This window comes from Papio anubis, chromosome 8 (genome assembly GCF_008728515.1).
Source record: "Papio anubis isolate 15944 chromosome 8, Panubis1.0, whole genome shotgun sequence".
In the NCBI taxonomy this organism is placed as follows: Eukaryota; Metazoa; Chordata; class Mammalia; order Primates; family Cercopithecidae; genus Papio; species Papio anubis.
The window spans coordinates 139957410-140080204 of NC_044983.1; the positions used below are offsets into that span (position 1 = coordinate 139957410).

Sequence of the window (122795 nt, forward strand, 5' to 3'; positions counted from 1 at the left end):
GACCTGGCAAACCCTGTAGTCCCAGGGGCTACTCAGCAGGCTGAGGCAGGAGGATCACCTGAACCTGGAAGTTCTGGGCTGCAGTGTGCTATGCCAACTGGGTGTCCCCACTAGGTTCGGCATCAATATGGTGACATCGGGGAGCAGGGGACCACCATGTTGCCTAAGGAGGGGTGAACCAGCTCAGGTGGGAAACAGGGCAGGTCAAAACTCCCGTGCTGATCAGTAGTGGGATCACGCCTATGAGTGGCCACTGAACTCCAGCCTGGGCAACACAGTGAGAACCCCCATCTCTAATTTTTTAATTAAAAAAAAAAAGTAAAGTAAAACCAGACTCTCCCCATAGATTGGGGAAATATAAAATACTTCATAAAATCAAATGTTGAGGACACCGTAAACTGGTACAGTGACTCTAGAAATACACCTGGCCCTACTTGGTAGAACTGAAACCCTGCAAAACTCTCTGTGGGGAAACCTAACTCAAAGTATGTACTCTCACTGCACTCCAGCCTGGGCCACAGAGCCAGACTCCGTCTCAAAAAAAAAAAAAAAAAAAGTATGTACTCTATGGAGACTTGCTAAGGCACACAAGAAAAACTCAAGAATGTTACCATGTGCCTGTGTAGAAGAAGAAAAAACTTCAGCGTCTATCGGCAAAGTCATAGTGGTGAAAAGTAATGTCAAGGAGATAGAGCAGTTATAAGGCTGAGAAAAACTGTCAGCTATAGAATATCCACAGTATAATACATACGTAGATTTTTTTTTTTTGAGACGGAGTCTTGCTCCATCGCCCGGGCTGGAGTGCAGTGGCGTGATCTCGGCTCACTGCAAGCTCTGCCTCTCCAGTTCACGCCATTCTCCTGCCTCAGCCTCCCGAGTAGCTGGGACTACAGGCGCCCGCCACCACGCCCGGTTAATTTTTTTGTATTTTTTAGTAGAGACGGGGTTTCACCGTTAGCCAGGATGGTCTCGATCTCCGGACCTCGTGATCCGCCCGCCTCCGTCTCCCAAAGTGCTGGGGCTGCAGGCATGAGCCACCGCACTCGGACATACATATGTAGATTTTTAAGAGACAAAAACAATATTAGGTATGTAGAGATACAAGAAAACGAGACTGGGCGCAGTGGCTCACGCCTGTAATCCCAGCACTTTGCGGGGCTGGGGCGGGCGGATCACTTGAAGTCAGGAGTTCGAGACCAGCCTGGCCAACATGGTTAAACCCCATCTCTACTAAAAACACAAAAATTAGCCGGGCGTGGTGGCGAGCGCCTGTAATCCCAGCTACTCTGGAGGCTGAGACAGGAGAATCGCTTGAACCCGGGAGACGGAGGTTGCATTGAGCCGAGATCGCGCCATTGCACTCCAGCCTGGGCGACAGAGCGAGGCTCCGTCTCAGAAAAAGGAAGAGAAAGGAAAGAAAGAAAAGAAGGAAAAGAAAGAAAAAAGAAAAAGGGGAACAAAAACCTGGCTGCGGGGAGAAAAGCCTCGGAGCGCTAGAAGCGAGGAGGGTGGGGTGGAGGGAAGGCACCAGCAGAGGGAGCAGCATGGAGGAGCGCGGACGCTAAATGCAGGAGGGGCGGCATCCGCAGAGGGCTGGGAGGACCGAGAGACGCACGACCCAGCCCCTGAAAAGCTGACAGGAGAGGGGCGTGGGAGGGAGGCGGGATGAGGCCTCGGGCCGCTGGGACCTCGGGGTCTGGAGCGCATCGGGACGCAGAAGCCGCCCTGTCCGGCAGGAGTCCAGGGGGCCCCGCGTGGGGCAAGGGAGCTGTGAGGGGCTCGAGGGCGGAAGGAGCCCCATGAGGAGCGACCCCGGGGCTGGGAGAGGGCGGCGAGGCGCGTCCGTACTCAAGGCCTCGTCCCGGGTCCCTGGAACAGGAAGTGCCGCTGGTGGCGGGACGGACCCAGGCCCGGAGCACCGCAAGACAATCGGGCACGGGCGCAGCGCGCAGGGAAGGGTCTGCGCCCCGCGCGCCCGCCCCCGCCGGGCTCACACTCACCTCAGCACCGCGGAGCAGCACCGCCGCCCAACCTCGCCCGTTCGGCCCTCCCGCCCAGCCAATCGGAGCCGATCCGGAAATGACGTCAGCCAACTGTCCGGGTCCGAGGTGCCGTCGGGGCCGCTCTGGGAAGCTGGGACGCCGCGTCTCGGCTGCCCACCTCCCTGGCTCGCAGTAAGGCTCCGGGACCTGCGAATGGCCAAGCCGTAAAGCAGAACGCTGCCACCGGGTGGCAGTCCGAAGCCACGGCCCGGAGGCCTCAGAACTGGGGCGATGGTCAGAGTCGAAAACATATTAGTCTTTCCCTTTTTCTGATAAATTCTCTCCCTAATGAGCCACGAAAGGTGCCACAAACAAGAAAGAACTAGGTCCTTTCCTTTACAGAGAAAGAAACGGGAACCGCACCCTTCCTTGGGGCTAAGAGAGGATGCTTACTGGCCAAAGAAGCCTGTCTTGGGTTTAACCCATGGCCCCTCATCCCTGACTCCTGTAAATGGAGCCCAGTGTCCACTCTGGAGAAAAGGTTTTCGGGTGCCTGAACTGCTTCTGGAGCAAACTTTCCCTGACGGCCGGTCCTTCGGCCAAGCCCTGCATCCACTTTGCCCAGAAGGGAGCAGAAAAGCAGTGACCGCTTATGGCCAAGCTAAGCATCTAGTGCTTTCCCAAGACCCTCTTTCTAAATGCCCCTCCATCCTTCAGGAGGAAACACCGCCCTTCTGGATTCTTTCTCGACCAATCATCTAGGACCCTGGGACCAGCCTTGCGAATGACAGTGTATCTAAACCAGGTCCCCTAGCTACTGGCGGGGGGTGGGGGTCAGGGCTGGAGTGGGAGGACCACATGAGGCCAGGGGCTTGAGAACAGCCTGGCAATAGCGAGAGCCTGTCTAAAATAAACAGGCCCTGCTGGGTCACTGCCTAGGTGTGGTGGGCGCCCAAAGACAGGTGGAGCCATGCCAGCAGGATGAGGAAAGCAAGATCATGAAATGGGGGGTGAGGTTCACTCTAGAAACACCGTGGACCATGACAGTCACGGGCCACCGTGCAGCCACTTAGGAATTGTCATCCCGGAGTGACCATGGAAGCCTAACGTGACCTAGTCTCACCTGCCAGGCGCTCTCCAAGTCTATAGGCAGAGCACACCGTGCCTCATTCTGCCTGCTGTAGTTCCACAGGAGTGTTGTTAGGGGCAATAATCTGCAGCTGCTCCATTTGCTGGTGGAACTTCCTTGTGTGAAAGCGCTGATAGGATGCTGTCCTGGGATCTCCTCATCGTGGTTAAGGGACAAGATGCCATGGGCTATGGCCAAACAGGAAGCCCCTCCACCTGCCTTGTGACGGCAACTAGCTTACTTGCCCTCCCATTGCAGAGGGGCAGTTCCCTGACACTTCCAACCTGATTCCACTCCCTATCACCACCCTCAGCCTCACTTGTCACTACCAAAGCTAAAGAGAAGGAAGGTATCTGCCCCTGCCAGTAGGGAAAGGCCATGTGCTCAGAATAAGGTAATCAATGCAGCTTTGGGGACTGTTCCTGGTTAGTTTCTCAGTGTATGGGCTCTGGGTGGATGGGTGAAGGGACTCTTGAGTGCTCTGGGATCCCCATACACGCACTGCATACATTCACCCCTTTGTTCAGCAATACCAGCAGTGACCTAGGACCCCACACTCAATCCCCACCTCAACCTCACCTGTCACTATCAGGCTAGAAAATGAGGTAAGGCATGAGGCTCCACCCACAGGAAAAAGCACCCAGAACCCTCCAGTCAGTGACTACTCTCCACCATGGTAGGGTGGGAATGCATACAGGGTGCTCCCAGTCATCTGCAGAACAGAATGGTAAAGGCCAGGCTAGGAATAACTTCCTGGCTGTAGACAGGGTGTCTGTCCCACGTTCCTCCAGGCCCATCCCAAGTTCTCAGTGCAAGACAGACACCTGCAAGCCCGGTATCCCTGGCCGTGACTTTACAAAAACACACTGACATCAGCAGGACTGTACCCAGTATGGAGGGGAAGGATGTAGCCATAAGACCGTGGGCAAAGGAACGCCTCAGGTGCTGAGCAAGTTAGCAGTGAGCCGGCAGAGTGAGGGTATGGTCCAGAACACCAGGCTCATGATTGTGTCCTGTTTCCTGTTCCTCAGTTTCGTCATACGTGAAATGAGTGCTTACATCCAAGCACTGCAAGCCATGGTACTGAGTCACCCACCTAAGTGTCTTGGTCCCCTCTGTGGGGAAGCAAGGGTCTTGCCCAGGGTACCTGCACCTCACTTCTAGTTGTAGACTTTTCCTTCAAGCTTCCACCACTCATTGGTGGTCTACTCCAGTAGTCTACCTTCCTCCCAGTACCAACCAGGGGGACCCCTCCCTTTGAAACTATGGGGGTGGGCACAGCCTGGTGGCATAAAGACAAACTTTATTGAGGCTCTCAGCACTAGTTCTCTTTCTCCTGCACAGTCTTGGTTCCCCGGAGACGTCCAGTCCGGCGGGCAGCAATGAGACCCACTTTGCGGCCAGCAGGGGCATCTCTGCGGATGGTAGAGGGCTTGCCGATGTGCTGGTGGTTGCCACCTCCGAAAGGATGCTCCACAGGCTGTAGGCAGAGGAAGATGGCTTTAGAATGCGGGTGAGCCCACCTCCTTCAGGAGGGTTGGAGCAAGATCAACAGTCCTGTGACTACAAACCACCACCCACTGCTCCTCCCACTGCAGATGTCCCTCCTGCAGGGCCACCTGTGGATGGGACTTGCCTACTCGTGTGGCCATGGTACCTTGAATACCCAATCCTGCATTTCTGCGTTACTTACATTCATGGCCACACCCCGTACTCGTGGCCAGCAGTTCCTCTTTGCCTTATATTTGTGGTAGGCCCGGCCAGCCTTCAAGATGGGTTTGTCAATTCGGCCACCTCCAGCCACCACACCTGTAAGGGAGATCAGGTACCTCAGGGAACCTCTAGTCGTTCAGAGCACCCCCACCTCCTCCCCTCAATCTCCTGCCATGCACCTTCACAATACTACATCCAACTACCCAGCAAAAAGCCCACTCGCCTCCACCCTAGAGAGCCCCTTGCACCCTGTGAGCCGACATCCAGTTTCTTCAATCCACACTGGGCAGTCAAGCCAAGGCCCTCACCTCCATCACCCAGAATGCTGGCTGAGCTCCAAGCGCAGGGAAGCAACCCCCTCACCATGTTTGAGACATCCAACATGTCACTCAACCTGACACAGGACACTTGATTCAGCCTGCCCCATCTCAGCGTTGCTTATTCCAGGAATACAACCTCAGGGCCTCCCCTGTGGGAGGCTGAGTTTGTAACAAGTATTCCAAGATGTTCCCAACAGCACAGCGAGTTAACCGACTCAAATCCTCCTTCACTCACTCAGTAGGTGATTTTGAGAAAGTCACAAATCTCTCCCTGCCTCATCTGAAAAGGCTGTTAACCAACTGTATGCAAGTACAGCAATCAGGAAGCCCAGACTAGAATTCAAGTCCCAAGTGACTTAATCCCAATCTCATTTAACGCCACAATAGCAGTAAGGCAGGTACTATTGTGTTCATTTTACAGTGACGAAAACTGAGACTACACAATAACCTCAAACTTACAAAACCCAAATTTTGAAACAACAGGTAATTCCAGGAACCAAGTCTAGCCACTGGCTGTCCGCCGGCGCTCACAGCCTGTTCACCCAACAGCCCTCAGCATTCAACTCCTGCCTGGTACTCACCAACCACAGCTCTGTTAGCTGAGGAGATAACCTTCTTGGAGCCGGAGGGCAGCTTCACACGGGTCTTCTTGGTCTCAGGGTTGTGGGAGATAACGGTGGCATAGTTCCCTGATGCCCGGGCCAGCTTGCCACGGTCTCCAGGCTTCTCCTCCAGGCAGCACACGATCGTACCCTCAGGCATGGTGCCCACAGGGAGCACATTGCCAATGTTGAGCTGGGCTGCAAGGGGAAGCAGCATCAGGCCGTCAGCGCGGTAACAGGCAATGCGACCCCACTCGCTCTAAGCAGCCCGTGAAGTTGCGAGCACAGCATTCAACATCCAGCCTCCCGGTGCAGCTCTCTGAGTACCCACCGGTGCCCACCGTAGCCACCGGCCTGGCCACGCGGTGGCCCACCCCAACTTTCTGCCTGCGAGGTTCCCACACCGGTTTAAGACGTTAACTCCTCAGACAACACCCAGACCTCTCCCCACCCCGACCTTCCTTCCCCGCCGCGATGCTAACCCTTCTTGCCGCAATACACAAACTGTCCCGTGTGAATGCCCTCGGCGGCAATGAACAGCTCCGTCCGCTTCTTAAACCGGTACGGATCCCGGAAGACCACCTTGGCGAGCGGCGCGCCGCGGCCCGGGTCGTGGATGATGTCCTGCGGGCAGGGGCGGCGTAAGTGCGGCGTTCCGGCCGGGAGTCCCGTCCCCTCCCGCCCCGCCCTGGCCAGCGTTCCGCACCTTCACGATGCCCTTGATGTAGCCGTGCCGCTCGGCGAAATCCACGGCGCGCAGGCGCGCAGCGCCCTTACGGTGCTTCACGTGCGCGCGAAACACAGACCCGGCGCCCTTCCTCTGTCCACGGATCACACGGCCCATGGCGACGGGTCCTGGGGGCGACTCACGGTTAGCGCGTCCGGGCGGCCCGGGCACCCCCGCCAGCCCGGCTTTCCGGGACCCCGCCTCCAAGGCCGCCGCACCCACCACCCCCTACCCTCTCCGCGGGCGTCCGCACCGCCATCCTCTCAGGAGGGCCGGCCCGCGTCTCAGCGCGCCTCAAGGAGGAGGATGGCGGCGGATACTGCCCATGCCGCAGCGCCGCACGCACCACCTACCAGCTCACTAGCGCGGCCGAAAGAGGAAACGCGGTGTCCGCGAGCCGCCTTATCTTCCGGGGCAGGGCCCAGGGCCGCGACACCTTCCGGGCGCGCCACGGCCAGTCCAGCGCGGTGCACGCCGGGGCTTGTAGTCTCCAGTGGCCGCCGGCCCTGCCTACTTTTCCGCCGCTGGGGCCCCCGCGCAGGCGCACCGGGAGACGCGGCGCGCGAGGTCCTGCTGGCGCGGGCTCTGAAGGAGCGAGAGAGTGCTCGGCTTTCACCGGGGTCTCCGGGAGGGCAAGTGTTCTCTGAGTGGCCGAGGAGGCGCCGAGTGGTTGAGTGAACTGTGCAGGGCGTCACAGATCGACCCACTCCGGGCCACGGGGTCTGGGGCTCCCGGCTTTGCCTGGTGAGGGGCTTCCGTGTAGGCGGAGGGGTTCTCGCTGATGCAGAGCAGGAGATGGGCAGGGGAGACGCATGTACCCCCTCGTGGAACGTCGTGGTTTGCAGGTGGCAGATGACCGTCTCCCTGATGGACGGGCGCTGCTGGACGCGGGGACCTTGTCCACTGTAGGCCCTTGGAGAGGTCAGGCGTCGAGGAGAGGAGCCCGGGGATCCTTGCCGAGGGTGAGGGCCGGCCGGGCCAGGAAGTGGGGAGGGCCAAGCTGGAGGGTCCCGGGGCGAGGAAGAAGGAGCGGGGATGGGCTGGGTCACATGCTGCGGGGAGAACGAATAATAGGAGACTGGACCGTACCCTGACCAAATTCTGTGCGGGAGAGGTGGGTGGGGAAGGAGCAAGAAATGGAAACTGGGAGGGGCAGTGGGGGCCTGAGCTGGAAAGAGTCAGCCCGACTGGGGGTGTCCAGCGGCACATGCTGGGGTGAGGGGCTTCGCGAAATCGGGTCCCTAAGGGGTGGGACCCCGAGGCCGGGGGCGGCGAGTGGTGGGGAAGAGGTTTTTCAGGAGAGAGCCCCTGGCTGAGTGAGCACTGTCGAGCACAGGCGAGGCCGTGGATGAGGAGGCAGCAAGGAGGTGAAGGCAGGGGTCCCAGTGGGTGGGAGAGGCTTGCAGTCAGGACTGGGAGGTGGGGTATTTCCTAGACCCTGCAGGGGCTCTGGCAGGGTTGACATCGTGAGAAAGAGACAGGAGAGGGTGGAAGGGGTGTCCTGTGGCCACTGCTGCTCATAGGGGAGAGAAGGGGCTGCTGAAGGAGGCCCTCCCCTAGGGTTGGCAGGGGGATCGAGGAGGAGCTGCCGGGTGGGGACCCAGGAAGCAGCCCAGCCCACAGCAGGGCCAGGGGCTGAGGGGCAGGACTGGACCCCAGGGGCAGGGTGAGGGGTTCTGGGATCAACCCAAAATTGGCCCACAGGCCCAGCGTGTCCCTCACTCCTGAGCAAATCTGCTTCTCTGCAGGAGCAGAAGGAGAGTTGGGTGCGGGATAGAGGTGAGAAGAGTGCTTGGACACACAGGCTGTGGGGTTCCCCAAGATGGTCTCACGGGTCTCTGGGATGAGATGCGGCTACCAAGATCCTAGGTGCAGCCAGGAGGCTGACCATGCCGCTTTAATGCTCGAAGAGACATGGCCCTGCCAGCATCCACCCGACAGTCCTGAGGACTACATGACTAGGCTCAGTCTTGACCTGGCACACAGCAGTGGCTGTGCAGTTCTAGGTCACTTGACAGCCACTCCAGGTGAGGCCGCAAGCACTGGACATGAGGTTTTCCAGCCTTCTGGGGTGGAGCCATCTTTCTTGGGGCCAGGATTAGGCTCTCCCCACACAGCACCTCTGCTTGTGCTACCGACATCACCCCTAACCTGCTTTTCAAACTTTATTCTTAGAAATTATTTATTTCCAGCCAGGTGTGGTGGCTCATGCCTGTAATTCCAGCACCTTGGGAGACCGAGGCGGGAGGATCACCTGAGGTCAGGAGTTCGAGACCAGCCTGATCAACATGGAGAAACCCCGTCTATACTAAAAATACAAAAGTTAGCTGGGCATGGTGGCAGGCACCTGTAATTCCAGCTACTCGGGAGACTGAGGCAGGAGAATCACTTCAACCCAGGAGGTGGAGGTTGTGGTGAGCCGAGATTGTGCCATTGCACTCCAGCTTGGGAAACAAGAGCAAAACTCCGCCTCAAAAAAAAAAACATTTTCCTTTTGAAATTGTTCTTCAAATGTTTCTTGTCACATACATGCAGGAGTAATTAGGTATAAACATGAGAAATTGTGATTCTCTGTCTTGCTCAGCTTGGCTCCCCTCCCCCACCAGTATTATCTGCCTGCACCCCCAATCCCCCACAACAGATGTGTCCTTATCTCCCTGCCCCCCCCACCGCACCCCCGTAGCATAATTGTATCCCACATATGGGCACACCATCACATATGGCTAAAATGGGATCACTCCGTAATAAAAGGAATATATACATATATATATATATATTTTTTTTTTTTTTTTTTTTTTTTTTTTTTTCTCTTGTTGCCCAGGCTGGAGTGCAATGGTGTGATCTGGGCTCACTGCAACCTCCGCCTCCCAGGTTCAAGCAATTCTTCTGTCTCAGCCTCCCGAATAGCTGGGACTATAGGTGCACACCACCACGCCCAGCTGATTTTTTATTTTTTTAGTAGAGATGGGGTTTCACCATATTGGTCAGGCTGGTCTTGAACTCCTGACCTTAGGTGATGCACCTGCCTTGGTCTCCCAAAGTGCTGGGATTACAGGCGTGAGCCACCACACCTGGCCAATACAGGGTACTTTTTACGGGCCAGGGACTGATCTAAGTACTTTTCATGCACGCTGCTTTTTTTCTGAGAGGGCGTCTCACTCTGTCACTCAGGCTGAAGTGCAGTGGCGCTATCTCAGCTCACTGCAACCTCTGCCCTCTGAGTTCAAGCGATTTTCCTGCCTCAGCCTCCCAAGTAGCTGAGATTACAGGCGCCTGCCACCATGTCCAGCTAATTTTTTGTATTTTTAGTAGAGATGGGGTTTCACCATCTTGGCCAGGCTATCTTGGCCTCCCAAAGTGCTGGGATTACAGGCATAAGCCACCGCACCCGGCCTCATGCACACTGCTTTTCTAATTTAGTGTCTTACAATTCTGGAGCTATGTCTTGTGAAAACGTATTTCCAATAAGGTTCTCTGAGATAGTTTTCCCATGTGCTTTCAGTGCCTCAGGGGTGGGATTGCCCATAGGAGCCCGTTACCCATTCAGGAGTGGGTGAGGGGAGACCCCAGGGACCAATGCCAACAGGAAGAGGTGGGGTGGTTGGGAGGATGGAGATTGCACATGCTTGGGGACATCTTGAAGATGCATGTTAAAATTTTTCCGAGAGGGGTTAAGGTAATGTATTGTGAAGCAAAGGGTTAGTGAGTGCTAAATCTCCATGACCCTTGCCGTCTATATGGCTTGGATGCATCATGTCAACCTGACATAAAGCTGTGAGTGAACATTCTCTAGGACCCCACATGTGTGATTAAATAGTTGGAAGTTTTGGCATCCTTTTACAATGAGAGAATAGCACAGGATTTACATAGAATTTTTGGATATCCAAGTTCACCATAATACCCATATTATCTGAAAGTATGTGCCATGGCCCTGAGGGGAGTCATGATCCCTTCCCCAAAGATGGTTGTGGGGACAGAGCAAGTGTCCACCAGTCCCTCCTGCTGGACCCCGAATCTGAAGAGTGCCTCTGTCCTACCCAGCCTGTGCCTCACTCCTGAGCAGATCTGCTGTCAGCAGTGTGAATGCAGGAGACACCCTTGGTCCCCCAAAGAGTCTGAGAAACCTAAGGGCATCCAGTCCTGGGACAAGGATCTAGGTAGACATCACACAAGTTTAGGACCACCCATGTAGAGTGCTGGGTTGAGCCTACTTAGACGAGTGTCACCCTCCTGACCCAGTTTCCCCTATCCTTGTGAAAAGGAAGAAAATGATGGTTCCTGGTCTGTCTTGTGCTCAAATCTGACCCGGCTCCCAACCACCTGTGGCTCTGGACGAGTCCCTTACCTTCTTTGATCCTCATACCTCCTCCCAGGGTACGGTTGCCATTCAGGGTATCTGAAAACCTAGAGCGTGTGTGAAACTGTCCCTAAAATGTGTGTGGAGGTGAATGGCAATTTTTCAGCACACCAAGTTTCATGAATTGAACTGTTCTTCCCACTTGCATGATGGTTTCACACCACAGTTTAGTGGCTAAAGAATATGTGACTTGAAAAAAATTATTAAATTAAAAAAAAAAAGAATATGTGACTTGGAGCCAGGTCTGTGGGTTGGATCCCAGTTCTGTTACTTAAGAGATGAAACCTTGGCCAGGCACAGTGGCTCACACCTGTAATCCCAGCACTTTGGGAGGTCGAAGCGGGCAGATCATCTGAGGTCGGGAGTTCGAGACCAGCCTGACCAACATCGAGTAACCCCGTCCTTACTAAAAATACAAAATTAAACGGGCGTGGTGGCGCATGCCTGTAATCCCAGCTACTGGGGATGCTGAGGCAGGAGAACCCAGGAGGGGGAGGTAATGGTGAGCCAAGATGGCGCTATTGCACTCCAGCCTGGGCAACAACAGCGAAACTGTCTCAAAAAAAAAGAGACGAGACCTTGGCAGATAACAGGGGACACTATGCTCTCCTCATTTTAGTATGGGAACAGTAGTATTTTGATATGATTACCGTGAGGATTAAATTAGTAAATACAAAGAGCTTACAAATGTTTACAAAAAATCACAGGGCGGTTAGAAGTCAGAATGACCACCCTTCTGTGCAGACAGGAGAGGTGGTCTGAGAGTGATCAGAGGGAGCAGCAGAGACACTTCAAGATTCCAGAAACTGGGTGCGGTGGCTCACACCTGTAATCCCAGCACTTTGGGAGGCCGAGGCGTCGGGTCACCTGAGATCAGGAGTTCGAGATCAGCCTGGGCAACATAGTGAAACCCCGTCTCTACTAAAACTACAAAAATTAGTCGGGCGTGGTTGGAGGGCGCCTGTAGTCCCAGCTACTCGGGAGGCTGAGGCAGAATGGCGTGAACCTGGGAGGCGGAGGTTGCAGTGAGCCGAGATCACGCCATTGCACTCCAGCCTGGGCAACAAGAGCGAGACTCAGACTCAAAAAAAAAAAAAAGTCATACTAAACAATGTCATAAATTTATATAAGAGACAGACCCCGGCCCGATGTCCCAGCTCCGCCGTTCCTGCGGGTCCAGGAATCGATCCCGCGCCGTGCTCCCCAACCCCCGCAGGCCACCCGGAGGCAGGGAGTGGGAGCAAGGGATGAACGTTCGCCGCCTCCTATCCTGGGGGAAACGGAGCGCCGAGATCGTCGACGCTCTTCCGCGCCCCTGGGGCCTGGGACTGATACCCGGTCTCGCCCGGAACCCCCGAGGCGCGCCCCTCGCTGCAGCCCTGGCGAGCGCCATCGAGGTGCGCGGTCCTCCAGGCCTCCCAGAGCGGCGCAGCGGCCGCTTCCGGGGGCGGGGCAGGAACCGGAGCCTGAGCGCCCGGCGCCCTGCGCTCCTCCCCGCGCGGTCCCGGCGGCCCAGGGTGAGTCGGCCCCGGCCGCGGGGCGGGGACTGGGAGGGGCGCGTTTCTGCAAGCCCGACCCAGTGGAGGCTGCAGCCCCCGGAGTGGGCGCCCGGAGCTCGAGAGGGAGCGGACCCGCAGCCGGCACTACCGCCTCCGCTCGCCTTGGGTCCGTAACCCTCCTCGGGGCGAAGGGCCCTGCGCCCGGGTCCATGCTGGCTGTGGTCGGGGGCGTGCGGCCGGACCCCAGAGACCCGCTCCCCCGAGCCGGACGGCTGCGCAGAGATGAGGCTGCAGGCGGGGAGGCCTGGCGAGGTGGGGCTGCTCCGGGGAGAACCAGGCTCTGCCCCTCGCATCCGCCCGATGGCGGGCACTTCCCCGCAGCCTGGCTCCCAGGCGGACGCCGTTTCCCGCAGCTTTCATTCACCCTGCGCAGAGGCTGAGGCTGAGGCAGGAGAATGGGGTGAACCCAGGAGGCGGAGCTTGTACTGAGCCAAGATCGCACCGCTGCACTCCAGCCTGGGCGACAGAGGGATACTCCGTCTCAAAACAACGACAATGAGAGTTAACATTTGAACTGAAACCTGCTGGCCGAGAGAAGCAGCCACAGATCCCTGAGGAGAAACTCCCAGGCCGGGGAACAGAGAGAAGGCTGGCATGGCTGCCGCGTAGTGAGCAGGGTGCCCCAGGTCCCCGAGGAACAGGGCTTATTCTATGTAAGGAGGGAGGTGACCCCTCCTAGTCTTCCAGACCCCAGTTAAATGTTACTTCCCTCAGTAACATTTCTGGGTGGTCCTCCTTCTAAATTAGCACCCTCCTCCCCTTGACATTTTCTCTCTCAGCGCTCGCAGCAACAGTTTGATCTGTTGTCATCATATCACTGCTCGATTATTTTTAGCCCAGTGCTGTTTAATCTGACTGAAGGTTTATTTCCTAATTCCAAAGATAGAGCTAAAAGCAGGGTTTTTCCCCCTCTAACCAGGTAGCCCCTCCCTGAGGACATACACTCCCTAGACATGAGCAAACAAGAAGCAGCAGTGGTAACTTACCCTCCTAGTCCAAGTCCAACCGTAGCCCGGGGTTGCAGTTCTTACCAGAGTGGAGCGTGGTATGTGTTGAGGGATCAGGGGGTCGAGTCTTCTGACAGCCTCATACCCTGAGATACTCTGGTGGCCTTGTTGGGGTGAGGACAACACGTGTGACCATCGCAGTGGCCCAGGTGGGTCCTGCCACAGACTGCCCTGGACAGTGAGTGGGGCTGGGTGGGGGTGGTGTGGTCCTGCTCTTCCGCAGTCAGTCTGCGATCGGTCTGCGCACTCTGTGCAGGGGTGATTCACGAATCTGTCTGATCTACTCCCATCACCCTTCGTACCCTAACATGTCAAAAGGGCTCTGCTGCCAATTGTCACTTCACAGCATTGTGATCAAGCGGCTGTCCTGCTTCTAAACGCGCGCTTTATTTATTTTTATTTATTTTGGGAGAGAGCCTCACTCTGTCGCCCAGGCTGGAGTGCAGTGGGGCAAACTTGGCTCACTGAACCTCTGTCTTCTGGGTTCAAGCAGTTCTTGTGCCTCAACCTCCCAAGCAGCTGGGATTACAGGCGTGTGCCAGCACACCCGGCTAATTTTTGTATTTTTAGTAGATAAGGGTTTCACGATGTTGGTCAGGCTGGTCTCGAGCTCCTGACTTCAAATGATCTGCCCTCATCGGCCTCCTACAGTGTTGGAATTACAGGCATGAGCCTCCGCCCCCGGCCTCTAATCACATGCTTTTTGTTAACTGATGCCTAGTGGGAAACATCTCTTTACAAAGTGGCAGCTACTTAGAGCTCCAGCTCTACAGAAAAGGATAGCCCTGCAAACCTTCACCCTAACGCAAGAGCTCAAGAGTGTGTTGAAGGGAAGAGTGAGGAGACCAGGGCCTCATGCCTGCTCTGTATACGTCTGCTTAGAGCAAAATTATTCTTTTGTTTTGTTTGAGACAGGGTCTTGCTCCGTCGCCCAGCCTGGAATTGGTGGCATGATCTCAGTTCACTGCAGCCTCTGTCTCCTGGGCTTAAGGGATCCTCCCAGGATAACCAAGGTTGCAGCATTGCACTCCGGCCTGAGCAACAAGAGGAGACGTCACCCAGGCCGGAGTGCAGTGGCTCGATCTTGGCTCACTGCAATCTCTGCCTCCCAGGTTCACGCCATTCTCCTGCCTCAGCCTCCCAAGTAGCTGGGACTACAGGCGCCCGCCACCACTCCTGGCTAATTTTTTGTATTTTTAGTGGAGACGAGGTTTCACCGTGTTAGCCAGGATGGTCTCGATCTCCACCGTGTCTGGCCAAAAAAGTCTTAAATTGGAAAAATAGAGGCCGAGTGTGGTGGCTCACACCTGTAATCCCAGTGCTTTGGGAGACCGAGGCAAGAGGATCACTTGGGTCCAGGAGTTCAAGACCAGCCTGGGCAACATAGTGAGACCTCATCAATAATAAAAAATTTTTTTGGCTGGGCGCGGTGGCTCATGCCTGTAATCTCAGCACTTTGGGAGGCCGAGGCGGGCGGATCACGAGGTCAGGAGATCGAGACCATCCTGGCTAACACGGTGAAACCCTGTCCCTACTAAAAATACAAAAAATTAGCCGGGTGTGGTGGTGCGCACCTGTAGTCCCAGCTACTTGGAGGCTGAGGCAGGAGAATGGTGTGAACCTGGGAGGCGGAGCTTGCAGTGAGCTGAGATCGCGCCACTGCACTCCAGCCTGGGCAACAAAGCGAGACTCCGTCTCAAAAAAAAAATTTTGTTTTAATTAGCTGGGTGTGGTGGCATGCTCTTGTAGTTCTAGCTACTCAGGAGGCTGAGGTGGGAGGATTGCTTGAGCCCAGGAAGTTGAGGCTGCAGTGAGCTGAGATCATACCACTCTACTCCAGCCCATGCCACACAGCAAGACCCTGTCTCAAAAAAAGAAAAGAAAAATAGAAAAACAGGAACCACTTGTCATTCTATGACCCAGAGAGAACTAGGGTTTTATGCTGCCAGCTTTAGTTTTTTGCTTACAGTCTGTTTGTTTCATGTAATAAAATGCAAGAATGTTTTCTGATGTTCCCACACATGGTTTTATTGGTTGTAGAGTCACCCATTGTTCATCTCATAATGAACAATGTTGCCCAGGCCAGAGTGCAATGGTGCAACCTTGGCCATCCTGGGAGGATCCCTTAAGCCCAGGAGGCAGAGGTTGAGGTGAACCGAGATCATGCCACCATACTCCAGCCTGGGAGACAGAGCGAGACCCTGTCTCAAATAAAACAATAATTTTTCTCTAACTAGTCATGCTTTGTTCATTTCATAAATCCCTTCTGAGCATACACTGTGTGCCAAGCCCTTCCTCAGGCCCTTGGGGTATAGACCAGAGGTCTTATCTAATTGGGGAAGGCAGATAAGGAGCAAGGACGTTAACTTTTCTTATGTCAGGTGGCATAGTGCTATGGAGAAAAATAAAGCAAGGAGGCCGGGCGCGCTGGCTCAAGCCTGTAATCCCAGCACTTTGGGAGGCCGAGACGGGTGGATCACGAGGTCAGGAGATCAAGACCATCCTGGCTAACACGGTGAAACCCCGTCTTTACTAAAAAATACAAAAAACTAGCCGGGCGAGGTGGCGGGTGCCTGTAGTCCCAGCTACTCTGGAGGCTGAGGCAGGAGAATGGCGTGAACCCGGGAGGCGGAGCTTGCAGTGAGCTGAGATCCGGCCACTGCACTCCAGCCTGGGCGACAGGGCAAGACTCCATCTCAAAAAAAAAAAAGAAAAAGAAAAAGAAAAATAAAGCAAGGAGCGAGGATAAGGAACTCCTAGGCGGGAGGGGAGGTGGCAGTCACAGAAGGCCTCCCAGCAAGGTGACAGCCAGCAAACATTGGAAGGAGTGAGTGTTCCAATGGAGAAGCTTGGGTGCAGCTGCTCCTTGGGATGTGAAGGAGGTGGCTGTTGTGATTGCCCCAGCACTTTACCCTCTCCTGCTCCCTTCTGGATCTGGAGGGGCCTTTTGGGGGGCTGGAGAGCCTTAGGCCTGGGCTCCTTCCACTCATGGCTCTGTGTTCCCCCAGAATTCACTGTCTCTAGCACCTGCTCCTCCTCAGAGGGTACCCTGGAATGACGATGGCACTTCCGATGCCTGGACCCCAGGTGAGCACCCCCTGAGCCTGTCCACTGCCCCGGGAGACTGCTTCGCCCCTAGCCTCAGCTTTTCAGCCCTGAGAACCTTCCAGGGAGCCTCACACCCACCCACATCACAAGATGGAGTCTGCAAGCCGAGGACCACCTCCTTGCTCTGTGGCCAGGCCGCACACGTTTCTCTGCCAAATCCTTCGAGCCTTTGGGCAGAAGTGGGCTTCTTGGGGCCTCCTATGGCCCCTGAGCTTCTGTGGTCAGCCGTTGAGGGCAGGGTCCCTGTCCTTCCCCAGTGCCTGCCTCCTTCCTGGTGTGAGTGGTCAGCCATCCTCCCTCTACTGATGCTGACTCACTGCCGGTGTTGGAAATGGAGACGCAGAGGGTGGGGACGCAGTGCTGGTGCTCCTTTCCCAAATCCCTGATGGTCTGTGGAGAGGGTGAGGCCAAGGTTGGGACCCCTTCCTGGTAAATCTCCCTCCCCCAAGTTCAGTTTTTCCCTCTTCCTCTTTGGGGCTTCTGCTGAGACTGAGGCTGCTCACTTGGGGAGTGTTGGGCTGCCCTGACTCTGCTGGGCCCTGTGGATGCAGCAATGAGCAGCAGGGAGAGAGGCCTCTAGCAGATCGCACAAATGTTTCTCATCTGCTGGGTTCTCACCAAGCCCTTGACTGCCTGGATAGCAGAGTATGTGGTTGCAGGAGGCTGTTGTGTTCGAGGATGTGGCTGTGTACTTCACCAGGATAGAGTGGAGTTGCCTGGCCCCCGACCAGCAGGCCCTCTACAGGGACGTGATGCTGGAGAACTATGGGAACCTGGCCTCGCTAGGTAAGGGCTTCTGCCTTTGGTCCTGGGGCCGGGAGGTGCGTCTGTGTTAGCTTCAAAGGGAAGTTAGTTCCATTCCAGATTCAAGGTCTGAAACATTTTTGAGGGGAAACTGGAGGCTCCCCAAGGAGCCCCTCTCTGCTTTCTGTTGGGCAGCCACTGCCAGCATCAGCCTGCCTGAGGCTTCTCTCCTGGGGCAGGCCCCCCATCTCCCCTTGGCCACCTAGCTGCCCCTCCTGGGATAGTGAGTGTTCCTGACCCACTCCAAGCACTCCAGCCAGGCACCCGGGCATCCCTCCTCCCTCCTGTACTGATACATTCTGCTTTCCTTCTCTGAACTTAGGCTTTCTTGTTGCCAAACCAGCACTGATCTCCCTCTTGGAGCAAGGAGAGGAGCCGGGGGCCTTGATTCTGCAGGTGGCTGAACAGAGCGTGGCCAAAGCCAGCCTGTGCACAGGTGAGTACAAGGCACTGGAAGGCCTGGGCTGCTGCCACTGCAGGGCATGTCGTGTGCTGCCAGCGTGGCCTGGCCCCACCGCACGGTGTGTCGTGTGCTGCCAGCGTGGCCTCCGTGCAGTTCTGTGCAGGTCCCTTCTCCCGCAGTGGGAGGTGTGTGTGTTTAGCTCCTCACAACATGGTCCGAGTTCCTACTAACTGCCTTGCTTGTAGGTCTAAGGTCAAAACTAACTTATGCAGGAAGACCCAAGTGCATGAATTTTCCATTTTGGCGTCCCCAAGGTGTCAGAGGCCAGGTCTGTGCACCTGTACCCTTAGGTTGGTCTGTGCACCTCTACCCTTAGGTTGGTCTGTGCACCTCTACCCTTAGGTTGTGTAGGGACCAGCCCTACAGGGTCTGTGGGTTTTTCTTCTCGTGTGTGGAGAGGAGAGATCATACAAATAAAGACACAAGACAAAAGAGATAGAAGAAAAGACAACTGGGCCTGGAGGACCACTACCACCTAGACGTGGAGACCGTTAATGGCCCCGAATGCCTGGCTGCGCTGTTATTTATTGGATACAAGACAAGGGGGCAGGGTAAGGAGTGTGAGCCGTCTCCAATGATTGATAAGGTCACGTGAGTCACGTGTCCACCGGACAGGGGGCCCTTCCCTGTTTGGCAGCCGAGGCAGGGAGAGAGAGAGAGGACAGCTTACACTATTATTTCTTCTGTGCAATTTAATGACTCTTAGTACGTTCACTAATTATACTACTACTATCTAGAAGGCAGAGCCAGGTGTACAGGGCGGAACATGAAAGTGGACCAGGAGCATGACCGCTGAGGCACAGCATCACAGGGAGACGTTGAGGCCTCCAGAGGCTGCGGGCGGGCCTGAGGGATGTCAGGTCTTCCACAAGAGGTGGTGGAGCGGAGTCTTCTCTAACTCTCCGGGTGAAAGGGAGACTCCCTTTCCCGTCTGCTAAGTAACGGGTGCCTTCCCAGGCCCTGGCATTACCGCTAGACCAAGGAACCCTCTAGTGGCCATGTCCGGGCATGACAGAGGCTCACACTAGTCGTCTGGTCACTTCTCACCATGTCCCTTCAGCTCCTCTCTCTGTATGGCCTGGTTTTTCCTAGGTTATGATTGTGGAACAGAGATTATTGTATTAGAATAAAGAGTAATGCTACACACTAATGATTGATAATATTCATAAATCATCATATCTATAATCTATTTCTAGTATAACTATTCTTACTTTATATATTTTCTTTATTATACTGGAACAGCTTGTGCCCTTGATCTCTTGCCTTGGCACCTGGGAGACTTGCCGCCCACATCTCCCTTCTTTTTATTAACTAGGATCGCCATCGCCATCATTGCTTGTCGTTGACTTTGAACTTGTCTTTGGACTCATTGGAGGCATCTGCAGACTAAAAATAGACAACAGAAGCATACCAGTGTCAATAATGCCAGTGACGGCCGGGCATGGTGGCTCAAGCCTGTAATCCCAGCACTTTGGGAGGCCGAGATGGGCGGATCACGAGGTCAGGAGATCGAGACCATGCTGGCTAACACGGTGAAACCCCGTCTCTACTAAGAAATACAAAAAATAGCCGGGCGAGGTGGCGGGCGCCTGTAGTCCCAGCTACTCGGGAGGCTGAGGCAGGAGAATGGCGTGAACCCAGGAGGCGGAGCTTGCAGTGAGCTGAGATCTGGCCACTGCACTCCAGCCTGGGCGACAGAACGAAACTCCATCTCAAAAAAAATAAAAAAAAAAAAAAAAATAATGCCAGTGACAACAATGATCCTCCAAGGGGTGTGATCCATTTAAAAGGATTAAGCTTAGGTAATCCTTTAGTTATTCCTTCAAAAATGTCTAAGCCAGGAGCAGTGGTTAAATGAGCCTGTGAGGCCTCAAAAATTTGTTCTTTAAGTTTTGAAATATCTAAGGTTAAGTTATCATCCCAGGCTTTTAAATTTAAGACCTTTTCCCAGCTATGTTGATCTTTATTATAAGCATAAGGCCTTATGTAATAATCAGAAGTATTCCAATCACATTGTAATTGCGTACGGTGTTCCAAATTCATAACTCTGTCTCCCAGCCATATCATACTCTGGCGGAGATCATTAATTTGATTAGCCAATTTTTGATCGACTTGAGTCTGAGAATTCCAAAGCCTGGAGGAGTTTTCCTGCCATGCTTCAACATATTGAGCGGTTTGGACAGACCTGTGGATAGCAAGTCCAGCGGCCGCTGCTGTGGCAGTAACCGCAATTAATCCCGCAATGACTGCAGTAAGAGTAAAGATGAACCTCTTAGTTGTCTGAAGGGTACGTTTAAGAACTTCATTGACTATGTGAATAGAGGGAGAAGACTCCCGTGGACGATGTAAAGAAACTGGTATGCCTACCCCCTCCCTAGCCCTCACCGAGAGAATACTTGTTGTGGGATTAAAAGTAGCATCAATGGACGTGAACAGCTTACAGTTATCACATTCTATAGTGTGTGTATTGGGAATGATAATTACATTCCAGCCAACAGCATGTAAGGGGGTTTGACACAGCTCTTGATAGGCATCACCTTTTCAGACATCAAGGTGATGTTGAATATGGGTGTCTTTGTATTAGTAGGAGAGAGTTGATAAGTAGCATTCCATATCCTTATTCCTATCATGGCTGCAGCTAATTTCCATAATTCAGGATGTTCTGGGGTAACAATTGGATGAATCATTTTTGGTCTAGGAGGAACGATGCCTGTGTCCATCCATTTAAATGGGTAAGGAGACACCCGTTCCCTCAACCTGTATGACTGCCATTCGTCCTCTACATAATCTAACAAACTCCGAGCATGTCATATTTTGGCCGGAGCAATTCCGCCAAGAATGCCCTCTTGGAGCCCAGTCAATAGCAACACCCGTAGCTAGACTTTGGAACACTATGACCTTTGGAGCATTACAATCATTCCATACAATTGAATTTACTAAAAACGGGCCCTTTGTAGGTTCCTTGGAGCAATCTGGCAGCCCTTTTGTGGAATTATCTTTTGTGATAACAGGAATCCTCCATTCCTCATGTGGATTAAGTTGAACAGTCATAAATTGAAAATAATTGGTACTGAGCATATTATGTACTTAATAAGAATCCTTACTAAAGCACAATATGGTCCACATCCAGTTCTGATAAGAAGCAGCTAAACAGCCAGGCGACATTGCAATGCACAGTGGTGGATATTTGTAGCCAACTGACAAATTAAACCTTCTTCTGGTTGAGCTGGAAACCTGTCATCATTAGGAACGGGCATGAATGCACTATCATGAGTGGAAACTTCCACTGAGGCGTCCACCCAGGAGACAGACTGAATTAAAGGGGGAAAAGGAACATATGCCCAATAGGTAGACTTTTCAGGTGTCCCAGCTACTGGCGTACTCACCACTGCACTGACCGCTATAAAGGCAGCCGGAGTTATATTACCCGTCGTTGTTGGAATTCCTTTTTCTTGTAGTAATGTTTGTGTTTGATGTGATAAGATGTTTATTTGACGCCATGTTGGTGGAGTTGAACGACTGGTGGTGTAGGTCACACGGCGATATTTTGTCATAATGTAGAGGTCATGAAGTTTATGTGTCAGGCGGGGAACCTTGCCCTTCGATTTGTGAGGAGTCTTTGCCTTTTGTTTCTGAGAGCGTTTCATATTTGAAATTTTGGTGCAATTTCAGTTGCCGGGAGGGAACCCACACAGGTTGTTGTCTTTCTCCTGGGGAAACGCCAGCAAAACCCCTGCCCCATGTTACCATGGTGCCTAATTCCCATTTGTTAGTTTTTGCATCCTTCCACCATACCCGCTTTCCTTTTTGTGGATCAAATTTATTTCCAGTGAAATGTTCTCTGCTGTAAAAGGTTGATTTCTTACTAGGTTTAAGAAGTTTAGTGTAAAAAGAGCCAGATTTAGCTGAGCATGAGGGGTGGTGGCGTCCCTCTTTGTCTTTGTGTCCTGTTTTCGAAGTTGATCTTTGTTTTATTGGCTCCTTCCACCAAGGCCTGTCCTTGAGAGTTATAGGGGATGCCAGTTGTGTGAGTAATTGCCCATGTCTGAGTGAGCTTTTTAAACACAGCACTAGTGTAGCCGGGGCCGTTGTCAGTTTTCAGTTTCCTGGGACAGCCCATAACCGAGAAACATGAAAGCATAGTCGTTTAACATGAGATGTACTTTCCCCTGTGTGACAAGTGGGCCAGATAAAATGAGAAAATGTGTCAATAGTTACATGTATAAAAGAAAGCTTGCCAAAAGCAGGATAATGAGTCACATCCATTTGCCAGAGAGCATTCTGTGAAAGTCCTCTAGGGTTAACTCCTGAGGAAAGTGGCTGTAAAATTAACACTTGGCAAGTAGGACAGTGACGTGCAGTGGTTTTAGCTTATTTCCATGTGAAGGGGACTTTCTTGGAGTCCCACAGCATTGACATGAGTTAAAGCATGAAAATTTTCTGCACCAGTGAAAACCGGAGCAACTAATGTATCAGCTCAGGCATTTGCTGCCGAGAGGGGCCCAGGGAGGGGTGTGTGGGCCCCAGTGTGAGTAATGTAGAAAGGAGAAGACCTTGCTCTGAGTACAGACTGAAACCTTTTGGAAAAGAAAAAGTAGGGTATCATCAGGCCGAAATTTGATTAAGGCAGTTTCAATGTTGCCAGCAACATGTACTACATAGGCCCAATCAGAAACAATGTTAACTGGTTCAGGGAAATCTTCAAGGACAGCCATGACAGCGATCAGCTCAGCTGGTTGTGCTGAACTAGCGAACAGTTCTGTTGGCCCTGTCTGTGCTGCTCGGCCATTACAGGAAGCATCAGTAAAAACAGTGAATGCTTCGGCTAGTGGGGTGTTTCTAGTCATGTGAGGTAAGATCCAAGAAGTGAGTTTAAAGAACTGGAATAGTTTTACATTAGGATAATGATTATCAGTTATACCCAGGAAACCTGCCAAATGGACTTGCCAAGCAATGCAGATTGCAAAAGCCTGTTGGACTTGTAATCGGGTGAGGGGAACGATGATTTTTTGGGGCTTAATACCCTTGTCTTATAGCTGCATTCCTAAATAGTGATAAGACGTCTGGATTTTTGAGAGGGCGGGGTGGGTAATAACCAAACCGGCTGGTGTGCTTGTTGTACCGCAGAAAAACAAGATGTTAACACGGGGTGTGAAGGTGCCGCGAGATCAGCTGCCTGCTGGGCAAGATCGGTGGCCTGTGGCTGATTTTATGCCGCAGGGACAGCAGGTATTGGAGGCTGGAAAATTACAGGAAATTGCCAGGCTTTGGGATCCCCACATTCTCTTGCCTGTGCTATAGCCCTCATAAGAGGAGGGTCATTTCGAGGAATGTATGTAACTTGTTGCTTGTGAGCGGCAAGGGTAGTGGTGGCAACCGCAGTAGCGACTGGACCAGAAGCAGAAAAGAGGTTGGAATTTTGAATGGAGGAAGAGTTGAGAACCTGTAAACCAGGATGAGACCAGATTACTGCTGAGCAGGTCTTTCATGGGCCTGAAATCCAGGCTGCCGCGGCAACTGCGGACCAGGCTTCGAGGGAGCCTGAGGCTTCTTCAAGGGAGCCAGATTTGTCGAAAGAGACCCAGGCTTCAAGAGAGCCTGATTTTCTTTCTTTCTTTTTTTTTTTTGAGACAGAGTCTCTCTCTGTCGCCCAGGCTGGAGTGCAGTGGTGCGATCTTGGCTCACTGCAAGCTCCGCCTCCTGGGTTCCCGCCATTCTCCTGCCTGAGCCTCATGAGTCGCTGGGACTACAGGCGCCTGCCACCACTCCCGGCTAATTTTTTTGTATTTTTAGTAGAGATGGGGTTTCACTGTGTTAGCCAGGATGGTCTCGGTCTCCTGACCTCGTGATCCACCCGCCTCGGCCTCCCAAAGTGCTGGGATTACAGGCATGGGCCACCGCACCCGGCCAAGGGAGCCTGATTTTCTGAGAGAGAATCAGGCTTCAAGGGAACCTGTGGCTCCAAGGGAGCCTGATTTGTGGGAAGAGAAATAGGCAGGAGAAATGGAAAACTAGGCTGTGGAGGGATAGGGTTGAGAGCCCTACAGCAGGGCTGAACAGAGACAGGGTTGAGATAATACAGGAGGGCTTTTATAAAGTTTAAATAAGCCGAGTACTTAGTACTGGCCTGTCCCATGGTGTCCCCGGAATACTTTGAGTGCTCAAGCTTACCACCAAGCTTATTGACCGCAATCCTCAGGAATCTGTCGTCAGAATCCTCCGCTGAGTCCCACACTCAAGGCGCAACTTCACACAGAGAGGGAGAGCCCCATATTGGAGTGCCAGATGTAGGGTCCAGCCCTACAGGGTCTGTGGGTTTTTCTCCTCGTGTGTGGAGATGAGAAATCATAGAAATAAAGACACAAGACAAAGAGGTAGAAAAGACAGCTGGGCCCGGGGGACCACTACCACCAAGACACGGAGACCTGTAGTGGCCCCGGATGCCAGGCTGCACTGTTATTTATTGGATACAAGGCAAAAGGGGCAGGGTAAGGAGTGTGAGTCATCTCCAGTGATTGATAAGGTCACGTGAGTCACATGTCAACCAGGCAGCGGGCCCTTCCCTGTTTGGCAGCCGAGGCGGAGAGGACAGCTTACACTATTATTTCTTCTATGCAATTTAATGACTCTTAGTACATTCACTAATTATACTACTACTATCTAGAAGGCAGAGCCAGGTGTACAGGGCAGAACATGAAAGTGGACCAGGAGCATGACCGCTGAAGCACAGCATCACAGGGAGATGGTTTGGCCTCCAGATGACTGCGGGCAGGCCTGAGGGATGTCAGGTCTTCCACAAGAGGTGGTGGGGCAGAGTCTTCTCTAACTTCCCTGGGGAGAGGGAGACTCCCTTTCCCGTCTGGTCTGCTAAGTAACAGGTGCCTGCCCAGGCACTGGCATTACTGCTAGACCAAGGAGCCCTCTAGTGGCCATGTCCGGGCATGACAGAGGCTCACACTAGTCGTCTAGTCACTTCTCACCGTGTCCCTTCAGCTCCTATCTCTGTATGGCCTGGTTTTTCCTAGGTTATGATTGTGGGACAGAGATGATGATGATGATTTTTTTTTTTTTTGAGACGGAGTCTTGCACTGTGACCCAGGCTGGAGCGCAGTGGTGCGGTATCGGCTCACTGCAAGCTCTGCTTCCTGGGTTCACACCATTCTCCTGTCTCAGCCTCCTGAGTAGCTGGGACTACAGGCACCTGCCACCACGCTCGGCTAATTTTTTTTTTTTTTGGTATTTTTAGTAGAGACAGGGTTTCACCGTGTTAGCCAGGATGGTCTCGATCTCCTGACCTTGTGATCCGCCCGCCTTGGCCTCCCAAAGTTCTGGGATTACAGGCGTGAGCCACCACGCACGGCCAGAACAGAGATTATTATAATGTTAGAATAAAGAGTAATGCTACAAACTGATGACTAATAATATTCATTTATCATCATCTTTAAAATCTGTTTCTAGTATAACTATTCTTATTATATATATTTTCTTTATTATACTGGAACAGCTTGTGCCCTTGGTCTCTTGCCTTGGCATCTGGGAGGCTTGCCGCCCACAGGTTGCTTTGGTTTTCCCAGTTTCCCATGGCCCATGTGCCAGGGACTGAGCTCAGGGCAGTGGAGGCTGCAGAAAGAACCTTGAGCTGGGGAGGAGGCCCCCAGTCCTGGCGGTCTGTGCAGGCACCTGCTTTACGCACCTGCCCAGACGTGTTTGCTGAGTGAATGAACTGTGGTGAACTCTGAAGGAGAGAGGAGTAAAGAACGTGGCTGTGGAGTGAGGTGCAACATGCACCTCATGCCTGGCCTGTCTTCCCTGCCAGACCTTGGGCTTCTCCTATGGGCTCCCCATGAGCCAGCCTCCCACAGTGCTGGAGCCATTATTAACCTCTTTGTTCCCTTCTCACCCGAACCCTCATTTTATTTTTATTATTATTATTTTTTTGAGATGGAGTTTTGCTCTTGTCACCCAGGCTGGAGTGCAGTGGTGCGGTCTTGGCTCACTGCAACCTCCACCTCCCGGGTTCAAACAATTCTCCTGCCTCAGCCTCCTGAGTAGCTGGGATTACAGGCACCCGCCACCGCACCCAGCTAATTTTCGTATTTTTAGTATAGATGGGGTTTCACTGTGTTGGCCAGGCTGGTTTCGAACTCCTGACCTCAGGTGATCAGCCCACCTCGGCCTCCCGAAGTGCTGAGATTAGAGGCGTGAGCCACCGCGCCTGGCCTGAAACCCTGATTTTAAAACCTCTGGCAATAATTTCTCAAACCTCCCTGCACATCTAACAAAGACTCTTGTCTTCACCTGATTGTGTTATCGTGTCACAGTGTACATGTTTATTGAATCATGTTGTACACAAAAAATACATACAAGGTTTGTTTTGTTTTAAGACATAGTCTCACTCTTTGGCCCAGGCTGGAGTGCTGTGGCTTGATCTCAGCTCGCTATAACCTCTGTATCTCGGGTTGAAGCAATTCTCCTGCATCAGCCTCCTGTATGCAAGTTTTATTTGTCATTTATACCTCAGTAAAGCTGGGTGTTGGGGGAAGACTTGGGAATAAAAAGGTTCTTCCAACAATAAGTTCGTTTGCGTGTAGAGGCTGGATCATCCTTCCGTTTTCTGTTCCTTCTCTCAGATTCCAGGATGGAGGCCGGGATCATGGAGTCTCCTCTGCAGAGAAAGCTCTCCAGGCAGGCAGGACTGCCGGGCGCCGTGTGGGGGTGCCTCCCCGGGGGGCACCCCGCACCACCCCACCCACGTGGCAGTCCTGAGGACGGGTCAGATAAACTCACCCGCCCCCGGGCTCGGGAGCGCAGCGCCTCCCCAAGGGTTCTGCAGGAAGGCCCGGGCCGGCCCGTGGGGAGCTCAGCCCCCCGCTACAGGTGCGTGTGCGGCAAGGCGTTCAGATACAACTCACTGCTGCTCAGGCACCAGGTCATCCACACGGGCGCCAAGCCCTTCCAGTGCACGGAGTGCGGGAAGGCCTTCAAGCAGAGCTCCATCCTGCTGCGGCACCAGCTGATCCACACCGAGGAGAAGCCGTTCCAGTGCGGCGAGTGCGGCAAGGCCTTCCGGCAGAGCACGCAGCTGGCTGCCCACCACCGCGTCCACACCCGCGAGCGGCCCTACGTGTGCGGCGAGTGCGGCAAGGCCTTCAGCCGCAGCTCCCGGCTACTGCAGCACCAGAAGTTCCACACCGGGGAGAAGCCCTTCGCGTGCACCGAGTGCGGCAAGGCGTTCTGCCGCAGGTTCACCCTCAACGAGCACGGCCGCATCCACAGCGGGGAGCGGCCCTACCGGTGCCTGCGCTGTGGGCAGCGCTTCATCCGAGGGTCCTCCCTCCTGAAGCACCACCGGCTGCACGCCGAGGAGGGCCCCCAGGACGGCGGCGCGGGGCAGGGCGCCTTGCTCCGAGCGGCGCAGAGGCCCCAGGTGGGGGACCCGCCCCACGAGTGCCCGGTGTGCGGGAGGCCGTTCCGACACAACTCTCTGCTGCTCCTGCACCTGCGCCTGCACACGGGCGAGAAGCCGTTCGAGTGCGCGGAGTGCGGCAAGGCCTTCGGTCGCAAGTCCAACCTCACTCTGCACCAGAAGATCCACACCAAGGAGAAGCCCTTCGCGTGCACCGAGTGTGGCAAGGCCTTCCGCAGGAGCTACACGCTGAACGAGCACTACCGGCTGCACAGCGGCGAGAGGCCATACCGGTGCCGCGCCTGTGGGAGGGCCTGCAGCCGGCTGTCCACCCTCATCCAGCACCAGAAGGTGCACGGCCGCGAGCGCCAGGAGGACACGGAGGGCAGGCGGGCGCCCCGCTGGGCTTCCCGATGATGGGGACGACAGGCCGAGGATTCACGCGGGAGGCCCACCCAAGCCAGCGGGGCCCCAGCGCAGAAATTCAGAACCCCACGTCTCGAAGGTGCAGCAGAGTCTGAAGAAAGGGCCAGCTCCCACCAAGAGCTCAGCGTCTTGCCCTAGCCGGGCAGTGGGGAGGGAAAGGGCACCGGGCAGCCCGTGGTGTGGCCTCAGGGACTGCCATTAGCCACCATTTCCTGGGACCTTCCGGAAATGTGCAGGAGCGGCAGAAGTGAGGGAGGGAGGGGCAGCTATGCTCAGTCCCCAAAGAGCAGGGCACAGGGGACACCATAGACGCATATGCAGCCTGGCACAGCCAGGCCTTAGCACCAGGCCCTGTGTGGCGGTGAATTTCAGGAGTTGTAAAGCCGACTCACAGGATAGAAGGTGCCTTAGCTGCCTGCCACGTCTCCTACCTGTAATCCCATCACTTTGGGAGGCTGAGGCAGGAGGTTTGCTTAAGCCCAGGAGTTTGAGACCAGCCTGGGCAACATGGTAAAACTTCTCTACAAAAAATTTAAAAATCAGCCAGGTATTGTGGCTTGTGCCTATAGGCTGTGGTCCCAGCTACTCAGGAGGCTGAGGTGGGAGGATGGGTTGAGCCTGGGAAGTCAAGGCTGCAGTGAGCTATGATAGCACCATGGCACTCCATCCTGGGTGGCAGAGTGACACCTTGTTTAAAAAAAAAAAAAGCCTAGATGACTGGTGGAGCTGTATCTATTATCTATCAATCAATCAATCAATCAATCTATCTATCTTTTTGAGACAGGATCTCTGCCAGCCAGCCTGGAGTGCAGTGGCAGTTGTGGCTCACCGCAGCCTCGAGCTCCCGGGCTCATTTTTCCCACCTCAGCCTCCTGAGGAGCTGGGACTAAGACACACACACTGCATCTGGCAGCTGGCTAAGCATTGTTTCTGAGTGTGAGGATGTTTTCAGTGGACTCAGTGAAGGTCTGCCCTGTGTGGGCAGGCACATCCAACTGGCTGGGGGCCCAGATGGAACACAAAGGGAAGAGAGAAGCATATTCTCTTTTCTGGAGGGAGACACCCATCTCCTGTCCTTGGACATCAGGACTCCAGATTCTTTGGCCTTTGGACTCAGGCTTGCCACAGAGGCCTCCCAGGGCTCCTGGCCAGTCAGCCTCAGAATGAGAGTTACACCACTGGCTTCTTGGTTCAACCACCTTCTTACCTGGACTGAGCCTCACTAATGGCTTCTCTGGGTCTCCAGCTTGCAGACAGCCTATGGGAGGACTTCTCAGCCTCCATAAGTGTGTGGGCCAGTTCCCCTAATAAAACCCCTCTCCTGGCCGGGCACGGTGGCTCAAGCCTGTAATCCCAGCACTTTGGGAGGCCGAGATGGGTGGATCACCTGAGGTCAGGAGATCGAGACCATCCTGGCTAACATGGTGAAACCCCATCTCTACTAAAAAAATACAAAAAACTAGCTGGGCGAGGTGGCGGGCGCCTGTAGTCCCAGTTACTTGGGAGGCTGAGGCAGGAGAATGGCATGAACCCAGGACGCGGAGCTTGCTGTGAGCTGAGATCCGGCCACTGCACTCCAGCCTGGGCGACAGAGCGAGACTCCGTCTCAAAAAAAAAAAAAAGAAAAAGAAAAACCCCTCTCCTGGCCACGCATGGTGGCTGCTGCCTATAATCCCAGCATTTTGGGAGGCAGAGGTGGGCGGATCACCTGAGGTCAGGAGTTCGAGACCAGCCTGGCAAACATGGTGAAACCCCGACTCTACTAAAAATACAAAAATTAGCTGGGCGTGGTGGTGGCTGCCTGTAATCCCAGCTACTCGGGAGTCTGAGGCAGGAGAATCACTTTAACCTGGGAGGTGGAAGTTGCCGTGAGCTGAGATCGAGCCACTGCACTCCAGTCTGGGTGACAGGGCAAGACTCTCTCTCAAAAAAATAAATAAAAATCCCCTCTCCTAAACTCTATTATTGGTTTTGTCTTTCTAGAGGACCCTAATACACTGCCCAGCAGAAGCCAGGAAGGAAGCCCTGCCAGCTCAGAAGGTGGGCCAGGAGAGAAGGGTGTGGCCAGAGGGGGAGCCAGTGGGGGTGCTGCATCCTCTCGGCCCCACTGGGAGCACCTTGTCACCCCTAACAGATGAAGAGAAGGTGAGGGGGGATTGAGTTACCTGCCCACTGGTGTGTCAAACTCCATGGTGGGGGTGGGAACATGCAGACCTGGCCCCTCCAAGGCCCACTGCTCCCTGGGCTGTGCATCCCACAGTGCATGCCAGGGGCTGCAGAAAGAGCCATGGGAAGCCTGGCCCTGGTAGGGCACCAAGATGGGGAGGGCTGGATCCACCCTCCAGAGAACAAGAACCCTGGGCAGTAGCCAGGACATGGTGGGGGAGGCTGAAGGGTTGTCCCTGAGCATCCCCAACATGGAGCTCAGATGTCTGGGCGGGAAAGCACGAAGGTCAGGGCCAGCCTGGGAAACCAAAAGCTGTGCCAAGATCTCTTTTACCTGGGGCAGCTGCCCACATTCCCGCCACTGGGTCCCATCGCCTGAGACTCCCAGCAGGTGCCTCTCTGAGTCTTTGTCCTGTGCTGGAAACCGGGATGTGCAGCACACACCTTCACACCCACAGCACGGACAGGAGGAATAACGCCTCCTTTGGGGATCCAGGGTTTCTGGTGTCTCCAGGTTTTTCAGGAGCCACCACGTTCCTCTCATCCAGACGTCGGCGCCCAAGGTGGAAGCAGGTGGTGGCATGCCTGGCCCAGCTGCAGGCCGAGTGCAGATCCTATGGCGAGTGTGGGATCCAGCCTGAAGCACAAGCCAGGTGCAGCCTGCCGGGTCAAGTGGGCAGGTACCTCCAACAGCCTGGAGCCGTGAGGCCTTGGGCAGGGGCGCTGCCGGCATGGAGGTCTCCGGCTGGCAAAGTGGCCCCGAAAGAGTCCTGTGTCATAACCAGACTCACTTGTAACTTCTGTTGCTCTCCCTAGCTATATCCAAAGCATCCAGGATAGGTTCATCTCAACACATTCTAACTCATCTTGGACACAATCCGTTTACTCTGGTGGACCCCATTCACAGAACCTGGAATCCCTGCTCACCTTCCCCAACCCCTTATTGCTGGGTCATGTTCACAAGTTTCTGTCTCTTTTTGTTCCCGGTCCCAGTACCAGCTCAGGTCCAATCAGCTTCTGAACCTCTATTGTGCAGCGCCTGAGACAAGGTGGGGGAGACAGGGACAGTAAAGCTCAGCGAGGTGCAGACTGCAGACTGGAACCAGAGGCAGGGCCACCCTCTTTCGGGGCATTTCTGGTCACTTCAGTCTGCTGGAAGGATTCTGTGTCTCACCAAGAGACTCAGGCATGGACCTGGGCTGCCACTTTCTTTCTTCCTGTTACATGGATCTCTCTACCATGCCCCAGACCCAGCACCTCAGAGGCTTTCTCAAAGCTGCACTGCAGAAGTTCTAGCCAGAGCAACCTGGTAAGAGAAAGACATAAAGGGCATCCAAATACGTCCTTCCAAATGAGGAAGCCAAATTGTCTTATGTATAGAAAACCCTAAAAGCTTTATCAAAACATTCTTAGAACAAACAAATTCAGTAAAGTTGCAGGATACAAAATTAACATACAAAAACCAGTAACATTTCTACATACCAACCACAAACTACCAAAAAAGAAACGAGGAAAGCAATTCCATTTACAATAGCAACAAAAAACAAACCTAGGAGTAAATTTAACCACGAGGCTGGGCGCGGTGGCTCACGCCTGTAATCCCAGCACTTTGGGAGGCTGAGGTGGCGGATCACGAGGTCAGAGATTGAGACCATCCTGGCTAATACAGTGAAACCCCATCTCTACTAAAAAATACAAAAAATTAGCCGGGCCTGGTGACACGCACCTGTAATCCCAGCTACTCGGGAGGCTGAGGCAGGAGAATTCCTTGAACTTGGGAGTCAGAGGGCACCTGTAATCCCAGCTACTCGGGAGGCTGAGGCAGGAGAATTCCTTGAACTTGGGAGTCAGAGGTTGCAGTGAGCTGAGATGGCACCGTTGCATTCCACCCCGGATGACAGAGCAAGACTCTGTCTCAAAAAAAAAAAAAAAAAAAAAAAAAAAAAATCAGTGAGGTTAAAGAGCTCTACAAAGAAAATTATAAAACACTGATGAAGGAAATTGAATAGGTCACACACACACAAAATGGAAAGTCATCTCATGTTCATGGATTGGAATAATTAATTTGGTGAAAATGACAATATTATCAAAAGCAATTTACAGATTAAATGCAATCCCCATCAAAATACCAATGACATTCTTCACAGCAATAGGGAAAAAAATCCTGAAATTCATATAAAATGACAGAAGACGCTGAACAGCCTAAATCAATCCTGAGCAAAAAGAACAAAGCTGAAGGCATCACACTACTTCAAAATATAGTACCAAAGCCATAATAATCAAAGCAGCATGGGCCAGGCACAGTGGCTCATACCTGTAATCCCAGAACTTTGGGAGGCCAAGGTGGGCAGCTCACATGAGGCCAGGAGTTTGAGACCAGCCTGGCCAACGTAGCAAAACCCCATCTCTACTAAAAATACAAAAGTCAGCCTGGTGTAGTGGTGCACACCTGTAATCCCAGCTACTTGGGAGGATGTCTTGAACCTGGGGGCAGAGTTTGCAGTGAGCCAAAGTCGTGCCACTGCACTCCAGCCTTGGGAACAGAGTGAGAGCCTGTCTCAAAAAACAAAACCCAGCATGTTACTGATATAAAAACAGACACATAGACCAATGGAACAAAATAGAGAACCTAGAAATAAGTCCGTATATTTAGTCAACTTATTTTCAACAAAGGTGCCAAGAACATTCACTGGGGAAAGAGCAGTGAAGGGTGCTGGGAAAACTGGAAATACATTTTGAGGATATGCAGAAAAGTGAAACTACAACCCTATGTTGTCCAGGTGTGGTGGCTCACGCCTGTAATCCCAGCACTTGTGGGAGGCTGAGGTGGGTGGATTGCCTGAGGTCAGAATTGCTTGAACCTGGGTGGCAGAGGTTGCTCTGAGCTGAAATTGCACACTGCATTCCAGCCTGGGTGACAGAGACTGTCTCAAAAAAAAAAAAAAAAAAAACCAACAGGCATATGAAAAAAGTGTCAACATCACTAATCAGAGAAATGCAAATCAAAACCACAATGAACTATCATCTCATCCAGTTAAGATGATTATTAACAAAAAGACAACAGATGCTGGTGAGGATGTGGAGAAAGCAAGTACTCTGCTGGTGGGAATGTAAACTATACAGCCCCTATGGAAAACACCGGAGTTTTCTCAAAAAGCTAAAAAATAGACCTTCCGTGTGACCCAGCAATCCCACTGCTGGGCATATTTCCAAGAGAAAGGACATCAGTATATCAAAGAGATCCCTTTATGCTCACGTTTGCTGTGGCACTATTCACAATAGCCAAGACAGGAATCAATGTAAGTGTCCGTCGGCATGTGAACGGATGAAGAAAATGAGGTACACTTACACAGTGGAGTACTGTTCATCATAAAAGGAGGAAATCCTAGGCCGGGCGCGGTGGCTCAAGCCTGTAATCCCAGCACTTTGGGAGGCCGAGACGGGCGGATCACGAGGTCAGGAGATCGAGACCATCCTGGCTGACACGGTGAAACCCCGTCTCTACTAAAAAATACAAAAAACTAGCCGCGCGTGGTGGCAGCGCCTGTAGTCCCAGCTACTCGGGAGGCTGAGGCAGGAGAATGGCGTGAGCCCGGGAGGCAGAGGTTGCAGTGAGCCGAGATTGCGCCACTGCACTCCAGCCTGGGAGGCAGAGCGAGACTCCATCTCAAAAAAAAAAAAAAAAAAAATTAGCCGGGCGTGGTGACGCGTGCTTGTAATCCCAACTACTCCGGAGGCTGAGACAGGAGAATCGCTTGAACCCAGGAGGCAGAGGTTGCAATGAGCCAAGATCACACCACTGCTCTCCAGCCTGGGCGTCAGAGTAAGACTCCATTTAAAAAAAAAAAAAAAAAAAAAAAAAAGGTTGGTCTAATGCAGGTAGAGAGTAGAATGATGATCGGCCGGGCGCGGTGGCTCAAGCCTGTAATCCCAGCACTTTGGGAGGCCAAGGCGGGCGGATCACGAGGTCAGGAGATCAAGACCATCCTGGCTAACACGGTGAAACCCCGTCTCTACTAAAAAATACAAAAAAAAAAAACTAGCCGGGCGCAGTGGCGGGCGCCTGTAGTCCCAGCTACTCGGGAGGCTGAGGCAGGAGAATGGCGTGAACCCGGGAGGCGGAGCTTGCAGTGAGCCGAGATCGCGCCACTGCACTCCAGCCTGGGCGGCAGAGCGAGACTCCGTCTCAAAAAAAAAAAAAATACAAAAAACTAGCCGCGCGTGGTGGCAGCGCCTGTAGTCCCAGCTGCTCAGGAGGCTGAGGCAGGAGAATGGCGTGAGCCCGGGAGGCAGAGTTTGCAGTGAGCTGAGATCGCGCCACTGCACTTCAGCCTGGGAGACACAGCGCGAGACTCCGTCTCAAAAAAAAAAAAAAAAAAAAGAGAGTAGAATGATGGTTACCAGAGGCTGGGAAGGATGGGGTGGGAGATGAATATATGTTTATTAACGGGTACAAACATAAAGTTAGATGGAAGAAATACATTCCAGTGTTTGATAGCACACTAGGGTGATGACAGTTGCATAATTTATCACATATTTAAAAAGAGCTAGAAGATTTGAAATGTTTCCAACACAAATAAATGATAAATGTTTGAGGTGATGGGTCTCATAATCACCCTGATTTGATCATGGCACATTGTATTCATATGTAAATATCAAAATACCACATATACCCCATATATGTGTACAGTTATTACATATCCATCGACCAGCTGGGGGGGCATTCTTACGTCATGCACTTCTCCTAACTATGGGGAGGCTGAGATGGGAGAATCCCCTAAGGCCAGGAGTTGGAGACCAGCCTGGCCACATGCATGTGTAAACGTCAGAATATCACATGTGCCCCATACATATGTACAATTATTATCACCCCAGGCAACATACTGAGACTTGTCTCTAAAAATAAAAAATCAAAAAAGTAGCCAGGCATGGTGTCACCTGCCTGTAGTCCCAGCTACTTGAGAGGCTGAAGTGGGAGGACTGCTTGAGCCGGGGAGCTCAAGATTACAGTAAGCCATGATCGCACCGGACCACAGAGTGAGACCCCATCTCAGACAAAAACATACAAATCAAATTAAGTGGCCGGGCGCGGTGGCTCACGCCTGTCATCCCAGCACTTTGGGAGGCTGAGGTGGGCGGATCACAAGGTCAGGAGTTTGAGACCAGCCTGACCAACATGGTGAAACCCCGTTTCTATTAAAAATACAAAAATTAGCCATGGTGGCGGTGCCTGTAATCCCAGCTATTCAGGAGATTGAGGCAGGAGAATCGCTTAAACCCGGAAGGCAGAGGTTGCAGTGAGCTGAGATCACTGTCGCCTGGGCGACAGAGCGAGACTCCGTCTAAAAAGAAAAAAAAAAAAAAAAGAATATATAAGGAACTCACACAACTCAATAGCAAAAAAGTAATAATAATAGTAAAAATCTGATTTTAAAATGGGCAAATGATCTGGAAAAGAAATAGAAAAGACACTACAAATTGCTCTGACAGGGATGGAGGCTGTAGACCAGAGGAGGGAACCCAGATAAAATTCTACTATATAAGGATGTCTTCTGACAAGAAGTGGCATTGAAAGATCAAATAATCAAATGATGTGAGGCTGTGGTGCCTGCTTTGTAGAAATGAAAGGATCTAATTGAAGACAGAAGTTTTGGACACAGAGGCCACAGCCCAAATCCTTCACCTAAAATCACTATCTTTGAGCTACTTTTTAATTTTAAAATGTAAAAGGAGGCTGGGCGTGGTGGCTCATGCCTGTAATCCCAGCACTTTGGGAGGCCAAGGTGGGCGGATCACTTGAGGCCAGGAGTTCAAGACTATCCTGGCCAACATGGCAAAACCTCATTTCTACTAAAAATACAAAAATTAGCCGGGCGTGGTGGTGGGCGCCTGTAATCCCAGCTACTCAGGAGGCTGAGGCAGGAGAATCGCTTGAACCCAGGAAGTGCAGGTTGCAGTGAGCCGAGATCACACCAGCCTGGCTGATACAGCGAGACTCTGCCTCAAAAAAAAAAAAATAAATAAATACATAAAATAAAATGTAAAAAGAAATAGGTAAAATTAAATACATCAATACATTTTATTTTCCTTAAATCCAAAATATAATTCCAAATGTAATCAACATAAAAAATCATCTGAGAGATATTTTATTTTCTTTTTCGTACTAAGTCTTTGAAATCAAGTGTTTGTTTTGCATTTGTGGCATATGGCAATTTGGACCAGGCACATTGCAGGCGTCTGATAGCCACATAGGCCTTGTGCCCACCACGCTGGACACTGCAGGACCTGACTAAAGGGGTGCTGGGGTGGGTGAACTGCTCTCTGGCCCCACCTCTAGACCCTCCTCTCCTGCAGCCCTCCCCACGGGGCCTGCCACTTCTCCCGCTCCCTGCCCCAGGCCACTGTTGGGGAGGTCAGCATAGCCCTTGTCCCCCAAGTTAAATTGAGGGGCAAATCTGCAAGCTTCTGCCCAAAATGCCTCGGAGTGGACACTTGAACCTGGCAGCAACTCTGGGGCCAGTTAGCTTGGATTTCTACGTGACGGGCAAAATGTCATAGGCTCGCACAAGGACAGCAGCACCCTCCACCCAGCTCTGTGGCCTTTGGCTCTAATCTGACACTGTATGGGTGGCCAGGCCCCCAGGCTGGACCCACAGCAGCCTCCCATGACCGCCAGGGGCCTGAGATTGGCAGTTAGAACTCAGATCCTGAACCAACCACATCCTGCAGAGCACTGAGCAAGGGACTCACCTTATGGCCTAAGATCCAGACTCCTCTGGGAGCTCCCCAGGGTCTGGCTTGGGGAAAAGCCTGTCACTGAGGAGTCTGGTTACTCACACTGCTTCACCAGCAGCCCAAGGGGGGTTGGCAGGGGGTGGGGGAGATCACATTGCATTAGAAAAAGAAATCCCCCAGCCTACAGGACACAAGCTCCTTGCACCTGTCCTCCTCCTCTCCTGCTCAGCGTCACACTTGGCCTGCAATCACCCACAACTGTCCTCCTCACACACAGCTGCTATGGAAGGCAGAAGGAGGGTCTGTGGGCGTGGGGGAGACCCCGGTGGCACCCTTAGCAGCCTGACCTCTGTGCCTCCGTGTCTTACCTCCAAAAGAGGGCATCTCCTGCCTCACAGGTGCTTGTGAGGACGAGCCGAGAGACCAGCTTCTACACGGGGAGGGGTTGTGACATGTCAGGGCTGTTCTGGACCCAGAGTTACTGCAGGGAACTGGAGAGATTGTGCTGCAGGAGCCAAGGAGGTTGCCCTGACAGGCCTGGAAGTGGCTTAGGTTTGGATCCTCCATCCCTGGGCACCTGGCATTGGGCAGACCAGCCTCCCTGGGGCAGTTCCCACTGAGAAGCCGCAAAGCATCCTCCTGGACCATCCGTACCCTGGGGAAACATCCTTTGGTCCCTCTGTACCCTTCAGACCAGCCCCTCTTGAGGGATACCCAGACTCCGGCAAGGCAGGAGCCAAGGGCAGTGAAGCAAACCTGTCAAGGTGCTGCCCGTTCCCTTGGGTGTCTCCCGCCAAGAGGCCTCCATTCTCAAGGAAGGGAGCGCTGGCCACCTGTGTGCATCCACCACGCGAGTGCGCAGGGGCAGGCTTGCCAGGATGGAGCGGCCTTGCCACCCACTGCCCACAAAGGCATCCTGGCACACCCAGCATGGTCTGAAACCCTCGTATGAAGGAGGAGCTCCTCACGGCCTGCTGCTGCCCCAGCCACAAGAAGCACATGAGCACAGGTAGGGCCCACGGAGTCCTTGGGGCCTGCTACAGGGGGCCAGTAACTATGTTCACACCAGCAGCCATAAGCATAGGGACACAGGCAGATACCACCAGCCTGGGAAGGACGGGTGCGGTGGCTCAACACACCACCTGCCTTCTTGCCGCAGCAGGTCTGTGGCCACTCTCTGGCTCTGTCTGTCCCCGTGCAGGCTGGATCTGTGGGCACCGGTCCCTGGAGGACTCAAGGTCATGGGAGGATCTGGCCCTGCCCCCCAGGAGTCTAGGGGAGCTCAGAGGTGCTCCGCTGGAGACAGGCCTGTGAGGGAGAACCGTCATTCACCCCGCAGGCCACATAAGAGTGACAAGAGGTCACAGGTCTGAAAGGACACTGGCGAGGAAGATCGGGAGGGCACCAATGGGAGCTGGATGAGGCCCCAAGGCCTGAGGACAACCTTCACTCGCCGCAAGACACCTGACGGCCGCACCTGCCGCCGAAGCGGAGGCAGCAAGAGCTGCGGCCAGGAGTTCGGGACCAGCCTGTTGGCAGCTGCGGGAGAGACCCCACCAGGCACACCCAGCGCCACTCACCTGCCAGGCTCTAAGCTCTGGAGCTGTGTCTGTTCTCAGAGTCCACCCCAAGGCGGCGAGACACTGCTGGGCCTCACAAGCCCTGTGCCCCGGCCGTCGCCTGCATTGACAAGGCCCGGCAATCCAAGCTGGCTCGTCCGGCAGCTCCAGAGACCCCTCAGTGTTCGTAGGTCTTTGTGAACTGGGGAGAGCTGGTGAGCAGTCTCCCCTTCTGTGAAACAATTTGGGCCTCAATGATGAGTGAGAAGCCCAGACTCAGGTCCAGTCCTGACGGCCGGCCACCCTCCCTCCTCTAGGACACCCTCCTCTTGTCCATCACACCAGTACGTCCCCTTCTCCTCCCTCTAACTTCCACTGAGGATGGCCAGCCCTCCTTGGGCTCCACTCCCCTAACCAGGGCTACAGTCCTCACAACCCGGCTTGAGGTCTGAAGGGGTGGCCTGCCCCTCCACACTTGTGGGTGTTTCTCATTAGGTGGAATGAGAGACTTGAGAAAAGAAAGGAGACACAGAGACAAAGTATAGAGAAAGAAAAAGTGGGCCCAGGGGACCGGCGCTCAGCTTACAGAGGACCCACACCGGCACCGGTGTCTGAGTTCCCTTAGTATTTATTGATAATTATCTTTACCATCTTAAAGATAAGGGAGTGGCAGGACAATAGGATCATTGTAGGGAGGAAATCGGCAGTAAGACATATGAACAAAAACCTCTGTGACATGAATAAGTTTAAAGGAAAATGCTGTGCCTTGAGATGCATATGCAAATATCTCCATAAACCTTTTAGCAGCATTGTTTCAGCCTATCACATGGGGAGAAACCTTGGACAATACCTAGCTTTCCTAGGCAGAGGTCCCTGCGACCTTTGGCCGTAAGTGTCCCTGGGTAGTTGAAATTAAGAGAATGGTGATGACTTTTAACCAGCAAGCTGCCTTCAGGCACTTGTTTAACAAAGACACATCCTGCACAGCCCCAAATCCGTTAAACCTTGAGTCACCACAGCACATGTCTCTTGCAAGGACAAGGTTGGGGGTAGGGTCACAAATTAACAGCATCTCAAATACAGAACAAAATGGAGTCTCTTATGTCTACTTCTTTCTATATAGACACAGTAGTAACAGGCTCTTTCTTTTCCCCACAGAGGTCTGAGCTACCAGCTGAGGGTTTCTGCCCTGGGCTCTAGCTAGGGCCTCCTGGCTCCTTTGTTCTTTCCTTTCTTTTCTTTTCTTTTCTTTTTTTTTTTTTTGAGATAAGGTCTGGTTCCATCACCCAGGCTGGAGTGCGGTGTTGTGATCTTGGCTCACTGCAACCTCTGCCTCCCAGCTTCAAGTGATTCTCCTGCCTCAGCCTCCTGAGTAGCTGGGACTACAGGCACCTGCCACCACGCCTGGCTAATTTTTGTATGTTTTCTAGAAACAGGGTCTTGCCAGGTTGCCCTGTCTGATCTAGAACTCGTGAGCTCAAGCCATTTGCCCTCTTTGGCCTCCCAAAGTGCTGGGATTATATGCATGAGCCACTGTGCCCGGCTGACTCCTTTTTCTGAAACTCTTGAAAACTTCTTGTCTCTAGACCTGCTCAAATTCAAAATCTACTCCCAAATCTCAAGACTGCGAAGAAACAACAGTCAAATCTCAGCCATCCCCAGCCACAAGCTCAAGGCTGATGGACAGACCCCCACCTAGACCCAAACTGCGTCTCTGTCCTGGGGGGACAGACCCAGCCTGGACCCCTCTGTGCTGAGCCCCTCTGGTCCTGGGCACCTCAGCAGTCCCACCAACCTCTTACCATGCCATCTCTGTCGCCAGTCAGGTGCCCCAGAGCCTGCAATGGTGGTTGATTGACAGCTCCCCTCTCTCCTCCATGGTACAGCGCCACCCCCCCACCCCCCAGCAATGCAGCCGTTCCTGTTCAACAACAGGCCCCAAATGACCAACATGACAACATGGAGGTCCCAGCAGCTGCTAATCGAACCCCAGGTTTCTCCTGCTTGAACCCAGGGAAGGATCCTTTGCCTCCTGATATGCACTTCCAACGGCTGTGTGCTGCTGAAGGCCCTGGAAACGCAGCCTCGCCTGGCCTCAGCTCTCCTCATCCTCACCTGGAATGACCACATTCCCCGCACCAGGGCAAAGCCAATCGCTGTCATTCAGGCTGCTCCTCCCTGACCGACTGTCTTCTGTCAGGACCCCTGGTGCCCCGCACAGCAGGCACAGAGAAGACCCTCCAAGGCCACGGCAGTAGATCCCCTCTCCCAGCCCATGTCACCAGGTCCCCAAGCCGGACCCTCACTGTTGACTCATAACCAGCCCATGTGGCACTGCTTCCTGAGGCTGCCTCCCTCTGGGCATCCCTGGTGTGATGGCAGTACGGTCATCCCCAACGCACAGCAGAGCCTCCATCTCCAGGACCTCCGTGCCAGTCCTCCTCTGTGTGTGCGCAGCAGCCACCACTGCTGTTCCCAAAACCTCAGTCCCATGGCTGCTCTGGCACTCATGGGTCTCTGTATGGCACATTGCCCAGGTGGGGCCAGCTGTCTGCCCCGGCCCTCTGTGAGGTGGGCGCTGTGGCTCTTGGAGGCTCCTGGCTCCTAGTTCTCTGTCCTCCGAACCTTCTGAGCTCCCAGGCCCTCTCCAAGTTGTGGCCTGGCCTATGGCAGTGGGGCTGTGGCCACCCTGTTCACACTCACCCCTTGGGAGCACTCTTCCCCATTTCTGGCTGGGTGAGGATCCGGGGCGTCTCCTCTTGTTCCAGCAGGGAGATTAGCTCAGGTTTGGAAGCTGGGAATCCTACTTGAGGAAAACAGTCCAGAGGCCTGGAGAGATCCTGGGGAGGTGGAGCAGGCAGGGCCTGAACTGGGGGACCCTCCCACACCCAGCTAGCCAGGCGGGCTGCCCACTGGACACTTGAAGGGTAGGAAGCAGCTGCCAAGATCTCACCCCCAGAGATGCCCAATTGTGGCACAAGCCTCCAGTCTCTCTTGATTTGGCTGCCAGAGAAAAGCAAATTCTGCTTGTGGTTGTCATCATGCGGTCCCAAACAGATCATCACTACAGGGAGAAGCAATCTCCTCTGTACTCTGATGGGTGTGGGATGGGTGAGGACTGACTGTCCAGAGGGCCCAGGGTGCCTTCCAGGAACACCTATGGCACTGCTGACCTGATGCTCACCTCACCCCTTCCCACAGCAGCCCAGCGCCCTCCTGGCAGGCCCGCTGCTCCCCAGCTCACCCCCATCAGGCACTATTCCTCCCTAGATGTCCTCTCCACCGCACGGAGGCTTGGACTGGACTTCACCAAGACATTTGAAACCATGCACCAGGGAATGTGTGCATAGAATGAAGAACCTTTTGTTTGTGGGGCTCCATCTCTGCTCTCTAGGGTCACCCAAGCATTTGGGGCCTTGATCCTGGAGAGGCTGCTCGCTCTAGGGCTAATTCCCAGAGACAGCAAACACTCCCCTTCCAGTGCACCTTTTTTTTCTTTTTTTTTGAGGCGGAGTCTCACTCTGTCACTCAGGCTGGAGTGCAGTGACATGATCTGGGCTCACTGTAGCCTCTGCCTCCTGGGTCCAGGCGATTCTCCCATCTCAGCCTTGAGTAGCTGAGACTACATGCGTGCGCCACCACACCCGGCTAATTTTTATGTATTTTAATAGAGACGAGGTTTCACCATGTTGGCCAGGCTGGTCTCACCGCAGGTGATCTGCCCTCCTCAGCCCCCTGAAGTGCTGGGATTACAAGCATGAGCCACTGCGCCCAGCCCCAGTGCACCTCTGAGACACAAACCAACCAATCCAGAGTCCACAACTATCTATCTCCCTTATCACACCATCACTCACCAAGCCAATATTTCCCCTGCCCTAAGTCAACTGGGAGCCAGGTACTGGACAAGAAGGGGCCACCCCTATAGCCCAGAGCCCGCCACAGTTGTTCAAATAGTCCAGTCCTGAGCTCACTCTGCATACCTACCCTGCCTGCCCTCTCCTTCCAGAGAAAATAAAGGCTCCGGCCGAACTCAGCCCTCTCCCACTTTCTGCCTCCTGGCCATCCCTGGTCCTTCTCACGTGGCCCTGTGTGCCCTGCCCAGTTTCCAGGGACCTGTGACTGTAACTTCTGCCTTCATGACAGTCTTTCTCACGTGTGCACGCCTTACCACACCTGATTAAAACAAATCCAGGGGGCCGGGCGCAGCGGCTCACACCTGCAAGCCCAGCGCTTTGGGCGACCGAGGCGGGTGGATCACCTGAGGTCAGGAGTTCGAGACCAGCCTGGCTAACATGGTGAAACCCCATTTCTACTAAAAATACAAAAAATTAGCCAGGCATGGTGGCGCGCGCCTCTAATTCCAGCTACTCGGGAGGCTGAGGCAGGAGAATCGCTTGAACCCAGGAAGTGGAGGTTGCAGTGAGCCGAGATTGCATCATTGCACTCCAGCCTGGGCAACAAGAGTGAAACTCTGTAAAAAAAAAAAAAAAAAATCCAGGGTACATTTGAACTCACCTTGAGATATGGGTGTCTGCAGATGGTAAGGGACCTGTGGAGGGCTCTGTCAGTTGGAAGCACCATTGCTCTGGGCCATCCACTCGGATACGGATAGTGCTGTTGGAAATGCAGCATCGCCTTGAAAGTGGCTTTGTAGTTGAGATTTTTTTCCTGGAAACATTTACAGCTTGGAACTGTTCTATCTGACCAAATATGAGGAGTTTAGAGTTGCCCCAAAAGTGGCAGCAAGGGAGTTGCCTCAAAGACTTCCCCAGCCTGTCCCGAGATGGAATTGGTTGGGATTCCAAGGAAAGAAGTGGTAAACGATCAGTCCAGAGCATTTCTTCCAGACATTTTCATATGGAGCTTCAGCTTTCTTGGGATCGATGGTGAGGCAAGGGATGCTTTACCCAAGCACGTTTGCAGCAAGGGAGTCTGGCTATGGAGCTTAGATGAGAGTTTAAGGGACTGGGCTCAGGGCAGGGCCAGTTTCTACGTATTCAGCAATAGGGTTGACTGTGTTTTTAAGCAACCTAAACAGCTTTTTCAGGGAATGTGCCAGGCCCCAGCCTGGGTTCAAGGCTGCAGGGAACACGCAGTGGCCAGGTCCCGGAGCAGTGAAAGGACTCTGTGTTTCTCAATCAGTAGAGAAAGAAAGAGGGGGAACTGGAAGACCCTGTGAATCCCAATCTCAGACAGGGATGAGCAATCCAGGCTGGCCCAGAGCATAAGCACCATGACCATGTGAGGCCTGAGTGGCTCGCTGTGGAGGGTCTGCTTGCTCAGTGGGCTCTTGACTCAGCCAGGTAGTGGTTGCAGTGGATGGAGGAAGCCCGCTCACCCCAGACAGGATCTCAGGGCCTCAGAGCCCTGGCATCTGCACCCTGGACACAAGGAAGGTGCCTATGAGGTGGACGCACTAGCCAGGCTCTCTCCCCCTTCTGCTCCTGTGTTACCCTGGTGTGCCCCCCTCACGGGCCAGGCTGGGGCACAGGGTTGCCGGCGCCTACCAGCCCTGGGGGTCTGGAGGGCGGCTGGGGAAGCAGACCCCTGTCCTTCCTGATCCTTCGCGACATGCTCCCTGAGCAGCCAGGCACTTAGGTGACCAGAGAGGGTGTGGGGCTGAGGGAGCCGAACTGGGGGCTGCAGAGGCGGGGGTGGGAGTGCTGGGATCATCCGCACGGGGAGAGGCGAGGCCGGCGTCTGTTTTTCACCTGGGTCTCCCTGGAGGGGTTCGGGGGGTGCCTGACTCTTCCCTCCTTTGGTTTGCGCAGATTTCCCCGCGCGGGTTCGAATCAGCACGCCGGGGGAGCCCGGCTTACGTCCCTCCTGGACCTCCGCCCCGTTCTTCCCGTGGGGAGGGGCGCGTCAGGCGGATCCTGCGCCCTCCGGCCGCTGGGCTTCCCCGGGAGCCACGCGGGAAGGTCCAGGCAGCCGAGACGCAGGCAGCGTCCTCGCCGAGGATGCGGGTTCGTGGCCATCCGGGGTAGGAAAGCAGGCTCTGCCGGAGGCAGAAGGAACCCGAGGGGCGGGGGCCGGGAGGGCGAGAGAAAGCAGGGGGCACAGGGCGGGGGCGGGGAGCCTTGGGGGCCAGGGAGGGGGCAGACGCGGCCGGGGAGCGGGGCGGGGCTGGGGCGGGGGCGGGAGCCTTGGGGCAGGGGAGGGCCAGGCCTTGAGGCCAGGGCAGGGCCTTGAGGGGCAGGGCAGGGCAGAAGGGGCTGAGGAGGGGCTGGAGCCAGGGCAGGGTGGAGGGCAGCGCAGGGCCGGGAGCGGGGCAGGGGCCAGGAGGCAGGGCAGGCACTTGAGGCCGGGAGGCACTTAACGCAGCAGGGGCAGAAGGGCAGGCCCAGAGGACCTCCCGGAGCCCGGCCTCAGACAACTCGAGGCGCGCGCCTTTCCCCAGGGTCCTGGAGGCTCTGAGACCCCGCGTCCGCTCCAGCCGCCCACTGGGACAAGGCCCGGGCCAGGCGTCTCCGCGAGTCGGGGTCCGGAGCGCGCCCAGCAGCCGCCTCCTGTCGCAGGGACGTGGGCGGGCGGTGCCTGAACAGCCTCGGTGGGAACCAGCGCCCGAAGCTGGTGATCCGGGGTGCGCAGGGCCCAGCCGGGCGATCCCCTGGATCTCCGCCAGCCTGGCCCCGACCCCGCTCCTCCCACCCGCCAGCGAGGCCAGAGCCTCGGAGTCGGCAACTCCCGGCCGCGTCCCTAGCTCCCGGCCCCGGGCCCGCCCCCTGCTCAGGCACCGCCCACTCCGGGCTCTGGGCCCTCCTCTCCCTCGCGGCTACGCCCCCTGCCCGCCTCCGACTGTAGCCCCGCCCCCAGGCACCGGCCCCGCCTGTCTGGGCTTCTGGTCCCGCCCAGGCTCTTGTCCCTCGGGCCCCAGCCTCGTCCCTCCTCGGATCTGACTCCACCCCTTCGCCGGAGCCTCGGAGGCGGGGCTGAGAACCACAGAGATGGCCGGGCCTCCGAGCCGCCCAGGGCGGCCGGAAGTTTGCGGGGCGGGGCGGGGCAGACGCGGGCGGCCAAGGCCCGTTTCCGGCGGCGTCGCGCGTTTGCTAACCTCGGGTGGTCCTCAGGGAGGGTGAGTCGGCGCGGCGGGCGCGGACTCGGCTTGTGCTGGGTGTGAGTGATCGCTGGTCGCTTCCTGCGCCCTCCGGCCTTCGGCACTGGGGTCCCCGCGTCTCCCGGCCTCCAGTCGGGAAAGCGCGGGGCCTTTGCGGGGCCCTGAGCGCCTGGCGTGGGAGGTGGTCGAGCACAGCCGCCCTCTCCCGCGGTGGCGCGAGGCGGGCTTCGTTTGGCCGAGTCTCGCACGCAGCTCCCCGCAGACCCCGCTAGTGGCAGCTACGCACCCGCGGGCCCCGGTGTCAGGGGCTTGAATAAGGCGAGCTCCAGCTGCGGCCTTTTCTCCAGGCCTGGGCCTACCCCCGGGGCCCTGACTCGCCCTCCTGCGAAACCGCCTCCTTCTAGAGCGTTCTCTGTTTACTGGCCTGGAAGGCCTAGGATAAGTGACAGTGGAGGAAAGAACGGTGCCTTGGGTGGGGTAGGCTGTTTGTCTTCTCTAAATTCTGGTGGCTATTCCGGGCATTCCTAGTGTCAGGAGCTAGGCGGAGGATCCTCCTCCGGTGGTCACTGCTGCTTGGATCAGCCTCCCTATGCCGGTGCCTGGGGTTTCCACCCACAAACCACTGTCTGGGTTAGAAGCTGCCGTACGAAGACTCTTTTTCCCATTCCGACTTCCCGGGGGAATGCTTGGGCAGGTAGAGGGTCTGGGGTCATTGGCTTAATTGAGGTGATTACATCCCTGTGCATGGTTCCATCCTGGCGACAGGTGAGCTGGAGACTGGAATTTATGTACTTGAGGGCAGGGGTTTCCACGTCCACTCCTGTCTCCCTTCAGTTCGTCATTTTTGCTCCTGCCTGCTCCAAGCTCCAGTCGCTCACTGCCTTCCCTTGCTGTCAGGGATTTACCCATACTGGTTCATCCAGCCCCATTTCTTCTTGCTTCAGGCCCTTTCACATGCCATTCCTGCTGCCTGGAGTGGTCTGCCCACCTCCATTACCTTGGCCGAGGTCCCTTTGGAAGTGACCCATGACACTGAGTCAGCGTTCTGGTCTAAGTGGTTTTTATAGTTCCCTGTACTTCAGCGCTGTTGTGGTTGCAGTGTGCTTATTTGTGTGGTTATTTAACTTTTTCCTCCACCAGACTGCTTCGTGAAGGCAGGGTCCTCGTGTCCACTACTGTATCCCCATTACTCAGTGCCTGGCACGTGGCATCCACTCCTTACAGCTTTGTGGAGTGATTCACACACACAGTCTAAAGAGGAACAAGAGTTCAGTGGGCCTCCTTCACTCAAGTGCCGTGTCTGCTTCAGCCCAGCCCCATGTCCCTGCTAGAGAAATCTGGGGCTGGAGGTAAAGGAGCAGAGAGCACAGTATCCGCTTGATTAGCCTGGAAGTTGGGCTTCTGGCACCCTGACCTCTAATCCTTTCATAATTCCCAACAGGTGTCTCGGCCAGAACACGTGGATGCCCACCCACCACTGAGCCTCATGGTAGGAAGCTTGACTGCCTCCTCCTCCTCGCTTGTCCTGTGAAGGCCCACCTCCTGCTCTGCCCACTGGGCCTGGGCTCAGACCCTACCTTGGCCCTTGCTGGGCTTAGGAAGGCCCCCTTGCCCCCATCCCCAAGGTAGTGAGCAAACCCCTGCCCAAACCAGGGCCTAATTGAGGCTCTTGAAGGGGGAGGGTTGTATGACCACCGTGAACTGGGTTCCTCCTCCCCGAGACTACCCCTCCCCAGAATATTAGAGGCAGAGGAGTCCTGGTGAGCGTCTCGCCTAACCCCATGGTGCGCCTGCCTGAGGCATGTCATGAGGCAGTGCCAGAAGGGGGCTGGCACCCAGGGATTCCTGGGGTGCTGGTGTATGTCCTTTCAGGAGGTGGTAACATTTGGCGATGTGGCTGTGCACTTCTCTCGGGAGGAGTGGCAGTGTCTGGACCCTGGCCAGAGGGCCCTCTACAGGGAAGTGATGCTGGAGAACCACAGCAGTGTGGCTGGACTAGGTGAGGCTGCACCTTGGGGCCCTTCCCCTGCATCATCAGTCAGCACCCACCCAGCCAGGCTCCATTGGAGGCCAAACACTCAGACCCTTGTGGGCTCCATAGCGGGCTTGGACTCATGAGTGGTGTGCCAGGCTGGTTCCTAGCTTTGCCCGTGTCATGGGGTTCAACCCCCAGGGAGTGGGTGGGATTCTGGGAGTTAGTAAAGCCTCTTCTTTTCCTAAGCTGTTAAATTGTGGAAATAGAATCCAAACTTGAAATAGCTTAGACAAGAAAAGAGAAATGATTGGGTGGAAGAATCCAAGGCAAAGGTTGTACAACCAGAGCAAGAGGTGGCAGTGCCCATGCGGCTGCTATGCAGATGCTGTCATCCCCTTGCCCCTCCTGTCCTGCCGTTAGTCTTCCTCTCTGAACTCCTCCATTGCCACAGGCAGCCACTACGGTGCTCTTTATGTCCGTGTCTGTATTCTCACAAGGTGTGTGCTGTCATTAGATTGCAACTTGGTGAAGGGGGGTGTGTCTGACTTGGGCCTCACTGGGCCTCTTGCCTGTGACTAAGCTCTCTGCTGCATCGGACCCCGAGAGAGTGCCTGGGCTGGGGGATCCGGAATGGAATTGATGGGCCATAGTTGGTTGGCCAGGAGCTTTTTGGGGTGTTGGACCAGGTCTGCACCCCTCTGTCTTGGCTAGGCTGGCAAAGTCCAGCTTTCTGTTTTGCCAGTCAGATAAGTGTACAGTGGGAGGCTCTTGTGGTTTGAATTTGCATTTCTCTGATTTCTGCTGAGCTTGAGCCTGTTTTCACACCCTCATTAGTTTGCTAGGTTCTTCTGTAAAATGTCTGCTCAGGGCATTTGTCCATATTCTAGGTCTGCTGTGTTTTACTGCTTTGAAGGTGGTGTTTCTTCATTCTGTCTAAGATGCCTTACGTTGTAAAACATGTAATTATGTCCACATCCTTATTTTAAGGAAGGTGAAATGCTACCGATGACATGCATTTTTTTTAGCACTTGATTTTACTGTATACTTTTTAAAGAGCTCTCTTAGACTCATTTAGACCTGGCTTACCCTGTCTCGCTGAAATAGAAAGGAAAAGACGCATGTCCTGAGGGTCCTTTTTTTTTCCCCCCTCCCCGAGACTGAGTCTCGCTCTGTCACCTACCCTGGAGTGCAGTGGTGTGATCTCGGCTCACTGCAGCCTCCGCCTCCTGGGTCCAAGTGATTTTTCTGCCTCAAGCTCCTGAGTAGCTGGGACTGTGGGTGCCTGCCACCACACCTGGCTAATTTTTGTATTTTTAGTAGAGACAGGGTTTCACCATGTTGCTCAGGCTGGTCTCGAACTCCTGACCTTGTGATCCACCCGCCTCGGGCTCCCAAAGTGCTGGGATTACAGGCGTGAGCCACCGTGCCCGGCCAGAGTAAGGGTACTTCTAATGTTTCTTCACAGCTTTTAGTGACCCACTCTCTGGGTTGGTTATCTGTGTCCATACTTTCCACGTGATGGCAACCTGTGGGCCTGGCCATCAAGGGGTGCTGCAGCCTTTCGTAAGTGGTAATGGGGTTTTCTTCATCCCGTGAGGTTGGTGCTTGAGCTCTCTTGCTTGGCATATAGGAGCCATTCCCTTTTAACAGTCCCATCTGCTGTGCCTGTTCCTCTCTCAGGCCCTGTGTGTACACAGTTGCTGATTTGCCAGTAACTGGAATTGCAGTCATTCCTCCAGCAACAGTTTGCTTCTCCAGGTTCAAAGGTACAGCTGCTGTTCTTTTTCCATGGCTTCTGTCTATTTATAACATTCTGCTGCTGTGCCAAGTCACAGGGTAAACCTTTTGAAGACAGTGTAAAGAGCAGCTAAATTCAGCATGTGTTGTATGACGGTGCTGGTGACACCTGCAGCAGTGACTGGGCCGCTGAGGCAAGCTCACGTGTGCACAGGCAGTGATGGTGTGTCACAGCTGCCGCCTGGCGGATGACACTGGTTCCTAGATATGTCCAAGAGATGGGAAAGGGTTTTATAAAAAGACTATCTTAGGGCCGGGCGTAGTGGCTCACATCTGTAATCCCAGCACTTTGGGAGGCTGCGGTGGGCGGATCACGAGGTCAGGAGATCGAGACCAGCCTGGCCAACACAGTGAAACCCCATCTACTAAAAATACAAAAATTAGCCGGGTGTGGTGGCGTAATCCCAGCTACTCGGGAGGCTGAGGCATGAGACTCGCTTGAACCCTGGAGGCGGAGCTTGCAGTGAGCTGAGATCGCACCACTGCACTCCAGCTTGGTGACAAAGCGAGACTCTGTCTAAAAAAAAAAAAAAGAAAAAAAAAGGACTGTCTCAGAATTTATCAAACAGGATAAATTCCAGGTTAGTTTTGTGTATTATAAATCACTTTTTTAGCTGGACATGGTGTTGCACGCCTGTAGTCCCAGCTACTGGGGAGGATGGGGAGGGAGAACTGCTTGAGCCTAGGAGGTCAAGGTTGGAGTGAGCTATGATTGTGCCACTGCAGTCCAGCCTAGGCAACAGAGTGAGACCCTGTCTAAAAAAAAAAAATCTTTTCTGCTTCTTTCGTGTTTGTTAACTTTGCTAGGTCAGATTTTTTGTTTTGAGATGGAGTCTTGCTCTGTCACCCAGGCTGGAGTGCAGTGGCGTGATCTTGGCTCACTGCAAGCTCCGCTTCCCCCTGGGTTGACGCCATTTTCCTGCCTCAGCCTTCCGAGTAGCTGAGACTACAGGCGCCCGCCACCACGCCCGGCTAATTTTTTTTTTTTTTTTTTGTATTTTTAGTAGAGACGGCGTTTCGCCATGTTAGCCAGGACGGTCTCAATCTCCTGACTTCGTGGTCCGCCTGCCTCGGCCTCCCAAAGTGCTGGGATTACAGGCACGAGCCACCGCGCCCGGCCTGCTAGGTCAGATTTTAATGTAATTACTCAGGTTTTGCCTTATGGATTGTCTCTTTGAAGTTTTATTTAAAAGTTCTGTCTGGGCACGGTGGCTCATGCCTGTAATCCAAGCGCTTTGGGAGGCCAAGGCGGGTGGATTGCCTGAACTCAGGAGTTCAAGACCAGCCTGGGCAACACAGTGAAACCCTGTCTCCACTAAAATGCACAAAAAAAATTAGCTGGGCATGGCAGTGTGCGCTTGTAATCCCAGCTGCTTGGGAGGCTGAGGCAGCAGACTCGCTTGAACCTGGGAGGCAGAGGTTGCAGTGAGCTGAGATTGTGCCACTCCACTCCAGCCTGGGTGACAGAGCGAGACTATCTCCAAGAAAAAAACAAAAGTTCTTCCCTGGCTGGGCGCGGGGTCTCACGCCTGTAATCCCAGCACTTTGGGAGGCCTAGGCGGGCTGATCACCTGAGGTTAGAGTTTGAGACCAGCCTGGCCAACATGGTGACACCCCGTGTCTACTAAAAATACAGAAATTAGCCAGGCATGGTGGCGGGCGGTTATAATCTTGGCTACTCGGGAGGCTGAGGCAGGAGAATTCCTTGAATCCGGGAGGCAGAAGTTGCACTGAGCCAAGATCATACCAGTGCACTCTAGCCTAGGTGACAGAGTGAGACTTGGTCTCAAAAAAAAGTTCTTTCCTCCTCCAAGGTCACTGAGATGGGCTTCATTTCCTCCTGTGAATTTTACAGTTTCTATTTCTCATCTGTATCCCAGCTCCACATTTGTGTTGGGGTTACGTAAAAATCCGTGTTTTATTTTGTCCAAACATAGCTGTTTTCCCCAACATCATCTATTAAACAGTCTCCTTGGCCAGGCGCAGTGGCTCACGCCTGTAATCCCAGCACTTTGAAGTAGGCTGAGGCGGGCAGATCACCTGAGGTCAGGAGTTCGAGACCAGCCAGGCCAACATGGTGAAACTTCATCTCTACTAAAAATACAAAACTTAGCCGGGTGTGGTGGCCCGTGCCTGTAATCCCAGCTACTCAGGCTGAGAGAGGAGAATTGCTTGAACCTGGGAGGCTGAGGTTGCAGTGAGCCGTGATTGCGCCACTGCACTTCAGTCTGGGCAGTAGAGCGAGGCTCTATCTCAAAAAAAAAAAAAAAAATCTGCTTTTCCTGTTGACATGTGGAGCCACCACTTTCATCTGTGAAATGGGGTGTTTCTGACCCCTGTTCTCTTCCCTGAATCTCTCTTGTGGGCCAGCTTCTTGCTTTTGGTTTGTTTGGGGTTTTTTTTGTTCATTTGTTTTTGTTTTTTTTTTTCAGATGAAGTCTCACCCTGTTGCCCAGGCTGGAGAGCAGTGGTGCAATCTTGGTTCACTGCAACGTGTGCCTCCCAGGTTCAAACAATTCTCGTGCCTCAGCCTCCCGAGTAGCTGGGATTACAGGCATGTGCCACCATGCCCGGCCAATTTTTTGTATTTTTACTAGAGATGGGGTTTCGCCATGTTGGCCAGGCTGGTCTGGAACTCCTGACCTCAGATGATCTACCCACCTTGGCCTCCCAAAGTGCTGGGATTACCGGCGTGAGCCACCACACCTGGCCAGTTTGGCTTTGTTTTTTATTTTGGGGTGGTTTTTGTTTTTTGCTTTGGTTTTGTAGTGTTTCTTAATACTACAAGAATACTAAAAGAATTAAACTTGCCCGTTTAATTCTTTTTTTTCTGGGACGGAGTTTCACTCTTGTTGCCCAGGCTCGAGTGCAATGGCGTGATCTCGGCTCACTACAACCTCTGGCTGTTGGGTTCAGGTGATTCTGCCTCAGCCTCCTGAGTAGCTGGGATTACAGGCATGTGCCACTATGCCCGGCTAATTTTTATATTTTTAGTTTTTTTTTTTTTTTTTTTTTTTTTGAGACGGAGTCTCGCTCTGCTGCCCAGGCTGGAGTGCAGTGGCCGGATCTCAGCTCACTGCAAGCTCCGCCTCCCGGGTTCACGCCATTCTCCTGTCTCAGCCTCCCGAGTAGTTGGGACTACAGGCGCCCGCCACCGCGCCCGGCTAGTTTTTTGTATTTTTAGTAGAGACGGGGTTTCACCGTGTTAGCCAGGATGGTCTCGATCTCCTGACCTCGTGATCCGCCCGTCTCGGCCTCCCAAAGTGCTGGGATTACAGGCTTGAGCCACCGCGCCCGGCTAATTTTTATATTTTTAGTAGAGATGAGGTTTCACCATGTTGGCCAGGCTGGTCTCGAACTCCTAACCTCAGGTGATCCGCCCACCTCGGCCTCCCAAAGTGCTGGGATTACAGGCGTGAGCCGCCACGCCCAGCTGCATACAAATTTTAGAATAAGTTGAATTCCTAAAAAATGCCACTGGGATTTTTATTGGGAGTGCTTTGAAACTGTTTTCCGTCAGTGTATAAGTTTTGATTTTTCTGCTTTGTGAATGTATTTTTAGCTGATTATTGCTGTAGTACAAAAATGCTGTTGGTTCTGAAGGATGATCTTACATCTGGCAACTTTGTGGAACTCCCTGGGTAAATCACTGTTGCTTGGTCATTCTGCTGTTTTCCAGCAGGAGGATTCCTGCAAATGAGAGTTTGGTATTTTCCCTCTCAGCCCTCACTCCTCCCATCTCTGCCTTTGCAGTGGCCAGCGCAGTGTTAAACAGGACCCTGTGGGCATGTTGTGTTCCTGATTTTAAAGGGAATGCATCCACATAACCACAGAAATTGGCTAAGGAGTTTTGTTTTTTCTTTTTAATCATAAATATTGAATTTCAAGTTCTTTTTCTGCATCATTTGAGACGCATAATTTATTTTCTTTATTAATGCAGGAAATTACACTGCTATATTTTCTTGTATTCCTGGAATAAACCTTACTTAAATCATGATATTTATATATAAATTTTGATACACCTTTGGATTCAGCTAGCCAGTATTGTATTTTGGATTTTTGTATTTCTGTTGATAAGTGAAACAGATACATACATATATTAGAGAGAGATATATGTATATATATATATATTTTTTTTAGACGGAGTCTCACTCTGTCAGCCAGGCTGGAGTGCAGTGGCGTGATCTCGGCTCACTGCAAGCTCCACCTCCCGGGTTCACGACATTCTTCTGCCTCAGCCTCCCGAGTAGCTGGGACTACAGGCACCGACCACCATGTCTGGCTAATTTTTTTGTATTTTTAGTAGAAACAGGGTTTCACTGTGTTAGCCAGGATGATCTCGATCTCCTGACCTCATGATCCGCCAGGCGTGAGCCACTGTGACCAGCCTATATATTTCCTTTTGTGTGTTGTCTTTATATAGTTTTGACATGTTTGATAAATGGCATTTGGCATACAAGTAGAACTTGGTGGAACTAATCTGTAAAACCATCTGGTCCTTGGGCTTTTGGGGAAGGAAAGTCTTGGATTAGCATTTATGCATTTATATTTCCTTTTTCTTTTTTTTTTTTTAAGAGTTGGGGTCTTGCTCTGTTGCCCAGCCTAGAGTACAGTGGTGTGATCATAGCTCACTGCAGCCTTGAACTCCTGGGCTCAAGTGATCCTTCCACTTGAGTTTCCCTAGTAGCTGGGACTATAGGTGTGCGCCACCATGCCCAGATGTTTTTTCTTTCTTTGTAGAGTTGGGGTCTGTCATGTTGCCCAGGCTAGTCTTAAACTTCTGGCCTCAAGCAGTCCTGCCTCAGCCTTCCAAAATGCTGGGATTATAGGCAAGAGCCACCTTGCCTGGCATTTCCTTTTGTTTTTACTCTGTTATATTTGTAATTGTTTCTCTTATTCTCTCTGTTTTGGTAGCATCTTCTCACTATGTTCACCTTGACTGGTTTTGTCATGAGACTGTCATATTCATGTTTTCAAAGAACTGGCTTTTGGCTTTGCGTTTTTCAGGGGGTTGGGTTGGAGGATGTTTTTATATGTCTTTGTTCTCTATCTCTCTGAATCCTGCCCCAGATTTATTATTTTCTTCCTGTTTATTTATGTGAGTTTGATATGTGCGGTGCTTGTTTGTTTTGCTTTTTTAATTTTTTGAGACAGAGTTTCGCTCTGTTGCCCAGGCTGGAGCACAGTGGCTTACTGCAGCCTGGACTCCCTGGGTTCCAGTGATCCTCCCACCATGTTGGCCAGGCTGGTCTCGAACTCCTGACCTTCAGGTGATCCATCCGCCTTGGCCTGCCAAAGTGCTGGAATTACAGGTGTGAGCCACCACACCTGGCCATTCTCAACTTCTTGAACGTATTGTTTACCTCATTTGTGTTTTAAAATACTCATTTCTAGTAAATGTATCTAAAAGTATAAAATTTTTCTGGGCATAGTGGCATATGCCTATAATCTCAGCTACTTAGGAGGCTGAGGCAGAAGGATTGTTTGAGCCGAGGAGTTTGAGGCTAGCCTGGGCAACATAGCGAGACCACATGTCTACAAAGAATTTAAAAATTAGCTGGGTGTGGTGTCACGCACTTGTAGTCCTAGCTACTCAGTAGGTTGAGGCGGGAGGACTGGTCTAGGCTATAGTGAGCTGTGATGGTGCTACTGCACTCCAGCCTGTGTGACAGAGCAAAACCATGTCTCTACATCACATTTTGTCTTTACATGCTGCTTGGGCTGCTTCCTATAAATTCTGACTCATCATAAATATGGTTGCCACTTAGTAATTTATTATTTAGTTTCCAAGTAGCTAATTGCATCTAAGAACGTTTTGTAATCAATTTCATACTGCACTGCATTTGCCTGGGTGCATGTTCTGTGGTATTGTTCTTTGCTGTGTCTGTGACTCAGTGTGTGGCTTGACCCAAGGGTGTTTCTTTGTTCCACGTGTACTTGGAGAGAATATGCATTTTCTGTTGAGTGCGGAGTCCTGCCTGCATCTGGGGGCTTGAGCTTATTGGCTATAGGCCTTTGGAATCTCTGCCTGCCTCTTTCCTTCCAGTTGGGAGAACCCTGAAGGAAGCTTCCAACCAGAGGCCTTGGCTGGCCCATGGATCAACTGCTCATCTCTGTACTGATCGGCACAAAGAGGGTACGGGGGCAGGTGGCCCCAAGAAGGCAGGGTGCCAGGTGGGCCCCCACAGGTCTCTGCCACCCAGTCTATGGAGAGGGAGGCAGGCCCTGAGGCATCCTTTGTGCAGGGACTTGAGGCTGGAAGGCCACTGGCTGAAGATTGGACCTTAGAGCTTTCTGATGCAAAATTTGCTCGTTTGTGTCCATTTGTCATTGTTTGTCATCTTATTTTGTAACCACCCGGCCTCTTGGAGCATCTCTGCTCTCTAACCGAAGGACAGGCTCGGCTCTGCTGAGTGAAGCTTGGGCTTCTTCTCTCTCCCAAGTTCCAGGGGTAGAGGCGGACTGTCCTTTGCAGACTGGTGACAGGGTCACCTGGAGATTGTGGGAGTCAGGTATCCCTTGCTGTCTAGCCACAGGAGCTGGACAGATCTGGACAGAAAGGGCTTCTGTGTCCCCAGATTCTCACCACCCTTGACACTTCTCTCTCCCTGCAGGGGCTCTGCCTGTGCCTTGTAGCCCCCCTGCCCCTTTACATTTGGAAACCGGGGAAGGCTTAACCCTGTGCTGCACGCTCCCTGTCATGCTGACACTGTCTTCTCTGCCACACACACAGCAGGATTCCTAGTTTTCAAGCCTGAGCTGATCTCCCGGCTGGAGCAGGGAGAGGAGCCATGGGTCCTTGACCTGCAGGGAGCAGAGGGGACAGAGGCACCAAGGACCTCCAAGACAGGTAAGACTTAGACCCCATCACAGAGAAGCCCTGGGGTGAGGAGAAACTGCAGGAGGGGCCTCACAACTGGGCAACTGTGGGTGAGTCACAGGGGCTACGCTGGGATCCCTGGGAATGCCACTGGGGAAGCAGCATCCGGCACATAGAAGGGAGCATAGACCCGTTGTGGGGCTGCCTTGGGAGAGGCCAAACTGAAGAAGAGCCAAGACACAGAAACCCCTGCGTTTCCGCAAAAACAGAGCTTGTTTTTGAAATCGTGTCACATTTTGTTCTATTTCTAATTTTACTCATACTTTTGTTAAGCAAAGATACAAACCTATGGATCCAAGTGAAGGGTTAGGTTTGGCCTTCAGTAACCTCTCCTCAGGTAAGCATATTCCCTGAGGCAGCTCCCTTCAGACCTTCTCAGGCTCCAGTAGTGCATTACTTTCCTGTGGCTGCTGTAACAATGAACCACAAACTAGGAAGCTTAAAACAACAGAAATTTGTTGTCTCACAGCCGTGGAGGCTGGAAATCTGAAGTCGAGGGGTCAGCAGGGCTGTGCTCCCTGTGAAGGCTTTAGGAAAGATCCCGTCCTGCCTCTCCGGGCAGCTGGTGGTTTTCTGGCAATCCTTGGGTTCCTTGGCTTGTGGACGCATCCCTCACTCTGATCTCTGACTCCTTCACACGGCTGCCTCTCCCTGCGTGTCTGCGATCATGTGGCCATCTCCTTAGAAGGACACCAGTCATGTTGGGTTAGGGGCCACCAGTGACCTCATGGTGACTAATTACATCTGCAATGACCGTGTTTCCAAACAAGGTCACATTCTGAGGTGCTTTAAGTTAGGACTTCAGTCTATCTTGGGGTCCTCAGCCCTAACCAGGGCACCCGCTGCCTCCAGCATGAGCTCCTGCTGGGCAGGCGCCTCGCCTGGTGCTCTGCTTCCCTGCTTTGCTGGTGTGCGGCCCAGCATGACAAGGGAGATGGGTCTGCGTGCATCTCAACTGCAGAAAGGAAGCCCCTCCCCTCCCCTTCAGTTGCTGCTGGGTTGCCACAATCACTCCTGCACATGGCAGGACCAGGCCCCACAGAGGCCATCGGCTTGGAGGGGCCTCGGGAAGCAAGTTGGACAGTCCAAAGTTGTGAAAAGCAGGGCCTGTGGGGCTGGGCGTGGTGGCTCACGCCTGTCATCCCGGCACTTTGGGAGGCCGAGGTGGGCAGATCATGAGGTCAGGAGATCGAGACCATCCTGGCTAACATGGTGAAACCCCATCTCTACTAAAAATACAAAAAATAAGCCGGGCATGGTGGCAGGCGCTTGTAGTCCCAGCTACTTGGGAGGCTGAGGCAGGAGAATGGCGTGAGCCCAGGAGGCGGAGTTTGCAGTGAGCCGAGATTGCGCCACTGCACTCCAGCCTGGGTGACAGAGCGAGACTCCCATCTAAAAAAAAAAAGAAAAGTACAGGCTGTGATCTTCCTTCCATTCATATGATCCTAGGCAGCTTCAAAGGACAAGGAGGGTTTCTGAGCCTCTTCGCACCCTAGGGCCTTTCAGCCTCCCAGGAAGGCTGCATATGGGAACAGTGGTCAGGAACTCTGGCCTCACTGGCTCTGTGGGCTGCTCCCATGTTATCCTTTCTGCTCAGCCTCCCTGAGAAGGAGGTTTAGCTATAAGGTGGCCCAGTTAAAATCCAGCCGTCCATGAAAATATTTCCAACATGGACAGGAGCGTTTAAAGAGGGTGCTGTGGCAGAAAAGCCAGCTACAGTTGGCAGAATTAGTTCAGTGGTTACATGTAGCAGGTGGTCCTTACTGTGATAAAGCATCAACCAAAAATATAATCCCACAGTAGTTGAGAGCTGGTGTTGATGCACCCAGCACTTGCTCACAGATCTGAGAGTCCAGGGCAAGGATGTGGCCTCTTAGATAAAACAAGCAGCAGCGCAAAACCAGAATAAGGCGGAAATGCCCAGATATGTTACTTGTCTCCAGCTGGTACAGTCAGCATCAGATACTGACGGATATTGGCCCAGAGCAGTGGGTGAGGGGCCATGTCCCAGCTGTGCACCCCGATGCTCTTGACCACCACTGTGCCCCCTGGTGGGTGGTTCCTGGCACCCCTCAACAAAGCCTTGCTGTCAGCCTGGCCCTGCTCTCTCTGCCACTGCTTTATTTTTTTTTGAGATGGAGTCTCTGTTGCCCAGGCTGGAGTGCAGTGGGATGATCTTGGCTCACTGCAACGTCTGCCTCCCAGGTTCAAGTGATTCTTGTGCCTCAACCTCTCAAGTAGCTGGGATTACAGGCATGAGCCACCGTGCCTGGCCACCCTGCTCTCTTATCTTTACAGTAGGGGAAGGCTTGGGAGGAGTGCCAGGCGAGCCCTGTTGAAGGAGCAGGCATTCTGAGGTGGTGCGGTTGTGCAGGGAAAGAAGCACATGAGGACCAGGCCTGGAGATGCCTCCTGTCCTCACAGCCCTTGAGCGTTCCTGCTGCACAGTGAAGCTGAAACGGCTGCCTACTCTGACTCTCCAGGACTGACTGGAAGACCTTTAGAGGTCCCTGGAAGCCGGAGACTCACCACTGATGGTTAGGAGTGGGCAGGAACCGAAGCTTGAAGCCCTGTAACTGGGCTGTGCATTCATGTGGGGTAGACTTGGGCTGGTTATAGCTGTGGCCACGTGGTCGTGGGTGTGAATGTGATTGTGTCGTGGTGGGGACCGTGGTTGTCATGACCATAGCCATGTGCTGTGGTTGCATCCTGTCATGGTTGTGATCACAGACATCAAGGAGATGTCTGACCTCAGCAGAGGAGCCCTCTAGGGTTACAGAGTAGGACAGAAGCCTGTGCTTACTTGGAGAGTCCAGAAAGGGCGCAGATGTCTGGAAGACCTCCTGGGGGCCTCCAGAAAGTTGCAGCCCCAGGGAAGAAGTCAGTGTGGTCTTGGGGGTGGCCACGCACAGCCCAGGGAGAAGCAGGGGAGGTGGCCAGGTGTGTTGGTAGCAGCAGCCAGGAGGCAGCTGAGGGGGCTGGGTCCTGCTCAGAGAAGCACACCCCAGAGAGTAGCCATGAACGGCCTAGGTGCCCAGTGCTTTTCTGAGCTCACCAACTTAAGTCCCTTCGCAGCTCTTCCAGCCCCATTTTCCTTGTCAGAATCCATGCCCTCCATTCAGAACTCAGACCCTATACTGTTTCCTCACCAGCTAGGATGCTGGAGTCCCTGACCCCACAGTCCATGGTAGCTACCCACCCTTCTGGTCTTGCTTTGTATTCTTTGCCTCTGCATGGACTTTGCCCCACACCAGTGCCCTGTAGGATGGATCTCTCTGCTCACAGACCCTAGCCCCGCTGTAGGCCGTGTTGCTCTCAGCACTCTGCCCTGTGCATAATGAACACTTCATTGCTATTGAATGAGTGAACAAAGTAAAAAGCATGAAACCAGATCTGAGAACTGCCAAAGGCTCCACCTTCTCTTGCACGCTTCCACCTGGGGCCTCGCAGGGCTCAGTGCAGCCGTCCTGGGAGCCTTGATTCCCGGCCCCCGCATTTATAGTCTTGTCATTTCTCTGAGCACAAGGCCTAAGGAACGTCTTTGTTCGTGTTTATTTCAGATTCTACGATTAGGACTGAAAATGAGCAGTCCTGTGAGGACATGGACATCCTAAAATCGGAATCCTATGGGACAGTCATCAGAATCTCCCCACAGGACTTTCCTCAGAATCCTGGCTTTGGAGACGTTTCTGATTCTGAGGTCTGGTTAGACAGTCATTTGGGCAGTCGTGGGCTGAGAATGACAGGCTCTACCTTTCAGAATAACTGTTTGAATGAGGAGACTGTGGTTCCGAAGACCTTCATCAAGGATGCTGCCCAGGGATGTAAGGAGCTGGGAAGCAGCATCCTGGATTGTCAGCCTCCTGAAAGTCAGAGAGAGAGTGCAGAAGGGACGTCCCAGAGGTGCGAGGGGTGTGGGAAAGGCTTCAGAGCCACTTCAGACACTGCTCTGCATTGGGAAGTTAATACACAGAAAATTAGCAGATGTCAAGAATGCCAAAAAAAGTTATCTGACTGCTTGCAGGGGAAACATCCAAATAACTGTCATGGAGAGAAGCCGTACGAATGTGCAGAGTGTGGGAAAGTCTTCAGGCTCTGCTCGCAGCTTAATCAGCATCAGAGAATCCACACGGGAGAGAAACCCTTTAAATGCACTGAGTGTGGAAAATCCTTCCGCCTGAGCTCAAAACTTATTCAGCATCAAAGAATTCACACTGGGGAGAAGCCCTACAGATGTGAGGAATGTGGAAAAGCCTTTGGTCAGAGCTCAAGCCTCATCCACCATCAGAGAATCCACACAGGAGAGAGGCCCTATGGTTGTCGTGAATGTGGGAAAGCCTTCAGCCAGCAGTCGCAGCTGGTTAGACACCAGAGAACTCACACTGGGGAGAGGCCCTACCCTTGCAAGGAGTGTGGGAAGGCCTTCAGCCAGAGCTCCACCCTAGCCCAGCATCAAAGGATGCACACTGGGGAGAAAGCTCAAATTCTAAGAGCCTCAGACAGTCCAAGCCTTGTTGCACATCAGAGAATTCACGCTGTAGAGAAACCATTTAAGTGTGATGAGTGTGGGAAAGCTTTTAGGTGGATCTCTCGCCTGAGTCAGCATCAGCTGATTCACACTGGAGAGAAGCCTTATAAATGCAACAAGTGTACAAAAGCCTTTGGTTGTAGTTCACGACTTATTCGCCATCAGAGAACTCACACTGGAGAAAAACCATTTAAATGTGATGAGTGTGGCAAAGGCTTTGTTCAGGGTTCACACCTTATTCAGCATCAGCGAATCCACACTGGAGAGAAACCCTATGTGTGTAATGACTGTGGAAAAGCCTTCAGTCAGAGTTCCAGCCTTATTTACCATCAGAGAATCCATAAAGGAGAGAAGCCCTATGAATGCCTCCAGTGCGGAAAAGCCTTCAGCATGAGCACACAGCTTACAATACATCAAAGGGTTCACACTGGAGAGAGGCCCTATAAATGTAACGAATGTGGGAAAGCCTTCAGTCAAAACTCAACCCTTTTCCAGCACCAGATAATTCATGCAGGAGTGAAGCCCTATGAGTGCAGTGAATGTGGAAAAGCCTTCAGCCGGAGCTCGTATCTTATTGAACACCAGAGAATACACACTAGGGCCCAGTGGTTTTACGAATATGGGAGTGCCCTGGAAGGGTCCACCTTTGTGAGCCGTAAAAAGGTTAATACTATAAAGAAACTGCATCAGTGTGAAGACTGTGAGAAAATATTTAGGTGGCGTTCACACCTAATTATACACCAGAGAATTCACACTGGGGAGAAGCCTTATAAATGCAATGACTGTGGCAAAGCTTTTAATCGGAGCTCACGGCTTACCCAGCATCAAAAAATTCACACGGGATAGACCACTTATGTATAAATGTGTATATATGTGAATAAACCTACAGCCTTAACTTATTTTATATGGGATCATTTATACTGACAAACACGTAGAATGTTGGTAAAGATTCAGAATTACTCTCAAAAAAATCCAACATAAGGCCGGGCGTGGTGGTTCATGCCTGTCATCCCAGCACTTTGGGAGGCCGAGGTGGGTGGATCACGAGGTCAGGAGATCAAGACCATCCTGGCTAACACAGTGAAACCCCGTCTCTACTAAAATTTAGCTGAGTGTGGTGGCGGGCACCTGTGGTCCCAGCTACTTGGGAGGCTGAGGCAGGAGAATGGCGTCAACCCAGGAGACAGAGCTTGCAGGGAGCTGAGATCGTGCCACTGCGCTTCAGCCTGGGCAACAGAGCGAGACTCTGTCTCAAAAAAAAGAAAAAAATCCAACTTCATATAAAATATATGTTAATTTGCTGAAATGTTTGACCTTAACCTGTTCAATAAAGCCTGTGTCCCTCACACCCAGGGTGCAGTCTGCAGTTTGAGTTCACAGGTCCCTGTGAATGAGGAAGCGGCACAAGAAAGGCTCTGCGAGCACTGCTAGACTTAGTAGGTTAAAATAATTTACCTCAACTATTTCCCCTTAAGGATCAATGGCTCACACTGGCTTCAACAATAAGGAAATGCATTAGCTCATGTTGGAGGAGGTCCAGGAGTGCCTAGAATTCCAACTTCACATTAGATCCTTATCTTAGAACTTAACCCAGCCAGGGCCCAGCCCTATCCCCTTCTTCAGAGAGGCAGGCTGGGCTAGCAGGTATACACCATCACTACTGGTGCGGTTGGCATTCATGGAGCACATATCAGTGCCAGGCACAGAAGCAAGGTGTCACAGCACATGTTCTGAGGTCACACTTGTGTCCCAGGGGCTTGCTGTGTGACCCAGGACATCATTGCCCTCCCTGAAACTCGGAGCCTTATTTGCGTATCTGAAAACATGCACTGTGAGAGGGCACTGAGAGGAAACAATGTAGAAGAACACGTCTCACTGCCTGTCAGAGAACGAGCATGCAAGTGAATGCTAGTACACCCACCCCTGTCCATGCCAGTGTCTCCAGCACACCCGTGTGTGCACAGGCCCTCAGGCTGATGACTGTCTTGTACCAGCGCAGTTGCCCCACTTTTTTTGGGTGGGGGGGAGGGTGGAACGTGGTGAGGAGGAAATATAGACAGTGGAGAAAAAGAAAAAATGGACCAGGCACGGTGACTCACACCTGTAATCCCAGCACTTGGGAGGCCAAGGTGGGTGGATCACGAGGTCAGGAGATCAAGACCATCCTGGCTAACACGGTGAAACCCCATCTCTACTAAAAATACAAAAAAATTAGCCAGGTGTGGTGGTGTAGTCCCAGCTACTCAGGAGGCTGAGGCAGGAGAATGGCGTGAACCTGGGAGGTGGAGCTTGCAGTGAGCCGAGATCGCGCCACCGCACTCCAGCCTAGGTGACAGAGCGAGACTCCGTCTCAAAAAATAAAAGAAAAAGACGAAAAGGGGATGGAAAGAAGTGGTTGGGAAACACATGGGGAGAAGAACCTGAGAAGAAGGGGTGAGGAGAGGGAGTGGGGAAAGAAGATGGTGGGAAGAAAAGATGTTAACGAGCTGAAGAACTTGGGCAGACGAGCGGACCGTAGGGGAAGGAAGGACAGGTGGCGAGGAGAGTGCGGGATCAGGGAGGAGAACCCCAGTTGCTCCACTTTACAGGTCTGGATGTAATGTATACTGTGGGACAGCTTTCCTTAAAACTCAGCCTGAAACAAAAACTGCCAAGAACTGAGGGTCTGAGATTTTATTCTTTGTAGAAGCTCCTGAGAAATCCTGTAGCTGCTCCATCTAGGAGGGGATGGCAGGCAGATGACTCACCGTAGTTGTCAGGGCCCTATCAGTTCCCTTTGTCCACCATTCCCATGACACAGAGGCCCAGCAGGTGCAGGCACAGCTGAGAAACCTGGAGGTGAGGAGTGAGCCTGCTCTGTTGGGAGCTGGGGGGCCGTTACCTCACCCTTCAGGTTTTCTGCTGCCAACACAACCTTGAGAAGTGGCCCAGGTGGAGCATGGTGGGGTTCTTGGCACATGCAGGAACGTGGAGGGAGGTGTGGCTGATGGCAGGTGGCTTGCAGTCATCTGCTCAAGGCATGATGCTTTTTTGCTGAAATTGAATTTTCATGTGAATCTGCTGCTGAACCCTAATCTAATAGGCTGGGACCTTGTCCATTTGATTTTCTCACACGGCATCTAATTAAGGCTGATATTCACAGGCATGAGGCCAACAGCAAGACCTCAAGCCTGTCTCCACAGTCCTGGTCATTCAGGTATGAAGGAGTTCCAGGGGGAACCTGCTGATTTTTGGTGCCACTGCCAATAATTACACAGAAATATTTGGGCCCCAAAGGCCCCCATCCCCAGTGAAGGGACACTTTGTGATCCCTTCATCCCAAACATGTGGCCTAGAGGGACACAGGTCACGCCAGGGCTTGTGACTGCTGGCTTGGGTCATGCCGCACTGGTTAGGCATCACGGCAGGGTCACTGAGAAGTTGCAGCCTCAGCTGCCTAACCCAAGAGCAACTTGGGAATTTGTAACAGGTTGAAACAGGTTGTGCTGGTCCATGTGTTTGCAGGTTCCAGAGCTTTCCCTGGTGGCAAAGGACACAGCAGAGTCCAGGGTGCTTGTGTCCACATGAGTTTCGTCTTTACAGCCTGTGGATGGGGATCTGACCCCTTGGTGGGCCCGAGTGACCACCAGTCGCGGCTGCTTAGCTCAACACGCTGCGAGTGTGTTCCCAGACTACAGTGCTGCTCCCGGGGGCAAAGCCCTGAGTGGTGACCTCCCACCTGCCCCTTCAGGGGCTCCTCCTGGTGTGCAAGGGCGATGGTGCTCTCCACAGCCACGAAATCGGTGTCCACTGTAACTGCCTTTTCTCCAGCCACGCCTACCCACACTGGAACTTCTGTACATGCTGAGTATGTGTGCAACGTCCCTGCCATGGGCTGTGTGGCTGCTGATGAGGGTCTTGGCAGGTAATGTGCTTAGCCAGGTGGTCGCCTTCAGGTCTAGCACAGGCATTGCTTTTTCTCCACTTCAGGCTTTCTGGGCCACCCAACCATGGGACAAGAGCCAAGGCATCCACATGCACTACCTGCAGCTCCTGTTCCTGGCCTTCCGAACCCTGCTGTCAAAGACTCTGACCCTGCCTCCTCCTGGGCTCTCGTCATCTCCTCTTGGCCACTTCCTGGTTCATGAGCAGGACAAAAGGAGGGGAACATCAGCCATATGGATGGTCCGAAAATTCCAGATTCTGCGCTAACCACAATGCTGTGCTCTTTCCACTAACAGCAACCAGCCAAAAGGGCTGGGGTGCAAGCTTCATGCTGCTTCAGCACCTGGATTCTCTCTGGACTGACATGGTCCTAGATCAGGGTTGGCAAACCGGGCAAACCATTCGCAGCTTTTTACATTTCTGAATGGTTGGGGAGAAAATAAGAGACTTGCGACATTTGAAGACTATGTTAAAATCAAATTCGTGCACAGTGTCCCTGGGCTTGGTGATGCCCAGGTGTCTTCATAGAGCCTCTGGCAGCTTTCCTGTTGCAGCAGTGTTTACCACACCAGCCAGATCACCTTAACTTGGAAAATAACTTCATGCCTTCCAGCCACTGAAGGATTATTTTTTCCTCTTAGCCCTTAGTGGTTTCTTCACCTGAATGTCACAGTACAACTGAGAATAAGGCAGCTGGATCAGTTCAACAGAAGTAAACCTAAAGTCCAACAATCCAGGTTAGACATTAGCCACGGAGGGGTGGGAGGAGTCCTTTTTTTTGAGACGGAGTCTCACTCTGTCCCCCAGGCTGGAGTGCAGTGGCGCGATCTCGGCTCACTGCAAGCTTCACCTCCCGGTTCATACCATTCCCCTGCCTCAGCCTCCTTAGTAGCTGGGACTACAGGTGCCTGCTACCATGCCCGGCTAATTTTTTTTTTTTTTGTATTTTTTGTAGAGACGGGGTTTTGCCGTGTTAGCCAGGATGGTCTCGATCTCCTGACCTCGTGATCCACCCGCCTCGGCCTCCCAGAGTGCTGGGATGACAGGTGTGAGTCACCGCGCCCGGCTGAGGAGGAGTGTGAGCCCCCGCGCCCGGCTGAGGAGGAGTGTGAGCCCCCGCGCCCGGCTGAGGAGGAGTCCTCTTCTGGCTGCAGGATGTGGAAACGACACATCATGTCCATGGGGCAGCTTGTGGAGAGCCAAGGGTGTGAGCACACGAGTTAAAATTTAAGCTGCTGCACAGCTTTGAGATCCGAGTATCACATGGAAGCATCCAGGTGGCCCCGGCGCACAGGCTGTGGTTCTCCTGTGCAGAGGGAGAGGAGGCCAGGCGGCCCTGGCGCACAGGCTCTGGTTCTTCTGTGCAGAGGGAGAGGGGGGGCTGCTCGGGGTAGTGCAGGTGCTGGACTATCCTGTGACCTGCTCACACAATTGTGCAATTTGGCCTTCAGGAAACTCAGCTGAAGAGTTTCCAGGCCAGGCGCGGTGGCTCACGCCTGTAATCCCAGCCCTTTGGGGGGCCAAGGAAGGCTCACATGAGCCTAGGAGTTGGGAGGCTGCAGTGAGCTGTGATCGCACCACTGCACTCCAGCCTGCGGGACAGAGTGAGGCCTCTCCACAATATATAAATAAATGAAAACATTTTGGGTTTCTGTTTTGGAGACAATAAATCATAACCTAGGTCTGGAATTGCTTTTTATCTCAACTATCAGAATAGTCTTCAATTTATGACTCTGAATTGAAACTATTTGGAGCTTTCTGGAAGCTTCACATAGTGGAGCAGAGCAAGGGCTGGGCCCAGGCCATTTTATAAATCCCCAAGTCCCCAGTGCGTGCAGCTTGACTCAGAGCCCCAGAAATGTTTGCTGAATGAATGAGTGATGCAGCCGGGGAGGTGTCCAGGCTTTGAGCTCAGGACAGTGCCGCAGGAGAGGGAACTCGCCAGCAAGTTTCCACAGAGAGCTAAGGCCAAGAAAACCAAGGGAGTAATTTCCCAGATGCAGACATCTGTTCTCTATGCACGGCCTTGCGCAAACCACGGGGACAAAGATGGACAGAGCCAGCCCCTGCCCTGGAGTCCAGGTCCAATGGAGACTGACCACTGTTTGTTTTGTTTTGTTTTTTTTGAGACGGAGTCTCGCTCTGCCACCCAGGCTGGAGTGCAATGGCCGGATCTCGGCTCACTGCAAGCTCCGCCTCCCGGGTTCACGCCATTCTCCTGCCTCAGCCTCCCGAGTAGCTGGGACTACAGGCGCCCGCCACCGCACCTGGCTAGTTTTTTGTATTTTTTTTAGTAGAGATGGGGTTTCACCGTGTTAGCCAGGATGGTCTCGATCTCCTGACCTCGTGATCCTCCCGTCTCGGCCTCCCAAAGTGCTGGGATTACAGGCTTGAGCCACCGCGCCCGGCCAGAGACTGACCACTGACAAGGATGGACAGGTGCTCTGCATTGGAGGGGTCCAGTGGGCTCATGGGGTTGGCCCCAAGCATGCCTGGCCTAAGAATGGTTTTTAAATGGAAAAAAAATACTTTGTGACACATGAAATTAAAATTTCATGACTGGGTGCGGTGGCTCATTGCTGTAATCCCAGCACTTTGGGAGGCTGAGGTGGGCAGATCACCTGAGGTCAGGAGTTCAAGACCAGCCTGGGCAACATGACGAAACCCCATCGCTCCATAAAACACGAAAATTAGCCGGGCGTGGTGCGCTGTGCCTGTGAGCCCAGGAGGTTGAGGCTACAGTGAGCCATGATTGTGCCACTGCATTCCAGACTGGATGGCGGGGAGACCTTGTCTCAAAAAAAGGGAAAATTTCAATATCCATTAAAAAAACGTTATTGGAGGCCAGGCTTAGTGGCTCATGCCTGTAATACAGCACTTTGGGAGGCCGAGGTGGGCGGATCACCTGAGGTCAGGAGTTCAAGACCAGCCTGGCTAACATGGTGAAACCCTGTCTCTACCAAAAATACAAAAATTAGCTGGGCGTGGTGATAGGCGTCTATAATCCCAGCTGTTTGGGAGGCTGAGGCAGGAGAATTGCTTGAACCTGGGAGGCAGAGGTTGCAGTGAGTCGAGATCGTGCCATTGCATACCAGCCTGGGCAACAAGAGTGGAACTCCCATCTCAAAAAAAAGATGGTATTGGAACACAGCCATATCTATTTGTTTATGTATTGTGTGACTGCTTTCAAGCCACCATGGCAGGGTGGACAGAAACTTCATGGCCCACAAAATCTAAAATGTTTACTCTCTTGCCCTTTGTGGGAAGAGTGTGTTCACTGCTGAGCCAGAGGAAGTGGCCTCTAAGTCTGCAGGGATCTCAAGTCCAATTGGATCATGTCTGTCCTGATTAAAACCCCACCGGCCCCTTGCCCCAGTGGAATGACCAAAATCCTGTGTGTGGCCTTGAGGTCAGCTGCTGTCCCTGCACTTGCCCTCTCTGTCCCTCACTCCCCTGCACTCAGGCAGTGCCAGCCCCAGTCCCGGGAATGGCCCACTCCCCTGCCTGTGTCTCACAAGCTGTCTTTTCATGGCTGTGTCTTGGTTTGCCTGGGCCCCTGCTTGAGACAAGCCCAAGGGTTCACAGATGAATTGAGGTAAACACAGATTCCCAATGAGAGACGGTGAGAGGTCAGCCTGAGGACCGAGGGCAGGTCTGTGCTCTGGGCTCCACACAGGCTTTGCAAAGCAGCTGGGAGAAGAAGGATGGGGCTGTCCCTAAAGCTGCTGTCCCTGCAGGGCCAGGGCCGGTGAGTGAGAAAGGCAACATGGTCTCAGCTGCCGCAGCCCCAGCCACATCCACATCTGGGGACGGAGAATGCAGGAAGTGGCTGGTCATATTCCTGACCCGAAGACAGTGGTAGGGACAGTGCCTTTGGGGAGACAGGAGGGCTGTACCTGGAACTCAGTGAGGGTGGGACGAAGTCGAGTGAACGACCAGATGGCAGAAGCCACAAGCATGCGCCTTAGAGGGCACCTGGGCCCCTCCCAGAGTCTGCTGACCCCACCCCCAGGTACTCCTCTGCACCCCGACATGTCAGAACTGCCCATGGAGGATGAGGAAGAAATCCAGGCTAGTGGAGGAGACAAACCAAAAACTGCAGACAAGACAAACAGCCAAGCAACCCCAGGCACTCAAAGACAAGGGGAGGTTTCTCAGCAGAGAACAGACCAGACATGGCCAGAAGTGCTCCACGGAGGCAGGGGCAGTCAGCTGGAACCCAGCTGACCGAAAATGGCTTTGCAAAGACTGAGCCCCAAGGCCCCTCCTGGAACACAGTTATGCTGGAAGCTGCAAAGCTGGCTACAACCCCTGCACACACCCGCCCTAGAGGCACCTGGGAGAGGTCCCTGCCACCAAGTCCACCCTGGTGACAGCCTCTCTGCCAGGCTCTAGCCTCCTCCCTTGCGCCCCTCCACACAGCAGCCAGTCACCAGATCATGTCTCTCCTTTGCTGAAACCCTCAAAAGGGCTCCTCTGTCACTCAGAACTGAGCCAAAGTCTTTAAAAGGCCCTAGTGCCCTGACCTCTGTACCCTCCCCAACGTCACCTCCCCCCAGTGATCGCCACCTACTGGGCTGCAGCCAGGCAGGCCTTAAGCACGTTAGGCCTCCCCACGCTGGCCGCCTGTGCACCATCCTCCTTACCTTGTGCTGCCCCCCTCAGAGCGCTGTGCCCCTCACTCCTTCAAGTCCTCGCTCAGATGTCACACCCTCAAGGAAGGTCACCCCATCAGCACGCAGACCCCACCCTATTTGCTGCATCCCATCCCATCCTCTGACAAGCTATTCCAGTAAATTTTTATTATTTATTTTACAATGTTTCCCCTCCCCTCAGCCAGCCCCACTAGAATGTCAGCTCGGTGGGGTCAGGGATTTAAGGCAGAAGAATGAAAATGCCCAACCTAAAATACAAGATCTACAAAAGCACCTGGCTACATGGGGCCAGGCTGAGCAACTGTATGGTGTCTACAAAGGGCCTCAACCTGGCCACATAGCCACGCCCAGCAGCAAAGACAAATGTACAGGGAAAGGGAGGGTGTGAGGTTCAACACCCACCTAGAGAAACATGTTGTTTACAGCTGCTTTACTTCAAAAAAAGAAAAAAAGGCATAGCTCTCTTTTTCAATTAAACAGAAAACTACATAATTACGTTCAAACACTCTCACTTAAGAGCCTGCCTCATGGCAAGGACAGACCTGTCCTGGGAAGAGTCAGCTGCACTTTGGCACCATCTCAGGTGCCTGTCCAAGCCTGACCTGAATGGGACTGGCCAAGTGAGGGGTCAGTCCTGCAGTCTGCGCTCACACCTCTTCTCCAGATCTGCCATCTCCTTCAGGACCAGAGCCACGCTGTACCGCAGCTCCTGGAATTTGGCTGTGGGGACCTCGAAGCGGTATGCTGACCCATCTGAAAGCTTCAGCTGCATCAGGACGCTGGGCTGCAGGGAGCGAGCCAGGGCACTGGTAGAGATTGCTACATCCACCCGCCACCGAAAGTCAGCAACATGGGGCAGCCAGGCCCCCTGCTGCTGGGCCACGCAATCAAGGAGGGGCCGCTGGCTCCCAAATACCACGCTGGCCAAGTCCCCGACCAGGTCTTGGGGGATGCAGAGCTCCTGGAGCTGGTCCCTGAAGGTGTCAGGCTTCAGGCTGGCGGGGGGCAGACGGAGGGCTTGCTGGAGCAGCGTGTGCATGCCTGCCAACAGGGCACCCAGCCGCTCCTCCGGCAGGTCGGCGCTGACCCGAAGACGCTGCACAGCCTCTCGGCAGTCCTCCCCCTGCAGGCTGCTGACCACAAGCTTCAGCAATTTTCTGAACGTGCTCCTGTCTAGGTCGCCTAGTAGTCGGGCCATTGCTGCCACCTCTGGAGGAAGCTGGGCCCCCAAGAAACTCACTCGGCCACTGTGACTATCACTAGGATGATGCAGGTACGGAGCTGCAGCCCCCACAGCAGACATTGCTGCTGCTTCTTCCTTGATCAGCCAGCCCAGGAGGTCGGTCCCAGATGCAGATGCCTAGAGTGGGGCAGGGGGAGAAGACCAGTGACTCTCACGTCCTTTGGGCCAGCGAGTGAGGGTTGATATGGTCCCCATCATCAGGATGCTGACAGTGTGAACTACCAATGACAGTCAGTGCTGGGGAGGTGGCCCTGGGAGCAGGTGGCAGAGGGGTCCATGACAGTCCCAGGAGGAGCGGAGGCCTCCCAGAGGAAGTGACATCTAAGGCATGAAGGGCAAGCAGGAATTGGCAGAGAAGTGGCGGAGCAGGGAGGAGGACCAGGAAACAGCACAAATTCTCCAAGTAAGTTAACAGATGAAAGAATGAACTAGGGGAAAGGTCCAGGGAACATAGGGACACAGGCAGCTGGCGCCACGGACCACACTGAGACCATTTAACTATTCAACCTTGAATCCTTCACAACAGCGGGCAAGAAGAAATAGCATTTTCACCTGACAGGGAGATAAGGCTCTAGGCCAGGTGCAGTGGCTCAAGCCTGAAATCTCAGCACTTTGTGAGGGTGAGGCCAGCGGATTGCTTGAGCCCAGGAGTTGGAGACCAACCTGGGCATCATAGCAAGGCCCCGTTTCTACAAAAAATTTTAAAAACCAGCCAGGCGTGGTGGTGCACGTCTGTAGTCCCAGCTACTCAGAAGGCTGAGGACAGAGGATCCCTTGGACCCAGGAGGTCGTGGCTGCAGTGAGGCGAAATCGAGCCACTGCACTCCAGCCTGGACAACAGAGCGAGATGCTGTGAGGAAGGAAGCACGGAAGGAAGGGAGGGAGAGGGGTGAGGGAGGGAGGAAGGAAGAAAAGAAAAGTAAAAAGAAATCAAAGCTGTAAACACAGCTGCCAAAATCAAGGACTGGAGCCTAGACCTGTCTATTCAGAAGTCCCAGCGGTTTCCACCACAGCCCTCAACCCCCGGGCTGGAGGCGCTGAGCAACGGGTGGCAACAGAGGCAAGTGCCGCATCTAAAGAGGGTGCCGACGCACCTGATGGGGCAGCGCAGCAGCACAAGCACCTGTTCACCTCAGCACAACAGGGGCTGGAGCAGAGCTCGGCGGGGCACAGCTCCTGTCCTCAAGGCACTTGTCAGGCCACTGCACAGCGCTGGGGGAGCCCAGGGAGCTCCTCAGGGGCTTCACGGCGCCTCTATTCTCCCTGAAAGTCAACGACCACCCACTGGCAACTCCTTCACCGCCCCGCCAGCACCAGCAGCGCCTTCCCACTCCAAAGGGCCATCCGGGAAGGCCTCCGAGGTGCCCGCTTCCGGTCACGCGGCTTGGCAGGCCGGGTTCGCACCCCGACTCCGTACCCGCGGCTCTGATAGGGGCGCGGGGGCCTTGGTACACAGAGTCGAGCGCCCGTCGCCGCCCCCACGGTTCGGGCTCAACCTACCGGCGGGCGCTCCTCCGCGGAAAAACCCCGCAGTATGGAGAGCTCCCCGGACACAGCGGCGAAGCAGCCTTTCCTAGGCCCGCACCCCCAGCCCGGGAGGGAGACTCCACCCGCTCCACCCCACGCTCCCGCGGTCCGAGTCGCCCCCAGCACCTGGTGCCGGCGATCCCCAGCTGATGCAGCCAAAAGCGGGCCGGGTCCCCGGAAGCGCCCCAAGGGCCACTTCCGGGTCGCTCTAGGAAAGCAGCAAGGACCGCCCCACTGTGGTCAGCTGGCCCGAGGGGCGGAGCCGAGGCCGCTCCAGGCCCCGCCCCCACCCCGCCCGGGTGAGTCGGGGGTCGCCGCGGCGGGGTCCCAGGCCTGGCTTTAGACGGTTCTTTTTTTTCTTGCCCCGAGGAAAAGGGAAACAGAAGGCGGTGTTTTGTTTCCGTTTCTGAGGTAGAAACTGCAGCCTGGGCCCGCGTCTCCCTCCCAGCTCGCGCAGAGGAGGGTAAAGCGGGAGACGCCTCCCGTGGTCGGGGTCAGAATTCCAGTCACCTGAGGCGGAGGCGCTCGCTGGCTTTCGTCGGCTCCGGGTGGGCGGCGGGGAACGGGACCTTGCGGATCAGCGCGGGGCGGAGCCGAGCGGGCGTCCCTGTCCCGCGTGCACGGTCTGCGCCGCCAGGGTTTTGAGAGCTGCCCCGTTTCCCCTCCGGTCGGGTGGCGGCCGGCGCGGGTGACTCCGTTCCGCCTTGGGCTGCTCTGTTGGGCGCTAGTGCAGGAGCTTGGTCCGAAACAATGGCCTCCCGTACGTTTATTTAACATGTATTTTACTATAGTGAAAAATAATGTGCCAAAATCATTGAATTGTATAAAATGGGTGAATTTATATGGTATGTGAATTATAGCCCAATAAAACTTTTTTTTTTTTTTTAGACTGAAAAGAAGGGAAACAACCTAATTAAATGGGCAGAAGATTTGAGTGGACATCAAGGAAGATACAAAGTGAGTAATGGGTACTTGAAGCCTTCAGCATCGTTGGCTATTAGAGAAATGCGAATTGAAGCCACAGGGAGGTACCATTTCATACCATTAGAAGGGTTATAATAAAAATGACAGGCTGGGCGCGGTGGCTCCCGCCTGTAATACCAGCACTTTGGGAGGCCGAGGTGGGCAGCCAGATCTCAGGAGAACTCTATCATGAACACATAACTTAAGGGTATGGCAGTGAACCATTCCTGAAAAGCCACCCCCGCGATCCGATCACCTCCCACCAGGCCCCACCTCCAGCACTGGGGATTGCCTTTCAGCATGAGATTTGGGCGGGGACACAGATGCAAACCACATCAGCCATACAATGGAATAGTGTTCAGTAACAAATAGGAGTGGAGACTGGGTGTGGTGGCTCATGCCTATAATCCCAGTACTTTATGAGGACTAGGTGGGAGGACCACTTGAGGCTAGTAATTCAAGACCAGCCTGGGCGACGTATCAAGGCTTCATTTTTACAAAAATTTTTAAAAAACCAGGTGTGGTGGTGTGCACCTATAGCAGGGGTCCCCAACCCTCAGGCTATGGACCACTACAGTTCAGTGGCCTGTTAGGAACTGGCCTCACAGCAGGAGGTGAGGGCAGCCTATAGGCCCAGCTACTTGAGAGGCAGAGTGAAGACCGCTTGAGTCCAGGAATTTGAGACCAGCCTGGGGAACATGGCAAGACTCCATTTCTAAAACAAAACAAAACAAATCAAGTCTAAAAACCATGCTGAGGGAGGATTGTTTAAAGGGAATGGATCTGGGAAGTTTAGAAAGAGACTGCATCTGTAAGGTGTTATTTCCCTTTAAAATATCTGAAGCAAAAATGTGAACTGCTATCATTTGTGAGGTCAGAGCAGTGGTTACATGGCAGACCCACCCCCTCCAGAAGTGAGGAGAGCCAGGAACCTGGGGGTGAGTTTTGGAGACAGTTCCCACCCAAAGGCCAGAGTGCCTGGAGAACTCTGTAGCAGGACGACTGCAGACAGAACTTCTCAGACACCGGGTTAAAGAAGGAAGGGGTTTTATTGGGCCAGGAGCTTCAGCAGACTTGTGTCTGAAGAGCCAAGCTCCTTGAAAAAGAAATTATTGGCCCTTTTAAGGGCTTACAACTCTAAAGGGTCCACGTGAAAGGGTTATTATGATAGATCAGGCAAGTGTGGAGAACGTGACTGGGGCCTACATGCATCAACTAACAGAACAGAAAGTTTTACAGTGCTTTCTTAGGCAATGTCTGGAATTTACAGATAACACAAATAGTTCAGGTTGGAGGTTGATATTATTATTATATTATTTTTAACCACCAGGGCTGGGTGATCGTGCCAAGGTCATCTGGCTGTTTATCTTCTGTTTCTTTCTATCTTTTTGTTTTTTCCCTCTTCTCCTGTCTTTTAAACTAGTCAAGACAGGGGGAGAGGAGGGCAGCATGAGAAGTGGTGGTTTCCTTCCTTACTATGATCAACATTTGTAAGTTAATTTAGCTTGAAACAATTTCAAGCTTAGATAAAAGGTTGCATGAATAGTGCACCTTCCCAGAGACCCCCATTCAAGGGTCACCAGGTGTCCCTGCAATGTCTCTGAAGGAAAACACCCTGTTGCCTGGCAAGAGTGGTGTCATCTTGAAGCAAAATCACTGTGGTGGCCGATGTTAGACTCCTGCGTACCAAGGTCTTCACACAAGGCCTGTAGCGTTGATAACCCCTCAGAAAGATGCTTACCTAACTTCCCCAGCAGTCAGGAATTCTGCAAGAAAGTCTGAGGCATCACCAGCTGCACGTTTTTACCAAAAATCTTGCTATATAAAGGATGCTTTCTGGAGGGCAGGTGCAGGGATCCACTGTCTTGTGGCTGCCCGAGATACTACTTCTGTTCATAAATCTCTATTAAATGTTTCTTTCCGAGAAACTGCATTTGTCAGCCTCTTTTTTCAACCTCTCAGCTCCCTCGGCCTTTGGGGGTAGGTTTGTGTGACCTGCTCACTGCGGAGCTATCCCTCAGAGCATGAGGACTCGGCCGAGGGTCATGAGTTGCACTCACTTGTCCTATTTCTTGTCTCCTTCAATCTAGAACAGCCTTTCCATCCCCTGGACTTTCAGGACCCTGAAGTTTAATGTTTATATGCAGTCCTTATGGAAAATGTTTCTCAAATTATCATCATTCTCTTGGTCAAAGCAGTGACAGAGCCTGCCCAGATTCAAGAAGACATTGCTCCTGCTCTCAACGGGAGGGATGCCAAAGAACCTGTGGCATCCTCAGTCAGCCACAGCAGATACCGTGGTGGTAACTCGGGCAAGAAGCACCAACACTTGTGAAAGCCAGGTGTCTCCAGGGCCTGAGGCTCAGGATATTTACACAGTGTCAAAACATCACCATGCAGTGTAATTATTATTAATTACAAAAGGGAATAAGGTAGCTTCACAGGAGACAAACCAGGCAAACAGCACCCTGGCCAAATGATCTAAGATAAAACCATTAATGCATAAACTAATGCCATTCTCCAACTGTCAGCTGTGGTGGGAAGACATCACTGCACAGCTGCCCGAGACACTTCCACCCAAACTTCTCTCTGCTGGGTGTCAAGCTTGAAGCCATCTGATGGCTCCTCCATCTTCCTGGTTACCTCACTATTTTCTATCCCAGGCATTTCTCTGAACAAGACGTTTGCATCCTTAATCCTATCTTGACGTCTTCTTCTTGGAGGACCCAGACCAACATAAATGAGCCAAAAGCAGCTTGAGAAAACCAGTGATCAGACGGACATTTGGGACTGGCCCACCCACCATCTGCAGGTGAAGAGGGTACTGTTCTGATTAGGAGGTGGGGCACTGACAGTCCCTGGCACGAGGTGAGGCTCCACTACTAAGCTTTCCCTTGTGACCTGGGAAAATGTCTCAGCAGAAAGGAGTCTGTGCAAGGGACAATGATGCAGGCATTTGAAAGGTGCAAGGATGGCTGGATCCCGGAGCAAGGCTGTACCGCCTGCAGCAGAGAATAGAACACTTGTCTATGGGACCTCAAATGGCCCTGCGTCCACACACGCTTCCAGTATGAGCTGAGCTCTGTCAGGCCTCCCCAGGCGTGACGTCAGGCAGCCCAGCAGCATCCATCAGAATGTGGCAAGGGCATGGCCAGGATGGTATCCACGCAGGGCCAGAGCGCCAGAGTGAGATGAGGGAGCAGGCAGCCCAGCCCACGTGCCTCCCTCAGCTCAAGCCTATGGCTGTACATGGCACACGTGATGTGCAGCTCAAGTCTATAGCTGCAGCGGGTTCCTGCGTGGCTGACAGAGGGTGATTTGTAGATGGATGGGCTCAGTGCATGGCACACGTGAAATAGGCAGCAGCAGCTGTATTACTGCCACTCTCAAGGGTGGGAAGGAAAACCTTCCCAGTGGGCAGAACTGCAGGCAGCATGCCCAGCCACCCCATGTCTGCAAACAGAAGTGGCCTGAGGTGAGAATGCCCAGACTTCTGGGCAGTGGCCTTGTGTCCCCACCTTCTGTGGGGGCCAGAAGGAAAAGGAGCCTGCAGACGAGGTCTGGGTTGAAGCAGTGGTGAACACACAGGAGGGCACAGAGTGGGAAGGTGTTCGCACATATCTGCCCACCAAGGCATCCAGCACACGAGGCACTGAGCAGCCAAGCAGACGAAATCACTCACCGGTGGACACCAGTCCTCACCGCCAGCCACTCTGGAGCGTGAAAGGGGTGACCCTGGTGACAAAAATGAAGATTCCATATGGAAGACCTCCTTCACCCTGGGTCTCATGTTGCCGGGCGCAGTGGTTCATGCCTGTAATTCCAGCACATTGGGAGGCCGAGGCAGGAGGAGGAGCATGAACTCCCTTACCAGGGCCTGCCTGGCAGCTGCCACCTCTGGATGTCCAAATTGTCCATAACAGGGTGGACGCCATCATGCCCTTTCTATCCTGGAAAGGCTGGCCGTTTGTTCTCACACGGATGGACGCCTATTTCAGGTACCAGCTGGCCTTTCCTACAGAGCCTCAGCCCACACCACTGCCTGGGGCTTAGGTTGCTTCATTCAGAGGCATGAATCCTCACACAGCAGCATCCTAGTGGGACCCACTGGTACCTGTATTGTAGCAGCCAGCCTCACGCAACTCTGCACTGGCCTTCTAGAGGCTCAGCTGAAGCAGCAGCGTGGAGAAGATGCTCTGAAAGGATGGCACCATCCTTTGGGATGCCATGCATTAATTTGGATACTTTTTATGGTACTGTGCTCCCAACAGAAAGAACACATGAGTCTGGGAAACAGATTTGAAGCAGGAGTGGCCCAACTCACCCAAACTCTCCCATAACCTACTGGGAGATTTTGTGTTTCCTCTCTACATGGTTCTGGACTTTGTAGGGTTGGAGGTCCAGTGCCCCAGGAGCACACAACAAGGATCCTACTGAATAAGCTACAGCTGCTGCAAGGACGTTTGAGCTTCTCAAACCCAGGGACCTACCAGGTCTGCTGTGTTGATAGTTGTAATTTTAGATAAGTAATGAACAGAAAAGAAGAGAACATTTCAGCCCTGAGACCAATTCCAGTGATGAAGACTGTAGCTAATCCAACTAACCACTTCCTTCTGAGTTTCTTTTCAGGAAGAAAGACCCATGGGAACCAGGGTTTTCTGAATTGATAAGAATTAGAACTGGCTGGGTGTGGTGGCTTACACCTGAAATCCCAGCACTTTGGGAGGCTGAGGCAGGAGGATGGCTTGAGTCCAGGAGTTTGAGACCAGCCTGAGCAACATGGCAAAACCCTGTGTCTACAAAAAATACAAAAAATTAGCCAGGCATGGTGGCACATGCCTGTAGTCCCAGCTACTCGGGAGACTGAGGCGGAGAATTGCTTGAGCCTAGGAGGTGGAGTTTGCAGTGACCTGAGATTGTACCACTGCACTCCAGCCTGGGTGATGTTAGGTTTTGAAGGGAAGGCAAGGGTTAAAGAATCACACACACACACACACACACACACACACACGGCGGCTTAACAGCAACACAGGTATGTTGCAAAAACCTGTGGAGATGGGAGACCAGCTTAGTGCCAGAGCCCGTTGACTACTTACAGGCTGGGGCAATTTATAGGCCTGCGTGGGAGAGGTTGGGGCCGGGGGGCATGGCCTGCTTCCTGGGAAAATGTTGATAACATGTTCTCAGGATGAGGCGGTTCTGGCCCTTGTTCCAGCAGAATGGGGCGTTCCTTGCACTTTCTCCCAGCAGAATATAAGAGGCAGGCTGTTTCTCACCACCCAAACCCCTGTGGAATGTTTCATTTTGAACAAGGTCTGCAAAATGGTGGGGTCATACAAAATGGTGCAAGTTGGACTAACATTCTTGCTTTATACTTTATTTTTTATTTTTATTTTTTTGACAGTCTCACTCTGTCGCCCAGGCTGGAGTGCAGTGGTGCGATCTCAGCTTACTGCAGCCTCTGCCTCCTGGGTTCAAGTAATTCTCCTGCCTCAGGCTCCTGAGTAGCTGGGACTACAGGTGTGCGCCACCACACCTGGCTAAGTTTTGTATTTTTAGTAGAGACGGGGTTTCACCATGTTGGCCAGGCTAGTCTCAAACTCCTGACCTCAAGTGATCTGCCTGCCTCAGCCTCCCAAAGTGTTGGGATTACAGGTGTGAGCCACCGCTCCTGGCCACCTACTTTTATATAAAGGGAAGAAGGTGGTGGTTGATTATCTGGCTGGTTCCTGCAGAATAGGGGTGAAGTAATCAGGATTTGGGTTTTGAAGCAGTGGGTGTCTGACTTCAGAGTCACTTTCCTGGAGGTGCTGATACTGGACTTGGCGGAGTAGGATCATATCAGTGTCTTTCTGGGTGGCTGCCTGGACAAGGGAGTTCAGCCTTCGGGAGGTAAAGTGGGATATGAAGGTGAGTACACACAGGCCAACTGTTAGGAGGAAGAAAATTAGGGGCCTAAGAAGAGGTTACCCAAGGTATCCACATTAGGAGGGACGACCCCTGCCTCCAAGAGTTAGTGGCTTGATGTTGGATTTCTGCAGCCCTGTCTCGGAGCCTGTGGGCTGTGTCTCGAACAGTGCCGTATTCATGAACATTTAAACAGCCTTCTTGGAGATCCACACATATGCACCCCTTCTCAGTGGCTGACAGGTCTATAGTCCTTCGGTTCTGGAGAACAACTCCCACAGGGGAACCTACCTGCCTTTGGAGGCTTGTGATGGAAGTAGGCATGTCCTCTAGGTATTATAGAGGACTGCAGAGATTTTTATATATGTAAGAGGCAGCTGAGGCTGACACACCCAACCCGCCATTCTGGTGCCAAGTTCGACAGAGAGGCTTAATCCTGTTACCAGAGGAAGGAGATGTAGAGCCAGCTTAGCATGCTCGTGCTCAGAGGAGGAGGAAATAGGGAGAGCCTGAATGGTTTGGTTGTTAGGCAAAATGTTAATGTTTGGAGATTGAAACACCAGGGTGTATGTTTGTAACCCAGCTGCCGGCAGGCAAAGATAAGTTTGTTTCATACAGAAAGAAAAGGTGGGGAGGGGGTTGGCAGGCTAAAGTTATAAACGAAGGTAGCGAGCTGTGAGAAGATGGGGGGGTGAACCCTGAACAAATGTTTTGTTCCAACTTTTTGTTTTTCCAGGTTGAATAGCTGTTCACAAGGGTAACCCCTGTGAAGGCCAGATAAGGGATGTTGCTGGGAGAGGAGGTGAAGGCTGTTGAGTTTCGGAGAGAGAAATAGGTTTTCGTTAACAAGTGGCTATTGCAGTACAGGCAGGGCAGAAGGATATAGGTTGCAGCTGAGGGAATTGTGTGTGCATTTTTTCCAGGGAGCGCCCTTGAGTTGGATACATGGAGAGGGAGCGGTGCTGGCAGAGAGGGGAGGGGTTGGTAAGAGGTGTTTTATGGAATCCAGCTTGTAACATGTTTAGAGGTTAAGAGGCAAAGGAGGGTAACAGCCCTGTGTGTGACGGTCTGGGTGGATTTGATGGATTGCGGGGAAAGGTGTTCAGCCGAACAAGATTATAAACAGGTTTTGGGAATGAATTGGCAGAGTAGGTGAGATGCAGGTTTATTTTGGACCAAGTTTCTGTAGTTAGGTTAACAGGAAGGGCTGTGAACTGCTGGATTTGTGTGGACAAACAAATTTAACAGTTGGAAGAAAGAGGGGAGTGTGATTTAAGAGCAATGTGTGAGGCTGACAAAGGGGACATGGCTGCCAGAGGTTGGGGGTGAGGACTTAGCATATCCACAAAGGACAAAATGAAAAAAGGCAATTTGAGTAGGAGTGAAATTCTGAAAGGTGCCCTGTAACCATAGCTCCTGGATTGATATGAGGAATTCGAGTGGAGTATCCAGGGACGTGGGGAGGGAGAGATCTGAAACAAGGTATGAGATAAAAGATTGAAATTGGAGGCGGAGAGTGTTACGGACCAGGGTCTTCTGGATAGGCAACTTCTGCAACTCTTGTTAAGCACAGGGAGGTTGGTCCTGTGAGGGGGAAGAATATTTTTTGCGGGGGGAGAAAACTTCTGGATGTGGATGTGGAGCTTTTCTTAGTTTGGAATGGTGTATCCAGTGTGGAAAGCGTGTTAGCTTTGCTGCTGTGGGAGTAGCTAGAATAACCTGCTGAGGACTCGTCCACTTAGGTAGGAGTGGGGAGGAGGAGTCTGTGATCCAGACCCAGTCCCCACTGGTTGTAGGGACAGGAACCAGTGTTTTGAGGATGGACTTTCAGGCGGAGGCAAGTAAGCGTTTGTGGACTGTCTATTAGACGGTGAGAGAGGTGTAATGCTGGCCAAGTATCCCATGCAGAAGGGTGGGGAGATAAGGGAGATTTTGGAGGATAAAGGGGTGTCCATACATATGTTCAAATGGGCTTAGGCTGAGGGGCTTGTGAGGAATGGCTTATAAAGGCATGAGGAGAAGTGAAGTTTAGGCCATTTTAACCTCCAGGGAGAGTTTGGATAACTGTTGTTTTAGAAGGCCATTGGCCCATTCAATCTTACCTGAAGATTGGGGGCAATAAGGAATATGGAAGGCCCATTTGATATTTAGAGCCTTTGCCAGCTGTTGGTTAACCTGTGAGACAAATGTTGGCCTGCTGTCTGCCTGGATGAAAGAGGGGAGTCCAAACCGGGGGACAATATGGGTGAGGAGAATAGAAGTGACAGTTTGCTTTTTCAGTAGTAGTAGTAGTGGTAGGAAAAGCCTCTATACATCCATACGATCTACTATTGTCAGAAGGTTCTGGACTTATTTTACAGGGAGCATGCAGGTGAAGGTGATTTGCCAGTCCTATCCTGGCAGGTGTCCTCGGGCCTGGCGTGTGGGGAAAGGGGGTGATCTGATGGCATCCTGAGGGGAAGTTTGAGTGCAAAGGGAACATGCCTTAGTGATATCTTTGAGATTGGTGGCCATGGTGGGAGAATGTATACGTTTTTAAGAGCTGAAGTAGAGGGAGGCAACCAGCATGGAAATGGTTGTGCACATATAAAAGTACAGAAGGTTGTTTTTTTTTTTGGAGACAGAGTCTTGCTCTGTCACCCAGACTGGAGTGCAGTGGCGTGATCTTGGCTCAATGCAAACTCCGCCTCCCGGGTTCAAGCAGTTCTCTGCCTCACCCTCCTGAGTAGCTGGGATTACAGGCGCATGCCACCACACCTGGCTAATTTTTGTGTTCTTAGTAGAGATGGGGTTTCACCATGTTGGCCAGGCTGGTTTTGAACTCCTGACCTTGTTTACACCTGCCTCAGCCTCCCAAAGTGCTGGGATTACAGGCGTGAGCCACCATGCCTGGCCCAGGAGGTTTTTAAAACTTGGCCAAGACAATTTTAGCACTGAGGTAGAACCATTTTTTCCTGAATGGCACCAGCCAGGACAAGTGAGGTTTGTTCCTCCTGGGTATATACAGGGTATATGCTGGGAAAACTGGGCAATAATGATGGGGTTTAAGGGCTGCCTGCTGGGCTACCTAATTTGCTAAAAAATTTCCCTTGGTTACAGCATTTGTAGCCTTTTGGTGTCCCTTACAGTGGATGATGGTGGCCTACAGTGGTAGTTTAGCTGCCTCCACCAGCTTGTGTGTGTTTGCCATTTACTATGGGGGTTCCTTTTAGCTAGGAAACTCCTTTCCTGCCAGATTAAGGTGTGAGAATGTAGGATGCGGTATGCATATTTGGTATTGGTGTAATTTTTTTCTTTTTTCCTGTAACGGAGTCTCGCTCTGCTGCCTAGGCTGGAGTGCAGTGGCACAATCTTGGCTCACTGCAACCTCCACCTCCCAGGTTCAAGCAATTCTGCCTCAGCCTCCTGAGTAGCTGGGTCTGCAGGTGCCCACCACCATGCCCGGCTAATTTTTGTATTTTCAGTGGAGATGGGGTTTCACCATGTTGGCCAGGCTGGTCTCAAACTCCTGACATCGTGATCTGCCCGCTTTGGCCTCCCAAAGTGCTAGGATTACACGTGTGACCCACCATGCCGGGCAGGAATCAGTGTAAATGTTAACCCTCTTTCCCTTTGTTAGGGTGAGGGCCCTGGTTAGGTCATCTATCTCTATCTGTTGAGAGGTAGTTCTGCCTGTTGCGAGGTAGTATGGGGGGGAGAGCATTGGATTCTAGGAGTTTATTTTGGCAACGATGTTGTAACCAGATGCTGGACATGGCTTCTTTAAACAGCTTCTGTTAATGAACCATGTAGTTGTTCCCTGCAAAGGGGCTTCTGAAATGTGTTGGAAGAGGGAGGGGAGGGAGCCTAAGAGGTCCAGGGAGGACTGAGACAGCTCAGAGTCAGAGGTGTTTACAGGGAGGAGGGTGGGAGGGTTGAGAGCTTTACCTTTCTGGAAGGTGATTAGATGGTTTCCTATGAATAAGGTGTGTACCTGCTGTAAGCAGGATGGTGGGAGGGATAGAAGAGATTGACGGCTCCTGAGGTACTGTAGGTTATGATGTCTTGGTAGAGTGAGTTTCTGAGCTGCCTCCGAGGCCAGCAGTGTGGCCCACCCAAGATTTTTAGGCAGGGTGGCCAGCCCTGGACGACAGAGTCTGGTTGTTTTGAGAGGCACGTCATGGCTTGTGTTTGGCAAAAAGTTTAAGAGCAAGCCCTTATCAGAATGAACACGCAGAGTAACGGGCTTGGGGGGTTGGGCAGTCCCAGTTTTGGGGCCATTGAAAGGGTATTTTTTAGTTTTTTTAAAGTGTGAATTGACGGAACAAGCCGGGTTCAGAAGCTCTAGGCTGGGCCCACGTGAGGCCATGTAGAGCAGCTTGGCCAGCAAACAGATGTTGGGAATCCACAGCTGGAGGTATCCCACGAGGCCCAAGAAGGAGAGGAGGTCCTTCTTTGTGTGGGAAGGAGCAATGTCTTGAATTAGCTCCTTTTGTTGGGTTGGGATGGCCTAAGAATTAGAGGTTAGAACTCAGGTGAGTGACCTGGGTTTGAGTGAGTGACCTGGGTTTGGTCTACCTGAGGCTTTGCTGGTGAGACCCAATATCTTTACCTATGGAGGAAGTTTAAAAGCTGAGTGGTGTGTTGGACAGACTGGTTAAGGGAGGGGCTACAGGGAAGTAGGTCATTGACTTATTGGGGGAGGGTGCTAGGAGCAATGGGAAGTTCAGCTAGGTCCTTGGTGAGGGCCTGTCTGAATCGGTGGGGGCTGTCCCGGAACCCTGGTGGGAGTATGGTCCACGTTAGTTGGGTGGACGTGTGGGTATTAGGATCTGACCAAGTGAAAGCAAAAATACTTTGGGAAGCCGAATTTAAGGGAATAGTGAAAAAGGTGTCCTTTAAATCCAATACAGAGAAGTGTGTGGTAGAAGAGGGACTATGGGAGAGTGGCATATGCAAAATGAGAGTGGAGTGTTGGATGCACTGGTATTACCACCTGGTTAACAACTCAGAGATCCTGGACCAAGTGGTAGGATCTTGAGAATTTGAGCTTGTAAAAGTTTACAGATAATAGGTCTGAGGCCCCTGAGGCTGCCTGGGTTAGGGGATATTGAGACTGATGATGGAAAACAGAGTGCTTTTGGAGGGTTATTTACCTGGGATGTGATGTGTGGCTATTGTGGGTTTAAAAATGTTCCAAATTTCAGGATTAACAGAAGGTAAGAGGCTGGATAATGAGAATGAGGGGGAGAAGGAAGCGTCTGAGTGGCAGAGTAAAATAAAAGGAGCGGAATTGCAGGAGGCAGATTGTATGGAGGCCTGGGATTTACTTAGTATGTCCCGCCCCAAGATAGGAGTGGGGCACTGAGGGATAACCAGGAAGGAGTGGGTGAAGGGGGTGTTGAATAGGTTGCATAATAGAAGACCAGTCTGTTTGTGCCTAGAGGGGATTCCATCAACTCCCACAATAGAGATAGAAGAACTGAGGAGGGGTCTGGAATATTCTAATAAGACAGAGTAACTAGTCCCTGTATCCAATAGGAAAGACATGGGCTTACCAGAGACTGACCCTGGGTTCTGAGGTGGTGATGGCAGCTGGGGTGGCGGGCCCCTGGCCCCATCAGTCTTCGGTTACAGGTGGTGAAGCAGATGAGGAGCTTTGCTGAACACAGTCCCACTTCCAGTGTTCCTTGATGCCACAGATGGGGCAAGGTTTTGAGAGTAGGCCTTTGCCCAGTGGCTCTGTTGGCTGCACTTAAAACAGGCTTCTGGTGGAGTTTGTTGCAGGGTTGAGGATTTCTGTACATGTTGGGAACTCTGTTGAATGGCAGCTGCCAACATCTGGCATTTAGCCTTGTCTCTTTTTAACTTTTCCTCTCTATTGTTAAAGACCTTAAAGGCCACTTTGATTAAGTCTCTTTGGGAGGTTTGAGGGCTATTCTCCAGTTTTTAAAGTTTCATTAGAATGTCTGGAGCTGACTGGAAAATGAAGTGTAAATGGAGGTAGATTCTTCCCTTATTGGCATTAGGGTTCAAGGTGGCATATTTAGGTGTGGCATATTTAGGTATGGCCTCTGAAAGGCAGAAGAAAAGAGCAGGAATGGCTTTATTTATTTTTGAGACAGAGTTTCGCTCTTTTTGCCCAGGCTGGAGTGCAATGGCATGATCTCGGCTCACCACAACCTCTGCCTCCCAACTAGCTGAGACTCGGACTGGCTCTCCTTGCTTCTCAAGCTTGCAGACAGTCTATTGTGGGACCTTATGATTGTGTAAGTTAATCCCCTTTATACAAGCATATGCCACCGTGCCTGGCTAATTTTTTTTTTTTTTTTTAAGTACAGACGGAGTTTCTCCATGTTGGTCAGGCTGGTCTTGAACTCCTGACCTCAGGTGATCTGCCTGCCTTGGCCTCCCAAAGTGCTGGGATTACAGGTGTGAGCCAGCATGCCTGGCCAGGAATGGCTTTATTTATGCCAGCTAGGAGGCATATCATATGGCCTTATTTCTATCTGTCTGCAGAAGTTGCCTGATAATCCCAACTGGGGTCAGTTCTGGGGATAGTTAGGGTCCATACTGGGTTATGAGCAGCATTTTTTTGGTGGAGGGTGTCTACGTGGGTCTGGGCAGCTATCCAGATGCATTCCCTGTCCTCAGGGGTGAGGGTGCAGGAGAGGATGACATATATGACATGCCAGATAAGGTCATGAAATTGAGTGACATACAGAAATTCTTTGAGGAAGGAGGTGGGATCTGTGCAAAAGGAGCTGAGTCTCTTTTTAAGCTGAGAGAAGTTGAACTCAGATTATGCCTTTGGTCCCTGTGACCTCCTGCAAAGGGAGAACTTTGGAGGGCCTTTGACCGTGTGCCTGGTTTTTGGTGGAAGGGGGCTGGGCATGTGCCTAGTTTGTTAGCCAGGTTGAAATTAGAGGAAGAAGGCTCGTCTGGAGGAGAAGGCGTTTTTGCGGGTTTTTTGTTGAGGAGGAAGATTTGAAAAGATGAACGGGATTGGCAGAGAGAGAGAGTGAGCCAGGAACACAGATCAGCAAAGCACCTCAGATCATTTATGATTTTGTTGGAGGAAGTCTTTTAGATTATGTTAGATTTGGAAATTGAATGTTTTGGTTTTTGGTATTGACTATTATTGTCCAGTTTACACGGGGACTAGGCAACATTACAGGGGAAAGTACAGAGGAAAGTAAAGTGTTCAGTTTTTTGTTTTTGTTTCGAGACTGAGTCTCACTCTGTTGCCCAGGCTGGAGTGCAGTGGTACAATCTCGGCTCACTGAAAGCTCCACCTCCTTGCAGAAGGTGGGTTCAAGTGATTCTCCTGCCTCAGCCTCCCAAGTAGCTGGGATTACAGGTGCCTGCCACCATACTCGGCTAATTTTTGTATTTTTAGTAGAGACAGGGTTCCACCATATTGGCCAGGCTGGTCTTGAATTCCTGACCTTGTGATCTGCCCACCTTGGCCTCCCAAAGTGCTGAGATTACAGGCATGAGTCACTGAGCTCAACCAGCAAGGCATTCAGTTTTAATGCAGTTTGCCAAGCCCTGGGCTTGGAGGTTCTGGATGAAGCATCCGAGTGGTGTCTTGAAGAGGTTTTCAGGAGTCTCTCCCCATACTGCTGGCCAGAGGGTGAGAAATTTAGAGGATGGAAGTACCCCAGAGGGAAGTGAATACCCTGGAGGGGAGTAAGTACCCCGATTCCTCCTGGGAGAAGGGACATAGGAGAGCCAGGACGTCCCTACAGCTCTTTGCAGTCCCCCAGAGGCTGCAGTGGCCAGAGTGGTGAGTGTTCTGATGGCGTCCCCTCAGAGGGCAGGCCACAGTCACCTGGTGACCAGGGAGACCTCTTACCCAGTGCTGGAATTTTCTGGTGAACCCCCAGAAATATGAGAGGAATCCAGAAAGGAAAAAAAGGGAGACTCACCCACTAATTGGAGATGGGTATTGGATGTGATATCCAGCAATGGGATTGATACTTGCTGGAGCTGCCTGGAAAGGGGAAGGAAGCAAAAAGAGGATGAAGAGTTTGATCAGGATCTGGAAGTCAGCCAGAGAAGAAGAGAGAATAAAGGAACAGGACTGGGAATAGGGAGTCCACTCAGGATCTGGAAGCAGGCCCGGGTCTGGTTTTTGCTGCTTGCTGCTTTCCAGGTTGCAAGAAAAGATTTACCCATTTAGAACCCAATCCCCATCCTGGGTTTTGGCATCAAAATGTTAGGTTTTGAAGGGAAGGCGAGGGTTAAAGAATCACACACGCACATACACACACAGAGAGAGAGAGACAGAGAGAGAGAGATTGTAGCTCAACAACAACACAGGTATATTGCAAAAACCTGTAGAGATGGGGGATGAGCTTAATTCCAGAGCCCACAGCTGCTTACAGGCTGGGGAAATTTATAGGTGTGATGGTTAATACTGGAGAAACATGAAAAGCCAAGACTGGCCTAGCCTCCCAGCCTACATCTTTCTCCCATGCTGGATGCTTCCTGCCCTCCAACATCTCACTCCAGGTTCTTCAGTTTTGAGACTCGGACAGGCTCTCCTTACTCCTCAAGCTTGCAGACAGCCTATTGTGGGAAATTGTGATTGTGTAAGTTAATACTCCCCTTTATATATCTATTCCATTAGTTCTGTCCCTCTGGATAACTCTGACTAATACAGATTTTGCTACCAGGAGTGGTTCTGGAGGAACAGAATATTAAGGATGGAGTTCTTTTGTTGGTTTTGGGGTTTCTGGATTTGGCTGGTTAATATGATTAAACCCCAAAATGTTAAGGACTCTACTTCTAATAGTATGGAGAACACTGATAGTCCTTGGCGTAAACTGTTTAGAGAGTTATGCAAAATAAATGCATTTGACGCTCCTGATTCACGGCTCATGAGAGGCAAGGAGTTTGGTAACTCTATACATAATACCTTTGACTATATGTGGAGAACCAAGGAACATGATGAAGCTGGTTGGTTGCTCCTAAGTTCAGTGGACAAGGTGATGAAAGAAAATGATGGCTGGACCAGGTGCGGGGGCTCATGCCTGTAATCCCAGCACTTTGGGAGGCCGAAGCGGGCAGATCATGAGGTCAAGAGATCAAGACCATCCTGGATAACACGGTGAAAACCTGTCTCTACTAAAAATACAAAAAATTATCCAGGAGTGGTGGGTGGTGGGTGCCTGTAGTCCCAGCTACTCGGGAGACTGAGGCAGGAGAATGGCGTGAACCCAGGAGGCGGAGCTTGCAGTGAGTCAAGATTGTGCCATTGCACTCCAGCCTGGGCAACAGAGCGAGACTCCGCCTCAAAAAAAAAAAAAAAAAAAAAAGAAAAAAGAAAAAAAGAAAGAAAACAATGGCCAGGCAGGGTGGCTCATGCCTGTAATCCTAGCACTTTGATAGGCCAAGGTGGGTGGATCACCTGAGGTCAGGAGGCAGAGGTCAGGTAATTAATGGAGTTTTAGCTCAGGTCCAACTTACAGTGGGTCCAGTGGGTCCCCAGACTCATCCTGTGGTCATTTTCCCAGTGCCAGGATGCATAATTGGCATAGACATACTTAGCAGCTGGCAGAACCCCTACATTGGCTCCCTGACTGGTAAAGACTATTATGGTTGGAAATGCCAAATGGAAGCCATTAGAGCTGCCTGTACTGAGAAAAGTAGTAAATCAGAAACTATTGAATCTCTGGACGGAATGTGGAGATTAGTACCACTATCAAGGACTTGAAGGACGCAGGGGTGGTGACTCCCACCGCCTCCCCATCAACTTGCCCGTTTGGCCTGTGCAGAAGACAGCTGGATCTTGGAGAATGACACTCATGGATTATCGTGGGCTAAACCAAGTGGTGACTCCACTTGCAGCTGCCGTACCAGGTGCGGTTTCATTGCTGGTGCAAATCAACAACCTCCTGGTGTTGGGAACAGGCCCCCCAAAATCTGGCCACAAACTGGCCCCAAAACTGCCATAAACAACATCTCTGCAGCACTGTGACATTTTCATGATGGCCATAACGCCACACTGGAAGGTTGTGGGTTTACTGGAATGAAGGCAAGGAACACCTGACCCACCCAGGGCGGGAAAACCGCTTAAAGGTGTTCTTAAGCCACAAACAATAGCACAAGCGATCTGTGCCTTGAGGACATGCTCCTGCTGCAGATAACTAGCCAGACCCATCCCTTTGTTTCCCATAAGGGGTCCTTTTAGTTAATCTAATATCTATAGAAACAATGCTAATTACTGGTTTGCTGTTAATAAATATGTGGGTAAATCTCTGTTCGGGGCTGTCAGCTGTGAAAGCTGTGAGACCCCTGATTTCTCACTTCATGCCTCTGTATTTGTGTGTGTATGTCTTTAATTCCTCTAGCACCGCTGGGTTAGGGTCTCCCCAACCAAGCTGGTCTCGGCATCCTGGTACCTGGTATGCAACCATTGACTTGGCAAATGCCTTTTTCTCCATTCCTGTCCATAAGGCCCACCAGAAGCAATTTGTCTTCAGCTGGCCAGGCCAGCAATATACCTTTACTATCTTACCTCGGGTGTATTAACTCTCCAGCTTTGCGTCGTAACCTTATTTAGAGAGAGCTTGATCACTTTTTGCTTCTGCAAGATGTCACACTGGTCCTTTACATTGATGACATTATGCTGACTGGATCCAGTGAGTAAGAAGTAGCAAACACACTGGACTTACTGGTGAGACATTTGCATGCCAGAGGATGCAAAACAAATCTGACTAAAATTCAGGGACTTTCTACCTCGGTAAAATTTCTAGGGGTCTCTGGTGTGGGGCCTGTTGAGATATTCCTTCTAAGGTGAAGGAAGCTGCATTTGGCCCCTCCTACAACCAAGAAAGAAGCATAATGCCTAGTGGGGTTATTTGGATTTTGGAGGCAACACATTCCTCATTTGGGTGTGTTACCCCAGCCCATTTATCGAGTGACCCAAAAGGCTGCCAGTTTTGAGTGGGGTCCAGAACAGGAGAAGGCTCTGCAACAGGTCCAGGCTGCTGTGCAAGCTGCTCTGCCACTTGGGCCATATGACCCAGCAGATCCAATGGTGCTTGAGGTGTCAGTGGCAGATAGGGATGCTGTTTGGAGCCTTTGGCAGACCCCCACAGGTGAATCACAGCAGAGGCCTCTAGGATTTTGGAGCAAGGCCCTGCCATCTTCTGCAGATAGCTACTCTCCTTTTGAGAGACAGCTCTTGTCCTGTTACTGGACTTCGGTGGAAACTGTATGTTTGACTATGGCTCATCAAGTCACCATGTGACCTGAACTGTCTTTCTTGAACTGGGTGCTTTCTGACCCATCTAGCCATAAAGTGGGTCATGCACAGCAGCATTCCATCATCAAATGAAAGTGGTATGTACATGATCGGGCTCAAGTAGGCCCTGAAGGCACAAGTAAGTTACATGAGGAAGTGGCTCAAATGCCCATGACTCCACTCCTGCCCCCCCTGCCTTCTCTCCCCCAGCCTGCACTGATGGCCTTATGGGGAGTTCTCCATGATCAGTTGACAGAGGAAGAGAAGACGAGGCCCTGGTTCATAGATGGTTCTGCACGATATGCAGACACCACCTGAAAGTGGACAGCTGCAGCACTACTGCCCCTTTCTAAGACATCCTTGGAAGACAGCGGTGAAGGGAAATCTTCCCAGTGGGCAGAACTCTGAGCAGTGCACCTGGTTGTGTGCTTTGCATGGAAGGAGAAATGGGCAGATGTGTGATTATATACTGATTCATGGGCTGTAGCCAATGGTTTGGCTGGATGGTCAGGGACTTGGAAGAAGCATGATTGGAAAATTGGTGACAAAGAAATTTGGGGAAGAGGTATGTGGGTGGACCTCTCTGAGTGGTCAAAAACTGTGAAGATATTTGTGTCTCATGTGAGTGCTCACCAATGGGTGACCTCAGCAGAGGAGTTTCATAATCAAGTGGATAGGATGACCCATTCTGTGGACACCACTCAGCCTCTTTCCCCAGCCACCCCTGTCATTGCCCAATGGGCCCATGAACAAAGTGGCCATGGTGGCCAGGATGGAGGTTACTCATGGGTTCAGCAACACGGACTTCCACTTACCAAGGCTGATTCGGCTACAGCCACTGCTGAGTGCCCAATTTGCCATCAACAGAGACCAATGCTGAGCTCTCAATATGACACCATCATTCCTCGGGGTGATCAGTCACCTACCTGGTGGCAGGTTGATTTACTGGACCTCTTCCATCATGGAAAGGGCAGAGGTTTGTCCTCACTGGAATAGACACTCTGGATATGGGTCTGCCTATCCTGCAGGCAATGCTTCTGCCAAGACTACCATCTGTGGACCTATGGAATGCCTCATCATCCACCGTTATGGTATTCCACACACCATTGCCTCTGACCAAGGCACTCACTTTATGGCTAAAGAAGTGTAGTAGTGGGTTCATTCTCATGGAATTCACTGGTTTTACCATGTTCGCCATCACCCTGAAGCAGGTGGATTGCTAGAACGGTGGAATGGCCTTTTGAAGTCACAATTACAATGCCAACTAGGTGACACTACTTTGCAAGGCTGGGGCAAAGTTCTCCAGAAGGCCGTGTATGCTCTGAATCAGTGTCCAATATATGGTACTGTTTCTCCCATAGCCAGGATTCACGGGTCCAGGAATCGAGGGGTGGAAGTGGAAGTGGCACCACTCACCATCACCCCTACTGATCCACTAGCAAAATTTTTGCTTTGTGTTCCCGTGACATTACATTCTGCTGGCCTAGAGGTCTGAGGTCTTAGTTTCAGAGAGAGGAATGCTGCTACCAAGAGACACAACAATGATCCCATTAAACTGGAAGTTCAGATTCCCACCTGGACACTTTGGGCTCCTCCTACCTTTAAGTCAACAAGCTAAGAGGGAGTTACAGTGTTGCCTGGGGTGCTTGACCTGGACTATCAAGATGAAATCAATCTGCTCCACAACGGAGGTATGGAACAGTATGTGTGGAACACAGGCGATCCATTGGGGCATCTCTTAATATTACCATGCCCTGTGATTAAGGTCAGTAGGAATCTATAACAGCCCAATCCAGGCAGGACTACAAATGGCCCAGACCCTTCAGGAATGAAGGTTTAGGTCACTCCACCAGGAAAAAAACCATGGTCTGTGGAGGTGCCTGCTGAAGGCAAAGGAAATACAGAATGGGCAGTAGAAGAAAGTAGTGATCAATATCAGCTACAACCATGTGACCAGCTGCAGAAATGGGGACTGTAATTGTCATGAGTATTTTTCCTTCTTTTGTTAAAAACTTGTTTGTGTTGGCCAGACGCAGTGGCTCACGTCTGTAATCCCAGCACTTTGGGAGGCCAGGGTGGGCGGATCACAAGGTCAGGAGATTGAGAATATCCTGGCTAACACAGTGAAACCCCGTCTCTACTAAAAATACAAAAAATTAGCCAGACGTGGTGGTGGGTGCCTGTAGTCCCAGCTACTCGGGAGGCTGAGGCCGGAGAATGGCATAAACCCGGGAGGCGGAGCTTGCAGTGAGCTGAGATTGCACCACTGTACTCCAGCCTGGGCAACTGACCAAGACTCCATCTCAGAAAAAAAACCAAACATGTTTGTGCATGTATACACTTGTACTAAGAATATCTTCATTTTATTTCATTTTCCTTTATCATGTGACGTAAGATTTATTGACTTCATGTCAGCATTTAAACATTAACTTTATGTAATAGTATTTGGGTTGGGGATTGGTTTGTTTCCAGTTGTACAAAAGATAGTTGTATTTTAGGCGTAATTATAACCTTATTATTGTCTTTATTTGAAGATTATGTATGATCTCAGGAGATGTGTATGGGTTCAAGTTGACAAGGGGTGGACTTGAGATGGTTAATACTGAGTGTCAACTTGATTGGATTGAAGAATGCAAAGTATTGATCCTGGGTGTGTATGCAAGGGTGTTGCCAAAGGATATCAACATTCGAGTCAGTGGGCTGGGGAAGGCATACTCACCCTTAATCTGGTGGGAACCATCTAATCAGATACCAGTGAATATAAAGCAAGCAGAAAAACATGAAAAGGAGAGACTGGCCTAGCCTCCCAGCCTACATCTTTCTTCCATGCTGGACACTTCCTGCCCTGGAACATCAGACTTCCAAGTTCTTCCATATATATATATGTGTGTGTGTGTGTGTGTGTGTGTGTATTCTATTAGTTCTGTCCCTCTAGAGAACCCTAATACACACTACTACCACCCAAAAGTTTCCCCCACTCCAGGGCAAGTCCAACTCCTAGACAAGACACTCCCAGCCTCTATCACCAGCCCCTCCGTATACTGAGTGACTGTTGGTGGCCAGAGATTTCCCAGCCTGTTTTCTGGGAATGCCCCCTCTCCCTCAGGGATGCCTCAGGGCTGCCTGGCACATGCCAAGCCCAGTGTGCTGTCATCTTCCTCCAGAGAAGGGATGAGTCATACCACTGTCTCCTCACACCAGACATGGGATAGCCACAGCAGAAGCTGTTGCAGGAAGTCAGGGACCCCAAACGGAGGGACCAGCTGAAGCCATGGCAGAAGAATATAAATTGTGAAGATTTCACGGACATTTATCACTTCCCCAGTAAATACTCTTGTGATTTCCTATGCCTGTCTTTAATCTCTTAATCCTGTCATCTTCATAAGCAGAGGATGTATGCCTCAGGACCCTGTGATGACTGCATTAACTGCACAAATTGTTTGTAAGGCATGTGTGTTTGAACAATGTGAAATCTGGGCACCTTAAGAACAGGATCACAGCGATTTCTCAGGGAACAAGGGAGGTAACTTTAAAGTCTGTCTGTGGGCCGGGCAGGACAGAGGCATATTTCTCTTATTACTGAAAACGGGTAAGAGAAGTATTGCTGAATTCTTTCCCCAGTAAGGAATATTAATTAACAGCCCTGGGAAAAGAATGCATTCCCAGGGTGGGGCCTCTGAAATGGCCGCTCTGGGGGTGTCTGCCTTATGCAGATGTAGATAGGGATGAAACACGCCCTAGTCTCCTGCAGCACCCCCAGGCTCGCTAGGATTAGGAAATTCCCGCCTGGCGAATGACAGTCAGACTGGTTCTCTGCTCTTGAACCTTGTTTATCAATGACAATGCATGCACAGTGGGACATGGAAGTTCATTAGTGATTCTAGTTTCGCCCTGACCTTGTGATCTCGCCCTGACCTCCTGCCTTGTGATCTTTTATTGCCCTTAAAGCATGTGACCTCTGTGACCCACACCCTATTTGTGCACTCCCTCCCCTTTGAAAATTGCTAATAAAAACTTGCAGTTTTACGGCTCAGGGGGCATCAAGGAACCTGCTGACATGTGCTGTCTCCCCCAGACACCCAGCTTTAAAATTTCTCTCTCGTACTCTTTCCCTTTATTTCTCAGACCAGCTGACACTTAGGGAAATAGAAAAGAACCCACGTTGGGCCGGGCGCAGTGGCTCAAGCCTGTAATCCCAGCACTTTGGGAGGCCGAGACAGGCGGATCACGAGGTCAGGAGATCGAGACCAGCCTGGCTAACACGGTGAAACCCCGTCTCTACTAAAAAATACAAAAAACTAGCCGGGCGAGGTTGCGGGCTCCTGTAGTCCCAGCTACTCGGGATGCTGAGGCAGGAGAATGGCATAAACCCGGGAGGCAGAGCTTGCAGTGAGCTGAGATCTGGCCACTGCACTCCAGCCTGGGCGACAGAGCGAGACTCCATCTCAAAAAAAAAAAAAAAAAAAAGAACCCACGTTGAATATCGGGGGTGGGGTTTCCCCAGGTAAGAAGCCACTTTATGGCCCAGAGAAATTCCAGGGAAAAAGGATTATATTAATTGATAACATCATCAACAATGCATGAAAGCACACATCTTCTCATACCTGGTCATTACAGGATAATCTTTACTGATTAGTGGGTAGGTAGCATGTTATTTGTTTTGGGATTGGCACACTTGAGCCTTTTCCAGGCTTCCATGGTTGTATATTCTCTTCTTTGGAGTGTTCTCTTCATGTCCCATGATCACTGATTTGTAGATCTTTATGCCAAAGTTATTGATCTTTTTGCCAAAGTTATTGATCTTTCTTCACTGCAAATACTTGTTCCAGTCACTACTTTTTTATTGGAAAGCGTCAGATTATACACAGAAATAAATTCCAGGCAGACTAAAATGTTTTCCAAAATAATAGAAAATTTGAAGAGAACCGTTTCAAATTCTTAGTAGCTGTTAGGAGAAACAATTTTAAAAGAAATATGTATATATTTTTTGTGACAAGGTCTCGCTCTGTTGTCCAGGCTAGAGTGCAGTAGTATGATCACAGCTCACTAGTCTTGAACTCCCAGCTTCAATCAATCCTCCCACCTTAGCCTCCTGCATATCTGGGACTACAGGCGCAAACCATCACACCCAGCTAATTTTTTGTTTTTTTTTTTTAGAGAAGCATTTTCACTGTGTTGGTCTGGCTGGTCTTAAAGTCCTGGGCTCAAGCGATCTGCCCACCTCAGCCTCCCAAAGTGCTGGGATTACAGGTGTGAGCCATTGTGCCCAGCCGAAGAGAAGTATTTAAATACCTAAAACATACAGACTTCTGAATAAAACAAATCCAAAATAAAGGTGGAATGCTGCCAACAAATTAGAGGCAGCAGATAATGGTTGAGAAGGCTGCTATCAGCATGAAAGTTCAGGGCCCTGGCCTTTGATATTATATTCCAAAAAGGTAGATAGCCCATATGTTCCAGTAGGTCATGTGCCACCTTTCTCCTTGGAGAGAAGGAAGTGAGTGGCAAGAATACATGGCCTGGGAATCCTCTTCAGAAAGAAGGGCTTTGAAGCCCACTTTCTGGCTCCATGGACACCTAAGCCTGCATTCTCGCCAGTGGATCAATGGCAGCCTGACACAGCAAGAACAGGCAGAATGATATTAAGCTCACTTTAAGAAGGCAGGAAAACAAACTATACTTTTTGGAAGGATTTCCCTGAAAACCCTAGGTCACTGGAATCCAGAATAACTTGTACTGTGTAACTTGTCCTGTGATACACAGTCTTTCTAAACAAATGTCCCTGTGTATTGAATTTAACTGAATTATTCTCCTCTTAATTGGAATATGACTTTGTCTTTAATGATTAGAAATTGGGGCCTGACAGCTACTCGGGAGGCTGAGGCAGGAGAATGGCGTAAACCCGGGAGGCAGAGCTTGCAGTGAGCTAAGATCCGGCCACTGCACTCCAGGCCGGGCGACAGAGCGAGACTCCGTCTCAAAAAAAAAAAAAAAAAAAGAAATTGGGGCCTGAATAGTAGTGGGCACTGAGCAGCTACTACTGAGTCACATGCCAGCTACGGACTCAACTGACACGGGTTGGCAGCTTCCCTTCACAGAAGATTTAGGATAGCACCACAGTGTTCTCATTTTCTCTCTAAATTAACATTGATGTGATCTCAGGTTTCTGGACTTTCACCTCAGTGATCTCATCTAGGAACCTGAGTGATCTCTTCGCTCTGAAGTAACAACTCAGTAATCTCAGTTCCTCTTTGGACTATTACCTCAGTGATCTCAGCTCCATTCTGAAGTAACATCTTAGTGGTCATAGCTTTTCCCTAAAGTAACCTCTTTTTAAAGCATCACCCCTGGTGATCTCAACCTTTCTCTAAAGAATCACCTTAGTGATTTCAGCCACCTCTGAAGTAACACCTGTGTGATCTCAACTCCAGTAAACAACTGGATTTGTTTCATCTCCTTTCTAAAGTAACAGCTTAGTGATCTCATTTCCTTTCTGAAGAATCACATCAGCAGTCTCAGCCTCTGTTAAGTAACATCTCTGGGATCTCAGCTTCTAACACCTGAGGGATATCATCGTGGTCCTGAATAATACCTCAGTAATCTCAGCTCCTCCCTTAAGTAACACCTCATTGATACCAGCTTTTCTCTGAAGCAGAACCTCAGTGATCTCAGCTCCTAAGTAACATCTCAGCATTCTCATCTTTCTGATGGCACAATATAGTGATTTCACTTCCTTTATGAACTAGCAGTGACCTCCATTCTGGAGTTTCACGTTAGTGATTTCAACTTCTCTGAAGAGACACCTCTGTGATCTCAGCTTCTCTGAAGAATTACCTCAATGATCTCTAAAGTATTACCTTAGTGATCCCATTTACATTATTTCAGCTCCTCTGAAGTAAACCTCAGTGGTCAGAGCCACTCTGCAGTACCCATTAGTGATGTCTGTTCCTTTCAGAAGTAACACCCAGTGATCTCACCTCCTCTCTGATGAAACACCTCAGTGTACTCAGATCCTCTGAAGTAACACAGATTGTCTCTCTTTCTGAAGTGACACCTCAGTGATCTCAGCTCTTCTCCAAAGAAACAGTTACACTCTTGTCTTCTCTGAAGTAACACCTTAGTTATTTCATCTATCGGAAACACCACCTCAGGGAATGGACAACGCCTCTAAAGTTAACACCTCGGTTACCTGGGCTAATCTGAGGTTTCATTTCAGTGATCTCAGTCCCTCTGAAGTAACATCTCAGTAATAGTAGTTCCCCTGGAATTTCACTTCAGTGGTTTCAGTTGCTCTGAAGTAAAACACTAGTGATGTCAGCTCCCTTCTCAAGTTAACAAATCAGTTACCAGTTCCTCTCTGGAGTTAATACCTCACTGTTGTCAGTTTCTCTCACCAGTGTCTGTACACAGAAGGGGGAACAAGCTTTTGTCTACATCGTGGTGTTTTGCTGTGGACTTAAGGATCAATGCCTGGATGGGCACAGTGGCTCATGCCTGTAATCCTAACCTTTTGGGAAGCTGAGGTGGGAGGATTGCTTCAGCCCAGGAGTTTGAGGCAGCGGTGAGCCATGATGGCACCGCTGCACTCCAACCTGGTGACAGAGCAAGACCGTCTGTAAAACAAACAAAAAGGAACAATATCCTAGTGCCTATTTCTTCCCCACCAAGCTGACAGATGTTGGGGGTGGGGGCCTGGGGTGAAAACAGCCCTTCTCTATCTCAAGCACTTAACATGTTGAGAATTTGAAGTGGCTTCAATCTCATACATTTGATTCCTTTGTAGCTGGCTGCTACCAGAAATGGTTCTGATTCAGTTTTAAGAACTGTATCCTTGGCCAGGCGTGGTGGCTCATGCCTGTAATCCCAGCACTTTGGGAGGCCAAGGCGGGCGAATCACCTGAGGTCAGGAGTCTGAGACCAGCCTGGCCAACATGGTGAAACCTCATCTCTACTAAAAATACAAAAATTAGTCGGGTGTGGTAGCAGGTGCCTGTAACTCCAGCTACTCAGGAGGCTGAGGAAGGAGAATTGCTTGAACCCAGGAGGCGAAGGTTGCAGTGAGCCGAGATCGTGCCATTGCACTCCAGCCTGGGGAACAGGAGCAAGACTTTGTCTCAAAAAACAAACAAACAAACAAACAAAAACTTAGAATAATTCTGAACAAATACAAATTTTTAATTATGAATAAACCAGATTCATCTTCATCATAGTAATATGGCAATGGAATCTAGACTCTTGAATCAGGAGTAAAAAAATGAAAAAAAATCAAATAAAGGAATAGAAATATTAGAGATAGTAAAAGAGCTATCTGAATTTGAGAAATGTATGTTTTAAATATATCTACCAAAGAACAGTATTTTCAGCATTTTTTGGGAGAAATACCATAAGATGTAAAGAGGTACCCACTTGGTGTAACAGCTATGAGGTCTGCCGAGTGTGAAGCTCCCCTCCTTTGCCTGCATAGGAATTGAGACATCCTATGGTTTCTGGGGCACAGGATCTGCAGGTCATAAGGGCAGGTTTTGAGGAAAATACCCATTTTTGAGTTGAATTTTTACTAAAAAGTTAGCATATCCTTTCTGATCTTGAATAGTTAAAGCTCCAGATAAAGGGTTTTCTAGGCCAGGCATGGTGCCTCATGCCTGTAATCCCAACACTTTCGGAGGCCAAGGTGGGCGGATCAGTTGAGGCCAGGAGTTCGAGACCAGCCTGGCCAACATGGTGAAACTCGTATCTACTAAAAATACAAAAATCAGCCAGGCATGGTGGGGCATACTTATAATCCTAGTTACTTGGGAGGCTGAGGCACAAGAAAAGCTTGAATCTGGGGGCGCAGAGACTGCAGTGAGCCAAGATCATGCCACTGCACTCCAGCCTGGGCAACAGAGCAAGACTGTCTCCAAAAAAAAAAAAAAAAAAAAAAAGTTTTCTAAATTTATGTAATTTCTCATTAATATATCTTTAGACTTTTTCCTTATTTCATACAAAACAGGTGTTTCCACACACTTAGGCTTTCCATCCATTTCACATGATACTTGATGAAAATATCTTTTTATATCACTTTATCCATATAACACTAGTGTTTTAAGAGAATACTGAAAATAGTCCAACTTTCAAATTTTAAGTGCAATAATTAGTATGGTTAATTGACATTTAGGAAGGGCATGTAATGTTCTTAGAAAAAGAACTTTATTTGGAATGTAAGATTTTATTGGGATAATAGTTCTTATGCCTTAAATTCCCTTAGTTCAAATAAACTAATGTAAAAGAAAAAATTATGGCTGTTTTTACCAAAATTCACTACAATTTTATGATTACTCTCCAATATAACTTCAAGATGTTGAGGAAAATAAAACAGGCAGTCTCTGAAGTTTTTCCACAGGAACAGCATGCTAAGTGCTTCTTTTTTGAGTTATTTTGTGACACTGAATCACCAAAGAAAGGCTTCCTATAGAGTTAACAGAAACTTCTCTTGGGCTGAAGGCTGCTTGTGGTTCCACGTGCCATTTCTGTGAGAATGGATTCTTGTGTCAGCCATGGGTCACAACTTTCTGTGCACTTTCTGGTGCTGGATTAGGTGGCCGTGCTGGTTGAAGGCACGCCCACACTCCCCGCACTCGTAGGGCTTCTCGCCTGTGTGGATTCGCTGGTGCTGGATGAGCACTGAGTACTGGCTGAAGGCCTTCCCACAGCTATTGCACTCATAGGGCTTCTCGCCCGTGTGGGTCCTCAGGTGCACAATCAGAGTTGCTTTTAGGCTGAAGGCTTTGCCACATTCTGTGCACTGGAAGGGCTTTTCACCCGTGTGGATTCTCTCATGCTGGATCAGAGACCGGCGTGCACTGAAGGCGTGCCCACATTCACCACACACATAGGGTTTCTCCCCAGTGTGGACTCTCTGGTGCTGGATCAGGTGTGAGTGCTGAACGAAGGCCTTCCCGCATTCGTAGCATGCATAGGGCTTTTCCTCGGTGTGGATCCGCTCGTGATTCATCAGGGTGGACCGGTGGCTGAAGGTCTTCCCACACTCACTGCACTCATAGGGCTTCTCCCCGGTGTGCACGTTGTGGTGCTGAATGAGGACTGAGCGGTCGCTGAAGGCCTTCCCACACTCGCTGCACGTGTAGGGCTTCTCCCCGGTGTGGATCCTTTGGTGCTGCAGCAGTGTCCTCTTCACACTGAAGGTTTTCCCACACTCATTGCACCTGTGAGGCTTCTCCCCAGTGTGTACCCTCTGGTGGCTCCGCAGGACAGTGCTATGGTTGAAGGCTTTCCCACACAATGGACACACGTACGGCCTTTCTCCTGTATGGATCCGCTGGTGCTGAATGAGATGTGAGAGCTGAGTGAAGGCTTTCCGACACTCAAGACATTCGTGAGGCTTCTCTCCCGTATGTATCTTGTGATGCTGAGCAAGATCTGAGCTCACTCTAAAGGCTTTTCCACACTCATTACACTCATAGGGCTTCTCACCTGTGTGAATTCTCCTGTGTTTACTAAGGACTGAGCTCTGGCTGAAGGCCTTCCCACACACATTGCACACATAGGGCTTCTCTCCAGTGTGGATACGTTGATGCTGAAGGAGGTGAGAACTCCGGCCAAAGCACTTCCCACACTCAACACACATGTAGGGCCTCTCTCCACTAGGAACTGCCTGGTGTGGAGTGAGTGGCACGCTTTGGCTTAAGCCCTGAACTTCACAGTGGTCAACAGAGTTTGGACTCAGAAAGAAGCTTCGCTTTGTTTCATTATTTTCTTGATCAATCCTCCCCAAGGGTGTTTTCCCCAGAATCACTGTTTCCTCTGAAATTAATGGCTTCGGACTCAAGTCTGTATTTTGATTCTCTCCCTTGGTTTCACATTCTGAAAGAACAAATCCAAAACGAAAATGTTAACGCTACTCAAAACTGAAGAGCTAGTGCAACACTGAAACTGGCCTTGCTGATGAAGGTGCAAAATCCCTCAATGCACATGTCTGTGTGAGCTAGAGAGGAACAGAACCACCATAACTGTGTCAAACAAGAAATCTGAAGATAATGTTTCCAAACAGGAATGTGCCAAGGCTAATAGTGAGGTTTAAGAGAAAGGTGTAAACTCCAGTTTGAGGTCACACCCCTGTGTGGAGTCCACAGAACAGCAGGGCAACAGCCCAGTGGTGCCTGAGCCCTGCCCTCCCAGGAGTCCTCATGTGGACAGAGCTGAAATGCAGGCCCACATAACGTGGGTGCCCTGTGGGGCAGACAGCAGCACTTGGGCAGGCGTGAGGTGTGAGCTATTGTGAGCGAGTTGGGGGGTGCCATCTGGAGACCAATAGACATTGTACATGAGGTAGGGGTGGTGGTGCTGTTACCTCTTTGTGGAAAATAATTCCTCTTTTTTTTTTTTTTTTTTTTTGAGACGGAGCCTTGCTCTGTTATCCAGGCTGGAGTGCGGTGGTGCCATCTCGGCTCACTGCAACCCCCACCTCTCAGGTTCAAGCAATTCTCGTGTCTGAGCCTTCTGAGTAACTGGGATTACAGACGCACGCCACCATGCCTGGCTAATTTTTGTATTTTTAGTAGAGATAGGGTTTTGCTGTGTCGGCCAGACTGGTCTTGAACTCTTGACCTCAAGTGATTCACCCACCTCGGTCTCCCAAAGTACTGGGATTACAGGCGTGAACCACCGGGCCTGCCATGTGGAAGATAATTTCATGTGCAGAATGCAGTGGTAGGAGGAGGGGAGGGAAGGACAAGACTGAAGGTGCAGAGGGACATAATGGGAATCTGCTGCCAAGTTTAGGCCACAGATGAGACCTTCAGGAGCAGCAGCACAGATGGCGGGAAAGGCTGGAGTGGAGACCCTTTGGGAAGCAGGTTGAGTGCTCTGCAGGCTGACTGTGTGTGAGTGGGTGGGAGGTAAGAGGTGCTGAGGACAACAGTGATTTTTTTTTTTTTAGAGGAGTCTCGCTCTGTCACCCAAGCTGGAGTGCAGTGGCTACTATCAGAGCTCACTGCAGCCTCAAGCTCCTGGGGGGGCTCAAATGATCCTCCTGCCTTTGCCTCCCAAAGTGCTGGGATTACAGGCTTGAGCCATTGTGCCTGGCTCTAAACATTATTTTATTTTATTTAGTTATGCATGTTTCTGAGCTTTCTATAATTTCATGGAGCACAGTCTTCTGGAACTTGTTTTCCCATCAGCATTATGTTTTTGAGATATATCATGTTGTTGTACAGCAGTTTTCAATCATTTTCACTGCAGTATTTTCCATTACGTTAAAATACCATAGTTTATGTCTATTCTGTTTATGAACATAATTTTTTTTTTTTGAGACAGAGTCTCACCCTGTCACCCAGGCTGGAGTGCAATGGCATGATCTCAGCTCACTGCAACCTCTGCCTCCCGGGTTGAAGTGATTCTCCTGCCTCAGCCTCCCTGGTGGCTGGGATTACAGGCACATGCCACCATGGCCAGCTAATTTTTTTGTATCTTTAGTAGAGACGGGGTTTCACCATGTTGGCCAGGATGGTCTCAAACTCCTGACATTGTGATGCAGCCGCCTTGGCCTCCCAAAGTGCTGGGATTACAGGCATGAGCCACGGCACCCAGTCCTGAATTATTTTTAAATTTTTTTTAAATCATGAAGCATGCTTCTGTGAAGGTTCTCCTATGTTTCCTGGTGCTTACACACAAATGCCCTTGCTGTATACATATGCAAGAGTGGGAAGTGGTAAACAGAGGAATTCATGTTTTCAATTTCAGGGTTTTTTTGTTTTTTTTTTCCTTCAGTTTACCTCCATTCTCTCAGAATGTGGTATTTTCAATTTCATTGGATAATGCCAAACTTTTCCAAAGTGACTATGTGAATTTACATCCCCATTAGCTGCCCTACATCCTCACCCACATGTGATATTGTCAGATCTTTCTATTTTTTCCATTCTGAAGGTGTAACATCGTGTCAGTGGTTCTGATTTCCACTTTACTGATGAATAATGAGGCTGAGCAGTTTTCTTGTTTATTGGCCCTTTGGTTTTCCTAATCTACGCAGAAACTTGTGCCTACTTTTCTTTTTGAGTATTTGTGTCTTTTTATTCTATTCAGAGGAATTTATTTATTAAGTGTATTGACAAAATGAAACAGTGAGAATTTAAGTTTTTTTAATTAAAAAAACTTAAATTCACTATCTTCAGTTTAATTTTTTTGAGACGGAGTTTCATTCTTATTGCCCAGGCTGGAATGCAATGGTGTGATCTCAGCTCACTGCAACCTCTGCCTCCCAGGTTCAAGCGATTCTCCTGCCTCAGCCCCCCGAGGAGCTGGGATTACAGGCATGCACCACTACGCCCAGATAATTTTTTGTATTTTTAGTAGAGATGGGGTTTCACCATGTTGGCCAGCCTGGTTTCGAACTCCTGACCTCAGGTGATCCATCCGCCTTGGCCTCTCAAAGTGCTGGGATTACAGGCGTGAGCCACCGCCCCCGGCCCAGTTTAATACAATTTTTAACATATCTCATTTTAGAAAGTTACTCTGTGTGGGTTTTTTTGAGACAGAGTCTCACTCTGTCACCCAGGCTGGAGTGCAGTGGTGTGATCATGGCTCACTGCAACCTCCGCCTCCTGGACTCAAGCCATCCTCCCGTCTCAGCCTCCATGTGGCTGGGATTACAGGAATGCACCACCATGTCTGGCTAATTTTTAAATTTTATTTTGTAGTGTGGGGTCTCAGTATCTCGCCTAGGCTGGCTACCTGTTTTTTAAACTGATAGAAGTTTTAGTTCTTTCTTTCTTTAATGTATAAACCTCATCTTCACAGAATAAAAGCCTATAGGCTAAAGAAATAGTTACTCATTTACACTGAAAAGTATTATTTCTATTGTCTGAAGTTTCACCAGGTGTGGTGGCTCATGTCTGTAATCCCAGCACTTTGGGAGGGCAAGGCGGGAGGATCACTTGAGGCCAGAAGTTCAAGACCAGCTTGTGCAACATGGTGAAACCCCGTCTCTACAAAAATTAGCTGGGTATGTTGGTCTACACCTGCGGTTATAGCTATTCTCGGGAAGCTGAAGTGGGAGGAATGCTTGAGCCCAGGAGGTTGAAACTGTGGTGAGTCATGATTATGCCACTGCACTCCAGCCTGGGCAACAGAGTGATAGCCTGTCTAAAAAAAAAAAAAAAAAGGTTCCTGAATGGGTGGCTTCTTACCTGATGACAAGATGGGCAAGATGTCTTTAATAATGAAACATAGGCCAGGCACAGTGGCTCATGCCTGTAATCCCAGCATGTTGGGAGGCTGAAGCAGGAGGATTGCTTGAGCCCAGGAGTTAGAGACCAGCTTGGGCAACATAGCAAGACCCTGTCTCTACAATGCACTCCAGCCTGAAACACACACACACACACACACACACACACACACACACACACTAAACTAACTGTATAAGAGATTACTCGCTCAATCGTCCATGGCACGAAAGCATCATATGACTGTCTGTGAGACAGACTCAAGTTGCTGTGAAGGTCAAACTTGCCTGCACCTTGCATCCATACTATGCAGAAGCTGGACTTCAGCCAAGAGTCACTTGCTTTTTTAAGTATAAAGTAGGGAAGTATGTTTTAAGCATGACAAAAAAAGGAAAAAAAGTGATTTCACGGATATAAATTTTTAATTATAAAAACCCAGTAATCTCTCTAGGCCTAGTATGGCTCACAAGAAAAGGAAAAATGTTTTAAATATTAAAAAACACATAAAGCCCCTCCCTGGTGTTTTGTAGCAATTGTGTGAGTTGTTTAACACGCTTCATAGCACCCTGAGTAGCCTCTACATTCTTGTAGAACATGAGCATTAACACCTTCAGAGATTGTACTGAATTAAAAAGATCAGGTATACACTTACCCCATGGACAAGATAAACTGTCTTGTGTACAGGCTGTAGTGTGGTCACATTTGAGGTTGTCTGGAAAAAAAACAGCAAGTTGAAGTGACAACAAAATACTCCCTTCAAGAGTGGAAAATCCTGGCCAGGCACGGTGGCTCACATCTGTAATCCCAGCACTCTGGGAGGCCGAGGCGAGTGGATCACTTGAGGTCAGAAGTTCGAGACCAGCCTGGCCAACATATAGTGAAATCCCATCTCTACTAAAAAATACAAAAATCAGCTGGATGTGGGACGTGGTGGTGCATGCCTGTAGTCCCAGCTACTAGGGAAGCTGAGGCGGGAGAAAACCCTGGAGGCAAAGAGGTTGCAGTGAGCTGAGATTGCACCACTGCACTCCAGCCTGGGGGACAGAGCAAGACTCCATCTCTCAAAAAACAAAAACAAAAACAAAAAAGAGTGGAAAATCCTTTCATTGCTATTACAACGTGTAACTTACTGAGTCATAAACAGCAGAGGCAGGGCTGGGCAGGTGCACACACTTATCCATCCTGAGGAACTGCCAGGACAAGACAAAGGCATATTCTACTCCTCACCTGCTCTGATGCCAGCGGCAGTAATCCAGGTTGTGGCAGGTGGCTTCTGCTTCTATGCACATCAGTAATCTAAAACTCACTCAGTCCCACTGTCCTCTGTGGCCTGTGCCAGAGGTGAGGTGACCAGGTGCTTCTGTGAAAAAACTTCTCATCTCCAACCAGCCATGCTCCCAGAGAATTTCAGTCTCTGTGGTATCAAATTCAAAGGGCACTCAAAGGGAGTTTAAGCTCTCCATCAGGTGAGTACATAGCTGGACACAAGAGCGCCCAGGACTGGTTTGGCAGCGGCGGCAAAACGCCCTCCTGTGTTTTCTTGCCTCCTACAGGTGCAGTCAGCAAGCAGAAGTTCTATGCAAGATTTCCAAGATATGATGATGTGTCTTCTTGTTTACAGTCACTTGGAAAATTAAATTCCTCTAGGGCTGGCATGTACCTTGTTCCTCTGAGGATGATCTGATTTTGCAGGCCAGGAAGAGGTAGACTGTAACACCTGCTGCCCTATCCACATAAAGCTACTTCAGAAATAAGGAGGAGCTTTCAAGGGGAAAACCACCACATCTGAAACGCCGAAGCTGATCAGCCAGTGGAGGTGTTGCCCAAACTGTCCCTGCTCACCCTGCGTGGGGCACACTATGGCAGGACAGGCTGACGGAGGTTTTCCTAAGACTCAGACATCACCTTACTGAAGTCAGAGGTTCTTTGCCTTAAGACTCAGACATCACCTTACTGAAGTCAGAGGTTCTTTGCCTTAAGACTCAGACATCACCTTACTGAAGTCAGAGGTTCTTTGCCTTAAGACTCAGACATCACCTTACTGAAGTCAGAGGTTCTTTGCCTTAAGCAACCACAAACACGAACTTTAGGGTTGGATCTATGCACCATCTTTCCTTTTATAATATTTTCCATCTAAAGGTCTTGTACACCTTTTGTTAGATTAATTCTTGGATACTTTATATTCCTGATGCTATTATAAATGTTATCTTTTAAAATATTACACCTTTGCTGGTTGCTGACAAATATAAATAAAAAATTTTTGGCCAGGTGCAGTGGCTCATGCCTGTAATACCAGCACTTTGGGAGGCTGAGGCAGGTGGATCACCTGAGGTCAGGAGTTCGAGACTAGCCTGGCCAACATGGTGAAATCCTGTCTCTACTAAAACTATAAAAATTAGCTGGGCATGGTGGCGTGGACCTGTAATACCAGCTATTCAAGAAGCTGAGGCAAAAGAATTGCTTGAACTGACCAGGCACGTTGGCTCACACCTGTAATCCTAGCACTTTGGGAGGCCGAGATGGGTGGATCACGAGGTCAGGAGATCAAGACCATCCTAGCTAACACGGTGAAACCTCGTCTCTACTAAAAATACAAAAAATTGGCCGGGCGCGGTGGCTCACGCCTGTAATCCCAGCACTTTGGGAGGCTGAGGCGGGCGGATCACGAGGTCAGGAGATTGAGACCATCCTGGCAAATACGGTGAAACCTCGTCTCTACTAAAAATACACACACACAAAAAATTAGCTGGGCGTGGTGGCAGGCGCCTGTAGTCCCAGCTTCTTGGGAAGCTGAGGCAGGAGAATGGCATAAACCCGGGAGGTGGCGGAGCGTGCAGTGAGCAGAGATCGCGCCACTGCACTCCAGCCTGGGCGACAGAGCAAGACTCCGTCTCAAAAAAAAAAAAAAAAGAAAAAAAGCTGGGTGTGGTGGCAGGCACCTACTCAAGAGGCTGAGGCAGGAGAATGGTGTGAACCCGGGAGGTGGAGCTTGCAGTGAGCCAACATGGCGCCACTGCACTCCAGCCTTGGTGACAGAGTGAGACTCTGTCTCAAAAAAAAAAAAAACAAAACAAAACAGAATTGCTTGAACCTGGGCAGCGGAGGTTGCAGTAAGCTGAGACTCGTGCCACTGCACTCCAGCCTGGGTGACAGAGCAAGACTGTCACCAAAAAAAAAAAAAAAAATTTGTATCCAGCAAAACTGGTAATTTCCCTTGTGAAATTTTAATCAATCACTTTCCAGGTTGACAATCACATAAACTGCAAAAAATGCTTTTTTCTTTCCAATTCTTATAGCTTTGGTTTTGCCTTATTTTTAATTTTTATTTCTTTTTTGAAACAGAGTCTCACTCTGTCACCCAGGCTGGAGTGCAGTAGCGTGATCTCAGCTCACTGCAACCTCTGCCTCCCGGGTTCACGCCATTCTCCTGCCTCAGCCTCCCAAGTAGCTGGGACTACAGGCGCCCGCCACCACACCCAGCTAATTTTTTTCTATTTTTAGTAGAGACAGGGTTTCACCGTGTTAGCCAGGATGGTCTCAATCTCCTGACCTTGTGATCCGCTCGCCTCGGCCTCCCAAAGTGCTGGGATTACAGGCGTGAGCCACCGTGCCTGGCCGGTTTTGCCTTATTTCATACATGGGATACCCAGTACAGTGTTATATAGACATGGGGATGGCGGGCTCCTTTGTCTTGTTCTTGAGATGAAGCTGTGTGTTTTCAGCACTTCACCTTGAGTGTCAGGTTGAGACACTTTCTTTCCATATTTAGGATGCTTTGTTCTTTTCTAAATCATCAGGTAACTCTCAAAACCTGAATGTCCTATTAGGACCAAATCTGGCTAATCAGTCCAGGGACAGAATCACTGCAGCCACGCCCTAACTTCTTCTACATGGCTCTGCACATCAGCTTGTTGAAATTCACTGCTATGCTCACTTCCCACCACTGACTGCCACCTGATTCAGCAACCCCCAGTCCAGACTCCTTTGCCAGACAAGGCCAGATAAGGTTTTACCCCAGGTGGAAGCCACTCCAGTCAGCGGCTCAGTATGAACTAGGTCCACAGCTTTGCTCAGGACCTGTTTAGCCCTCGTGAGGGAGGGGCCAGCTCTCCTCACTCACCTGAGTAGTCACTCCACAGGCCCTGGCTCTTCTTAGCCCCCTTCCTGTCCAGGACCCAGGGATCTTCCCCTCGTTCCAGCTGGGAGATTATGTCAGGCTTGGATCCTGGAAGTCCTGCTCGTGGGGAGGGAAGTCTTTGTTTATACAATATTTACAGAGCCCCCTCCCCCTGCCCAAGCCACTTGTGGGGACATGAAAATGGACAGGACTGACTTTCTGCTGGAGCTGAGCACCCAGAGAGGTGATGAGAGCAAACCTCCAGGACCAGCCTGCCCCAGGCCCCGTACCCTGAGAAGCCCCCACCCCAGTCTAATACACAGATACACAGACAAGGCCTGCTAAGGGGGCTTACCCAATGAGACTACATTTCCATAGGTTTCCATCATCACATTTCTGTAGAGGCCCCTCTGAGCAGGACACAGGCGGTCCCATTCATCCTGGGAGAGGAGCACAGCCACATCTTCGAAGGTCAATTTGGCCTAGAATGACAGGGGCTGCTGTAAGTAAGACCAAATCCTGACCTCTGTGATGGGGAGTGGGTGCATGTGACATGAGCAGTTGGCAATGGGGGGCAGGGGGCTCTGTGAGCTGAGGTGGGTAATGGGAAGGCGCCACAGAGTTCAGGGGATGCAGTGATGCTCTGGCTGTTCTCAGGAGCTCTATGGGGCACTGCATAAGCATTGGGGACAGTTTACCTGGGGTCCTGCCGGCACTGGCAGGAGCCTGGCTGCTGCCATCACCTGGTCTCCTGGGGCCTCTGAGGATCACAGAAATTGAAGGAGCCTGTGGGGCTGAGGAAGAGAAGGGGGCAAATGAGGGGCATGGCCTTGAGACCCTAACTTCCTGGGGGGCCCTCAGGGGATCCCTGGGCCTCAGAGTCAGTGAGGGGCACACTGAGGTCAGGTGCAAGGAGCTGCTACTTTTGCAGCCTTGGTCTGCCTTGCCTCCCCCGTGAACTCTGACCCTATGGTTCAGGAGCCTGTCCAGGCTCTGAACACACAGTTCCTGGGTCTGCCCAGCCAGTACTGGGCTCTCTGAACACCAGGTGCAAGGCACTTGCTGCACCCTGGTCCTGGCCCATGGTCCTGCCATACACCAGCTCACCAAGGCCCTGTGTGTTCTATACCTGAGGCACTCACACAAGTACCAGACTGTCCCCAGGTCATGTGGGGGATACAGGCATCAGGCCAAGCTGTTTCCCCAAACACCCTCCCAATTAAGAAAGTCTTGGCCATCAGGGTGACAATAAGACTCCCCTCACCCCACCCTTAGGCAGCCCTGGTGCTCCAGTGTGGCACCAGGTTCAACCAGGTATTCAAAGGGGAGGCATGAGAAGTGGTCAGCTCTGGACAAACTGAGTCAACAGTGGCCCAGGGATCTGGTCTGAGCAGCTGAAGGAAAACTTGTCATCAAGTGAGAAAGGGATGCTTGGGGTAGTGCGGCCGGTGCTGGAACGTAACACAAGGTAAGCAAGGGTATCTGACACACACCCACACGGCCGGGAAAAAGGGGGAGCGGGGGCAAGAGCTTTCCTGACACATTTGGTCCTGTACAGGACAGGGGTCACAGTCCTTTGGAGCATCAAAGTCTGTGACAGGGACACAGAAACCAAGCAGGTGACCAAAGGTGGGAGATCACTCCAGAAAAACGTGGTATAAGAAAGCAACCAACCCCCTCACATGCTTGGCTCAGATGGGCACCACAACACGGTGCTTTAAGAGTGACAAAATCGGTGTCAGGGCTGCCCGGAAGAAAGGGCCTGGGGGCAGAAGTCAAGGGATATCATAATCCCATTGTCTATAAAACATCAGATATAGGCGGGCGTGGTGGCTCATACCTGTAATCTCAGCACTTTGGGAGGGCGAGGCGGGTAGATCACCTGAGGTCAGGAGTTTGAGACCAGCCTGGCCAACATGGTGAAACCCCGTCTCTACTAAAAATACAAAAATCAGGCCGGGCGCAGTGGCTCACGCCTGTAATCCCAGCACATTGGGAGGCCGAGGCAGACGGATCAACTGAGGTTGGGAGTTCAAGACCAGCCATGACCAACATGGGGAAACCCCGTCTCTACTAAAAACACAAAATTAGCCGGGCGTGATGGTGCATGCCTGTAGTCCTAGCTACTCGGGACGCTGAGGCAGGAGAACTGCTTGAACCTGGGAGGTGGAGGTTGCGATGAGCCAAGATCACGCCATTGCACTTCAGCCTGGGCAACAAGAGCAAAACTCCATCTCAAAAAAAAAAAAAATCAGCTGGGTTTGGTGGTGCGTGCCTGTAATCCCAGCTACTTAGGAAGCTAAGGCAGGAGAATCACCTGAACCCAGGAGGCGGAGGTTGCAGTGAGCTGAGATCGTGCCACTGCACTCCAGCCCGGGCAACAGAGTGAGACCCTGTCTCAAAACAAAACAACAAACACACATCAGATATATGTATATATTTGCATAGACAACTTTCAGGAAGATACAATAAACTAACTGCCTGCCTCTGAAGAACAGGACAGGGAAACATGGATGGAGAGAGGCTGACTCTCAACCCTCCCCTGTGCTGCTATTCTCCAAAAATGCCCACTCCCTCCAAATGTGTGTGTGTGTGCACATTTCTGTGTAAGTGCAATGCAATTCTAATTAGAATTCCAACGGAAGTCTTTTAAAGGAATGACTAAAACTACTTGAGAATTCATAAGAATGGATGCTAGAGAATAGCCAAGAATGAAACTGGAAAGGACAGGGGGTAGGGCCTGCCTTGCCAGGAATCAGAGCCAAGGGTGGGTAGGAAGGCACTATAATTAAACCAGCAGGTTGTCGACAGAGGAACAGATGAGGCCAGATAGGTATGTGGGAAGTTGGAAGATAACAAAAATGGTACATTTTAGTTCAGCAGGAAATCAGTGGTTCCTTTAGTAACTTGTGTGTACCCAGATGGAATACATTAATAACCAATTTTTTTTGTTTGTTTTGAGACAGAGTTTCACTCTTGTTGCCCAGGCTGGAGTGCAGGGCGAGAACTTGGCTCACCGCAACCTCCACCTCCTGGGTTCAAGTGATTCTCCTGTCTCAGCCTCTCCAGTAGCTGGGATTACAGGCATGTGCCACCACGCCTGGCTAATTGTTTTTGTATTGTTTTTTTTTGAGATAGAGTCTCATTCTGTTGCCCAGGCTGGAGTGCAGTGGTATGATCTTGGCTCACTGCCAGCTCCGTGTCCTGGGTTCACGCCTGCCTCAGCCTCCAGAGTAGCTGGGACTACAGGCTTTCCCGCTCCCACCATGCCCAGCTATTTTATTATTTTTTTTTTGAGGCGGGTCACAAGCTCTGTCGCCCAGGCTGGAGTCAGTGGCCGGATCTCAGCTCACTTTCACAAGCTCTGCCTCCCAGTTCACGCTCGTCTCGACCTCGGCCCCTCCAGCTGGGACCCCAGGCATCCCACTCCCAGCCCGAGCTGGTTTTTCAGCTGCTTTTTTTTTTTTTTTTTTTTTTTTTTTTTTTTTGAGGCGGAGTCTTTGCTCTGTAGCCGGACTGGAGTGCGGTGGCGGATCTCTGCTCACTGCAAGCTCCGCCCTCCCGGGTTCACAGCCATTCTCCTGCCTCAGCCTCGAGGAGTAGCTGGGACTACAGGCGCCCGCCACCACCTCGCCCGGCTAGTTTTGTATTTTTTTAGTAGAGGCAGGGGTTTCCACCCGTGTTAGCCAGGATGGTCTCGATCTCCTGACCTTGTGATCCGCCCGTCTCGGCCTCCCAAAGTGCTGGGATTACAGGCTTGAGCCACCCAGCCCGGCCTATTTTTGTATTTTTAGTAGAGACAGGGTTTCCCCCATGTTGGTCAGGCTGGTCTCGAACTCCTGACCTCAGGTGATCCACCCACCTCGGGGCCTCCCAAAAGTGCTGGGATTACAGGCGTGAGCCACCCGTGTCCAGTCACCATTTTTTTTTGAGATGAAGTCTTGCTCTGTCGCCCAGGCTGGGAATTGCCTAGCCGGTGCGATCATGGCTCCACTGCAACCTCCGCCTCCCAGGTTCAAGCAATTCTCTTGCCTCAGCTTCCCCAGTACCTGGGATTACAAAGCACCCACCACCATGCCCAGCTAATTTTTTTTTTTTTTTTTTTTTTGAGACAGGGGTCTCACTCTGTTGCCCAGGCTGGAGCGCAGTGGCCAGATCTCCAGCTCACTGCAAGCTCCGCCTCCTGGGTTTACACCATTCTCCTGCCTCAGCCTCCCGAGTAGCTGGGACTACAGAGCCCAGCCTACCTAAGCCTGGCTATTTACTTTTGTATTTTTTAGTAGAGATGGGGTTTCACCGTGTTATGCAGGATGGTCGATCTCCTGACCCTCTCGTGATCCAGCCATGTCGGCCTCCCAAAGTGCTGGGATTACAGGCTTGATCCACTGCGCCCAGCCAATTTTTTTTGGTATTTTTAGTAGAGACGGGGTTTCACCATCTTGGTCAGGCTGGTCTCGAACTCCTGACCTCAGGTGATCCACCTGCCTCGGCCTCCCAAAGTGCTGGGATTACAGGCATGAGTCACTGCGCCCAGCCCAACAGTAACCAATTTTGGATTAAGACGAAGACCAAGTGTGATCATTAACAGTGGCCTCATGTGCTCCTGGTCCCCCTGTCTGACATCTGCCTATCATCAAGGGCAGAAGTGCCTTCTCTCCTACCACACCCTGACCCTTTCCATGGGTCACCCACCAGCGCACAGATCTGCCATTTCTTTATTTTGAAACAGCATCTCGCTCTGTTGCCCAGGCTGGGGTACAGTAGTATGATCTCGACTCAGTGCAACCTCCGTTTCCCAAGCTCAAGCGATCATCCTACCTTAGTCTCCTGAGTAGCTGGCACCTGCCTCCATGCCCGGCTAATTTTTGTACTTTTTGTAGGGATGGGGTTTCACCATGTTGCCCAGGCTGGTCTCGAACCCCTGAGCTCAAGTGATCTGTCCCTCTCAGCTTCCCAAAGAGCTGGAATTACAGGCGTGAGTCACTGTGCCTGGCCCCGCACGCGAATTTGACCTTTGGTGAATGCACAGCTCTAGTCCCCTGGAAACCTGGCAGAGGTGGGTGGTCATTCTCCCTACGGCCCAACCACACCTGGGCTGGGACGCAATGATGAACAACCACAGGAAGTACATTCAGGGCTTCCTGAGCAGGTCTTGCAGCCAGTTCTCCCGACACAGGAGGTGTGGCTTGTATGACCACGAGGCTTTTGACTAGGCTAACTCCTCCTCCTACCTGCATCTTGTGTTTATGCACCTGAGTACTCCCTGGATGGCTGCTGAATGATGCTGGCTAGCTTTTCCATGAATCTGTTGCTAGGCATGGTTGTCCTGTGAGTCTGAAAAGTCAGTTGAGCCCAGTAGCTCTTTTGGTACACTTGAGCTGGTGACCCCCGTCCCTCTGACTCAACATTTCAATATGGGTGTCTCATAGCATCTCAGACACTTAATATTCCAAACCGAGCACCTCCTCTACCACCATTTCTGCGCCCAGCTTGGTCTGTGAACCTGTACATAAGCCTCCTTCCTTCTTCACTCTCACATTTCTAATTCACCTTCCAAGCACATCCAGAACCTGACCATGTTGCCCATCTCGCCCTCCCTGCCCCACGACAACCACCCCTAGATGTTCAGCAGCTCTCAGCACAGTCTGCCAGCCAAGCTCCTCCATCTACCTTCCTGTGAGAACACAGTGACTGTCCTCTGCTCCAAGGTCCTCCCAGGACCCCACTGACTCCTCTGGGCCTGCCCCAAACTTTGTGATTTTCCTCAGAGCCCTGCAGCCCTTTATCCCTTGGCCTGTGCTCACCATCCATCTCTTAGAGACCTCTGCCCTACCCACTACAGCAGCCCTGGCCCCACCCAGCTCTCACCCTATCCCTTTCTCCTGCACCAGCAGACCAAGAAGCAGGCCCAACAGAGTAATCAGTGGTCGACTTTTTTTTTTTTTTTTTTTAATTACTTCTAGGCTAATGATTAAAAATTGCCAGGCAATGTACTTTTTAAAACTTTTAATTAATTTCTTAGAGACAGGGTCTCACTTTGTAGTCCAGGCTGGAGTACAGTGGCTCAATCACAGCTCAATGCAGCCTCCAACTCCTGGGCTCAGGTCATCCTCCCACTTCAGCCTCCCAAGTAGCCAGGATTACAGGTCACAGCACCAGGCCTGGATAATTTTTTTTTTGGTAGAGACGAGGTCTTGTTATGTTGCCCAGACTGGTCTTGAACTCCTGGGCTCAAGGGATCCTCCCTCCTTGGCCTCTGAAAGTGTCAAGATTACAGGCCTGAGCCACCACACCCAGCCTGTTTGTTGAATAAATGAATGAAGAGCAATGAGCTCACACTTTATGCCATTTGTAATAGCAAGTACGGAGTCAACACTTGCCACTGGCAGGCGTGGGAAAGTGGAGTTTCTCATACTCTTAAGAAGGCTACCTAGCAGTATTTAGGCAAATCAGACTGGCTCTTGGATAGTGGGTACCTTATAAGAATGGATGTGGGTGAGGGTGCAGATTCAAGGATGTTGCTGAGGCAAATGCTATGTTGGTCCTTCCACATAAAGTTACACACCTGCTAAAGAGGAAGATGTATGCTGTGTCAGGTTGCCAGATGGGTGAGTGAAAATGCAGTATGGGGTCATCATGCAGGGGACAATCTCATTTTGTAAACTATGACTTTGAGCCCATGAAGGGTATGTGTATCACAAGGACCTGGGACTGGTTCACCTGCCTCACTTGGGCCAGCTGCACTGAGGCCCCACCTATAAATTCAGGAGATGACACACTCCTCTGAAGGCCTGGAGATCATGTGGTTGGTAAAAGGAGAGCACTAAGAACAGGCTTGGCTCAGAGGAGGATGCTGCTGGATAAGGTGTTATTATCTATTTGATTAAATTAACACACAGAGGAAAAACTCCAACGGACAATACCAGGCTGTCAACAAGTGTGCAGCAAGGAGAAGTGAAAGGGAAAGACTGCCACCTGGGGTGAGTCTCAGAAAAGCATAAACACGAAATGCAGTATCAGGTCTCTATTGAAAGATGACCTTCACATATTGCTAAGTAAAAAAAAAAAATCGGCCAGGCGCGGTGGCTAATACCTGTAATCCCAGCACTTTGGGAGGCCACAGGAGTTCGAGACCAGCCTGGCCAACATAGTGAAACCCCGTCTCTACTAAAACTACAAAAAATTAGCCAGGCATGGTGGCAGGCGCCTGTAACCCCAGCTACTCAGGAGGCTGAGGCAGGAGAACTGCTTGAACTTGGGAGGCAGAGGTTGCGGTCAGCCGAGATTGTGCCACAGCACTCCAGCTGGCGTGACACAGCAAGACTCTGTCTCAAAAAAAAAAAAAAAAAAAAAAATCACAGTCTGATTGTATTCTGGTAATAAATGAACAAAAATGGCTGGGCATGGTGACTTACACCTATAATCCCAGTACTTTGGGAGGCCAAAGTGGGAGAACTGCCTGAGTTCAGGAGTTCAAGACCACCTTGGATAATATAGTGAGACCCCCGTCTCTACAAAAAAATTTTAAAAATTAGCTAGTCTGTAGACCCAGATACTCTGGAGGCTGAGATGGGAAGACTGCTTGAGCCCAGGAGGTCAAGACTGCAGTAAGCTGTGACTGCACCACTACACTCCACCCTGGGCAACAGAATGAATCCCTGTCTCAATAACTAACTAACTAACTAAATATTTAAAAATATATACAAAATACATTTTAAAAGTGGTATTAACTAGTTTAAATTTTTTCCTTATACTATGGCAGATAAAAGGTTTCAGTTTCCTGGAACAAGCCTGTAACAGGAAACCAGGCCAGGCAAACACCATGGGCCTCAACCTAAACCTTGCATACTCAAGCAGAAAAACGTAAGAGCTATCTGGGGTGACAGAAACTGGCTTTTAACAACACACTCCATCCACACTTCACAGGATTCTGAGGTCCAACTCCAAGTTTTGTTCCATGAGAACACAGTTCAGGCAGGGAGAGAGCGTGATGTGGACCGTTTTTAAAAATTAAAAGACAGGCTCATGACGAGTCCTCTATAGATGCCAGGCTCCAAGGCCAGGGGCTGGGACAGGCTGGAAATCACCGCCATCGAATACTGGAAGTGGAGTTTGAGGACCCCCCTCTTGAGGCCATGCCAACAGCTAACAAATGGGCAATATAAAGAACACCCACTCAGGGCACTGGCTGAGCAACGATCCCACCCACCCACTGGTCACAAAGGTGGCAGCATGAAGAGTTCATTTTTCAAACTCAGGAATTTCAATCTTGAAAATTTCCCTAAGGAATAATCCAAAACAAAAACAATAGATCAATGTTGTTAACAGCAACTGGCTTTCCAGTTTTCGTTAGGTGATCGAAAGCCACATTGCAGTGAGACACTCCTATCACTCTTTTTGGAATTCCTGATTGTCTTGATGTGACAAAGCAGTATGCCTGTCATTCCAGAGGACCCTGAACATGGTGATACACTGGGACAGGCAGATTTGGAGTCTCCTGGTCTGGGGTGAGCTGCCAGGATCTCCTCCAGAGCCACTGCCTTCTCTTGCTTCTCATCATCCTCACTCCCTGGACTTCCTGCTAACAAGCACTGCTCCCTCTTCATCACCAAGGAGCCCCTACCCCCAGGGTGAAAGCACTTTCAAGAGAGGCAGCTTCTGAGTCACCTGTGAGCAAAAGGCAAAACACTGCTAAACTTGACCTAATCTAAACTAACCCTAACCTGCAACCTTTCCGAATTAATGATCAGAAATACGTATCCAAATTGATAGCTTTCTGGCTGAGCACAGTGGCTCATGCCTGTAATGCCAGCATTTTGGGAGGCCAGGGTGGGTGGATCACCTGAGGTCAGGAGTTCAAGACCAGCCTGGGTGACATGATAAAACCCTGTCTCTGCTAAAAATACAAAAATCAGCCGGGTGTGGTGGCACGTGCCTGTAATTCCAGCTCCTCCCGAGGCTGAGGCATGAGAATTGCTTGAACCCGGGAGGTGGAATTTGCAGTGAGCCGAGATCCCACCATTGCACCCCAGCCTGAGCAACAGAGCGAGACTCCATCTCTAAAGATGAAAAGCAAATAAACAAACAAAACAAAAAACAAACAACCAAACTGATAGCTTATATACCAGTAACACCTAGTCAGAAAATATGAAGGGAGGCCGGGCGCGGTGGCTCAAGCCTGTAATCCCAGCACTTTGGGAGGCCGAGACGGGAGGATCACGAGGTCAGGAGATCGAGACCATCCTGGCTAACAAGGTGAAACCCCATCTCAACTAAAAAATACAAAAAATAACTAGCCGGGCGAGGTGGCGGGCGCCTGTAGTCCCAGCTACTCGGGAGGCTGAGGCAGGAGAATGGCGTAAACCCGGGAGGCGGAGCTTGAAGTGAGCTGAGATCTGGCCACTGCATCCCAGCCTGGGCGACAGAGCAAGACTCCCTCTCAAAAAAAAAAAAAAAAAAAAAAAAAAAAGAAAATATGAAGGGAAAAAAATCTATTCAACAAATAGCAACAAGAAACAAGATTAAACTTTAGAAATGCACAGGATCCCTATAAAGAAAGCTGTAAAACATCAAGGAAACACTTGAGGACACTGATCTGGGAAAACATTTTTTGGGTAACACCTCAAAAGCACAGAAACAAAAGCAAACTAGACAAATGGAATTACATCAACTAAAAAGCTTCTGTACAGGAAAGGAAACAATCAGCAGAGTGAAGAGACAACATACAGAATGGGAGAAAATATTTACAAACTGTCCATCCAATAAGGGATTAATAACCAGAACGCAGAAGGGAGTCAAACAATTCAATAGAAAGCAACAACTAATCTGATTTAAAAACAGGTAAATTATCTGAATAATTTATCAAAAAAAGATAATATGTATGGCCAACAGGCATATGAGAAAAACTAAAAATAGATCCACTATGTGACCCAGCAATTCCACTGCTTGGTATATACCCAAAAGAAAGGAAGTTAGTATATCAAAAAGATATCTGAACATACATGTTGACTGCGGCATTATTCACAATAGCTAAGATATGGAATCAACCAAAATGTACATCAAATAAATGGATACAGAAAATGTGGTATATGTACACAATGGAATATGATTCAGCTATAAAAATAATCAAATTATGTCATTTGCAGCAACAGGGATGGAACTGGAGGTCATTATGTTAATTGAAATATGCCAGGTACAGAAAGACAAATATTGCATGTTTTCATTTGTATGTGTGAGTTTAAAAAGTTGGTCTCATGGAGGTAGAGGGTAGAATGATGGTTACCAGAGGATGGGAAGGGTGGGGTTGGGGGGAGGTGAACATAGGTGTTAATGACTACAAACATACAGTCAGATATAATGAATAAGTTCCAGTGTTTGATACCACGGTAAGGTGACTATAGTTAATAATTTATTGTATATTTCAAAACAACCAGAAGAAGAGATGTGAAATGCTTCTAACACAAAAAATGATGTTCGAGGTGACATATCCTAATTACCCTGATTTGATCATTATACATTGTATGCTATCCTTGTATCAAAATATCACATGTACCCCATAAATATGTATAATTATTATATTCAATAAAAAAGAACTTTAAAATACAGGTATATTTTTATTATTTTATGTGGGAAGGGCCGTTCTAAGCAAAATACCAAAAGCAGAAAGCAGAGATCCAGAGATCCACAGCTTATAAATCAAAATCGTATGCGCATCAAAGCTACCAAACTCCAAAAATGGACCTAAAGGCATGCAACAATTTAGTATATGACAAAAGTGGTTTTTCAAATCAATGGAAAGATCAATGGTATTAGAAATGCCTATGATTTAGAGGAAAAAACGAAGCTGGAGTCCACGCTCACCCCACAAGAAAATATAAATTCCAGACGTATCCAACATTTTACAAGTACCACAGAAAAACAAGAGTTTATTTTAAAAATAATCTTGGAGTGGGGAAAGCCATTTAAAACACAGCACAAAGCCCCAAATGCCTTAAGGCAAAATATTTGACTCTTAAAAATTTAAAATTTTCTATTTTGAAAAAGCCCAAACCAGAACCAAACACCATAATCAGAGTCAAAAGACAAATTGAGAAGTATCTTTTCAACACACATGGAAAAAAATATGAGCTGGTAAATCACAAAGTAATACAAACGGCTAAAACACAAATGAAGGGATTTCAACCTCACCAATAAACGAAAAACGTCGACCTGGCAGGAATGCAGTGACCTGTCAAGGGCACAGGACCAGAGCCCCGGACGCGGCGGGAATGTCAATGGCAACCTCTCACCGTTACCCACTTGGTAGAGTCCACCGGGCAGAGAAACCTACGTCCAGAAGACAGTTACGAACTGAAAAATCCACGCGCACCGACCCGGCGGAGGACGAGCGGAGCGCCCCCTGCCGCCCCGGTGTTAGTCCAAACGACAGCAGCTTCCCTCTGATGACAGAAAAAAGGGTGTGCGCGCGCGCCTAGAGCGCCAACGGCATCCGAAACTGTTCACAGTTCCTGCCTCTTCATGCACTGGCAGAGTGTTGGGGGGTGATTTATATTTCTCTGACATGCCTGCATTACAAGTATTGCATATTATTTTCAATTTTAAAATTAAGCCAATAAACAACAAGGAAAATATTTGCTGTGTTGCAAAGCGTTGGGCTCATTCATTAAAATAGGGCTCTGACAAAGTAACAGAAAAGACAGCATCGACAGCAAAACCGGGAGAGGATAAGACACCCGGCAAGTAGCACACTCGACCAACTGCTGAGACGAAAGCAGCTCGTTTTCGTCTTGACGCGGGAAGACTTTTTACAGCTAAATAAAGTGGCGCTCCCGGTGCGCCGCCGGGGTCTTCATGGGGCTCCTCAGGTTGTGCATAAAACAGAAAAAACCTCCATTTTTATATGTTGGGGAAGCTCCCCACCCCTTTCCGGGCCCATCCCAGGGGACACGAGACTCCCAGGAGCGCGGCAAGGAGAGCGGCCCGGGGGTCCGGACTGCGCCCCTAGGACTCCGGCCAACCTGGCCCGAGGCACGGCGCCGGTAGAAAGCGCGCGGGAGGGCCCGAGGGGGAGCAACGCCGGAGATCTGAGGAGATCCAAGGTGGGAGGGACGCCGGGGCTCCGAGGGGGCCCACGGGGGGAGGGGCGCGGGAGGGACCGAGGACGTCCGAGGCGGGCGGGGGCGCGGGAGGGCCCGAGGGGGTCCAAGGCCGGGCGAGGGGAAGGGTGGGAACCCCGAACGGGGGAGAGGGCGCGGCCTTGGCCCTGGGGAGGAGGCCGCCGCGCGTCCATGAGGGGAGGAGACCAGCGTAAACGGAAGGGGCAGTGCGTGCTCGCGGGGAAGAGTCCACGATTCGTGTGGAGGACGCGCCGGCTCGGGTGTCCATGATGGGAGAGGGTCCTGGCCGCCGCCGACACGCGGCCCCCACTCACCGTCCACGCCGCAGCCTCACGCGCGAAGAAGCGGCATCCCGCAGCACCCTCAGACAAAGGGCTGCCCCGCCCCGTCTGCGCAGCCGCCAATCCCTGGGGGCTCCTGCCCCTCAGTTCCCGCCCCCACAGCCGAGTTCGCCAATCCTGGAGGGCAACGCGTGTTTACGTCACTTGACCCGCCTCCCCGCCCGAAGCCTCCCTCGGTGACCGACTGCAGGGAGCTCTCAGGCGCCACCGAGAGCCAGGCCTCCGCGATCCCTAGAGGGGCCGAACTGCTCTGGGCAGTGGGCCCGGCCGGCACCCCGGCCGCACTTCCGGGCGCGTAGGCTACAGCCCACCTTCGAGCCTTACCCGCTCGCCGTCCCGGTTCCCGAGTTCCTGCCGCCGTCGCCCTGTGGGGGACACCCCTGCCTGCCCCGCAGCCCCTGCTCGATCTGCGCTGGCTTCGGCCGTCCTATAACTCGAGCTCGTTCCCCCCTCCAAGCCTTTGCCCTTGCGGTCCCCGCTGCTGGGAACGACCTTGCCCTCAGCCGCCTGGCTGGTCCCTGCGCCGCTGCAGTGCGAATGTCGCCTCCTCAGGGGCCGTTTCTCTTCCTTCGTTGCAACACTGAAGTCCTCTTGTTTGGTGACTTGCGTGAGGTTATTCCGCCCACTTAGGAGGCTGAGCGCTGCGAGGTCGGAGGCGCAGCCTCTCTTCGCTGTGCCCGGCGCAGCGTGGTCCCGGCAGGGGGCGACACCGAACAGCGACCGCCTCCGTCGCCCACTCGGCCCTGGTGTTTGCTTTTTGGTGTGTTTACACCGCGCACCTGGGGGAGAGGGGCGGGCCACACCCGCGTGGAGGCTTCGGCACAGCCCAGGACCTGACAGCCGCGGCAGGGCGGGTGGGGCTGGTTTGGAGCGGTGCCAGGGGAGGGGAAGGCCGGCGCCGAGTCCACTTTCCGCTGGCCTCACTCCCGAAGGCCAGGTCCGCGTCGTGCAGCGGGCGCGTGGCCAGGCCCAGACTCTCAAGAGGCTTCTCCACAGGGCGGGGCTGGGGGCTGCTGGGGGGCGGCGGGGAAGGCTTAAGGTTGTGGGGTGGGCTCGAAGCGAGTGCCCGGCCCGCGCTGTTGGAAGCGGAGGCCGGGAGGATGTGGCGGTAATTCCGTAACTGCCACGCACCAGGCAAACGCCAAGTCTGTGCTGCGCTTCAGCGAACTTCGTAACAGCAGCCCTTGCGGGCAGGGGTTCGCACTTCACGGAGCTTCCATCCACCACGCGCGTTTCGAGCAACGGGCCCGTTGCCTGGCGCACTAGAAGCCAATGCTATGGCACCGGTGTTTGAGAAAAGGGAAGGCTTTATTATTTCAAGGTCGACGGCCAAGGAGACCGGAGGCACGGCTCAAATGTGTGTTCCACACTGGGCTTAGGTCAAACTTGATGGGTTAGGGAGGACAGGTTGGCACACAGAAGTGCTGGCGGGCAGGTTTCGATAGGAGGGCTTTAAACTTGGCCATTTATGGTAAGGTGTGGAATGGCAGGTTTCAGCACCACATCTTCCAGGATGATGGACTCTTCCTTTCTGAAAGCGTCCCGCCCCTCAAGCTCCGGTCATGTCCGTCTTCTTGGCTCCGCAGGGAGGAAACGTTGGTTCTGAGTTATGATTTTCCTCCTTTGTGCGTGCCCAAGTTACATGACTTTCAGTTTTGGCTCTGCTATACCTCCTGTTACCAACAGAATAGGGTCAGTTTGGGCCAGTCTTGTGGTTACACACACCTCAGTGTCACAGGATTCCCTCTGCCAAAGGGCTGTGAAGCTCAGGGCCAAGGTGATTGAAATTCAGCTCTATTGGCCGGGCGCGGTGGCTCAAGCCTGTAATCCCAGCACTTTGGGAGGCCGAGACGGGCGGATCATGAGGTCAGGAGATCGAGACCATCTTGGCTAACACAGTGAAACCCCGTCTCTACTAAAAAATACAAAAAACTAGCCGGGCGAGGTGGCGGGCGCCTGTAGTCCCAGCTACTTGGGAGGCTGAGGCAGGAGAATGGCGTGAACCTGGGAGGCGGAGCTTGCAGTGAGCTGAGATCCGGCCACTGCACTCCAGCCTGGGTGACAGAGCGAGACTCCGTCTCAAAAAAAAAAAAAAAAAAGAAATTCAGCTCTACTATTGGATTGTCCTGGATTGTTTTAGCAGTTGAGAGGGATCAAGCTCTGTCCCAGCATCTTGATCCCAACAGAGAACTGATGCTCTGGGACCTTCACCTCAGACCTCAGTGCATCCTGGTTTTTGTTTTTCTCCCT

At 51.4% G+C, this 122795-nt stretch overlaps 6 protein-coding genes and 4 long non-coding RNA genes across 55 annotated transcripts in view; 4 read left to right on the top strand and 6 right to left on the bottom strand.

The window, feature by feature from the left end:
• The window catches only part of ZNF34 (zinc finger protein 34), a 16367-nt gene extending 12011 nt beyond the window's left edge, over window positions 1-4356 (bottom strand). The window contains exons 1-2 of one of the 2 annotated variants that reach the window (XM_009213818.4): window positions 3106-4356; window positions 2001-2189 (exon numbers count right to left, since the gene is read on the bottom strand). The gene's annotated coding sequence lies outside the window, so the exon portion shown is untranslated. Of the gene's footprint in view, window positions 1-2000 lie in introns of both variants that reach the window. The other variant, XM_021942778.2, reaches the window with a different exon arrangement.
• Window positions 4357-4394: 38 nt separating this feature from the next.
• On the bottom strand, window positions 4395-6954 carry RPL8 (ribosomal protein L8). Of its 3 annotated transcripts, none has more exons than XM_003903289.4 (6): window positions 6827-6954; window positions 6453-6601; window positions 6229-6370; window positions 5726-5944; window positions 4805-4920; window positions 4395-4591 (listed from the first exon to the last, which is right to left on the bottom strand). In XM_003903289.4, the coding sequence occupies exons 2-6, from the start codon at window positions 6588-6590 to the stop codon at window positions 4433-4435; spliced, it is 774 nt and encodes a 257-aa protein (XP_003903338.1). In that variant the 5' UTR covers window positions 6591-6601; window positions 6827-6954; the 3' UTR covers window positions 4395-4432. The 3 variants fall into 3 exon arrangements, with proteins under 3 accessions (XP_003903338.1, XP_021798473.1, XP_003903337.1); XM_021942781.2 differs by having other exon boundaries at window positions 6727-6846; XM_003903288.4 differs by having other exon boundaries at window positions 6706-6846.
• Window positions 6955-7018: 64 nt separating this feature from the next.
• Window positions 7019-8715, top strand: LOC116276426. The gene is made up of 3 exons (XR_004185993.1): window positions 7019-7435; window positions 8222-8500; window positions 8666-8715. It is a non-coding gene; the product is annotated as an uncharacterized LOC116276426 (long non-coding RNA).
• Window positions 8716-11872: 3157 nt separating this feature from the next.
• On the top strand, window positions 11873-31374 carry ZNF517 (zinc finger protein 517). 6 transcript variants are annotated; one of them, XR_004185990.1, is made up of 5 exons: window positions 11873-12347; window positions 16405-16483; window positions 17631-17744; window positions 26402-27682; window positions 29587-31374. XR_004185990.1 is itself a non-coding variant. In XM_021942780.2 (5 exons), exons 2-5 carry the CDS (start codon window positions 16451-16453, stop codon window positions 27592-27594), a joined length of 1467 nt encoding a protein of 488 aa, XP_021798472.2. In that variant the 5' UTR covers window positions 12279-12347; window positions 16405-16450; the 3' UTR covers window positions 27595-28136. The 6 variants fall into 6 exon arrangements, 5 of the variants coding, with proteins under 5 accessions (XP_031525764.1, XP_021798472.2, XP_031525766.1 ...); XM_021942780.2 differs by lacking the exon at window positions 29587-31374 and adding an exon at window positions 17164-17290 and having other exon boundaries at window positions 12279-12347; window positions 26402-28136; XM_031669906.1 differs by lacking the exons at window positions 11873-12347; window positions 29587-31374 and adding exons at window positions 12354-13574; window positions 17164-17290 and having other exon boundaries at window positions 26402-28136.
• Window positions 17881-24834, bottom strand: LOC116276427. The gene is made up of 3 exons (XR_004185994.1): window positions 23943-24834; window positions 18983-19157; window positions 17881-18859 (listed from the first exon to the last, which is right to left on the bottom strand). It is a non-coding gene; the product is annotated as an uncharacterized LOC116276427 (long non-coding RNA).
• Window positions 31375-44992: 13618 nt separating the features above from the next.
• LOC101000408 (zinc finger protein 7) lies at window positions 44993-61199 on the top strand. Of its 30 annotated transcripts, none has more exons than XM_017962457.3 (7): window positions 45208-46469; window positions 46562-46609; window positions 46960-47119; window positions 48776-48861; window positions 54939-55028; window positions 55626-55742; window positions 59333-61199. In XM_017962457.3, the coding sequence occupies exons 1-7, from the start codon at window positions 46439-46441 to the stop codon at window positions 61144-61146; spliced, it is 2346 nt and encodes a 781-aa protein (XP_017817946.3). In that variant the 5' UTR covers window positions 45208-46438; the 3' UTR covers window positions 61147-61199. The 30 variants fall into 30 exon arrangements, with proteins under 30 accessions (XP_003903341.2, XP_009212100.2, XP_017817951.2 ...); XM_021942773.2 differs by having other exon boundaries at window positions 55629-55742; XM_017962461.3 differs by having other exon boundaries at window positions 46993-47119.
• A 7812-nt stretch (window positions 61200-69011) lies between these two features.
• On the bottom strand, window positions 69012-72340 carry COMMD5 (COMM domain containing 5). 5 transcript variants are annotated; one of them, XM_021942782.2, is made up of 3 exons: window positions 71776-71867; window positions 71217-71385; window positions 69012-70239 (listed from the first exon to the last, which is right to left on the bottom strand). In XM_021942782.2, exon 3 carries the CDS (start codon window positions 70180-70182, stop codon window positions 69508-69510), a length of 675 nt encoding a protein of 224 aa, XP_021798474.1. In that variant the 5' UTR covers window positions 70183-70239; window positions 71217-71385; window positions 71776-71867; the 3' UTR covers window positions 69012-69507. The 5 variants fall into 5 exon arrangements, with proteins under 5 accessions (XP_021798474.1, XP_003903346.2, XP_003903344.1 ...); XM_003903297.5 differs by lacking the exons at window positions 71217-71385; window positions 71776-71867 and adding an exon at window positions 72160-72340; XM_003903295.5 differs by lacking the exon at window positions 71217-71385 and having other exon boundaries at window positions 71776-71904.
• On the top strand, window positions 71903-106258 carry LOC108587419. Of its 3 annotated transcripts, none has more exons than XR_004185992.1 (3): window positions 71903-71948; window positions 72538-72606; window positions 105525-106258. It is a non-coding gene; the product is annotated as an uncharacterized LOC108587419 (long non-coding RNA). The 3 variants fall into 3 exon arrangements; XR_002524074.2 differs by having other exon boundaries at window positions 71935-72060; XR_004185991.1 differs by lacking the exon at window positions 71903-71948 and adding an exon at window positions 72246-72409.
• On the bottom strand, window positions 94360-97675 carry LOC103887217. The gene is made up of 2 exons (XR_651225.4): window positions 96345-97675; window positions 94360-94697 (listed from the first exon to the last, which is right to left on the bottom strand). It is a non-coding gene; the product is annotated as an uncharacterized LOC103887217 (long non-coding RNA).
• Window positions 98683-121406, bottom strand: ZNF250 (zinc finger protein 250). Of its 3 annotated transcripts, none has more exons than XM_009213840.4 (6): window positions 120870-121406; window positions 108787-108882; window positions 108444-108570; window positions 108092-108205; window positions 104624-104683; window positions 98683-100615 (listed from the first exon to the last, which is right to left on the bottom strand). In XM_009213840.4, the coding sequence occupies exons 2-6, from the start codon at window positions 108826-108828 to the stop codon at window positions 99294-99296; spliced, it is 1665 nt and encodes a 554-aa protein (XP_009212104.1). In that variant the 5' UTR covers window positions 108829-108882; window positions 120870-121406; the 3' UTR covers window positions 98683-99293. The 3 variants fall into 3 exon arrangements, with proteins under 3 accessions (XP_009212104.1, XP_009212103.1, XP_009212102.1); XM_009213839.4 differs by lacking the exon at window positions 120870-121406 and adding an exon at window positions 120519-120634; XM_009213838.4 differs by lacking the exon at window positions 120870-121406 and adding an exon at window positions 119276-120231.
• Window positions 121407-122795: the final 1389 nt, after the last annotated feature.

Excerpts from the sequence above, each read along its gene's own strand:
- COMMD5 (XM_003903297.5), bottom strand. The coding sequence starts at position 70,182 with ATGTCTGCTGTGGGGGCTGCAGCTCCGTACCTGCATCATCCTAGTGAT.
- LOC101000408 (XM_017962457.3), top strand. The coding sequence starts at position 46,439 with ATGTCCCTGCTAGAGAAATCTGGGGCTGGAG. Across the intron at positions 46,470-46,561 it reads AGAGAAATCTGGGGCTGGAG|GTGTCTCGGCCAGAACACGT; the intron begins GTAAAGGAGCAG and ends AATTCCCAACAG. Across the intron at positions 47,120-48,775 it reads CAGCAGTGTGGCTGGACTAG|GCCCTGTGTGTACACAGTTG; the intron begins GTGAGGCTGCAC and ends TTCCTCTCTCAG.
- ZNF250 (XM_009213840.4), bottom strand. The coding sequence starts at position 108,828 with ATGGCAGCAGCCAGGCTCCTGCCAGTGCCGGCAGGACCCCAG. Across the intron at positions 108,206-108,443 it reads TGGAAATGTAGTCTCATTGG|GACTTCCAGGATCCAAGCCT; the intron begins GTAAGCCCCCTT and ends CCCCACGAGCAG. Across the intron at positions 104,684-108,091 it reads CCTGTGGAGTGACTACTCAG|ACAACCTCAAATGTGACCAC; the intron begins GTGAGTGAGGAG and ends TTTTTTTTCCAG.
- RPL8 (XM_003903289.4), bottom strand. The coding sequence starts at position 6,590 with ATGGGCCGTGTGATCCGTGGACAGAGGAAGGGCGCCGGGTCTGTGTTT. Across the intron at positions 6,371-6,452 it reads ACATCAAGGGCATCGTGAAG|GACATCATCCACGACCCGGG; the intron begins GTGCGGAACGCT and ends CCCTGCCCGCAG. Across the intron at positions 4,592-4,804 it reads TACGGGGTGTGGCCATGAAT|CCTGTGGAGCATCCTTTCGG; the intron begins GTAAGTAACGCA and ends CTCTGCCTACAG.
- ZNF517 (XM_031669904.1), top strand. The coding sequence starts at position 11,979 with ATGTCCCAGCTCCGCCGTTCCTGCGGGTCCAGGAATCGATCCCGCGCC. Across the intron at positions 12,348-16,404 it reads CGCGGTCCCGGCGGCCCAGG|AATTCACTGTCTCTAGCACC; the intron begins GTGAGTCGGCCC and ends GTGTTCCCCCAG. Across the intron at positions 17,745-26,401 it reads CAAAGCCAGCCTGTGCACAG|ATTCCAGGATGGAGGCCGGG; the intron begins GTGAGTACAAGG and ends TCCTTCTCTCAG.